At 43.2% G+C, this 144,179-nt stretch overlaps 2 protein-coding genes and 1 pseudogene across 4 annotated transcripts; all 3 read left to right on the forward strand.

The window, feature by feature from the left end:
* The first annotated feature begins 44,920 nt into the window (after positions 1-44,920).
* LOC121577963 (nuclear factor of activated T-cells, cytoplasmic 2) lies at positions 44,921-89,243 on the forward strand. 2 transcript variants are annotated; one of them, XM_041891969.2, is made up of 10 exons: positions 44,921-45,255; positions 53,446-54,439; positions 54,938-55,109; positions 57,603-57,805; positions 58,336-58,508; positions 70,530-70,670; positions 78,158-78,213; positions 80,339-80,471; positions 80,677-81,378; positions 89,204-89,243. In XM_041891969.2, the coding sequence occupies exons 1-10, from the start codon at positions 45,117-45,119 to the stop codon at positions 89,233-89,235; spliced, it is 2,745 nt and encodes a 914-aa protein (XP_041747903.1). In that variant the 5' UTR covers positions 44,921-45,116; the 3' UTR covers positions 89,236-89,243. The 2 variants fall into 2 exon arrangements, with proteins under 2 accessions (XP_041747903.1, XP_041747904.1); XM_041891970.2 differs by having other exon boundaries at positions 53,449-54,439.
* Positions 89,244-93,429: 4,186 nt separating this feature from the next.
* LOC121578817 lies at positions 93,430-94,190 on the forward strand (annotated as a pseudogene).
* A 14,596-nt stretch (positions 94,191-108,786) lies between these two features.
* Positions 108,787-141,662, forward strand: LOC121577962 (proto-oncogene tyrosine-protein kinase Src). 2 transcript variants are annotated; one of them, XM_041891967.2, is made up of 13 exons: positions 108,787-109,209; positions 120,281-120,562; positions 130,037-130,136; positions 131,013-131,030; positions 131,330-131,428; positions 132,128-132,231; positions 132,875-133,024; positions 134,942-135,097; positions 135,814-135,993; positions 136,158-136,234; positions 136,503-136,656; positions 138,535-138,666; positions 140,584-141,662. In XM_041891967.2, exons 2-13 carry the CDS (start codon positions 120,289-120,291, stop codon positions 140,790-140,792), a joined length of 1,653 nt encoding a protein of 550 aa, XP_041747901.1. In that variant the 5' UTR covers positions 108,787-109,209; positions 120,281-120,288; the 3' UTR covers positions 140,793-141,662. The 2 variants fall into 2 exon arrangements, with proteins under 2 accessions (XP_041747901.1, XP_041747902.1); XM_041891968.2 differs by lacking the exon at positions 131,013-131,030.
* The last annotated feature ends 2,517 nt before the right edge of the window (positions 141,663-144,179 follow it).

Raw genomic sequence — 144,179 nt, forward strand, 5'->3', positions numbered from 1 at the left:
AGACTTGGAGGCTGTGTTGCGGCTAAAGGAGAGGGAGCCATAGACAGTTGGAGAGGTCAGAACACTGCTGGGATTTTTCGGCTACTACAGGTCGTTCATCCAAGATTTATCTAGGATGGCCAAACCCCTATTTGAGCTGCTACAAAGTCCATCAGAAGAAAGGGGGAAACTGCCAAGCCCAAATCAACCAGAGGAAAAACCCAGGCCAAAAAGGTTAGCAATGGACAACGGCATCCCAAGACACCAGTCCAGTGGACGGCTGTACACAGAGCCATCGTAGGCAGATTGGTGGACATGCTAACCAATCCACCCATACTAGCATACCCAGACTGTGACTTACCATTTGTGCTACACACTGACGCTTCCAATGAGGGTCTAGGGGCTGTCCTTTACCAACATCAGAACGGGAGACTACGTGTAATCGGGTATGGGTCCAGAACGTTAACTCCAGCAGAGAAAAACTACCCACCTCCACTCTTGAGTTTTTAGCACTTAAATGGGCGATCTGTGACAAATTTAGAGACTATCTATACTATGCACCCACCTTTACCGTATACACAGACAACAACCCTTTGACCTATGTTCTGAGCACAGCTAGACTCAATGCAGTAGGTCATCGCTGGGTCGGGGAGTTAGCCGACTTCCACTTCGACCTGAAATACAGTGCCTTGCAAAAGTATTCATCCCCCTTGGCGTTTTTCCTATTTTGTTGCATTACAACCTGTAATTTAAATTGATTTTTATTCGGATTTCATGTAACGGACCCACACAAAATAGTCAAATTGGTGAAATGATAAAAATAACTTGTAAAAAAAATTATACAAAATAAATTACGGAAAAGAAGTACGTGCATATGTATTCACCCCCTTTGCTATGAAGCCCCTAAATAAGATCTGGTGCAACCAATTACCTTCAGAAGTCACATAATTAGTTAAATAAAGTCCACCAGTGTGCAATCTAAGTGTCACATAATCTGTCACATGATCCCCGTTCTGAAAGGCCCCAGAGTCTGCAACACCACTAATGAAGGGGCACCACCAAGCAAGCGGCACCATGAAGACCAAGGAGCTCTCCAAACAGGTCAGGGACAAAGTTGAGTACAGATCAGGGTTGGGTTATAAAAAAATATCAGAAACTTTGAACATCCCACGGAGCACCATTAAATCCATTATTAAAAAATGGAAAGAATATGGCACCACAACAAACCTGCCAAGAGAGGGCCGCCCACCAAAACTCATGGATCAGGCAAGGAGGGCATTAATCAGAGAGGCAACAAAGAGACCAAAGGTAACCCTGAAGGAAATGCAAACCCCCACAGCGGAGACTGGAGTATCTGTCCATAGGACCACTTTAAGCCGTACACTCCACAGAGCTGGGCTTTACGGAAGAGTGGCCAGAAAAAAAAGCCATTGCTTGAAAAAAAAAAAATATCAAACACGTTTGGTGTTCGCCAAAAGGCATGTGGGAGACTCCCCAAACATATGGAAGAAGGTACTCTGGTCAGATGAGACTAAAATTGAGCTTTTTGCCCATCAAGGAAAACGCTATGTCTGGCGTAAACCCAACACCTCTCATCACCCCGAGAATACCATCCCCACAGTGAAGCATGGTGGTGGCAGCATCATGCTGTGGGGATGTTTTTCATCGGCAGGGACTGGGAAACTGGTCAGAATTGAAGGAATGATGGATGGCGCTAAGTACAGGGAAATTCATGAGGGAAACCTCAAGTCTTCCAGAGATTTGAGACTGGGACGGAGGTTCTCCTTCCAGCAGGACAATGACCCTAAGCATACTGCAAAAGCAACACTTGAGTGGTTTAAGGGGAAACATTTAAATGTCTTGGAATGTCCTAGTCAAAGCCCAGACCTCAATTAAATTGAGAATCTGTGGTATGACTTAAAGATTGCTGTACACCAGCGGAAACCAACCAACTTGAAGGAGCTGGAGCAGTTTTGCCTTGAAGAATGGGAAAAAATCCCAGTGGCTAGATGTGCCAAGCTTATAGAGACATACACCAAGAGACTTGCAGATGTAATTGCTGCAAAAGGTGGCTCTACAAGGTATTGACTTTGGGGGGGTGTAGAGTTATGCACGCTCAAGTTTTCTGTTTTTTGGTCTTATTTCTTCTTTGTTTCAAAAAAATATATATTTTGCATCTTCAAAGTAGTAGGCATGTTGTGTAAATCAAATTATACACACCCCCAAAAAATCCATTTTAATTCCAGGTTGTAAGGCAACAAAATAGGAAAAATGCCAAGGGGGGTGAATACTGTTGCCTTACAACCTGGAATTAAAATGGATTTTTTGGGGGTGTGTATCATTTGATTTACACAACATGCCTACCACTTTGAAGATGCAAAATATTTTTTAATTTGAAACAAAGAAGAAATAAGACCAAAAAACTGAAAACTTGAGCGTGCATAACTCTACACCCCCCCAAAGTCAATACCTTGTAGAGCCACCTTTTGCAGCAATTACAGCTGCAAGTCTCAAGGCCTCATTCAATGAATGATGGAGCCGAGTTCGCCTTTTTTCCCAAAACTTCATTTAAGGCACTGCAAAGATTTTTACTATCATTCTTTATATAATTTATCTTTGTTTCATAGTACAGTTTCTTCTTATTTTTGTTCAGTTTAGTCACATGATTTCTCAATTTACAGTATGTTTGCCAATCGGCTGTGTAGCCAGATTCATTTGCCATTCCGTTTGCCTCATTCCTCTCAACCATAAAATGTTTCAATTCCTCATCAATCTACAGGGATTTAACCGTTTTTACAGTCATTTTCTTAATGGGTGCATGTTTATTAATAACTGGAATAAGCAATTTCATAAATATGTCAAGTGCAGCGTCTGGTTGCTCCTCATTACACACCCCAGACCAGCTACAATATTATGATCACTTCATCCGATGGATCTGGATACTGCTTTACAGCAGATTTCTGCAGCGTTAGTAAAGATGTGATCAATACATGTGGATTATTTCATTCCTGTGCTGTTTGTAAATACTCTGGTAGGTTAATTGATAACATGAACCAGGTTGCAGGCACTGGTTACAATTTGAAGCATTTGAAGAATTCAAAAATCTTACCATAGCAAAATAATTATTCCACTGCAGATCAGCTCCTAGAGAGATACTGTTTTACCACCGATGGCTGCAAATATAGAGGCGGCTTTATTCTAAATGCTTACCCTTACACGTCATTAAATATATTGAGTTAAAAATGGAGGTAAAAATAGAATATGGACTATAGACTACAGAATTTAGGATCTCTATGGTGGGGTCAGCATAGGCAGCAGGTCCTGTGTTTGATTCCCTATTCAAACCCCCTCTATACTCCCCCAACCTCATACTCACTAAAACATCTCCTCCCTGTCGCACATGCAGCTAACTAAAACATATAGAAATGTCTGCTCTGCCCAAAATTACAACCAAATAACTGCAGCATTACTGCAAAAATGGAAAAAGGAAAGTGGAAGGGGGAAAAGGTAAGGAACTTGTCTGTCGGCCCTGCATAAAATAATATAATTGGTTAAAGAAAATTGTGATAAATAAAAAAGTATACCAGTTTCATTTAAGGACCAAAGGATTGACAGCCATCCCGTATAGATTGCAAAATAGTTGGGATGAGATTTTTGATGTACCGATTCCATGGCATAGTGTTTATGAATTGATACGCAAAACGTCGCCGGATTCAAAACTTAGAATTTTTCAATTTAAATTATTATATATAATTCTTGCTACCAATAGAATGTTATTGATATGGGGATACAATCTTCCCAGCTCTGCAGATTTTGCTGCGAAGAGACAGAATCATTAGATCATTTGTTTTGGTTCTGTCCATTTGTAGCTTGTTTTTGGACACAGGTCCAGGAATGGCTAAAGGATTGCAATATTTACCTGGAGCTAACCCTGCAGATAGCACTACTGGGTGATCTGAAAAGTCATAGTCAATCGATCAATAATATAATAATACTTTTAGCAAAAATGTTTATTTTCAATTTATGATCTGTAGAAACAATGAGAATAGAAAGGTTCAGAACTTTTGTGAAACATCACAGTACAGTTGAAACATATATGGCAAATAGAAATCCAATATGGATGGTGTTAAGAGATAGATGGGAGGTGTTGAATGGAGCTGAAGGATGGGACTAATAACAACAACGAATAACAACAAGATAACTAATGTAAAGCATACTGTGTCCATAATAAGTATATAGGTTATAGGTTGAGCGCTTTGGTGAAAGAGCAAACCAGATGGACATCATGAAAATGATCGGAGGAAGTTCAGGAGTAAAAACAAACAAAATATAATTATTGTAGAATTTGACTGTGTCCATAAAATGTACAGTGAGGGAAAAAAGTATTTGATCCCCTGCTGAATTTGTACGTTTGCCCACTGACAAAGAAATTATCAGTCTATAATTTTAATGGTAGGTTTATTTGAACAGTGAGTGACAGAATAACAACAACAAAATCAAGAAAAACGCATGTAAAAAATTTTATAAATCGATTTGCATTTTAATGAGGGAAATAAGTATTTGACACCCTCTCAATCAGAAAGATTTCTGGCTCCCAGGTGTCTTTTATACAGGTAACGAGCTGAGATTAGGAGCACACTCTTAAAGGGAGTGCTCCTAATCTCAGTTTGTTACCTGTATAAAAGACACCTGTCCACAGAAGCAATCAATCAATCAGATTCCAAACTCTCCACCATGGCCAAGACCAAAGAGCTCTCCAAGGATGTCAGGGACAAGATTGTAGACCTACACAAGGCTGGAATGGGCTACAAGACCATCGCCAAGCAGCTTGGTGAGAAGGTGACAACAGTTGGTGCGATTATTCGCAAATGGAAGAAACACAAAATAACTGTCAATCTCCCTCGGCCTGGGGCTCCATGCAAGATCTCACCTCGTGGAGTTGCAATGATCATGAGAATGGTGAGGAGTTAGCCCAGAACTACATGGGAGGATCTTGTCAATGATCTCAAGGCAGCTGGGACCATAGTCACCAAGAAAACAATTGGTAACACACTATGCCGTGAAGGACTGAAATCCTGCAGCGCCCGCAAGGTCCCCCTGCTCAAGAAAGCACATATAATAATATAATATGCCATTTAGCAGACACTTTTATCCAAAGCGACTTACAGTCATGTGTGCATACATTTTTACGTATGTGTGGTCCCGGGGATCGAACCCACTACCATGGCATTACAAGCACCATGCTCTACCAATTGAGCTACAGAGGACCACACACATGCCCTTCTGAAGTTTGCCAATGAACATCTGAATGATTCAGAGGAGAACTAGGTGAAAGTGTTGTGGTCAGATGAGACCAAAATGGAGCTTTTTGGCATCAACTCAACTCAACTCCAACTGTTTGGAGGAGGAGGAATGCTGCCTATGACCCCAAGAACACCATCCCCACCGTCAAACATGGAGGTGGAAACATTATGCTTTGGGGGTGTTTTTCTGGTAAGGGGACAGGACAACTTCACCTCATCAAAGGGACGATGGACAGGGCCATGTACCGTCAAATCTTGGGTGAGAACCTCCTTCCCTCAGCCAGGGCATTGAAAATGGGTCATGGATGGATATTCCAGCATGACAATGACCCAAAACACACGGCCAAGGCAACAAAGGAGTGGCTCAAGAAGAAGCACATTAAGGTCCTGGAGTGGCCTAGCCAGTCTCCAGACCTTAATCCCATAGAAAATCTGTGGAGGGAGCTGAAGGTTCGAGTTGCCAAACGTCAGCCTCGAAACCTTAATGACTTGGAGAAGATCTGCAAAGAGGATTGGGACAAAATCCCTCCTGAGATGTGTGCAAACCTGGTGGCCAACTACAAGAAACGTCTGACCTCTGTGATTGATTTGCCACCAAGTACTAAGTCATGTTTTGCAGAGGGGTCAAATACTTATTTCCCTCATTAAAATGCAAATCAATTTATAAAAAAATTCTGGATTTTTCTGTTGTTATTCTGTCTCTCACTGTTCACATAAACCTACCATTAAAATTATAGACTGATCATATCTTTGTCAGTGGGCAAACGTACAAAATCAGCAGGATATCAAATACGTTTTTTCCCTCACTGTATATAGTATGTATGGGCTGGAAGACTCCTGAGTGGCGCAGTGGTCTAAGGCACTACATCGCAGTGCTAACTCTGCCACTAGAGATCCTGGTTCGAATACAGGCTCTGTCGCAGCCGGCCGCGACCGGGAGATTCATGGGCGGCGCACAATTGGCCCAGGGTAGGGGAGGGAATGGCCGGCAGGGATGTAGCTCAGTTGATAGAGCATGGCGTTTGCAACGCCAGGGTTGTGGGTTCGATTCCCATGGGGGGCCAGTATAAAAAATAATAATATATATATATATAATGTATTCACTAACTGTAAGTCGCTCTGGATAAGAGTGTCTGCTAAATGACTAAAATGTAAATGTAGAGGCCTAAGCATTGTTGTTCACTAGTTTACTCCAATTGGGGAAGGGGTGGTGGGATTGGAAAGTAATGAAGGGAAATATAATTTTTAAAAGTATATGTGTGTGTGTATGGATGTATGTATGTATATGTGTATATGTGTATGTGTGTATATATATGTGTATATATTTGCGAGAAATAAAAAACATATGGGGGATTGGAAGTGATGCAGACAATTACATTGATGGAAGTTACAATCTAAAAAAAAAAAACATCTACTCCCTAGATTGTTTACATGGTCATGGGCGATCCCTGAAAAGCAGCAGATCTCTTTGTTACCCAATGTTTCCTATTCTGGTGCTGACGGGGCTGCTTGAACTCTAGATGACCCTGTGACCCTGGCTGAGCCCCTAGAATGGGCAGGGCACCCAAAATGACATCACGCCTTCAGTGGTCACACTGTGTTGCTCGAGCCTGCCCGGTATATAATCGGAGGTTGCTCCATAGAGATAAGATACATCACACACTATTAATAGTTGTTTCGCCGCCTGACTGATGAAACAAAACAGATCTCTGTCACCTGTTTTCCCGCAAGGAACATTAACCTTTTGTGGGGTGGCATACTTTTACATGTTGTCTCGGATGTTTGGGAAGCTCTCCCTGTTTCCCACTTTCTACACAGTCAATGACCCATGGTGAAGCTTCCTTCCTGGTTCTTTGAAGAGGTTATTTGACCATATGACAGAGATACACAATGAATGATATGGCCTGGGCTCTTCTCCAGGTAGGGACCGCAGATCATTGAGGTCCTTCTTCTGTCCGAGGGAGAGCGCCATAGATAAAGGACAGAGGAGGCCCATTGAAAGTCACATGCCTGATTTATTGAAGTATATTCTTAATGTAGTGCCAGTGCATAACGTCACCTGACTTCAAACAAACACAGACACACTGACACACAGTATTACCCTGAGAGCGACTGAGTGCACCTCTGTCAGATGTCCTCCTTTTTCTCTTTAGGTTTGAGAAACCCCTTAATTCAAAGATGAAAACGCGCCAAACTTAGGAACTTCCTGTTGCTTAACTGAGAAGTTAAGGTCGTTTACCTCATTGTGATAGATAGACCATATTCACATAACAGCTACCCGCAGTCCCAGTATTAGCTGTGTTATGACAACTGGTGTACTGTTTATTAGTTCCAGTGTTATGACAACTGGTGTACTGTGTATTAGTTCCAGTGTTATGACAACTGGAGTACTGTTTATTAGTTCCAGTGTTATGACAACTGGTATACTGTGTATTAGTTCCAGTGTTATGACAACTGGTGTACTGTTTATTAGTTCCAGTGTTATGACAACTGGTGTACTGTGTATTAGTTCCAGTGTTATGACAACTGGAGTACTGTGTATTAGTTCCAGTGTTATGAAAACAGGTGTGCTGTTTATTAATCCCAGTATTCGTCCCAGTAATATGACAACTGGTGTACTTTGTATTAGTCACACTGTTATGACAAATTGTGTATTGTGTATTAGTCCCTTTACTAGTCCCAGTGTTATGACAACTGGTATACTGTGTATTAGTTCCAGTATTAGTCCCAGTAATATGAAAAATGGAGTAGTTTATTAGCCCCAGTGTTATGACAACTGGTGTACTGTGTATTAGTCCCAATATTAGTCCAGTGTTATGCCATCTGGTGTACTGTGTATTAGTCCAGTGTTATGACAACTGGTGTAATGTTTATTAGTTCCAGTGTTATGAGAAGTGGTGCAATGTGTATTAGCCCAGTGTTATGACAACTGGTGTACTGTGTATTAGTTCCAGAATTATGACAACTGGTGTTCTGTGTATTAGTTCCAGTATTAGTCCCAGTAATATGAAAAGTGGAGTAGTTTATTAGCCCCAGTGTTATGACAACTGGTGTACTGTGTATTAGTCCCAATATTTGTCCAGTGTTATCCCATCTAGTGTGCTGTGTATTAGTCCAGTGTTATGACACCTGGAGTACTGTGTATTAGTCCCAGTGTTATGACAACTGGTGTACTGTTTATTGGTCCCAGTGTTATGGCAACTGGTGTATTAGTGCCAGTGTTATGACAAATGGTGTACTGTGTATTAGTCCAAGTATTAGTCCAGTGTTATGACAACTGGTGTACTGTGTATTAGTCCCAGTGTTAGTCCAATGTTATGACAACTGGTGTACTGTGCATTAACCCAGTGTTATGACAATTGGTGTACTGTGTTTTAGTCCAGTGTTATGACAACTGGTGTACTGTGTATTAGTCCCGGTGTTATAACAACTGGTGTACTGTGTATTAGTCCAGTGTTATGACAACTGGAGTAGTGTATTAGTCCCAGTGTTATGACAACTGGTGTACTGTGTATTAGTCCCAGTATTAGTCCAGATTTATGACATCTGGTGTACTGTGTATTAGTCCCAGTGTTAGTCCAGTGTTATGACAACTGGTGTACTGTGTATTAATCCCAGTGTTATGACAATTGGTGTACTGTGTATTAGTCCAGTGTTATGACAACTGGTGTACTGTGTATTAGTCCTGGTGTTATGACAACTGGTGTACTATGTAACATATAGCTTGTTCTTCTCAATAAAGCTGTGTTCAGATTCTTCTATGACATGTGTTTGGCGTCTCATTCATAAAGAGTGTTATGACAGCTGGTGTACTGTGTATTAGTTGTAGTATTAATCCCAGTGTTATGACAACTGGTGTACTGTTTATTAGTCCCAGTATTAGTCCCAGTGTTAAGAGAAGTGGTGTACTGTGTTGCTTTCAGAACACGTCGGGTGAGGTTGTGTTTTCTCTAGCAGGAGGTAAGCTTGGCTTCTTATATGGTGTTGAGTAAAGCTTAAACCATGTATCTAGATTGTAGGTAGGTATTGTAGTTAGGTATTGTAGGTAGTTTATTTAGGTAGTTATTGTAGGTAATTATTGTAGGTAAGTATTGTATTCGAGTGAGCCCGGTGAAGCACGAGGCTAGCTAACCTAGCGGGTAGCTACTGGTAACTTTTAGCAACTGTAGTAAAGCTTAAACCATGTATTTAGATTGTAGGTAGGTATTGTAGTTAGGTATTGTAGGTAGTTTATTTAGGTAGTTATTGTAGGTAATTATTGTAGGTAAGTATTGTATTCGAGTGAGCCCGGCGAAGCACGAGGCTAGCTAACCCACTGCCTGGACCGATAGAGCTAGCTAGCTAGCGGGTAGCTACTGGTAACTCTTAGCAACTGTGGAAAGTTGTTTCCAATGTTATTTCACGCTTAAGAGTACCTGTAATTAAGCCAGCTAGCTACCTACCATTCAGCTGTTTTTCTAACCTCATTATCTGAAGCATTAACGTTAGGTAGTTAGTAGCTACTGTACTTAATTACAGCTACTGATTGCAGAAGACCAATGTCTTGTCTGCCAGAAGACTAAAGCTTCTTGTCTGCCACCCAGACAGCTGGCGTCGGGTAAGTTTGGCTTTATGCATAGCTTGGGCTTTATCGAGTAAGGCTTAAACTATGTATTTAGATTGTAGTTGGGTATTGTAGCTAGGCATCGTGGGTTGTTGTGGGTAGTTGTTGTATGTAGTTATTGTAGGTTACTTTTGTATTCGGCGGTGCCGGGTGTAGCACGAAAATAGCTAGCTAACTCACCTCCTGGACTAGCTGGCGAGTAGCTATTAGCAACGGTAGCAACTAAATACAATATCCTTTTAGCCAGCTACATTCGTTCGCAGCGACGCCGTTTTTCAAACAAAGTCAACAAAGCAGCCATTGCTAGCTAGCCAACACTACCAGCTAGCTGTACTGTAGTAGCTAAATACAATATCTTTGTGCTAGCTAGCCAACGTTTAATTATTGCTGCGTTATGAAAGAACTAGACACGGACACGAAATATCTGTTTAGTGTGTTAACACACTATTGGTAGCTTGTTGTAACCAAGTATTGGTGCTAAACTGTGTGTTATTGGATGCTAGCATGCTAGTTAGCTATGGCGTCATAGTTAGCTAGCTGAATAAAGTAAGTTTAGTCTATTCCTTGAAACATTGAACCGCTGTAGTTTACAACAATTCTAATTTCTAAAGTGGAAGTTGGGAGAGTTTTATTCGGGTGGTTCAGTGAAACAATTATAGTTTCTGAGGTGGAAGTTGGGAGAGTTATATTTGGGAGTTTTTTTTGGTGAGGGAGGCCCTGCTCTCTCCTTTCCCAGATGTTTAGTTCATTTCATTCCGATCTCCTCTGCATTATTGTAGCCATCTGCTACAGCCTGTCAACTATGCCTCTGCCTATCCCTGTTCTCTCCTCTCCGCACAGGCTACACAAACGCCTCACACCGCGTGGCTGCTGCCTCTCTAACCTGGTGGTCCCTGCACGCACCACACACCTGGAGTTCCAGGTCTCAGGCAGCCTCTGGAACTGCCGTTCTGCTGCCAACAAGGCTGACTTCATCCCAGCCTATGCTACCCTCCAGTCCCTAGACTTCCTGGCGCTGACGGAAACATGGATTACCACTGAAAACACTGCTACTCCTACTGCTCTCTCCTCGTCTGACCATGTGTTCTCGCATACCCGAGAGCATCTGGTCAGAGGGGTGGTGGCACAGGAATCCTCATCTCTCCCAAGTGGTCATTCTCAATTTTTCCCCTAACCCATCTGTCTATCTCCTCATTTGAATTACACGCTGTCACAGTCACTAGCCCATTTAAGCTTAATATCCTTGTCATCTATCGCCCTCCAGGTTCCCTTGGAGAGTTCATCAATGACCTTGACGCCTTGATTAGTTCCTTTCCTGAGGATGGCTCACCCCTCACAGTTTTGGGGGATTTCAACCTCCCTACGTCTACATTTGACTCATTTCTCTCTGCCTCCTTCTTTCCACTCCTCTCCTCTTTTGACCTCACCCTCTCACCGTCCCCCCCTACTCACAAGGCAGGCAATACGCTTGACTTCATCTTTACTAGATGTTGCTCTTCTACTAATCTCACTGCAACTCCCCTCCATGTCTCCGACCACTACTTTGTATCCTTTTCTCTCTCGCTCTCCTCCAACACTACTCACTCTGCCCCTACACAGATGGTAATGCGCCGCCGCAACCTTCGCTCTCTCTCTCCCACTACTCTCTCCTCTTCCATCCTATCATCTCTTCCCTCTGCTCAATCCTTCTCCCTCCAATCTCCTGATTCTGCCTCCTCAACCCTCCTCTCCTCCCTTTCTGCATCCTTTGACTCCCTGTGTCCCCTATCCTCCCGGCTGGCTCGGTCCTCCCCTCCAGCTCCGTGGCTTGATGACTCATTGCGAGCTCACAGAACAGAGCTCCGGGCAGCTGAGCGGAAATGGAAGAAAACTAAACTCCCTGCCGACCTGGCATCTTTTCACTCCCTCCTCTCTACATTTTCTTCATCTGTTTCTGCTGCTAAGGCCACTTTCTACCACTCTAAATTCCAAGCATCTGCCTCTAACCCTAGGAAGCTCCCGACCATCTCCGGTGACCTTCTCCCCTACCTCACCTCGCTGATCAACTCATCCTTGACCGCTGGCTATGTCCCTTCCGTCTTCAAGAGAGCGAGAGTTGCACCCCTTCTCAAAAAACCAACACTCGATCCCACTGATGTCAACAACTACAGACCAGTATCCCTTCTTTCTTTTCTTTCCAAAACTATTGAGCGTGCCGTCTTTAGCCAACTCTCTTGCTATCTCTCTCAGAATGACCTTCTTGATCCAAACCAGTCAGGTTTCAGGACTGGTCATTCAACTGAGACTGCTCTTCTCTGTGTCACGGAGGCTCTCCGCACTGCTAAAGCTAACTCTCTCTCCTCTGCTCTTGTCCTTATAGACCTGTCTGCTGCCTTTGATACTGTGAACCATCAGATCCTCCTCTCCATCCTCTCCGAGCTGGGCATCTCCGGCGCGGCTCACTCCTGGATTGCGTCCTACCTGACCGGTCGCTCCTACCAAGTGGCGTGGCGAGAAGCTGTCTCCGCACCACGTGCTCTCACCACTGGTGTCCCCCAGGGCTCAGTTCTAGGCCCTCTCCTTTTCTCCCTATACACCAAGTCACTTGGCTCTGTCATATCCTCACATGGCCTCTCCTATCATTGCTACGCTGACGATACACAACTAATCTTCTCCTTTCCCCCTTCTGATAACCAGGTGGTGAATCGCATCTCTGCATGTCTGGCAGACATATCAGTATGGATGATGGATCACCACCTCAAGCTGAACCCTGGCAAGACGGAGCTGCTCTTCCTCCCGGGAAGGACTGCCCGTTCCATGATCTCGCCATCACGGTTGACAACTCCGTTGTGTCCTCCTCCCAGAGTGCGAAGAGCCTTGGCGTGACCCTGGACAACACCCTGTCGTTCTCCGCTAACATCAAGGCGGTGACCCGATCCTGCAGGTTCATGCTCTACAACATTCGGAGAGTACGACCCTGCCTTACACAGGAAGCGGCACAGGTCCTAATCCAGGCACTTGTCATCTCCCATCTGGATTACTGCAACTCGCTGTTGGCTGGGCTCCCTGCCTGTGCCATTAAACCCCTACAACTCATCCAGAATGCCGCAGCCCGTCTGGTGTTCAACCTTCCCAAGTTCTCTCACGTCACCCCGCTCCTCCGCACACTCCACTGGCTTCCAGTTGAAGCTCGCATCTGTTACAAGACCATGGTGCTTGCCTATGGAGCTGTGAGGGGAACGGCACCTCCGTACCTTCAGGCTCTGATCAGTCCCTACACCCAAACGAGGGCATTGCGTTCATCCACCTCTGGCCTGCTGGCTCCCCTTCCTCTGCGGAAGCATAGTTCCCGCTCAGCCCAGTCAAAACTGTTCGCTGCTCTGGCACCCCAATGGTGGAACAAGCTCCCTCACGACGCCAGGACAGAGGAGTCACTCACCACCTTCCGGAGACATTTGAAACCTCACCTCTTTAAGGAATACCTGGGATAGGATAAAGTAATCCTCCCCCCAAAAAAAAAAAATAATCCCACTGGCTATAGGGTGAATGCACCTATTTGTAAGTCGCTCTAGATAAGAGCGTCTGCTAAATGACGTAAATGTAAATGTAAATGTATTAGTCCCAGTGTTATGACAACTGGTGTACTGTGTATTATTTGCAGTTTTATGACAACTGGTATACAGTGTATTAGCTCCAGTATTAGTCCCAGTGTTATGACATCTGGTTTACTGTGTATTAGTCCCAATATTAGTCCAGTGTTATCACAACTGGAGTAGTTTATTAGTCCCAGTGTAATGACAACTGGTGTACTGTGTATTAGTTCCACTATTAGTCCAGATTTATTACATCTGGTGTACTGTGTATTATTCCCAGTATTAGTCCTGTGTTATGACAACTGGTGTACTGTGTATTAGTCCCAGTGTTAGTCCAGTGTTATGAAAACTGGTGTACTGTGTATTAGTCCCAGTGTTAGTCCAGTGTTATGACAACTGGTGTACTGTGTATTAATCCCAGTGTTATGACAATTGGTGTACTGTGTATTAGTCCAGTGTTATGACAACTGGTGTACTGTGTATTAGTCCCGGTGTTATGACAACTAGTGTACTGTGTATTAGTCCAGTGTAATGACAACTGGAGCAGTTTATTAGTCCCAGTGTTATGACAACTGGTGTACTGTGTATTAATCCCAGTGTTATGACAATTGGTGTACTGTGTATTAGTCCAGTGTTATGACAACTGGTGTACTGTGTATTAGTCCTGGTGTTATGACAACTGGTGTACTGTGTATTAGTCCAGTGTAATGACAACTGGAGCAGTTTATTAGTCCCAGTGTTATGACAACTGGTGTACTGTGTATTAGTCCAGTGTTATGACAACTGGAGTAGTTTATTAGTCCCAGATTTATGACAACTGGTGTACTGTGTATTAGTCCCAGTATTAGTCCAGATTTATGACATCTGGTGTATTGTGTATTATTCCCAGTATTAGTCCAGTGGTATGACAACTGGTGTACTGTGTATTAATCCCAGTGTTATGACAACTGGTGTACTGTGTATTTGTCCTGGTGTTATGACAACTGGAGCAGTTTATTAGTCCCAGTGTTATGACAACTGGTGTACTGTGTATTAATCCCAGTGTTATGACAATTGGTGTACTGTGTATTAGTCCAGTGTTATGACAACTGGTGTACTGTGTATTAGTCCTGGTGTTATGACAACTGGTGTACTGTGTAACATATAGCTTGTTCTTCTCAATGAAGCTGTGTTCAGATTCTTCTATGACATGTGTTTGGCGTCTCATTCATGAAGAGTGTTATGACAACTGGTGTACTGTGTATTAGTTGTAGTATTAATCCCAGTGTTATGACAACTGGTGTACTGTTTATTAGTCCCAGTATTAGACCCAGTGTTATGAGAAGTGGTTTACTGTGTATTAATCCCAGTGTTATGACATCTGATTTACTGTGTATTATTCGCAGTGTTATGACAACTGGTATACAGTGTATTAGTTCCAGTATTAGTCCCAGTGTTATGACATCTGGTACACTGTTTATTAGTCCCAATATTAGTCCAGTGTTATCACAACTGGAGTAGTTTATTAGTTCCAGTGTTATGACAACTGGTGTACTGTGTATTAGTTCCAGTATTAGTCCAGTGTTATGACAACTGGTGTACTGTGTATTAATCCCAGTGATATGACAATTTGTGTACTGTGTATTAGTCCATTGTTATGACAACTGGTGTACTGTGTATTAGTCCCAATGTTATGACAACTGGTGTACTGTGTATTAGTCCCGGTGTTATGACAACTAGTGTACTGTGTATTAGTCCAGTGTAATGACAACTGGAGCAGTTTATTAGTCCCAGTGTTATGACAACTGGTGTACTGTGTATTAATCCCAGTGTTATGACAATTGGTGTACTGTGTATTAGTCCAGTGTTATGACAACTGGTGTACTGTGTATTAGTCCTGGTGTTATGACAACTGGTGTACTGTGTAACATATAGCTTGTTCTTCTCAATGAAGCTGTGTTCAGATTCTTCTATGACATGTGTTTGGCGTCTCATTCATGAAGAGTGTTATGACAACTGGTGTACTGTGTATTAGTTGTAGTATTAATCCCAGTGTTATGACAACTGGTGTACTGTTTATTAGTCCCAGTATTAGACCCAGTGTTATGAGAAGTGGTTTACTGTGTATTAATCCCAGTGTTATGACAACTGATTTACTGTGTATTATTCGCAGTGTTATGACAACTGGTATACAGTGTATTAGTTCCAGTATTAGTCCCAGTGTTATGACATCTGGTACACTGTGTATTAGTCCCAATATTAGTCCAGTGTTATCACAACTGGAGTAGTTTATTAGTTCCAGTGTTATGACAACTGGTGTACTGTGTATTAGTTCCAGTATTAGTCCAGTGTTATGACAACTGGTGTACTGTGTATTAATCCCAGTGATATGACAATTTGTGTACTGTGTATTAGTCCATTGTTATGACAACTGGTGTACTGTGTATTAGTCCCAATGTTATGACAACTGATGTACTGTGTATTAGTCCCGGTGTTATGGCAACTGGTGTACTGTGTATTAGTCCAGTGTTATGACAACTGGAGTCGTTTATTAGTCCCAGATTTATGACAACTGGTGTACTGTGTATTAGTCCCAGTATTAGTCCAGATTTATGACATCTGGTGTACTGTGTATTATTCCCAGTATTAGTCCAGTGTTATGACAACTGGTGTACTGTGTATTAATCCCAGTGTTATGACAACTGGTGTACTGTGTATTAGTCCTGGTGTTATGACAACTGGTGTACTGTGTATTAGTCCAGTGTTATGACAACTGGAGTAGTTTATTAGTCCCAGATTTATGACAACTGGTGTACTGTGTATTAGTCCCAGTATTAGTCCAGATTTATGACATCTGGTGTATTGTGTATTATTCCCAGTATTAGTCCAGTGGTATGACAACTGGTGTACTGTGTATTAATCCCAGTGTTATGACAACTGGTGTACTGTGTATTTGTCCTGGTGTTATGACAACTGGTGTACTGTGTAACATATAGCTTGTTCTTCTCAATGAAGCTGTGTTCAGATTCTTCTATGACATGTGTTTGGCGTCTCATTCATAAAGAGTGTAATGACAACTGGTGTACTGTGTATTAGTTGTAGTATTAATCCCAGTGTTATGACAACTGGTGTACTGTGTATTAATCCCAGTGTTATGACAACTGGTGTACTGTGTATTAGTCCTGGTGTTATGACAACTGGTGTACTGTGTAACATATAGCTTGTTCTTCTCAATGAAGCTGTGTTCAGATTCTTCTATGACATGTGTTTGGCGTCTCATTCATAAAGAGTGTAATGACAACTGGTGTACTGTGTATTAGTTGTAGTATTAATCCCAGTGTTATGACAACTGGTGTACTGTGTATTAATCCCAGTGTTATGACAACTGGTGTACTGTGTATTAGTCCAGTGTTGTGACAACTGTAGTAGTTTATTAGTCCCAGATTTATGACAACTGGTGTACTGTGTATTAGTCCCAGTATTAGTCCAGATTTATGACATCTGGTGTACTGTGTATTAGTCCCAGTATTAGTCCAGATTTATGACAACTGGTGTACTGTGTATTATTCGCAGTGTTATGACAACTGGTATACAGTGTATTAGTTCCAGTATTAGTCCCATTGTTATGGAAAGTAGAGTCGTTTATTAGTCCCAGTGTTATGACAACTGGTATAGAGTGTATTAGTCCCAGTATTAGTCCAGTGTTATGACAACTGGTATACTGTGTATTAGTCCCAATATTAGTCCAGTGTTATGACAACTGGTGTACTGTGTATTAGTCCAGTGTTATGACAACTGGTGTACTGTGTATTAGTCCAGTGTTATGACAACTGGTGTACTGTGTATTAGTCCTGGTGTAATGACAACTGGTGTACTGTGTAACATATAGCTTGTTCTTCTCAATGAAGCTGTGTTCAGATTCTTCTATGACATGTGTTTGGCGTCTCATTCATGAAGAGTGTTATGACAACTGGTGTACTGTGTATTAGTTGTAGTATTAATCCCAGTGTTATGACAACTGGTGTACTGTTTATTAGTCCCAGTATTAGACCCAGTGTTATGAGAAGTGGTTTACTGTGTATTAATCCCAGTGTTATGACAACTGATTTACTGTGTATTATTCGCAGTGTTATGACAACTGGTATACAGTGTATTAGTTCCAGTATTAGTCCCAGTGTTATGACATCTGGTACACTGTGTATTAGTCCCAATATTAGTCCAGTGTTATCACAACTGGAGTAGTTTATTAGTTCCAGTGTTATGACAACTGGTGTACTGTGTATTAGTTCCAGTATTAGTCCAGTGTTATGACAACTGGTGTACTGTGTATTAATCCCAGTGATATGACAATTTGTGTACTGTGTATTAGTCCATTGTTATGACAACTGGTGTACTGTGTATTAGTCCCAATGTTATGACAACTGGTGTACTGTGTATTAGTCCCGGTGTTATGACAACTAGTGTACTGTGTATTAGTCCAGTGTAATGACAACTGGAGCAGTTTATTAGTCCCAGTGTTATGACAACTGGTGTACTGTGTATTAATCCCAGTGTTATGACAATTGGTGTACTGTGTATTAGTCCAGTGTTATGACAACTGGTGTACTGTGTATTAGTCCTGGTGTTATGACAACTGGTGTACTGTGTAACATATAGCTTGTTCTTCTCAATGAAGCTGTGTTCAGATTCTTCTATGACATGTGTTTGGCGTCTCATTCATGAAGAGTGTTATGACAACTGGTGTACTGTGTATTAGTTGTAGTATTAATCCCAGTGTTATGACAACTGGTGTACTGTTTATTAGTCCCAGTATTAGACCCAGTGTTATGAGAAGTGGTTTACTGTGTATTAATCCCAGTGTTATGACAACTGATTTACTGTGTATTATTCGCAGTGTTATGACAACTGGTATACAGTGTATTAGTTCCAGTATTAGTCCCAGTGTTATGACATCTGGTACACTGTGTATTAGTCCCAATATTAGTCCAGTGTTATCACAACTGGAGTAGTTTATTAGTTCCAGTGTTATGACAACTGGTGTACTGTGTATTAGTTCCAGTATTAGTCCAGTGTTATGACAACTGGTGTACTGTGTATTAATCCCAGTGATATGACAATTTGTGTACTGTGTATTAGTCCATTGTTATGACAACTGGTGTACTGTGTATTAGTCCCAATGTTATGACAACTGATGTACTGTGTATTAGTCCAGTGTTATGACAACTGGAGTCGTTTATTAGTCCCAGATTTATGACAACTGGTGTACTGTGTATTAGTCCCAGTATTAGTCCAGATTTATGACATCTGGTGTACTGTGTATTATTCCCAGTATTAGTCCAGTGTTATGACAACTGGTGTACTGTGTATTAATCCCAGTGTTATGACAACTGGTGTACTGTGTATTAGTCCTGGTGTTATGACAACTGGTGTACTGTGTATTAGTCCAGTGTTATGACAACTGGAGTAGTTTATTAGTCCCAGATTTATGACAACTGGTGTACTGTGTATTAGTCCCAGTATTAGTCCAGATTTATGACATCTGGTGTACTGTGTATTATTCCCAGTATTAGTCCAGTGTTATGACAACTGGTGTACTGTGTATTAATCCCAGTGTTATGACAACTGGTGTACTGTGTATTAGTCCTGGTGTTATGACAACTGGTGTACTGTGTATTAGTCCAGTGTTATGACAACTGGAGTAGTTTATTAGTCCCAGATTTATGACAACTGGTGTACTGTGTATTAGTCCCAGTATTAGTCCAGATTTATGACATCTGGTGTATTGTGTATTATTCCCAGTATTAGTCCAGTGGTATGACAACTGGTGTACTGTGTATTAATCCCAGTGTTATGACAACTGGTGTACTGTGTATTTGTCCTGGTGTTATGACAACTGGTGTACTGTGTAACATATAGCTTGTTCTTCTCAATGAAGCTGTGTTCAGATTCTTCTATGACATGTGTTTGGCGTCTCATTCATAAAGAGTGTAATGACAACTGGTGTACTGTGTATTAGTTCCAGTATTAGTCCAGTGTTATGACAACTGGTGTACTGTGTATTAATCCCAGTGATATGACAATTTGTGTACTGTGTATTAGTCCATTGTTATGACAACTGGTGTACTGTGTATTAGTCCCAATGTTATGACAACTGATGTACTGTGTATTAGTCCCGGTGTTATGGCAACTGGTGTACTGTGTATTAGTCCAGTGTTATGACAACTGGAGTCGTTTATTAGTCCCAGATTTATGACAACTGGTGTACTGTGTATTAGTCCCAGTATTAGTCCAGATTTATGACATCAGGTGTACTGTGTATTATTCCCAGTATTAGTCCAGTGTTATGACAACTGGTGTACTGTGTATTAATCCCAGTGTTATGACAACTGGTGTACTGTGTATTAGTCCTGGTGTTATGACAACTGGTGTACTGTGTATTAGTCCAGTGTTATGACAACTGGAGTAGTTTATTAGTCCCAGATTTATGACAACTGGTGTACTGTGTATTAGTCCCAGTATTAGTCCAGATTTATGACATCTGGTGTATTGTGTATTATTCCCAGTATTAGTCCAGTGGTATGACAACTGGTGTACTGTGTATTAATCCCAGTGTTATGACAACTGGTGTACTGTGTATTTGTCCTGGTGTTATGACAACTGGTGTACTGTGTAACATATAGCTTGTTCTTCTCAATGAAGCTGTGTTCAGATTCTTCTATGACATGTGTTTGGCGTCTCATTCATAAAGAGTGTAATGACAACTGGTGTACTGTGTATTAGTTGTAGTATTAATCCCAGTGTTATGACAACTGGTGTACTGTGTATTAATCCCAGTGTTATGACAACTGGTGTACTGTGTATTAGTCCAGTGTTGTGACAACTGGAGTAGTTTATTAGTCCCAGATTTATGACAACTGGTGTACTGTGTATTAGTCCCAGTATTAGTCCAGATTTATGACATCTGGTGTACTGTGTATTAGTCCCAGTATTAGTCCAGATTTATGACAACTGGTGTACTGTGTATTATTCGCAGTGTTATGACAACTGGTATACAGTGTATTAGTTCCAGTATTAGTCCCATTGTTATGGAAAGTAGAGTCGTTTATTAGTCCCAGTGTTATGACAACTGGTATAGAGTGTATTAGTCCCAGTATTAGTCCAGTGTTATGACAACTGGTATACTGTGTATTAGTCCCAATATTAGTCCAGTGTTATGACAACTGGTGTACTGTGTATTAGTCCAGTGTTATGACAACTGGTGTACTGTGTATTAGTCCAGTGTTATGACAACTGGTGTACTGTGTATTAGTCCTGGTGTAATGACAACTGGTGTACTGTGTAACATATAGCTTGTTCTTCTCAATGAAGCTGTGTTCAGATTCTTCTATGACATGTGTTTTGCGTCTCATTCATGAAGAGTGTTATGACAACTGGTGTACTGTGTATTAGTTGTAGTATTAATCCCAGTGTTATGACAACTGGTGTACTGTTTATTAGTCCCAGTATTAGACCCAGTGTTATGAGAAGTGGTTTACTGTGTATTAATCCCAGTGTTATGACAACTGATTTACTGTGTATTATTCGCAGTGTTATGACAACTGGTATACAGTGTATTAGTTCCAGTATTAGTCCCAGTGTTATGACATCTGGTACACTGTGTATTAGTCCCAATATTAGTCCAGTGTTATCACAACTGGAGTAGTTTATTAGTTCCAGTGTTATGACAACTGGTGTACTGTGTATTAGTTCCAGTATTAGTCCAGTGTTATGACAACTGGTGTACTGTGTATTAATCCCAGTGATATGACAATTTGTGTACTGTGTATTAGTCCATTGTTATGACAACTGGTGTACTGTGTATTAGTCCCAATGTTATGACAACTGGTGTACTGTGTATTAGTCCCGGTGTTATGACAACTAGTGTACTGTGTATTAGTCCAGTGTAATGACAACTGGAGCAGTTTATTAGTCCCAGTGTTATGACAACTGGTGTACTGTGTATTAATCCCAGTGTTATGACAATTGGTGTACTGTGTATTAGTCCAGTGTTATGACAACTGGTGTACTGTGTATTAGTCCTGGTGTTATTTCAACTGGTGTACTGTGTAACATATAGCTTGTTCTTCTCAATGAAGCTGTGTTCAGATTCTTCTATGACATGTGTTTGGCGTCTCATTCATGAAGAGTGTTATGACAACTGGTGTACTGTGTATTAGTTGTAGTATTAATCCCAGTGTTATGACAACTGGTGTACTGTTTATTAGTCCCAGTATTAGACCCAGTGTTATGAGAAGTGGTTTACTGTGTATTAATCCCAGTGTTATGACAACTGATTTACTGTGTATTATTCGCAGTGTTATGACAACTGGTATACAGTGTATTAGTTCCAGTATTAGTCCCAGTGTTATGACATCTGGTACACTGTGTATTAGTCCCAATATTAGTCCAGTGTTATCACAACTGGAGTAGTTTATTAGTTCCAGTGTTATGACAACTGGTGTACTGTGTATTAGTTCCAGTATTAGTCCCGTGTTATGACAACTGGTGTACTGTGTATTAATCCCAGTGATATGACAATTTGTGTACTGTGTATTAGTCCATTGTTATGACAACAGGTGTACTGTGTATTAGTCCCAATGTTATGACAACTGATGTACTGTGTATTAGTCCCGGTGTTATGGCAACTGGTGTACTGTGTATTAGTCCAGTGTTATGACAACTGGAGTCGTTTATTAGTCCCAGATTTATGACAACTGGTGTACTGTGTATTAGTCCCAGTATTAGTCCAGATTTATGACATCTGGTGTACTGTGTATTATTCCCAGTATTAGTCCAGTGTTATGACAACTGGTGTACTGTGTATTAATCCCAGTGTTATGACAACTGGTGTACTGTGTATTAGTCCTGGTGTTATGACAACTGGTGTACTGTGTATTAGTCCAGTGTTATGACAACTGGAGTAGTTTATTAGTCCCAGATTTATGACAACTGGTGTACTGTGTATTAGTCCCAGTATTAGTCCAGATTTATGACATCTGGTGTATTGTGTATTATTCCCAGTATTAGTCCAGTGGTATGACAACTGGTGTACTGTGTATTAATCCCAGTGTTATGACAACTGGTGTACTGTGTATTTGTCCTGGTGTTATGACAACTGGTGTACTGTGTAACATATAGCTTGTTCTTCTCAATGAAGCTGTGTTCAGATTCTTCTATGACATGTGTTTGGCGTCTCATTCATAAAGAGTGTAATGACAACTGGTGTACTGTGTATTAGTTGTAGTATTAATCCCAGTGTTATGACAACTGGTGTACTGTGTATTAATCCCAGTGTTATGACAACTGGTGTACTGTGTATTAGTCCTGGTGTTATGACAACTGGTGTACTGTGTAACATATAGCTTGTTCATCTCAGTGAAGCTGTGTTCAGATTCTTCTATGACATGTGTTTGGCGTCTCATTCATAAAGAGTGTAATGACAACTGGTGTACTGTGTATTAGTTGTAGTATTAATCCCAGTGTTATGACAACTGGTGTACTGTGTATTAATCCCAGTGTTATGACAACTGGTGTACTGTGTATTAGTCCAGTGTTGTGACAACTGGAGTAGTTTATTAGTCCCAGATTTATGACAACTGGTGTACTGTGTATTAGTCCCAGTATTAGTCCAGATTTATGACATCTGGTGTACTGTGTATTAGTCCCAGTATTAGTCCAGATTTATGACAACTGGTGTACTGTGTATTATTCGCAGTGTTATGACAACTGGTATACAGTGTATTAGTTCCAGTATTAGTCCCATTGTTATGGAAAGTAGAGTCGTTTATTAGTCCCAGTGTTATGACAACTGGTATAGAGTGTATTAGTCCCAGTATTAGTCCAGTGATATGACAACTGGTATACTGTGTATTAGTCCCAATATTAGTCCAGTGTTATGACAACTGGTGTACTGTGTATTAGTCCAGTGTTATGACAACTGGTGTACTGTGTATTAGTCCAGTGTTATGACAACTGGTGTACTGTGTATTAGTCCTGGTGTAATGACAACTGGTGTACTGTGTAACATATAGCTTGTTCTTCTCAATGAAGCTGTGTTCAGATTCTTCTATGACATGTGTTTGGCGTCTCATTCATGAAGAGTGTTATGACAACTGGTGTACTGTGTATTAGTTGTAGTATTAATCCCAGTGTTATGACAACTGGTGTACTGTTTATTAGTCCCAGTATTAGACCCAGTGTTATGAGAAGTGGTTTACTGTGTATTAATCCCAGTGTTATGACAACTGATTTACTGTGTATTATTCGCAGTGTTATGACAACTGGTATACAGTGTATTAGTTCCAGTATTAGTCCCAGTGTTATGACATCTGGTACACTGTGTATTAGTCCCAATATTAGTCCAGTGTTATCACAACTGGAGTAGTTTATTAGTTCCAGTGTTATGACAACTGGTGTACTGTGTATTAGTTCCAGTATTAGTCCAGTGTTATGACAACTGGTGTACTGTGTATTAATCCCAGTGATATGACAATTTGTGTACTGTGTATTAGTCCATTGTTATGACAACTGGTGTACTGTGTATTAGTCCCAATGTTATGACAACTGGTGTACTGTGTATTAGTCCCGGTGTTATGACAACTAGTGTACTGTGTATTAGTCCAGTGTAATGACAACTGGAGCAGTTTATTAGTCCCAGTGTTATGACAACTGGTGTACTGTGTATTAATCCCAGTGTTATGACAATTGGTGTACTGTGTATTAGTCCAGTGTTATGACAACTGGTGTACTGTGTATTAGTCCTGGTGTTATGACAACTGGTGTACTGTGTAACATATAGCTTGTTCTTCTCAATGAAGCTGTGTTCAGATTCTTCTATGACATGTGTTTGGCGTCTCATTCATGAAGAGTGTTATGACAACTGGTGTACTGTGTATTAGTTGTAGTATTAATCCCAGTGTTATGACAACTGGTGTACTGTTTATTAGTCCCAGTATTAGACCCAGTGTTATGAGAAGTGGTTTACTGTGTATTAATCCCAGTGTTATGACAACTGATTTACTGTGTATTATTCGCAGTGTTATGACAACTGGTATACAGTGTATTAGTTCCAGTATTAGTCCCAGTGTTATGACATCTGGTACACTGTGTATTAGTCCCAATATTAGTCCAGTGTTATCACAACTGGAGTAGTTTATTAGTTCCAGTGTTATGACAACTGGTGTACTGTGTATTAGTTCCAGTATTAGTCCAGTGTTATGACAACTGGTGTACTGTGTATTAATCCCAGTGATATGATAATTTGTGTACTGTGTATTAGTCCATTGTTATGACAACTGGTGTACTGTGTATTAGTCCCAATGTTATGACAACTGATGTACTGTGTATTAGTCCCGGTGTTATGGCAACTGGTGTACTGTGTATTAGTCCAGTGTTATGACAACTGGAGTCGTTTATTAGTCCCAGATTTATGACAACTGGTGTACTGTGTATTAGTCCCAGTATTAGTCCAGATTTATGACATCTGGTGTACTGTGTATTATTCCCAGTATTAGTCCAGTGTTATGACAACTGGTGTACTGTGTATTAATCCCAGTGTTATGACAACTGGTGTACTGTGTATTAGTCCTGGTGTTATGACAACTGGTGTACTGTGTATTAGTCCAGTGTTATGACAACTGGAGTAGTTTATTAGTCCCAGATTTATGACAACTGGTGTACTGTGTATTAGTCCCAGTATTAGTCCAGATTTATGACATCTGGTGTATTGTGTATTATTCCCAGTATTAGTCCAGTGGTATGACAACTGGTGTACTGTGTATTAATCCCAGTGTTATGACAACTGGTGTACTGTGTATTTGTCCTGGTGTTATGACAACTGGTGTACTGTGTAACATATAGCTTGTTCTTCTCAATGAAGCTGTGTTCAGATTCTTCTATGACATGTGTTTGGCGTCTCATTCATAAAGAGTGTAATGACAACTGGTGTACTGTGTATTAGTTGTAGTATTAATCCCAGTGTTATGACAACTGGTGTACTGTGTATTAATCCCAGTGTTATGACAACTGGTGTACTGTGTATTAGTCCTGGTGTTATGACAACTGGTGTACTGTGTAACATATAGCTTGTTCTTCTCAATGAAGCTGTGTTCAGATTCTTCTATGACATGTGTTTGGCGTCTCATTCATAAAGAGTGTAATGACAACTGGTGTACTGTGTATTAGTTGTAGTATTAACCCCAGTGTTATGACAACTGGTGTACTGTGTATTAATCCCAGTGTTATGACAACTGGTGTACTGTGTATTAGTCCAGTGTTGTGACAACTGGAGTAGTTTATTAGTCCCAGATTTATGACAACTGGTGTACTGTGTATTAGTCCCAGTATTAGTCCAGATTTATGACATCTGGTGTACTGTGTATTAGTCCCAGTATTAGTCCAGATTTATGACAACTGGTGTACTGTGTATTATTCACAGTGTTATGACAACTGGTATACAGTGTATTAGTTCCAGTATTAGTCCCATTGTTATGGAAAGTAGAGTCGTTTATTAGTCCCAGTGTTATGACAACTGGTATAGAGTGTATTAGTCCCAGTATTAGTCCAGTGTTATGACAACTGGTATACTGTGTATTAGTCCCAATATTAGTCCAGTGTTATGACAACTGGTGTACTGTGTATTAGTCCAGTGTTATGACAACTGGTGTACTGTGTATTAGTCCAGTGTTATGCCAACTGGTGTACTGTGTATTAGTCCTGGTGTAATGACAACTGGTGTACTGTGTAACATATAGCTTGTTCTTCTCAATGAAGCTGTGTTCAGATTCTTCTATGACATGTGTTTGGCGTCTCATTCATGAAGAGTGTTATGACAACTGGTGTACTGTGTATTAGTTGTAGTATTAATCCCTGTGTTATGACAACTGGTGTACTGTTTATTAGTCCCAGTATTAGACCCAGTGTTATGAGAAGTGGTTTACTGTGTATTAATCCCAGTGTTATGACAACTGATTTACTGTGTATTATTCGCAGTGTTATGACAACTGGTATACAGTGTATTAGTTCCAGTATTAGTCCCAGTGTTATGACATCTGGTACACTGTGTATTAGTCCCAATATTAGTCCAGTGTTATCACAACTGGAGTAGTTTATTAGTTCCAGTGTTATGACAACTGGTGTACTGTGTATTAGTTCCAGTATTAGTCCAGTGTTATGACAACTGGTGTACTGTGTATTAATCCCAGTGATATGACAATTTGTGTACTGTGTATTAGTCCATTGTTATGACAACTGGTGTACTGTGTATTAGTCCCAATGTTATGACAACTGGTGTACTGTGTATTAGTCCGGTGTTATGACAACTAGTGTACTGTGTATTAGTCAGTGTAATGACAACTGGAGCAGTTTATTAGTCCCAGTGTTATGACAACTGGTGTACTGTGTATTAATCCCAGTGTTATGACAATTGGTGTACTGTGTATTAGTCCAGTGTTATGACAACTGGTGTACTGTGTATTAGTCCTGGTGTTATGACAACTGGTGTACTGTGTAACATATAGCTTGTTCTTCTCAATGAAGCTGTGTTCAGATTCTTCTATGACATGTGTTTGGCGTCTCATTCATGAAGAGTGTTATGACAACTGGTGTACTGTGTATTAGTTGTAGTATTAATCCCAGTGTTATGACAACTGGTGTACTGTTTATTAGTCCCAGTATTAGACCCAGTGTTATGAGAAGTGGTTTACTGTGTATTAATCCCAGTGTTATGACAACTGATTTACTGTGTATTATTCGCAGTGTTATGACAACTGGTATACAGTGTATTAGTTCCAGTATTAGTCCCAGTGTTATGACATCTGGTACACTGTGTATTAGTCCCAATATTAGTCCAGTGTTATCACAACTGGAGTAGTTTATTAGTTCCAGTGTTATGACAACTGGTGTACTGTGTATTAGTTCCAGTATTAGTCCAGTGTTATGACAACTGGTGTACTGTGTATTAATCCCAGTGATATGACAATTTGTGTACTGTGTATTAGTCCATTGTTATGACAACTGGTGTACTGTGTATTAGTCCCAATGTTATGACAACTGATGTACTGTGTATTAGTCCCGGTGTTATGGCAACTGGTGTACTGTGTATTAGTCCAGTGTTATGACAACTGGAGTCGTTTATTAGTCCCAGATTTATGACAACTGGTGTACTGTGTATTAGTCCCAGTATTAGTCCAGATTTATGACATCTGGTGTACTGTGTATTATTCCCAGTATTAGTCCAGTGTTATGACAACTGGTGTACTGTGTATTAATCCCAGTGTTATGACAACTGGTGTACTGTGTATTAGTCCTGGTGTTATGACAACTGGTGTACTGTGTATTAGTCCAGTGTTATGACAACTGGAGTAGTTTATTAGTCCCAGATTTATGACAACTGGTGTACTGTGTATTAGTCCCAGTATTAGTCCAGATTTATGACATCTGGTGTATTGTGTATTATTCCCAGTATTAGTCCAGTGGTATGACAACTGGTGTACTGTGTATTAATCCCAGTGTTATGACAACTGGTGTACTGTGTATTTGTCCTGGTGTTATGACAACTGGTGTACTGTGTAACATATAGCTTGTTCTTCTCAATGAAGCTGTGTTCAGATTCTTCTATGACATGTGTTTGGCGTCTCATTCATAAAGAGTGTAATGACAACTGGTGTACTGTGTATTAGTTCCAGTATTAGTCCAGTGTTATGACAACTGGTGTACTGTGTATTAATCCCAGTGATATGACAATTTGTGTACTGTGTATTAGTCCATTGTTATGACAACTGATGTACTGTGTATTAGTCCCGGTGTTATGACAACTGGTGTACTGTGTATTAGTCCAGTGTTATGACAACTGGAGTAGTTTATTAGTCCCAGATTTATGACAACTGGTGTACTGTGTATTAGTCCCAGTATTAGTCCAGATTTATGACATATGGTGTACTGTGTATTATTCCCAGTATTAGTCCAGTGTTATGACAACTGGTGTACTGTGTATTAATCCCAGTGTTATGACAACTGGTGTACTGTGTATTAGTCCTGGTGTTATGACAACTGGTGTACTGTGTATTAGTCCAGTGTTATGACAACTGGAGTAGTTTATTAGTCCCAGATTTATGACAACTGGTGTACTGTGTATTAGTCCCAGTATTAGTCCAGATTTATGACATCTGGTGTATTGTGTATTATTCCCAGTATTAGTCCAGTGGTATGACAACTGGTGTACTGTGTATTAATCCCAGTGTTATGACAACTGGTGTACTGTGTATTTGTCCTGGTGTTATGACAACTGGTGTACTGTGTAACATATAGCTTGTTCTTCTCAATGAAGCTGTGTTCAGATTCTTCTATGACATGTGTTTGGCGTCTCATTCATAAAGAGTGTAATGACAACTGGTGTACTGTGTATTAGTTGTAGTATTAATCCCAGTGTTATGACAACTGGTGTACTGTGTATTAATCCCAGTGTTATGACAACTGGTGTACTGTGTATTAGTCCAGTGTTGTGACAACTGGAGTAGTTTATTAGTCCCAGATTTATGACAACTGGTGTACTGTGTATTAGTCCCAGTATTAGTCCAGATTTATGACATCTGGTGTACTGTGTATTAGTCCCAGTATTAGTCCAGATTTATGACAACTGGTGTACTGTGTATTATTCGCAGTGTTATGACAACTGATATACAGTGTATTAGTTCCAGTATTAGTCCCATTGTTATGGAAAGTAGAGTCGTTTATTAGTCCCAGTGTTATGACAACTGGTATAGAGTGTATTAGTCCCAGTATTAGTCCAGTGTTATGACAACTGGTATACTGTGTATTAGTCCCAATATTAGTCCAGTGTTATGACAACTGGTGTACTGTGTATTAGTCCAGTGTTATGACAACTGGTGTACTGTGTATTAGTCCAGTGTTATGACAACTGGTGTACTGTGTATTAGTCCTGGTGTAATGACAACTGGTGTACTGTGTAACATATAGCTTGTTCTTCTCAATGAAGCTGTGTTCAGATTCTTCTATGACATGTGTTTGGCGTCTCATTAATAAAGAGTGTTATGACAACTGGTGTACTGTGTATTAGTTGTAGTATTAATCCCAGTGTTATGACAACTGGTGTACTGTTTATTAGTCCCAGTATTAGTCCCAGTGTTATGAGAAGTGGTTTACTGTGTATTAGCCCAAGTGTTATGACAACTGGTGTACTCTGTATTATTCGCAGTGTTATGATAACTGGTATACAGTGTATTAGTTCCAGTATCAGTCCCAGTGTAATGACAACTGGTGTACTGTGTATTAGTCCAATTATTAGTCCAGTGTTATGACATCTGGTGTACTGTGTATTAGTCCCAATATTAGTCCATTGTTATCACAACTGGAGTAGTTTATTAGTTCCAATGTTATGACAACGGGTGTACTGTGTTCCAGTACCAGTATTAGTCCAGATTTATTACATCTGGTGTACTTTGTAACATATAGCTTGTTCTTCTCAATGAAGCTGTGTTTGTCACGCCCTGGCTCTGGGACTCTTATATGTTGAGCCAGGGTGTGTAGATTCTATGTGTTTGTGTTTCTATGTTAGGATCTAGTTCATGTGTATCTATATTGGCCGGGGTGGTTCTCAATCAGAGGCAACAGAGGCAATCAGCTGTTGCTTGTTGTCTCTGATTGGTTACCATACTTAGGCAGCCTGTTTGACACAGTGTATTGTGGGATCTTGTTCCGTGTATGGTTTGTGTTTTGTTACCAAGGACTTCACGTATCTTTTTGTTGTTTTGTTCGTGTGGTGAATATAATAATAAAGTATGTTCGCATTCCACGCTGCGCATTGGTCCAATCCTTTCACTCGTGACAGAAGATCCCACCAATACTGGACCAAGCAGCGTGTTTCGGAGCTAACGCTGGGTAAGGAGATGGAGAAGTTGGCGATGGCCCAGGTGGGCCAATGGTGGTCCTGGGAGGACATGTTCGAGGGCAGAGGACCATGGGCAAAGGTTAAAGCCTTGGCGAGAGAGGAGGTACGGCGCCAACAGTGTCGTCGTCGGACAGGCGAGAGGCAACCCCAAGAAATGTTTAGGGGGGGGCACATGGCATGGACGACGGGGCTGCTGGAGGCAGATAAGGGCCGAGTTTGTGGACGAGGAGAGAAGGCCACCGGGTTACGGGAGCCATTGGTGATTAGAGGGAGGGAAAGTGTAGAGGCACGGCGAGAGGTACTGGAGTGTGTTGCCAGTCAGGTCCGGCCCGTTCCTGATCCCCGTATAAGGCCAGTGGTGTGTGTTCCCAGTGCAGTCCGGCCTGTTCCTGTCCCTCGCACCAAGCCTGTGATGCGCGTCGCCAGCCCGGTCCGGCCTGTTCCTGCCCCTCGCACCAAGCCTATGGTGCGCGTCGCCAGCCCGACCCGGCCTGTTCCTGCCCCTCGCACCAAGCCAATGGTGCGCGTCGCCAGCCCGGCCCGGCCTGTTCCTGCCCCTCGCACCAAGCCAATGATGCGCGTCGCCAGCCCGGCCCGGCCTGTTCCTGCTCCTCGCACCAAGCCAATGGTGCGCGTCGCCAGCCCGGTCCGGCCTGTTCCTGCCCCTCGCACCAAGCCAATGGTGCGCGTTGCCAGCCCGGCCCGGCCTGTTCCTGCTCCCCGCACCAAGCCTATGGTGCGCGTCGCCAGCCTGGCCCGGCCTGTTCCTGCCCCTCACACCAAGCCAATGGTGCGCGTTGCCAGCCCGGCCCGGCCTGTTCCTGCTCCCCGCACCAAGCCTATGGTGCGCGTCGCCAGCCCGGCCCGGCCTGTTCCTGCTCCCCGCACCAAGCCAGGGGTGCGCGTCGTCAGCCCGGTCCGGCCCATTCCTGCTCTCCGCACCAAGCCTGTGGTGTGCATCGTCAGCCCGGTCCGGCCCGTTCCTGCTCCCCGCACCAAGCCAGGGGTGCGCGTCGTCAGCCCGGTCCGGCCCATTCCTGCTCCCCGCACCAAGCCTGTGGTGCGCATCGTCAGCCCGGTCCGGCCCGTTCCTGCTCCCCGCACCAAGCCAGGGGTGCGCGTCGTCAGTCCGGTCCGGCCCATTCCTGCTCCCCACACCAAGCCAGGGGTGCGCGTCGTCAGTCCGGTCCATCCCATTCCTGCTTCCCGCACCAGGCCTGGGGTGCGTGTCGTCAGTCCGGCACAGCCCGTGCCCGGTTCACCGGTGCCTGGTCAGGTGCCGGTCAGCTGCTCCACGCCAGAGCCTGGGCAATCCGCTCCACCGGTGTCCAGTCCAGCTCCAGCCAGCGGGGCCAGACCAGACCGGGGGCACTACAGGGGGGTTATTGGAGGGTGGTGGTCACGCCCGGAGCCGGATCCGCCTCCGAGGAGGAATGCCCACCCGGCCCTCCCCTGTTCGGTTTATGTTTGGCGTGGTCGCAGTCCGCGCCTTTGGGGGGGGTACTGTCACGCCCTGGCTCTGGGACTCTTATATGTTGAGCCAGGGTGTGTAGATTCTTTGTGTTTGTGTTTCTATGTTAGGATCTAGTTCATGTGTATCTATGTTGGCCGGGGTGGTTCTCAATCAGAGGCAACGAGAATCAGCTGTTGCTTGTTGTCTCTGATTGGGAACCATACTTAGGCAGCCTGTTTGGCACAGTGTATTGTGGGTCTTGTTCCGTGTATGGTTTGTGTTTTGTTACCAAGGACTTCACGTATCGTTTTGTTGTTTTGTTCGTGTGGTGAATATAATAATAAAGTATGTTCGCATTCCACGCTGCGCATTGGTCCAATCCTTTCGACGATCGTGACAGTGTTCAGATTCTTCTATGACATGTGTTTGGCGTCTCATTCATGAAGAGTGTTATGACAACTGGTGTACTGTGTATTAGTTGTAGTATTAATCCCAGTGTTATGAGAAGTGGTGTACTGTGTATTAATCCCAGTGTTATGACAATTGGTGTACTGTGTATTAGTCCAGTGTTATGACAACTGGTGTACTGTCTATTAGTCCTGGTGTTGTGACAACTGGTGTACTGTGTAACATATAGCTTGTTCTTCTCAATGAAGCTGTGTTCAGATTCTTCTATGACGTGTTTGGCGTCTCATTCATAAAGAGTGCTATGACAACTGGTGTACTGTGTATTAGTTGTAGTATTAATCCCAGTGTTATGACAACTGGTGTACTGTTTATTAGTCCCAGTATTAGTCCCAGTGTTATGAGAAGTGGTGTACTGTGTATTAGCCCAAGTGTTATGACAACTGATTTACTGTGTATTATTCACAGTGTTATGACAACTGGTATACCACCTCAAGCTGAACCCTGGCAAGACGGAGCTGCTCTTCCTCCCGGGGAAGGACTGCCCGTTCCATGATCTCGCCATCACGGTTGACAACTCCGTTGTGTCCTCCTCCCAGAGTGCGAAGAGCCTTGGCGTGACCCTGGACAACACCCTGTCGTTCTCCGCTAACATCAAGGCGGTGACCCGATCCTGCAGGTTCATGCTCTACAACATTCGGAGAGTACGACCCTGCCTTACACAGGAAGCGGCACAGGTCCTAATCCAGGCACTTGTCATCTCCCGTCTGGATTACTGCAACTCGCTGTTGGCTGGCCTCCCTGCCTGTGCCATTAAACCCCTACAACTCATCCAGAATGCCGCAGCCCGTCTGGTCTTCAACTTTCCCAAGTTCTCTCACATCACCCCCCTCCTCCGCACACTCCACTGGCTTCCAGTTGAAGCTCGCATCCGTTACAAGACCATGGTGCTTGCCTATGGAGCAGTGAGGGGAACGGCACCTCCGTACCTTCGGGCTCTGATCAGTCCCTACACCCAAACGAGGGCATTGCGTTCATCCACCTCTGGCCTGCTGGCTCCCCTTCCTCTGCGGAAGCATAGTTCCCGCTCAGCCCAGTCAAAACTGTTCGCTGCTCTGGCACCCCAATGGTGGAACAAGCTCCCTCACGACGCCAGGACAGCGGAGTCACTCACCACCTTCCGGAGACATTTGAAACCCCACCTCTTTAAGGAATACCTGGGATAGGATAAAGTAATCCTTCTACCCCCAAACAAAAAAGTGTAAAGTGGTTTTCCCACTGGCTATAGGGTGAATGCACCAATTTGTAAGTCGCTCTGGATAAGAGCGTCTGCTAAATGACGTAAATGTGCCCTTGAGCAAGGCACTTAACCCTAATTGCTCCTGTAAGTTGCTCTGGATAAGAGCGTCTGCTAAATGACTAAAATGTAAATGTAAAAATGTATACAGTGCATTAGTTCCAGTATTAGTCCCAGTGTTATGACATCTGGTACACTGTGTATTAGTCCCAATATTAGTCCAGTGTTATCACAACTGGTGTAGTTTATTAGTTCCAGTGTTATGACAACTGGTGTACTGTGTATTATTCCCAGTATTAGTCCAGTGTTATGACAACTGGTGTACTGTGTATTAATCCCAGTGTTATGACAATTGGTGTACCTGTGTATTAGTCCAGTGTTATGACAACTGGTGTACTGTGTATTAGTCCAGTGTTATGACAACTGGAGTAGTTTATTAGTCCCAGATTTATGACAACTGGTGTACTGTGTATTAGTCCAATTATTAGTCCAGTGTTATGACATCTGGTGTACTGTGTATTAGTCCCAATATTAGTCCATTGTTATCACAACTGGAGTAGTTTATTAGTCCCAGTGTTATGACAACTGGTGTACTGTGTATTAGTCCAATTATTAGTCCAGTGTTATGACATCTGGTGTACTGTGTATTAGTCCCAATATTAGTCCATTGTTATCACAACTGGAGTAGTTTATTAGTCCCAGTGTTATGACAACTGGTGTACTGTGTATTAGTCCAATTATTAGTCCAGTGTTATGACATCTGGTGTACTGTGTATTAGTCCCAATATTAGTCCATTGTTATCACAACTGGAGTAGTTTATTAGTCCCAGTGTTATGACAACGGGTGTACTGTGTATTAGTTCCAGTATTAGTCCAGATTTATGACATCTGGTGTACTGTGTATTAGTCCCAGAATTAGTCCAGATTTATTACATCTGGTGTACTGTGTATTAGTCCCAGTGTTAGTCCAGTGTTATGACAACTGGTGTACTGCGTTTTAATCCCAGTGTTATGACAATTGGTGTACTGTGTATTAGTCCAGTGTTATGACAACTGGTGTACTGTGTATTAGTCCTGGTGTAATGACAACTGGTGTACTGTGTAACATATAGCTTGTTCTTCTCAATGAAGCTGTGTTCAGATTCTTCTATGACATGTGTTTGGCGTCTCATTAATAAAGAGTGTTATGACAGCTGGTGTACTGTGTATTAGTTGTAGTATTAATCCCAGTGTTATGACAACTGGTGTACTGTTTATTAGTCCCAGTATTAGTCCCAGTGTTATGAGAAGTGGTGTACTGTGTATTAGCCCCAGTGTTATGACAACTGGTGTACTGTGTATTATTCGCAGTGTTATGATAACTGGAATACAGTGTATTAGTTCCAGTATTAGTCACAGTGTTATGAGAAGTAGAGTTTTTTATTAGTCCCATTGTAATGACAACTGGTGTACTGTGTATTAGTCCAATTATTAGTCCAGTGTTATGACATCTGGTGTACTGTGTATTAATCCCAATATTAGTCCATTGTTATCACAACTGGAGTAGTTTATTAGTTCCAGTGTTATGACAACTGGTGTACTGTGTAACATATAGCTTGTTCTTCTCAATGAAGCTGTGTTCAGATTCTTCTATGACATGTGTTTTGCGTCTCATTCATGAAGAGTGTTATGACAACTGGTGTACTGTGTATTAGTTGTAGTATTAATCCCAGTGTTATGACAACTGGTGTACTGTTTATTAGTCCCAGTATTAGACCCAGTGTTATGAGAAGTGGTGTACTGTATATTAATCCCAGTGTTATGACAACTGGTGTACTGTGTATTAGTCCCAGTATTAGTCCAGATTTATGACATCTGGTGTACTGTGTATTAGTCCCAGTGTTAGTCCAGTGTTATGACAACTGGTGTACTGTGTATTAGTCCCAGTATTAGTCCAGTGTTATGACATCTGGTATACTGTGTATGAGTCCCAATATTAGTCCAGTGTTATCACAACTGGAGTAGTTTTTAGTTCCAGTGTTATGACAACTGGTGTACTGTGTATTATTCCCAGTATTAGTCCAGTTTAATGACAACTGGTGTACTGTGTATTAGTCCCAGTGTTAGTCCAGTGTTATGACAACTGGTGTACTGTGTATTAATCCCAATGTTATGATAATTGGTGTACTGTGTATTAGTCCAGTGTTATGACAACTGGTGTACTGTGTATTAGTTGTAGTATTAATCCCAGTGTTATGACAACTGGTGTACTGTTTATTAGTCCCAGTATTAGACCCAGTGTTATGAGAAGTGGTTTACTGTGTATTAATCCCAGTGTTATGACAACTGGTGTACTGTGTATTATTCGCAGTGTTATGACAACTGGTGTACTGTGTTTTAGTTCCAGTATTAGTCCAGATTTATTACATCTGGTGTTCTGTGTATTCTTCCCAGTATTAGTCCAGTTTAATGACAACTGGTGTACTGTGTATTAGTCCCAGTGTTAGTCCAGTGTTATGACAACTGGTGTACTGTGTATTAATCCCAGTGTTATGATAATTGGTGTACTGTGTATTAGTCCAGTTTTATGACAACTGGTGTACTGTGTAACATATAGCTTGTTCTTCTCAATGAAGCTGTGTTCAGATTCTTCTATGACATATGTTTGGCGTCTCATTCATAAAGTGTGTTATGACAACTGGTGTACTGTGTATTAGTTGTAGTATTAATCCCAGTGTTATGACAACTGGTGTACTGTTTATTAGTCCCAGTATTAGTCCCAGTGTTATGAGAAGTGGTGTACTGTGTATTAGCCCCAGTGTTATGACAACTGGTGTACTGTGTATTAGTTGTATTATTAATCCCATTGTTATGACAACTGGTGTACTGTTTATTAGTCCCAGTATTAGTCCCAGTGTTATGAGAAGTGGTGTACTGTGTATTAGCCCCAGTGTTATGACAACTGGTGTACTGTGTATTATTCACAGTGTTATGACAACTGGTGTACTGTGTATTAGTCCAATTATTAGTCCAGTGTTATGACATCTGGTGTACTGTGTATTAGTCCCAATATTAGTCCATTGTTATCACAACTGGAGTAGTTTATTAGTCCCAGTGTTATGACAACTGGTGTACTGTGTATTAGTCCAATTATTAGTCCAGTGTTATGACATCTGGTGTACTGTGTATTAGTCCCAATATTAGTCCATTGTTATCACAACTGGAGTAGTTTATTAGTCCCAGTGTTATGACAACTGGTATAGAGTGTATTAGTTCCAGTATTAGTCCAGATTTATTACAACTGGTGTACTGTGTATTAATCCCAGTGATAGTCCAGTGTTATGACAACTGGTGTACTGCGTTTTAATCCCAGTGTTATGACAATTGGTGTACTGTGTATTAGTCCAGTGTTATGACAACTGGTGTACTGTGTATTAGTCCTGGTGTAATGACAACTGGTGTAACATTTAGCTTGTTCTTCTCAATGAAGCTGTGTTCAGGTTCTTCTATGACATGTGTTTGGCGTCTCATTCATAAAGAGTGTTATGACAACTTGTGTACTGTGTATTAGTTGTAGTATTAATCCCAGTGTTATGACAACTGGTGTACTGTTTATTAGTCCCAGCATTAGTCCCAGTGATATGACAACTGGTGAACTGTGTATTAATCCAGTGTTATGACAACTGGTGCACTGTTTATTAGTCCCAGTATTAGTCCCAGTTTTATAACAGCTGGTGTACTTTGTATTAATCCAGTGTTATGACAACTGGTGTACTGTGTTTTAGTCCCAGTGTTATGAGAAGTGGTGTTTTGACAACTGGTGTACTGTGTATTAGTCCCAGTATTAGTCCAGTGTTATGGCATCTGGTGTACTGTGTATTAGTCCCAATATTAGTCCAGTGTTATCACAACTGGTGTACTGTGTATTATTCCAGTGTAATGACAACTTGTGTACTGTGTATTAGTCCTGGTGTTATGACAAATGGTGTACTGTGTAACATATAGCTCGCTCTTCTCAATGAAGCTGTGTTCAGGTTCTTCTATGACATGTGTTTGGCATCTCATTCATAAAAAGATGAAATGTTAAAATGCCGCTACAAAGGGGACTTTCAGTGATGGAGAAATATGGCCAGAAAATTGCTGTCACTGACATTTCTCGGGGTGTACAGTAACAATCTCAGGTTTAATTGGGGTAGAGGAAAAATGTTTGTCAATGTGGTAGTAAATACTCAGGACGCACATGCTCAGTAACTCTAAAAGCGGGATGAACAGAGTCAACAAGCGTGTGTTGGGTGGGTACAGTAACTACGACACCTCCCCAGTTCTATTAGAGGCCCACCATGGAAGCATGCCCGCAGGGTTGGGTAGGTTACTTTCTAAATGTAATCCTTTACAGTTACTAGTTAGCTGTCCAAAATTGTAATTAGTAACATCACTTTTGGAGTACCCAAATTCAGTAACGTAATCGAATTACTTTCTGTTACTTTTGAATTACTTTACCCTTAAATGGATAGTTTACACATTTGTTTCATTACCCTGTCAGCAGTCTATGGACAAGGTATGACAGCAATCCATGCTTTGGTTTAGTTTCCCTGACACTGCTTCCATATGCTAAAGATTTTAGAATTTGTGGCACAAATCCCATTCAAGTCCTGGTACCAAAATATGCATTTTTCGCGCATCATTAGAAGAAGACAAAAAGGATCCATCAAACACATTTGGTGTGTCATCATAGTGGTCTCTGATTGGTGGTCATCATTTGGTGTGTCATCATAGTGGTCTCTGATTGGTGGTCATCATTTGGTGTGTCATCATAGTGGTCTCTGATTGGTGGTCATCATTTGGTGTATCATCATAGTGGTCTCTGACTTTTGGTCAGACTCGCTCAGGTGGAACAAACTTAAACTTTTTAAAATGCTGATTTGAATGTCATTGAGAAAACAGAGAGGTGTCAAAGTATTTTTTCACATACATTCTTTCTGAATTTAAAAGTAATCTTAGGAGTAATCTTCTAGATTTTTGTTGTTGCTGGTAATGTAACAGATTACAATTGTTTGGGTAATCCGATTACATGTAATCCGTTACTCCTCAACCCTGCATCAGTGTACATGTGAGCTGACGTGTGTTTGCTTATAAGTGTTAGCATAAACACACACCTGTTTTTCTTTCATCCTCCATGTGTGTTTGTAATCTCCTTTTACAATCTCCTCTGTGACCACTCACAGCACAGGTTGGTTACAACATCTGTCTGGCTTTGGTGCCAGAGAGCAGGCGATGCCAAGGCTGTGTTGACATGGCAAGCCCTCAGGTCATTCTGTTGATCAGATCAAAATGCAATTTCATGCTTTTTTAGTGACACTAGCTAGCCGTGACCTAGTTGTTTTGTAAAGTGCAGGCTGCCTCTGCTCAACTCTACACACGCATTTGAGCTTGGGTAGTGGGGGGAATGTAGACACTACTTTGATATGAGGCCCTGTGTGTGACGGTGATGAGTGTGCGCCAGCACAGCGCCCTGAGGATGGCGAGGTCTACTTAGAAAAGCTAACAAATAGTGTTACTAATTTGCTTGCGTTGACAATGTGTCAAAACATACTGCACATTTTAGTCATTTAGCAGACACTCTTATCCAGAGTGTCTTACAGGAGCAATTAGGGTTAAGCGCCTTGCTAAAGGGCACATTGACAGATTTTTCACCTAGTCGACTCTGGGATTCGAACCAGCGACCTTTCCGTTACAGGCCCAACGCACTTAATCGCTAGGCTACCTGCCACCCATATAGACTGTACAGGTCAAACTAGCTACATTATCCACATTATTAAGGTTTTAAATGGCTTTGTTTTACCACTATTTGGTCATAAAGGTGAAATGACAGTGATGAAACGTCACAACTTGTAAACTCAGGTATCATCATTCAGGCCTGAGTTTTCCACTTGCAAGATACTTGGGATCTCGTATCTCCGAATTTCCCACAGCATCCGAACACACCATTACTAACATGCTGACCACGCTGCCCATGTCGCGTGCGCGAGCATTGCAAAATAAATGTACACATACATGTCAAATCAAATCACATTTTATTTGTCACATACACGTGTTTAGCAGTTGTTATAGCGGGTGTAGCGAAATGCTTGTGCTTTTAGCTCCGACAGTGTCACGGACTGGCGACGCGCACCACTGGCTTAGTGCGAGGAGCAGGAACAGGCCGGGCCGGACTGGCGACACGCACCACTTGCTTGGTGCGAGGAGCAGGACTGGGTTCCTTTATTAACCCCCGCTCTTTCTGCTGCCTAACCAGCTCCTCTCGCCGTGCCTCTACTTTTTCCTTCTCCCTTTTAGCCTCCTGTAGCGCCTCCCTCTGACCGAATAACTCCTGCTCCCACTGAACCAACAGCCCCTGTAACATGGTGGCCTCCTCTCCTAACCTGCAGATCCGCCCTTTCACGGCCTCCTGCTGCCTCGTCGTCCACACCGTGTGCCCCCCCCAAAATGTTCTTGGGGTTGCCTCTCCACCCTGATCCCCTTCAGGGCCTCCATCTTCATTGCCAGATCCTCTCTTATCTCCCGCCAAGTCCATCCTCTCTGCTCCTCCTCGGCACGCTGCTTGGTCCTTGTTTGGTGGGATCTTCTGTCACGTTCGTTTAAGGACGGGTCAGACCAAGGCGCAGCGTGACATGCGTACATGTATATTGAACTTAATAAACACACGACAAAACAACAAAGGAAAGTCCAAGGTAGCACACACAACATACCTTAACCAGAACAAGATCCCACAACATGACAGTGCCAATAGGCTGCCTAAGTATGGTCCCCACTCAGAGACAATGAGCAACAGCTGCCTCTGATTGGGAACCACACCAGCCAACATAGAAATATACATACTAGAACGAGTGGCGCAGTGGTCTAAGGCACTGCATCGCAGTGCTAGCTGTGCCACTAGAGATCCTGGTTCGAATCCAGGCTCTGTCATAGCCGGCCGCGACCGGGAGACCCATGGGGCGGGGCACAATTGGCCCAGCGTCGTCCAGAGTAGGGGAGGGAATGGCCGGCAGGGATGTAGCTCAGTTGGTAGAGCATGGCGTTTGCAACGCCAGGGTTGTGGGTTCGATTCCCACGGGGGGGCAGTATGAAAAATAAAAAAATAATGTATGCACTCACTAACTGTAAGTCGCTCTGGATAAGAGCGTCTGCTAAATGACGAAAATGTAAATACTAGATCCCACACATAGAAAAAGCACAACAAGGAATATACACACCCTGACTCAACATATAAGCGTCCCCTGAGTCAGGGCGTGACAGACAGTGCAGTAATATCTAACAATTTCACAACATATACCCATATACTGTACATATATGGACAAGCAATGACTGAGCGGCATGGACTAAGATACAGAAGAATATTATAGAATAGAATGCAGTATATACATATGAGATGAGTAGTGCAAGATATGTAAACATTATTAAAGTGACTAGTGTTCCATTTCTTAAAGTGGCCAGTGATTTCAATAGGCAGCAGCAGCCTCTAATGTGCTAGTGATGGCTATTTAACAGTCTGATGGCCTTGAGATAGAAGCTGTTTTTCATTCTCTCGGTCCCAGCTTTGATGCACCTGTACTGACCTCGCCTTCTGGATAATAGCGGGGTGAACAGGCAGTGGCTCAGGTGGTTGATGTCCTTGATGATCTTTTTGGCCTTCCTGTGACATCGGGTGCTGAATGTGTCTTGGAGGGCGGGTAGTTTGCCCCCTGTAATGGGTTCGGCAGACCGCACCACCCTCTGGAGAGCCCTGCGGTTGTGGCCGGTGCAGTTGCCGTACCAGGCGGTGATACAGCCCGACAGGATGCTCTCAATTGTGCATCTGTAAAAGTTTGTGAGGGTTTTAGGTGATAAGCCAAATTTCTTCAGCCTCCTGAGGTTGAAGAGGCTCTGTTGCGCCTTCTTCACCACACTGTCTGCGTGGGTGGACCATATCAGTTTGTTGGTGATGTGTACGCCAAGGAACTTGAAGCTTTCCACCTTCTCCACTGCGGTCCCGTCGATGTGGATAGGGGGGTGCACCCTCTGCTGTTTCCTGAAGTCCACTATCATCTCCTTTGTTTTGTTGACGTTGAGTGAGAGGTTATTTTCCTGGCACCACACTCCCAGAGCCCTCATCTCCTCCCTGTAGGCGGTGTTGTCATTGTTGGTAATTAAGCCTACTACTGTTTTGTCGTCTGCAAACTTGATGATTGAGTTGGAGGCGTGCTTGGCCACGCAGTCATGGGTGAACAGGGAGTATAGGAGGGGGCTGAGCACGCACCCTTGTGGGGCCCCAGTGTTGAGGATCAGCGAAGTGGAGATGTTGTTTCCTACCTTCACCACCTGGTGGCGGCCCGTCAGGAAGTCCAGGACCCAGTTGCACAGGGCGGGGTTCAGACCCAGGGCCTCGAGTATAATGATGAGCTTGGAGGGTACTATGGTGTTGAATGCTGAGCTATAGTCAATGAATATAGCTCAGCATATATTATTAATATATTGTATTCAATCATTGTGCATCAATGAGTGTCTGCGAAGCCAAGCACTAATCCTTGGTTTTTAGGAGCATATACCCACGTGAGTGATTGAAAGATGAACTGAGGTCCACAATCCAGTCCAGTTGGTGGAGGTAATGCCCCTTAAAGTTGGTTGCCAACTGCCATATAAAGTCCAAAGAAGAAGAAGAAGCCTGAAGGAGGAGAGATTACTAGAAACAAACTCGGTTTACCCTTTTATCTGTGGATTAATTGTCGGAGTAGAGGACCTTGTCCTGATCGTGTCTGATGTGGGTGGACAAAATCAACATGCGCGCGATGCGCACACAGACGCACGCGCGCGAGCGGTGTGGTCAACATGTAACTTATCTAACCAACACAACGGTACACACCCATTTGGTAAGATGGGAGGTAAATTACATTGTGGGAATTGTAGTATGCTGCGGACCAGGGAGAGACAGGTGAAGAATCGTGAAGGATGACTGATAATAGCGATAAAACAAAATGTAGATAAAATCTTACTGAAAGCTTATGTTGATTGGTTTTGTTGTAATGGCTTGCTCCATTGGGTGGACTATCCCTTTAATATTACAAATTTAATTTGGTCTGTAATATCTTTCCTCATTGCAAATACAGTATTTGATCATTCTCATTTTGTTATCATACTGTCCACCGATAAACAAATGTTTTCATTTACATACTATACTCTGGTGGATTTGAGTAGCAGCAATCTGATTTGTCAGTAAGAGGTGGACAGGTGCAGGACGTGAACAAGATAGATAAGTATAGCAGGGTTGATCTCTGAGTGTACAGAGGAGGCACGTATGACCATCACATGTGGCTGGCTACCCTCCCAGGGGGCAGTGGGGCCATGGAGTGACTGACCTCCTAAAGGTATTACACATCATCGCTGATGGTTAACCGCTCGCTGTGTAATCACGGCAGCAAGGACACTGTCTCTTGAACCTATTTTGTGTACTGTATTACTATTTAGATTTTTTGTAGCCATAAACTTGTTATTCGGCAACGACCATGGATGACACATCCCTGCAAACAAACCCAGGGTGGGATGTTTGAGTTTTGACATCTTGATTGGTCATCTTGATAGGATCAGATTATTGTAAGGTTAAGGTTAATTAGCTAAGGTTAATGGCATGGCAAATGGGATGGTTTCTCTGCAAAATAACCCTCAGTAAGTTTTTTGGTTCAGATAAGCCTACAGTAAATTATGTAAGTAAGATAGTTTATCACTGTTAGGTTGTAAAAAATGACTGCCCCACAACGGAAGTCATTTTCCTTATTCTAATGTATGTTTGGATGATTATTCATTTACTAGATTTAAAATGCTGGTGAGTTAGACTGTAACTTACTGTGGTCCCCAACAATAAAGATAATGCTTTCTTGAGTGAAAATGTCAACAAGCTGGCTAAGTTATAGTACGTAATGTCGCATTGTGTTTTTTTGCATGTAATACCAGCATTTCTAAATTTAATCTACACTGTGGTGGGTCCTTGTGAAGTCATGAATCTAGTCTACACTGTGGTGGGTCTTGGTGAAGACATGAATCTACACTGTGGTGGGTCCTGGTGAAGACATGAATATACACTGTGGTGGGTCCTGGTGAAGACATGAATCTACACTGTGGTGGGTCCTGGTGAAGACATGAATCTACACTGTGGTGGGTCCTGGTGAAGACATGAATCTACACTGTGGTGGGTCCTGGTGAAGACATGAATCTACACTGTGGTGGGTCCTGGTGAAGACATGAATCTACACTGTGGTGGGTCCTGGTGAAGACATGAATCTACACTGTGGTGGGTCCTGGTGAAGACATGAATCTACACTGTGGTGGGTCCTGGTGGGAAACTAAGTAGTTGACCGTCCAAGTGATTAAAGGCTCATTCTGTCAACAGCAACAGCCTTATCAATGAACTCGTATTACACTCACTGACTGTTTTCCTGATGACTGTGTGTGTGTGTGTGTGTGTGTGTGTGTGTGTGTGTGTGTGTGTGTGTGTGTGTGTGTGTGTGTGTGTGTGTGTGTGTGTTTGCGTGTGTGAGAGTGTGTGTGTTTGTCATCTGATGATCCCTGGCAGGGCATCTTGTCATGTGACTGTAGCTTCTCATGTCTTCTGAAACTAGAGTCATTATGCCTCCTACTGGATGCAGGTCTGTTACCCATGCAGGGCCGTATTCATATAGTGTCTCATATAGTGTCTACGATCAGATTTGCCTTTTTAGATCACATCACAAGATTAAATGGACAGGGGGGGGGGACCTGATCCCAGATCAGCACTCCTACTCTGAGATGTTTCATGAATACGGGCCCTGGCTGAAATAAATACACTTTGGATTTAACATTCAAAATGTCCCTTGCTCCAAATGACTGATTCCACACAAGGCATATTGGCTGTAGTGTAAGCTTGATGTAACAGTAGCACCACCCAATGGATTAGTAGCCTATTGTACGTCATGAAGGAATGAAATAGGTCTACTGCAGTTTATCAATTCCACTTGTGACAGAAAACAGCCATGTCACTAATATTATAGTATGTTAACATGTTTCCAAAATTAAACATGGTGTGTCAGGCTCAGTCAATCATATCCTGTTTAATCTAAAACATAAAGTTAACTATGTAAAATTATTTCTTAAATAATAGGCCTAATGATAGTGAAGTATAGCTTTGTTGCGCCTGAAATTCGAAATGCAGTGGCCTTTTCTGTTTCTGTTCTCTTTTCTGTTTTCTGTGTCTGTTATTTTATTGAGCAAGAATCCAAATATATCATCTACAGTTGCAGCCTCAACACATTTGATACAAAATTACCCGACACAGTTACATCATCACCACAAAATCACCCGCCTCAACTATGCTATGCAACAGAATAGAAGCAGGAAGCAATATCGACAGTCAGATTTATTTTTATGTGGCTGTCATATTTCATTTGAACCATTAGACTTCCGTTGTTGCAATTGGCTAAAGTTAAGACAGAAGCGTCGGGAAATGACTATAGTATAGCCTAACATCAGTTGAATGTAACTGTTGCTGTTCTTTTGTCTTTATTTTCATTTTGATACATAATTTACGTGCTTAAGATGACTTCCATCTACGAAGACAATGACACACATTCTTTGGAGCTTGTGGAAGGTATTGGTCAAGATAACAGTCAAGAGGAGTTAGACTTCTCTTACCTGTTTTTGTATAACCCATCTGACGACTTTCGCAGGAATGAAGGTAAGAGCGTCTTTCTGAAGGGCCGTCAAGGGCAATCAATCAGTAATTTATGTTTAAATGGGAGTTTACAACAATTAGAAGTTTATTCAGGATTTTTAAAACAAAGGTAGCCTAATCACATAATCATATTTTGTACACTAGCCTACTCAGAAAAGGCTACAGTCACAAACCGAAATGTATTAGAATACATTTTAATAGATTTGTCTTGCTGGTCTGTGGTCTCCACTGTTCAAATTCATGCATGCAATTCATGCTTTGTGATTTAGTTTATATTTAGGGACAGATCGAAATGTATTGGGGGGGAGGGGTGGTCCAAAATAGGGGAGGGTAGTGTGGTTCTATGGGGGGCACAGGGGAGGGTAGTGTGGTTCTATGGGGGTCACAGGGGAGGGTAGTGTGGTTCTATGGGGGGCACAGGGGAGGGTAGTGTGGTTCTATGGGGGGCACAGGGGAGGGTAGTGTGGTTCTATGGGGGGCACAGGGGAGGGTAGTGTGTTTTTTCCCTGGTTTATTCGCTCTTCTGCTCGTATTTTCCCTATAAACAATGGCTTGACTTACTTTTGATATTACCTAATAAAGTTTAGAATAGTTTGTGAAGGTTTGGTATGGTGTGGCTATTATTAAGCTTTAGCTACTATAGGCCTATGATATGAAGGCATGGAGCCCCGACGCTCCAACTGACTCCGGCAGTTGAATTTGAGGTGAGGAAGACTGTTTCAGGCCTACCATTATTAATCCTATAATCTAACAATATAATGCTTATCTTTATCCAAAATATTTGGATAGAAAATTAACCAATCCTTCTGTATGTCTATACAGTGCCTTGCAAAAGTATTCATCCCCCTTGGCGTTTTTCTTATTTTGTTGCATTACAACCTGTAATTTCAATGTATTTTTATTTTTATTTAATGTAATATACACAAAATAGTTCAAATTGGTGAAGTGAAATGAAAAAAATAACTTGTTTCAAAAATGTGTTTAAAATAAATAACGGAAAAGTGGTGTGTGCATATGTATTCACCCCCTTTGCTATGAAGCCCCTAAATAAGATCTGATGCAACCAATTACCTTCAGAAGTCACATAATTAGTTAAATAAAGTCCACCTGTGTGCAATCTAAGTGTCACATGATCTCAGTATATATACACCTGTTCTGAAAGGCCCCAGAGTCTGCAACACCACTAAGCAAGGGGCACCACCAAGCAAGCGGCACCATGAAGACCAAGGAGCTCTCCAAACAGGTCAGGGACAAAGTTGTGGAGAAGTACAGATCTGGGTTGGGTTATAAAAACATATCAGAAACTTTGAACATCCCACGGAGCACCATCAAATCCATTATTAAAAAATTGAAAGAATATGGCACCATAAGAAACCTGCCAAGAGAGGGCCGCCCACCAAAACTCACGGACCAGGCAAGGAGGGCATTAATCAGAGAGGCAACAAAGAGACCAAAGATAACCCTGAAGGAGCTGCAAAGCTCAACAGCGGAGATTGGAGTATCTGTCCATAGGACCACTTTAAGCCGTACACTCCACAGAGCTGAGCTTTACAGAAGAGTGGCCAGACAAAAGCCATTGCTTAAAGAAAAAAATAAGCAAACACGTTTGGTGTTCGCGAAAAGACGTGGGAGACTCCCCAAACATATGGAAGAAGGTACTCTGGTCATATGAGACTAAAATTGAGCTTTTTGCCCATCAAGGAAAACGCTATGTCTGGCGCAAACCCAACACCTCTCATCCCCCCGTGAACACCATCCCCACAGTGAAGCATGGTGGTGGTAGCATCATGCTGTGGGGATGTTTTTCATCGGCAGGGACTGGGAAACTGGTCAGAATTGAAGGAATGATGGATGGTGCTAAATACAGGGAAATTATTGAGGGAAACCTGTTTCAGTCTTCCAGAGATTTGAGACTGGGATGGAGGTTCACCTTCCAGCAGGACAATGACCCTAAGCATACTGCTAAAGCAACACTCGAGTGGTTTAAGGGGAAACATTTAAATATCTTGGAATGGCCTAGTCAAAGCCCAGACCTCAATCCAATTGAGAATCTGTAGCTCAGCTGGTAGAGCACGGCGCTTGTAACGCCAGGGTAGTGGGTTCGATCCCCGGGACCACCCATACACAAAAATGTATGCACACATGACTGTAATTCGCTTTGGATAAAAGCGTCTGCTAAATGGCATATTATATTATATTATAAGATTGCTGCGGAACCCATCCAACTTGAAGGAGCTGGAGCAGTTTTGCCTTGAAGAATGGGCAAAAATCCCAGTGGCTAGATGTGCCAAGCTTATAGAGACATACCCCAAGAGACTTGCAGCTGTAATTGCTGCAAAAGGTGGCTCTACAAAGTATTGACTTTTATTTTTATTTTTTTTTATTTTTTTTGGGGGGGGGGTGAATAGTTATGCACGCTCAAGTTTTCTGTTTTTTTGTCTTATTTCTTGTTTGTTTCACAATAAAACATATTTTGCATCTTCAAAGTGGTAGGCATGTTGTGTAAATCAAATGATACAAACCCTCAAAAAATCTATTTTAATTCCAGGTTGTAAGGCAACAAAATGGGAAAAATCCCAAGGGGGGTGAATACTTTCGCAAGCCACTCTATCTGTATAGCAGACGCAGAAGCCATCTGACATAAAGAAATGCATGTCGGTGTTGTCGCATGCCACCGGCATATCTCTATCTCTCTGGGGTTAGGCCGGGGCGGCAGGTAGCTTAGTGGTTAAGAGCGTTGTGCCAGTAACCGAAAGGTCGCTGCTTCTAATCCCCGAGCCGACTAGGTGAAAAATCTGTTGATGTGCCCTTGAGCAAGGCACTTAACTCTAATTGCTCCTGAAAGTCGCTCTGGATAAGAGTGTCTGCTGAATGACTGTAATGTAATGTAAATGCCTAAGCTTCTTATATATATTTATTAAAATATGAATATCATACAGTGGACACCTAACCCTATAGGTCTATGCATGCAATGCCTCTGACAGCTGAACTGTGAGTTGGACAATTATTGTTTTATTAAAGTAGCCAAAAACAAAACAGAAAAATAGGCTATGACGTTTTGCATATGATACACATCGAAACACAAGGAATAGTGTTTTTGTAATTTGTTATAGGCTGTTTTTAAGGACGCGTAAATGTGGCTCATTTGGTAAATGTGGCTCATTTGGCAACATCCCTCTTTTATTGGTGGCGCTGGCTGCCCCAGGTTGGATCTGAATGCGTATGGATGTCCATTTAATTTTTCAAATGTTCGGTAAATTAACATCTTCTCTGTCATGTTGTCTGGCCCCAAATTTTCCTAAAGGAAACTCTGAAATGGCATATTATTTTTTAGGAAGATTTTAGAACATTCACATGAAAATCTGTTTGGATGGAAACCTAGCTATAGACTCCCTAAAGACTGGCAACTCACTAGTCCAGTGTCACCTCGATTATGCTGCACATCATTGGTTCACCAGCAGCCCCAAAACATCTAAACAATCAGCTACCAGCCAAACAAGCTTGGAAGAATAGTACTGAAACTCCCCGCTCACACTCATCTGGAGGTTGAGCATTTTTTCATCTCTATCTCTGTAATGTGTCTGTATCTATGTAATGTGTCTGTATCTCTGTGATGTGTCTGTATCTATGTAATGTGTCTGTATCTCTGTAATGTGTCTGTATCTCTGTAATGTGTCTGTATCTATGTAATGTGTCTGTATCTCTGTAATGTGTCTGTATCTATGTAATGTGTCTGTATCTCTGTAATGTGTCTGTATCTCTGTAATGTGTCTGTATCTATGTAATGTGTCTGTATCTCTGTAATGTGTCTGTATCTATGTAATGTGTCTGTATCTCTGTGATGTGTCTGTATCTATGTAATGTGTCTGTATCTCTGTAATGTGTCTGTATCTCTGTAATGTGTCTGTATCTATGTAATGTGTCTGTATCTCTGTAATGTGTCTGTATCTATGTAATGTGTCTGTATCTCTGTAATGTGTCTGTATCTCTGTAATGTGTCTGTATCTATGTAATGTGTCTGTATCTATGTAATGTGTCTGTATCTATGTAATGTGTCTGTATCTCTGTAATGTGTCTGTATCTATGTAATGTGTTGTCACGATCGTCTTGAAAAGTAGCGGGCCAAGGCGCAGCGTGAGATGCGTACATATTTATTTTATTGTACACCACAGCGAACAAAACACCAAACGAAACGTGAAGTCCTTCGACACAAACACAAATCAAAAGGAACAAGAAACCACAAACACAAAGTGAAAGACAGACAGTTAAATATGGCTCCCAATCAGAGACAACCAGCTGACACTCGTTGCCTCTGATTGGGAGTCACTCAGGCCAACCTAGAAATACAAACATAGAATATAACACCCTGGCTCAACATACGAGAGTCCCCAGAGCCAGGGCGTGACAGTACCCCCCCCCAAAGACGCGGACTCCGGCCGCGCCAACCAAACACAACAGGGGAGGGACCGGGTGGGCACTCCGCCTCGGCGGTGGATCCAGCTCCGGGCATGACTCCCACTCCCTCTCTAATCCCCCAAAGCACCCCTGATCCGGTCTGGCCCTGCTGGCCGGAGCTGGACTGAACACTGGTGGAGCAGGAACGGATCGGACCGGGCTGACGATGCGCACCCCTGGCTTGGTGCGTGGAGTAGCCACTGGCCGGACCGGGCTGACGATACGCACCCCTGGCTTGGTGCGGGGAACAGGCGCGGGCCGTGCTGGACTGACGACGCACACCACTGGCCTGGTGTGGAGAGCAGGAGCGGGCCGGACAGGGCTGACGAAACGCACCACAGACTTGGTGCGGGGAGCAGGAATGGGCCGGACTGGGCTGGCGACGCGCACCACAGACTTGGTGCGGAGAGCAGGAACAGGCCGAACAGGGCTGACGAAACGCACCACAGACTTGGTGCGGGAGCAGGAATGGGCCGGACTGGGCTGGCGACGCGCACCACAGACTTGGTGCGGAGAGCAGGAACAGGCCGGACAGGGGCTGACACGAAACGCACCACAGACTTGGTGCGGAGAGCAGGAACGGGCCGGACAGGGCTGACGAAACGCACCACAGACTTGGTGCGGGGAGCAGGAACAGGCCGGGCCGGGCTGGCGATGCGCACCATCGGCCTGGTGCGGGGAGCAGGAACAGGCCGGGCCGGGCTGATGACACGCACCACAGGCTCGATGCGAGGAACAGGAACAGGCCGGACCGTACTGGGGACACACACCACTGGCCCTACGCAGGGATCAGGAACGGGCCGGACCGGACTGGTAACACACCCCAGTACCTCTCGCCGTGCCTCCACACTTTCCCTCTCCTCTGTGACCAGTGGCCCCCTTAACCTGGCGGCCTTCTCTGCCAACCCTCTGCACCACTCTATCCCGTACTCCTGCTGCCCCGTCGTCCACGGCGTGAGCCCCCCCTAAACATTTTCTGGGCTTGTCTCTCCCCCGTGGACCAGGCCTCCATGGTTCTCGTCCAATTCTCTCTCCACTTCTCGTAATTCCAGCCTTTCTCCTCATCACGCTGCTTGACCCAGTCGTGGTGGTTTCTTCTGTCACGATCGTCTTGAAAAGTAGCGGGCCAAGGCGCAGCGTGAGATGCGTACATATTTATTTTATTGTACACCACAGCGAACAAAACACCAAACGAAACGTGAAGTCCTTCGACACAAACACAAATCAAAAGGAACAAGAAACCACAAACACAAAGTGAAAGACAGACAGTTAAATATGGCTCCCAATCAGAGACAACCAGCTGACACTCGTTGCCTCTGATTGGGAGTCACTCAGGCCAACCTAGAAATACAAACATAGAATATAACACCCTGGCTCAACATACGAGAGTCCCCAGAGCCAGGGCGTGACATGTGTCTGTATCTATGTAATGTGTCTGTATCTCTGTAATGTGTCTGTATCTATGTAATGTGTCTGTATCTCTGTAATGTGTCTGTATCTATGTAATGTGTCTGTATCTCTGTAATGTGTCTGTATCTATGTAATGTGTCTGTATCTCTGTAATGTGTCTGTATCTATGTAATGTGTCTGTATCTCTGTAATGTGTCTGTATCTCTGTAATGTGTCTGTATCTATGTAATGTGTCTGTATCTCTGTAATGTGTCTGTATCTATGTAATGTGTCTGTATCTCTGTAATGTGTCTGTATCTCTGTAATGTGTCTGTATCTATGTAATGTGTCTGTATCTCTGTAATGTGTCTGTATCTATGTAATGTGTCTGTATCTCTGTAATGTGTCTGTATCTATGTAATGTGTCTGTATCTCTGTAATGTGTCTGTATCTATGTAATGTGTCTGTATCTATGTAATGTGTCTGTATCTCTGTAATGTGTCTGTATCTCTGTAATGTGTCTGTATCTATGTAATGTGTCTGTATCTATGTAATGTGTCTGTATCTCTGTAATGTGTCTGTATCTATGTAATGTGTCTGTATCTCTGTAATGTGTCTGTATCTATGTAATGTGTCTGTATCTCTGTAATGTGTCTGTATCTCTGTAATGTGTCTGTATCTATGTAATGTGTCTGTATCTCTGTAATGTGTCTGTATCTATGTAATGTGTCTGTATCTCTGTAATGTGTCTGTATCTCTGTAATGTGTCTGTATCTATGTAATGTGTCTGTATCTCTGTAATGTGTCTGTATCTCTGTAATGTGTCTGTATCTCTGTAATGTGTCTGTATCTATGTAATGTGTCTGTATCTCTGTAATGTGTCTGTATCTATGTAATGTGTCTGTATCTCTGTAATGTGTCTGTATCTCTGTAATGTGTCTGTATCTATGTAATGTGTCTGTATCCATGTAATGTGTCTGTATCTATGTAATGTATCTGTATCTCTGTAATGTGTCTGTATCTATGTAATGTGTCTGTATCTCTGTAATGTGTCTGTATCTATGTAATGTGTCTGTATCTATGTAATGTGTCTGTATCTATGTAATGTGTCTGTATCTATGTAATGTGTCTGTATCTCTGTAATGTGTCTGTATCTATGTAATGTGTCTGTATCTATGTAATTGTTTATGTATTTCTGTAAAAAAATAGGTACTACAATGGAAATAAGTCCCCGATTTTATTGTGCAATCCTGGTCACTTAAAAAAAATCTTTGTGTATATATGTATTTTTTTAACTGACAAATAAAATCGATCAATCGATCAATCCAAACTGTGCAGCGGCTAATTGATGAATGGAAATAGATATCTGTTACAAAACACCAAAAAGTTTAATGACATTCCGAGATTGTCAAGCTAAGCCTTCGTTACTGGGTAAGCCTACAAGGTAGGGATGGATGTATTTTCTGTTTGTCAAGATTGTGGTGTTGAAAACGCAAACCATGATATTGAAGTTCCTGAAATTGGTATGGTTTGTTTATTGGTTGTGTGGTGCATTGGCACAGAAACCTGTTGGTGGAAAATTCGTTGCATATATTTAATATAATTATAAATATGGCATCAAAATGTTGAAAATCTGATTTCCCCCTAGCTGATCATTGTCTGCAGCCGGCTCTGATCGTAGTGTAATGAAACAGGTAGTGAGAGTGAGCTCGTCTGTGGTGGTCGGCGAACCCTCAACCTTCTGGCCCGTAGCCCTGCGTGGCATCGACTGTGCCACAAAAGCATGCAGAAGTGGCAAAGTCGATATCCACGTTGATAAAGACAAGTTTGCTACAGTTATTGTTATTTGTGGTTGAAAAACATTATTTTGAGTTAATTCTATGAGGGGGAGGGTGTTCAATTTATTTTGAAGTACGAGGGGAGGGTCATGTGAAAATATTTTTTACTTTGGGGAGGGGGGTGCAATTTTTTATGACACCTTGAGTTGGACCAGCCCCTCCCACAGTAAATGTCGATCTGTCCCTTAGCCATATTGAACCCCTGGTGAATGATGAACTATCCAATAGAGGAACAGCCTACTCAGCTGTCAAATGCTTATGTTGTAAAATCCTCTACCCAGTGTAACTTTGTGTCTATTTCACATGCCTGCTATTTTAGGAACACGTTTCCTATTATTACTGGTAATTGCCTGATGTTCATAAAAAATACTTGGTAACAAAATTTGTAAGAACAAAAAATATAGTCACTGAAATGGCAGGTGTTAGTTTAGAAAAATCACCATTCTGATCCTGACATTTTGCAATACATAATGCGTAAATGAGTGCTCACTTCATTCTGCCATATTCTTAGCAGGCAACTCAGTGGTTCCCCCTCACGACGATCACAACCCCTCATCTATGGTGCCCTACCCTTGTGACGAAATCCCCGGTAGCGCCCCTACAACCTCCAGCCAGTCCTCTTACCACCATGGGCCTGTCCCTGACAGCCTGTCTGGGCCTGGGTTTAACTCGTTGGATCTCCCTTCCAGGCCAGTGGGTGCTCCCTCCCCTAGCCCCAGGATTGAGATCACCCCATCAGGGGACCCTCACCAGACTCATCCCCTGGACGCCAGCTCCAGAACCATGGCCCTAACCGTGCCTGGCTATGAGAACACGGCCTACCGAGAGCCCCAGAGCCCTGCCAGCAGCAACTCCTCCACGGGCTGGCTGTCTGAGGCCTACTCGCCCTGGGTCTCGCCTTGTGTATCTCCCAGTGGTGGTGGGGGCGCGGTTGGCTTGACCGCCTTGGACCTCCTCCCGGGCCTCCAGGGCATCCACACGTCCTCGGCCCACTCCTCCCCTGGGACCTCCCCGCGCACCAGCATCACAGAGGAGACTTTCCTGGTTCCGCAGAGTCAGCGGTCTTCCTCGCCCCACTCGCAGAGTCAGCGGTCTTCCTCGCCCCACTCCCACGACTACCCCCGCTCTCGCTCCGCCTCTCCTCAGGGCAAACGCACCTACGACCAGTACAGCGGCCCCAATCTGGGGACCACCAGCCAGCAGCAGCAGCGCTCCCGGAGCCCAAGCCCCAGCCCCTCGCCCCACCACCCCCAAGAACGATACCTGGCCCAGGCTGACCCCCAGGCCAATGCCCCTCAGCAGGTGCCCAGCCTTGAAGAGGTGTTGAGCAGCCTCAACTCCAGCCTGCCCAGGGCGGTCCCCTCAAAGATGGTGCGGCCCAGTGTTGAGTGTTATACGTACGGAGAGAGCCAGGGGGAGCATGGACGGAGAGGCAGAGCTGGGGCTGAGACCTTCTACATCCCTACATCTGTCTGGCCGGCTCCACTAGCCCATGGAGCCTTCAGGTATAATGTGCAATGTGCTATGGGAATGATGATCCCTCATAAGAATGAAAAGTAATGACAGTCATATGAATCTGTAATGACAGGTAAAGAAGCAGTATTAAGAAAACCTTAGAGGCAGTTCATTTGAAAATGTGATTTAATGTTCTGACGTGTTTTGACGTTTTTTGTGTGTTATGGCAGGAAATGTTACGATAATGATCTTACTCCACTATAACCAGTGAAAACCCTCTCTCTCTCTTTTCCACCACTCTTTCTTTCTGTCTTACTCATCTCTCTCTCTCTCTCTCTCTCTCTCTCTCTCTCTCTCTCTCTCTCTCTCTCTCTCTCTCTCTCTCTCTCTTTCTCTCTCTCTCTCTCCTCTCTCTCTCTCCTCTCTCTCTCTCTCTCTCTCTCTCTCTCTCTCTCTCTCTCTCTCTCTCTCTCTCTCTCTCTCTCTCTCTCTCTCTCTCTCTCTCTCTCTCTCTCTCTCTCTCTCTCTCTCTCTCTCTCTCTCATCAGTGGCATCCCTGTGCCATCTCTGCCCCCTCTGGAGTGGCACTTGCCCAGTCACTCCGACCAGTATGAGCTCTGTCTGGAGCAGCAGCCGAAACAGCACCACCGGGCCCACTACGAGACAGAGGGCAGCAGGGGGGCAGTCAAAGCACCTGTTGGAGGACACACTGTGGTTCAGGTACTGGGTGTGGGGGATGGGGGGAGTGTGTGTTTGTTTAACCTATGTATGTATGTGTGTGTGTATGGGTGTTGACACGTGGAACGCTTTCGACACCTTGTAGGGTCCATGCCCCGACAAATTTGGTATACCCGTGGAGAGAGAGAGAGAGAGAGATTGTACTCCTGTGTGTATGAATATGTGTCTGTGGTGGTATTTCCTTGTCATTATGTTACCATGTCTGTCTCAGGTGTCTAGCTACAATATGTAAATGAACAAATGTATCAGCCTGCATTATTATGACAATACCCATTCAACCATAAAACCAGCACAGTGAAACCACCATAGGACGTTTTCATATGAAATTCGGTACGCTGGTTTTGGTTTCCTGGAACATTTGTGAGAATTACGTTTTGATTTCACATGACCTGATAATTACCGCTTCAGGGTATGATTTGCGAGACTCAAATTCAACATGACATAAGCCAGCTAGCTTGTTTACAAGGGGAAAACAGTTCCACGTGACTAACCCGGTACCTGACACTCCGGTCCTGAATGCTGGACCTGCTATTGACGCAGGGTTCCAGGGTTCCTTTGTGTTTCAGACACGCTTCATAGAGCAGACTTGGGTAAAAAAAATGCTCTGGGATCCGGATCATACAGGGGATATGTGAAAGCACCCATACTCTCATGTACCCTTTTTTAAAATAAGTTATTTACTAAAAGTTATTTACCACAAGGTCTTTGCAACAAGTTCTTTACTACAAGTTCTTTACTACAAGTTCTTTACTACAAGGTCTTTACTACAAGTTATTTACTACAAGTTCTTTACTACAAGTTCTTTACTACAAGTTCTTTACTACAAGTTCTTTACTACAAGTTCTTTACTACAAGTTCTTTACTACAAGGTCTTTACTACAAGTTCTTTACTACAAGTTCTTTACTACAAGTTCTTTACTACAAGTTCTTTACTACAAGTTCTTTACTACAAGTTATTTACTACAAGTTCTTTACTACAAGTTCTTTACTACAAGTTCTTTACTACAAGTTCTTTACTACAAGGTCTTTACTACAAGTTCTTTACTACAAGGTCTTTACTACAAGTTCTTTACTACAAGTTATTTACTACAAGTTCTTTACTACAAGTTCTTTACTACAAGTTCTTTACTACAAGTTCTTTACTACAAGGTCTTTACTACAAGTTCTTTACTACAAGGTCTTTACTACAAGGTCTTTACTACAATGTTCTATTCAAGTATTTTGAGAGGAAGAGTCTTGAGTAAATGGGTTAGTTAAGTGAAGTTGTTTTGTATTCTAGCATCTCACACAATTTTCCTCCTTTACTGACAAATGTTGTCCACATAAAGGTGAACACTTAAACTAATCTAGCCCTAACACGACCCCTAATCTTGTCCCCAGCCGGCTCTATACCAATTAAGCCTGGGATCAAGGTTAACTTTCAAGTGTAGAAAGAGGAGGAAGGGAAGCGCTACTAAGGTACACAATAGTAAATGTTGGTAGACAATATATATGAAGAGTGCCTTGGTCCTCCTTTCTTTTTGATAACTTTCAAGTGTATTTGAAATGATGAAAAATCCACCCATATGAAGTATAAAGTTCAGAACATATTGACTAAGCCATGCTGGTTTTGATGTATAGTTATTTACGCAGTGAGCTGTCTTCTCATCCCGGGATGTGAAAGCCATTTCTGGGTCCAGGGCAACAGTAGTGATGCTATCCTTCTGCTAAACATTAGCCATCCGCTACATATGCAAGGAATTATGTCGGGAGTTGGCCTTTCGTAACCTATGAAGTCAATTTCCTTCATTATGTAACGGAGAAGAACTGTGATATTGTTGGAGGTAGTTAACCCTCGATGTTCTCAAAGTAATTATGGATGTCTCCGATTTCAACAGTTTTATCAGTTCATCTTTTGATGAGTACACTTAGAAAAAAGGGTTCCAAAAGGGTTCTCCAATGGGGACAGCCCAAGAACCCTTTAAGGTTCTAGATAGCACCTTTTTTTTCTAAGAGTGTAGAATGAATTATGGTCCCGTGGATTACACATTAGTTCAAAAGTAACCATTTTAGTCAGAAATATTATTATTTACTGTCATGTATGAAAGCTGTAAGAATGCTGGCGCTCTGCAGTGCAGAGGACACAGTATTTAAGTCAACAGTATCAAAAATGTTAAATGGATACACTCCAAAATCGAAGTGTGTCAGTTGTTTTTAGACCCCACATCCAATGTCATCTATTGTGTAGAGCCAGCTCTGCCTCAACCACAAATGAATGGAAAAGATAAGCACCGAATAAGATTAGTAAATTACATGGTGCTTATCTTTTCTATTCATTTGGGGTTTTGGCACATAGGTGTCTCTACACAATAGATGGCCGTATCTCAACAGAAGACTACTATTGAGGTCTGAAAACATCTGACAAACGTTGGTTTTGGAGTATAACGTCCCCTTAAAGGTAATACTGTTTATTTATTTGTTGTTTCTCTCGAACAGCTTCATGGGTACAGAGGCAAAGCTCCACTGGGTCTGCTGGTGTTCATCGGAACGGCTGACGAGAGGATCCTCAAACCCCATGCCTTCTACCAGGTGCACCGCATCACGGGGAAAACGGTCACCACACCAAGCCAAGAGAGAAAGGTCAATGGCACCAAAGTCCTGGAGATCCCTCTAGAGCCCAAGAACAACATGAAAGCAGTGTAAGGAAAACAGTCACGTTAGAGACAGTACACACACACACACACACACACACACACACACACGCACGCACGCACACACACGCACACACACACTAACATGCAGACACATAAGGACGCACACACACACACACACATGCACACACACACACACACACACATACACACTAACATGCAGACACATAAGGACGCACACACACGCACACACACACACACACACACGCACACACACACTAACATGCAGACACATAAGGACGCACACACACACACACACACATGCACACACACACACACACACACACACACACATACACACTAGTATGCAGACACATAAGGATGCACACGCACACACACACACAAACATACATACACAAACACGCACACACACACACACACACACACATACACACACACACACACACACACACACACACGTACAAGCAAATAAATATGCATGCACACACACACACATATGTTTTCAGAGCTAGGGTATAAAACTATTAATAAAACAATTTTTTACTTCCCTTGTAAAGGATTGACTGTGCTGGCATCCTAAAGCTGAGAAATGCTGACATCGAGCTGAGGACAGGAGAGACAGACATGGGACGCAAAAACACCTGTGTCCGCCTTGTCTTTCGGGTCCATATTCCTCATCCAGGAGGACAGTATGTCTGTCTTCAAGTGGCCTCCCTTCCCATTGAGTGTTGTAAGTGAATTTTTGTTCCTGAAACCCAAATTCCATTATTACTACAAATAATAATAATAAATATAGCTGTGAGCAGCAATGAACGGGGTTCACAGGAAGACAGAAAGAACACAAGATCAGTTGGAAAACAAAGCAAGCCCTCTATCATGTAGGAACTATCTTCCTTTATGTGCAATCAGTGAAAGCATTACCATGTTTATCTCTCAATACCACAAGGATGAGGCAGGTAAAGTGTACTCTAGTGCTTTAGGTTGGTTATCTTTGAATGCAGCAGGTAATCATTCTTAAAGTCATGACATAATGTATTGAGTTTATATACACTACCAGTCAAAGGTTTGGACACACCTACTCAGTCAAGAGTTTTTCTTTATTTTTACTATTTTTTAGATTGTAGATTAATAGTGAAGACATCAAAACTATGAAATAACACATATGGAATCATGTAGTAAACAAAAAAGTGTTAAACAAATCAAAATATATTTTATATTTGAGATTCTTCAAATAGCCACAGTTTGCCTTGATGACAGCTTTGTACACTCTTGGCATTATCTCAACCAGCTTCACCTGGAATGCTTTTCCAACAGCCTTGAAGGAGTTCCTACATATGCTGAGGACTTGTTGGCTGCTTTTCCTTCACTTAGCGGTCCGACTCATCCCAAACCATCTCAATTGGGTTGAGGTCGGGGGATTGTGGAGGCCAGGTCAACTGATGCAGCACTCCATCACACTCCTTCTTGGTAAAATAGCCCTTAAACAGCCTGGAGGTGTGTTGGATCATTGTCCTGTTGAAAAACAAATGATAGTCCCACTAAGCCCAAACCAGATGGGATGGCGTATCGCTGTAGAATGCTGTGGTAGCCATGATGGTTAAGTGTGCCTTGAATTCTAAATAAATCACAGACAGTGTCACCAGCAAAGCACCCCCACACCATAACACCTTCTCCTCCATGCTTTACATGTGGAGATAATCCGTTCACCCATACCGCGTCTCACAAAGACACTGCGATGGGAACCAAAAATCTCTGATTTGGACTCCAGACCAAAGGACACATTTCCACGGGTCTAATGTCCACTGCTCGTGTTTCTTGGCCCAAGCAAGTCTCTTCTTCTTATTGGTGTCCTTTAGTAGTGGTTTCTTTGCAGCAATTCAACCATGAAGGCCTGATTCACACAGTCCCCTCTGAACAGTTGATGTTGAGATGTGTCTGTTACTTGAACTCTGTGAAGCATTTATTTGGGCTGCAATTTCTGAGGTTGGTAACTCTAATGAACTTATCCTCTGCAGCAGAGGTAACTCTGGATCTTCCTGTGGCGGTCCTCATGAAAGCCAGTTTCATCATAGCGCTTGATGGTTTTTGCGACTGCACTTGAAGAAACTTTCAAAGTTCTTGAAATGTTCCTTATTGACTGACCTTCATGACTTAAAGTAATGATGGACTGTCGTTTATCTTTGTTTATTTGAGCTGTTCTTGCCATAATATGGACTTGGTCTTTTACCAAATAAGGATATCTTCTGTAAACCCCCCCCTTTCCCCCTACCTTGTCACAAAACAACTGATTGGCTCAAACGCAGTAAGATGGAAAGAAATTCCACAAATTAACTTTTAAGAAGAAACACCTGTTAATTGAAATGCATTCCAGGTGACTACCTCATGAAGGGGGTTGTGAGAATGCCAAGAGTGTGCAAAGCTGTCATCAAGGCAAAGAGTGGCTATTTGAAGAATCTCAAATATAAAATATATTTTGACATGTTTAACAATTTTTTGGTTACTACATGATTCCATATGTGTTATTTCATAGTTTTGATGTCTTCACTATTATTCTACAATGTAGGAAATAGTAAAAATAAAGAAAACCCCTTGAATAAGTAGGTGTGTCCAAACTGCTGACTGGTACTGTATAAATATGAATATTTATAAATATATATACGCTGACTGCTCAAGCGGCACAACTTCCGGTTTCTAATTTTCCTAAATAAAATGTTTCACTGCGTTCAGACCACATAATAGGGAAACACTATGTAATTATACAGATACATACTGTATATAATGGGATGTATTATGGACAGTATATGGATAGAATACAGTGAGGGAAAAAAGTATTTGATCCCCTGCTGATTTTGTACGTTTGCCCACTGACAAAGAAATGATCAGTCTATCATTTTAATGGTAGGTTTATTTGAACAGTGAGAGACAGAATAACAACAAAATAATCCAGAAAAACGCATGTCAAAAATGTTATAAATTGATTTGAATTTTAATGAGGGAAATAAGCACACTCTTAAAGGGAGTGCTCCTGATCTCAGCTTGTTACCTGTATAAAAGACACCTGTCCACAGAAGCAATCAATCAATCAGATTCCAAACTCTCCACCATGGCCAAGACCAAAAAGCTCTCCAAGGATGTCAGGGACAAGATTGTAGACCTACACAAGGCTTTGAATGGGCTACAAGACCATCGCCAAGCAGCTTGGTGAGAAGGTGACAACAGTTGGTGCGATTATTCGCAAATGGAAGAAACACAAAATAACTGTCAATCTCCCTCTGCCTGGGGCTCCATGCAAGATCTCACCTCGTGGAGTTGCAATGATCATTAGAACGGTGAGGAATCAGCCCAGAACTACACGGGAGGATCTTGTCAATGATCTCAAGGCAGCTGGGACCATAGTCACCAAGAAAACAATTGGTAACACACTACGCTGTGAAGGACTGAAATCCTGCAGCGCCCGCAAGGTCCCCCTGCTCAAGAAAGCACATATACAGGCCCGTCTGAAGTTTGCCAATGAACATCTGAATGATTCAGAGGAGAACTGGGTGAAATTGTGGTCAGATGAGACCTAAATCGAGCTCTTTGGCATCAACTCAACTCGCCGGAATGCTGCCTATGACCCCAAGAACACCATCCCCACCGTCAAACATGGAGGTGGAAACATTATGCTTTGGGGCTGTTTTTCTGCTAAGGGGCCAAATCTTGGGTGAGAACCTCCTTCCCTCAGCCAGGGCATTGAAAATGGGTCGTGGATGGGTATTCCAACATGACAATGACCCAAAACACATGGCCAAGGCAACAAAGGAGTGGCTCAAGAAGAGCATTAAGGTCCTGGAGTGGCCTAGCCAGTCTCCAGACCTTAATCCCATAGAAAATCTGTGGAGGGAGCTGAAGATTTGAGTTGCCAAACGTCAGCCTCGAAACCTTAATGACTTGGAGAAGATCTGCAAAGAGGAGCGGGACAAAATCCCTCCTGAGATGTGTGCAAACCTGGTGGCGAACTACAAGAAACGTCTGACCTCTGTGATTGGCAACAAGGGTTTTGCCACCAAGTACTAAGTCATGTTTTGCAGAGGGGTCAAATACTTATTTCCCTCATTAAAATGCAAATCAAGTCATAACATTTTTGACATGCGTTTTTCTGGATTTTTTCGTTGTTATTCTGTCTCTCACTGTTCAAATAAACCTACCATTAAAATGATAGACTGATCATGTCTTTGTCAGTGGGCAAACTTACAAAATCAGCAGGGGATCAAATACTTTTTTCCCTCACTGTATGTAGTACATCTGTAGAATATGTAGGATAGAATAGTATATGTACAGCAATAGTTAAATAGGATAGGCCTTGACTAGAATACAGTGCATTATAGATATATTATATATATACAGTGCATTATAGATACATTATATATATACAGTGCATTATAGATACATTATATATATACAGTGCATTATAGATACATTATATATATACAGTGCATTATAGATACATTATATATATATACAGTGCATTATAGATACATTATATATATACAGTGCATTATAGATACATTTTATATATAGACCCCTATTTATTTTTTAGCATTTTGTGAAACAAGTTATTTTGGACTGACCACAACACTTTCACCCAGTTCTCCTCTGAATCATTCAGATGTTCATTGGCAAACTTCAGACGGGCCTGTATATGTGCTTTCCTGAGCAGGGGGACCTTGCGGGTGCTGCAGGATTTCAGTCCTTCACGGCGTAGTGTGTTACCAATTGTTTTCTTGGTGACTATGGTCCCAGCTGCCTTGAGATCATTGACAAGATCCTCCCGTGTAGTTCTTGGCTGATTCCTCACCGTTCTCATGATCATTGCAACTCCACGAGGTGAGATCTTGCAAGGAGCCCCAGGCCGAGGGAGATTGACAGTTATTTTGTGTTTCTTCCATTTGCGAATAATCGCACCAACTGTTGTCACCTTCTCACCAAGCTGCTTGGCGATGGTCTTGTAGCCCATTCCAGCCTTGTGTAGTTCTACAATCTTGTCCCTGACATCATTGGAGAGCTCTTTGATCTTGGCCATGGTGGAGAGTTTGGAATCTGATTGATTGATTGCTTCTGTGGACAGGTGTCTTTTATACAGGTAACAAGCTGAGATTAGGAGCACTCCCTTTAAGAGTGTGCTCCTAATCTCAGCTCGTTATCTGTATAAAAGACACCTGGGAGCCAGAAATCTTTCTGATTGAGAGGAGGTCAAATACTTATTTCCCTCATTGAAATGCAAATCAATTTATAACATTTTTGACATGCCATTTTCTTGATTTTTTTGTTGTTATTCTGTCTCTCACTGTTGAAATAAACCTACCATTAAAATGATAGACTGATCATGTCTTTGTCAGTGGGCAAACGTACAAAATCAGCAGGGGATCAAATACTTTTTTCCCTCACTGTAGATAGTTTGAGTTTATGTATTGATATGTAGGCTACGTGTCAGCTTCCTGCCTCCTGTTTGTCTCCGGGCCTCTAGAGGTCATCTGTGTTCCCCTCTGCCTTAGTTCTTCCTCGTGTGTCCTTATTAGCTTGATCCAGGTCACCTGTGCCTTGTTTCACCTAGAGTATTTTAGCTGTGTTTTTTCCCCTGTTCCTCACTTGGTTTTTGAGTCCTGGCTATGTGTCTCCTGCTTTGTCCCACCGTGTCTTTCCAAGTAAGCTTTTCTAAGTTATCTTTAGTTTGTTTTTCTCCCTCGTGGAGTGATTTTGTTTTGCCTCCTGTTTTGTTACTCTACCTCTGTTAATATACCTCTTTCTGAGAAGAACTTTTGTTGGACTATTTTTGAAGTGCAAAGAACCTTTTTGTTACATTAAATCTACTTACCTGGAGTATTGCCTTGGGTGTTTCATTTGGGTCCAACTATACCTCCTCCGTGGCTAAGGGGTAGAACCCCCAGCTCCCCACATCTGAGACCGGAGTTCTAGCCCAGCTTGTGACAGAAAAACCAAGTCAATCATGGACCCAGAAACACTCAGTTCCCAGGACCTGCTGGCGGTGATCACTCGACATGAGGCATCTTTCCAGCGCCATGAAGCCGTTCTCAGCCGACAAGAAGAGCTGATGGCTAGTCATTCTCAACTCCTGGCCGAAATGATGAGTTCCCTCCACCAGCTCTTTGAACGCCTCCCTGGTCCTCTCCCTTCCTCCAGGTCACCCCCCAGTGACGACAGGCCTTCTCCAGTGGCGGAGCCCCGACTACCACCTCCCAAGCCCTTTTCTGGGGATCCAAGCTCTTGCCAGGGTTTCCTCACCCAATGCTCCCTCACCTTCGAGCTCCAACCCTCAAGTTTTCCCACAGACCGTTCCAAGATTGCCTACATCATTACCCTTCTTTCAGACAAGGCGCTCGCCTGGGCCTCTGCGGTGTGGCAGTCCCAGGAGGCCTGTTGTGACTCCTACGCTGCATTTGTAGAAGAGTTCAAGCGGGTGTTCGATCATCCTGTCAGTGGGCGGGAGGCTTCCAGCGCCTACTGTCTCTCCGTCAGGGTCCCCAAAGCACGGCAGATTTTGCCATTGAATTCCGGACCATAGCAGCAAGGAGCGGATGGAATGATGAAGCGCTGAGGGTCTGTTTTCAGGGAGGGTTATCTGAGCCCCCTTCAAGATGAGTTAGCCACCCGAGAACCAGCTGGAGATCTCGAGTCCCTCATAGCCTTGGCCATCCGCCTGGACAATCGTCTAAGAGAGCGGAGAACGGCTCGCCGCCAGGTGTCTCAGTCCCAGGTTCCTCTGAGCAGCTCTGTTTCTCCTGTTTGGACTCCGTCATTCAGAGCTTCCCCGGCTCCTGAACTGCTCCAGGATTCCCCGGAGAGCATGCAGTTAGGCCGTTCCAGGCTTTCTCCCAACGAAAGGGAACGTCGCATGAGGGAGCGTCGGTGCCTCTACTGCGGGGTTGCCGGCCACTTCCGCTCCACTTGCCCCGAGCTTTCGGGAAACGCCTGTCCCCGCCCAGCTACAGGAGGGTTGTGATGGGGAAAATTAGAGCTCCTCCTACTAACGCTGTCCTAGCTATTCCAGCCACTCTGTCCTGGGAGGGCCACCAGCATCGGGTCCAGGCTATGATCGATTCCGGTGCCGCAGGTGATTTCATGGATGTAACCTTGGCTAAGGAACTCAAGATCCCTACCCAATTACTTCCTCAACCCCAGGCAGTTACAGCCTTAGATGGCAGACCTCTGGAACCAGGAAAGGTTACTGAGGCGACTCAGTCCCTGCGACTTACTATCTCTCAACACCAGCAGGAGGAGACCTTCTATCTCATTGACTCTCCCGAGTATCCTATTATCCTGGGTCACCCTTGGCTATGCAGATATAATCCCCAGATCGACTGGCCTACTGGCACCATTCTAAACTGGGGTTCCACTTGCCAACTCACCTGCATGCTTCAGAGGCCCTCAGCCCCTAGTACCCAGTTGCAAGAGTCTGTTGACGTCTCCCGAGTCCCCAGTGTTTACCATCGGTTCAAGGCAGTGTTCAGCAAGGCCCTGGCTACTTCCTTACCGCCTCATCGCACGTATGACTGTGCCATTGATCTACTCCCTGGTTGCTGCCCTCCTAGAGGTCGGATCTTTTCCTTATCCTCCCCCGAGCAAGCAGCTATGGACACCTACATTAAGGAGTCCTTGGCAGCCGGCCTCATCTGTGCCTCTACTTCCCCAGCTGGGGCGGGCTTCTTTTTTGTTGAAAAGAAAGACGGGGGTCTTAGGCCTTGTGTTGATTACCGGGGACTCAACAAGATCACGGTTCGGAATCGATACCCCCTTCCTCTCATGGCCACTGCTTTTGAGCTGCTTCAAGGGGCTTCCATTTTTACTAAACTGGATCTCCGCAATGCTTACCATCTCGTGCGGATCCGGCAAGGGGACGAATGGAAGACGGCGTTCAACACGCCCACGGGGCACTATGAATATCGGGTGATGCCGTTCGGGCTCACCAATGCCCCCCGCAGTATTCCAAGCCCTGATTAATGATGTTCTCCGGGATATGCTTAATCTGTTCGTCTTCGTGTACCTGGACGATATCCTCATCTTCTCGAGGTCACTGAAGGAGCATGAGGGGCATGTTAGCAGGGTTCTCCAGAGGCTCCTTGACAATCACCTCTACGTTAAACCTGAGAAGTGTGAGTTTCATGTTTCTCAGACTCAGTTTCTCGGGTTTATTGTCACTCCCGGCCACCTAGAGATGGATCCCAAGAAGGTCAAAGCGGTCCACAGCTGGCCCACACCTGCCACGGTCAAGGAGGTTCAACGGTTCATTGGCTTTTCTAACTTCTATCGGAAGTTCATTAAGAATTTCAGCTCTGTGGTAGCCCCTTTGACGACGCTTACCAAGGGAGGAGGGACCAAGATTCACTGGGGTCCGGAAGCAGCAGGGGCCTTCAAGGATCTCAAGCGCCGCTTCACTTCTGCTCCGATTCTGGTGATCCCTGACCCAGAAAGACCTTTCGTGGTGGAGGTGGACGCCTCAGAGGTGGGGGTGGGAGCCGTCCTGTCACAGAGGGGTGAGGATGGGAGATTACACCCCTTGTGCCTTCATGTCTCGCCGCCTGTCTGAGGCCGAGCGCAACTACCACGTGGGGGATCGAGAGTTGCTTGCGGTTAAGCTGGCCTTGGAAGAGTGGCGCCATTGGCTTGAGGGGGCTCAGCATCCTTTCCAGGTTCTCACAGACCACAAGAACCTGGAATATCTCCAACAGGCTAAGCGGATGAACCCTCGGCAAGCACGATGGTCCCTTTTCTTTAATCGATTCCAGTTCCTCCTGTCTTACCGACCTGGCACCAAGAACGTCAAGCCGGATGCCCTGTCTCGAGCCTATTCTCCCGAGGTACAAGAGAAGCCCTTGGCATCGATTATTCCGAGGTCTAGGATCGTCGCACCTCTTCAGTGGGAACTTGAAAGAGGGGTACGAGAGGCCCTTGTCCATGAGCCCGATCCAGGCGGTGGTCCTGCCGGTCGCCTGTACGTTCCTCTCTCTGTTCGGGCCCGCGTCTTGCAGTGGGGTCATGAGTCGCCCTTGACATGCCATCCAGGCAGTGCTCGCACACTGGAATTCCTCCGATGGCGGTTTTGGTGGCCGTCCATCAAGAAGGACGTGCAGGTCTATGTTGAGGCCTGCCCTGTGTGCAACCAGGGAAAGTCGACACGCCAGCGACCCCAGGGACTGCTCCATCCCTTACCTGTTCCTCGAAGGCCATGGTCACACCTTTCTCTGGACTTTGTTACGGGACTTCCTCCATCCCAGGGCAACACCGTCATCCTAGTGGTGGTAGACCGGTTCTCTAAGGCTGCCCGGTTTATTCCCCTGCCCAAGCTGCCCTCGGCTAAGGAGACTGCTGAGCTCCTCATGAACCATGTCTTCCGGATATTTGGTATTCCCCTGGACGTGGTCTCCGACCGAGGTCCCCAATTCTCGTCCCGGTTTTGGGGGGCCTTCTGCAGGCTTATTGGGGCCACAGCCAGCCTATCGTCGGGGTTCCATCCAGAGTCTAATGGCCAAACGGAACGGATTAATCAGGATCTGGAGACCATCCTGCGGTGTATGGCGGCCAGTAATCCCACGTCTTGGGCCACCTATATCATTTGGGCTGAATATGCCCACAACACCCTCCAGTCCTCAGCCACCGGATTGTCCCCCTTCGAATGCCAGTTCGGTTACACACCTCCATTATTTCCAGAGGAAGAGGCGCAAGTTGGTGTTCCCTCGGCCCAGCGCTTTGTCCAACGCTGTAGGCGGACCTGGAAGAAGGCCAGGCGTACCCTCCTTCGGACCTCCCAGAGATACCAAGGTCAGGCTAATCGCCGCCGCCGGACGGCCCCTAGTTTCCGAGCTGGTCAGAGAGTTTGGTTGGCCACTAAGAACCTGCCCCTCCGGGTCGAATCCAAGAAGCTTTCCCAGAAATACATCGGCCCTTTCCGCATAGCAAGAAAGGTTAACCCTGTTTCGTATCGTTTGGTTCTCCCTCGCTCCCTTAGAATTAACCCCACTTTCCATGTTTCACTACTTAAACCTGTCTTGTCTTCTCCCTTTGCCCCCCCACGCAGACCCCCCGCCACCTCCCAGGATCATTGACGGCCAGCCAGCCTACACAGTCCGCCGGATACTGGACTCCCGGAGGGTCCAGAACTCTCTGCAGTATCTGGTGGACTGGGAGGGCTACGGGCCAGAGGAGCGCTCCTGGGTTCCAGCCAAGGACATCCTGGACCCAGGTTTGATCCGAGAGTTTCGCACCCTGAGGCCAGGGTGTTCTGGAAGGAACGTCAGGAGTCGTTCCTAGAGGAGGGGGTCCTGTCAGCTTCCTGCCTCCTGTTTGTCTCCGGGCCTCTAGAGGTCATCTGTGTTCCCCTCTGCCTTAGTTCTTCCTCGTGTGTCCTTATTAGCTTGATCCAGGTCACCTGTGCCTTGTTTCACCTAGAGTATTTTAGCTGTGTTTTTTCCCCTGTTCCTCACTTGGTTTTTGAGTCCTGGCTATGTGTCTCCTGCTTTGTCCCACCGTGTCTTTCCAAGTAAGCTTTTCTAAGTTATCTTTAGTTTGTTTTTCTCCCCTCGTGGAGTGATTTTGTTTTGCCTCCTGTTTTGTTACTCTACCTCTGTTAATATACCTCTTTCTGAGAAGAACTTTTGTTGGACTATTTTTGAAGTGCAAAGAACCTTTTTGTTACATTAAATCTACTTACCTGGAGTATTGCCTTGGGTGTTTCATTTGGGTCCAACTATACCTCCTCCGTGGCTAAGGGGTAGAACCCCCAGCTCCCCACATCTGAGACCGGAGTTCTAGCCCAGCTTGTGACACTACGTGTGCCTTTTGTCATTTTATATTTATTTATATCGTTTTGTCCATGAGCTGTTGTCTATTAATGTTCTGTATTATGTCATGTTTCATGTTTTGTGTGGACCCCAGGAAGAGTAGCTGCTGCTTTTGCAACATTTAATGGGGATCCTAATAAAATACAAAATACCACTCCTCAGTAAAAGGCACATGACAGCCCACTTGGAGTTTGCCAAAAAGGACTCTCAGACCATGAGAAACAAGATTCTCTGGTCTGATGAAACCAAGATTGAACTCTGGCCTGAATGGCAAGTGTCACGTCTGGAGGAAACCTGGCACCATCCCTACGGTGAAGCATGGTGGTGGCAGCATCATACTGTGCTAATGTGCATCTATAGGTACAGTGCGGCCATATTTAAATGCAGTAACAATCTTTTCTCAAAACCATTAAAAACTGATGTAATTTAAATGTTTTACATTTTAGTCATTTAGCAGATGCTCTTATCCAGAACGACTTACAGTTAGTGAGTGCATACATTTTTCATTATGAGTCTTAATATAAAATCTGGAGTGAATCTGATGTATGGTTCATGAAGAAAAGATGATTACCAAATTCAGTGTGGTTCATCTTAAGGACGTCCCTGATAGCGATGACAAGTTTCAAATTGATAGGCCACTGTGGAGTGGATTTACAGTGGTTTAAATGGACATGTAAAAGCCGTTTTTTGATTTGTCACTAACTCAAGCCATCTTTTGAGCAATCCCTTAGCTTTTCTCAAACTTTGTTGATTACATTCCAAATTTGGTGTAATTTGGTCCTATGGTTCATGATTTAAAAAAAAAATTGTGCATATTTTATGTGCTAATATTCATCTACTGGTATAGTGTGGCCGTCTTTGAATGAGTCAACGTTATTTTCTCAACCGGTATTTTCTCCAAAGATAACATTTGTTGTGAATCTGACTTTTAGTCCACGAGAAGAAGATTTTGTATTATTATTTTAAGCATAAGAATGATATAGTCAAAAAAGTGAATTGTTTAATGGGATACTTCAGGATTTTGGCAATGATGCCCTATATCTACTTCAGATGAACTCATGGATACCATTTGTATGTCTCTGTGTCCAGTATGAAGGAAGTTAGAAGTAGATTTGCAAGGCAATGCTAACTAGCATTAGTGCAATGACTGGAAGTCTATGGGTATATGTTTATATTTTTTATATTTATTTTAATATTTTAGTTTATTTTAGCTCTTATCCAGAGCGACTTCCAGGAGCAATTAGGGTTAATCGCCTTGCTTAAGGGCACATCGACAGATTTTTCACCTAGTCGGCTCGGGGATTAGAACCAGCGACCTTTCGGTTACTAGCACAACACTCTTACCCACTAAGCTACCTGCCGCCCTGCGGTATCTGCTAGCATGTTAGCAGGTCTATGGATATCTGTCAAACTGCACACAGAGACAGAACTCTTTCCACCCTTTGTGGAAAGGGTTCTATATGGAACCCAGGATGGTTCTACCTGAAACCAAAAAGGGTTCTTCAAAGGGTTCTTCTATTGGGACATTCGAATAACTCTTTCAGGTTCTAGACAGCACCTTTGTTTCCAATAGTGTATTCTTGAGTTATTTGTCAAGAAAAAAAGAAAAAAAATAATACAGAGAATAACAATAAAGCTTCGCTATCAACCCCTAATATTAATCTGCAGAGCGTTTTAATTAGAAACTTTTCTTCATTGAGGTGCGTTAAAAGGAGGGGATTATATAACTGAAATTTAGTCAACTGTGTGATGGTGAGTAATTTACATTGGAATGGAAAATATGCCTATTTGAAATGGTACACTTATTTTGCTCACAGCCATTTGCTTGTGCAAAAATGTCGCCCTCAGAATGAAACTCATGTTCTCCTATGGTTGTTCTAATGTTCTCCTAACGACGTTCTACTGTGGTTCCACAGCCCAGAGGTCGGCCCACCAGCTTCCCACTGTAGAGCGCCAGGACGTGGAGCGCTGCTCGGTTCTAGGGGGACAGCAGATGATACTGACCGGACAGAACCTCACCTCTGATTCCAAGGTGGTGTTCACAGAAAAGACACCTGGTGAGGACTTTACAATCAATCAATCAATCAAATATATTTATGAAGCCCTTTTTACGTCAACAGTTGTGCTTTACAGTAACCTTGCCTACACTCCTAAGAGCAAACATAAAGGCAAAAGTAATTGTATCTAATAATGGCATACTGTACACTACCTTTAGTAATGTTTGGCTTCATGGTAGTAAATTATAGAAATGGGCTAAGCCTCTTGAGTCTTTTCTTCATACAACAGTTAGTATCCTTGGGTTGTGTGAGACGGAACGTAGCGTGAGGCAGCTTGATGTACAAGTACACTCCCTGGACAGGACGCTATAGTCTATCGCAGGGCCTTACCACCAACTACGGTTGAATGCCGGGAAACGGGTTACCGAGATTTCCCGCCCAAACCCACTCCCTTTTCCCGGGATAAATAACTGCGAGAAAACAGTAAATTATAATAAATTATTTATATGAACAGCATGACGTGAAATGGAACTGTTAAGTTATATGAGATGTCTAAATCGGGCTTCTCTAGGGCTTCGCTCTGCTATCTGCATGATCAATCATCAACGCTCAGGGTGTGGACAGACAGCGCATCTCAGTACGGAGAGCAGTTCACAAAGCATGTATCATCTCATCATGATAACTTTTTTTCTTGTGACAGGAAGGCCTACATTTGCTGCAGCATAGTCTATGCTACAGTAATATAAAGTCCGAATTAGCGTCTAATGTACCCATCTCCATCTGGCTTTCAGGGGCCACCTTATTTTGTAGTTGACTTTTTTACAGTTGACTGTGGTATTTTGGACACAGTAATTGCAGAATAACTGCGGTGTTATACTGCACGCTAACTGCAGTTACACTGAAAAATTACTGCAGTGAAAAAAACAGTGTTATTTTGGACGCAATATTTGCAACATACTGCAGTTATACTGCACTCTTAACTGCAGTTATACTACAGTGTACTGCAGTTATACTGCACTCTAACTGCAGTTATACCACAGTGTACTGCAGTTATACTACAGTGTACTGCAGTTATACTGCACTCTTAACTGCAGTTATACTACAGTGTACTGCAGTTATACTGCACTCTTAACTGCAATCTTTGTTTGTAAGGGGATAATCCATTTCATATAGATGTCCTAGAGTACCCCTTTCAGGTAATACATTCAATGCAGTATTAGCCATTTATCTAATGAATGATGGGTTATTCATAAGTGTATAGCCTCTGTCTCTTGTGCAATATGCACCTGTGCACTGCTGGCCTTAAAAAACGGTCCTTAGCTCTTAGAGTCCCACGAAAAGCTAGACTAGAATGTATTATTATTATAAATTTTTTCTAGCTTGCTGGAATTTTTTTGTGTGCATTTCTTATAGCCCACTAGACTATTCGAAAAGGGATGCAAGCCTTTGTTTGCTGAATGTTAAATACAGCAGCCAATAGAACTTACCCGGAGAAGAGAGAATGCGTGATGACGGTAGGCTATACATTTACATTTACGTCATTTAGCAGACGCTCTTATCCAGAGCGACTTACAAATTGGTGCATTCACCTTATAGCCAGTGGGGTAGAAGGATTACTTTATCCTATCCCAGGTATTCCTTAAAGAGGTGGGGTTTCAAATGTCTCCGGAAGGTGGTGAGTGACTCCGCTGTTCTGGCGTCGTGAGGGAGCTTGTTCCACCATTGGGGTGCCAGAGCAGCGAACAGTTTTGACTGGGCTGAGCGGGATCTGTGCTTCCGCAGAGGTAGGGGAGCCAGCAGGCCAGAGGTGGATGAACGCAATGCCCTCGTTTGGGTGTAGGGACTGATCAGAGCCTGAAGGTACGGAGGTGCCGTTCCCCTCACAGCTCCGTAGGCAAGCACCATGGTCTTGTAGCAGATGCGAGCTTTAACTGGAAGCCAGTGGAGTGTGCGGAGGAGCGGGGTGATGTGAGAGAACTTGGGAAGGTTGAACACCAGACGGCTGCGGCATTCTGGATGAGTTGTAGGGGTTTAATGGCACAGGCAGGGAGCCCAGCCAACAGCGAGTTGCAGTAATCCAGACGGGAGATGACAAGTGCCTGGATTAGGACCTGTGCCGCTTCCTGTTTAAGGCAGGGTCGTACTCTCCGAATGTTGTAGAGCATGAACCTACAGGATCGGGTCACCACCTTGATGTTAGCGGAGAACGACAGGGTGTTGTCCAGGGTCACGCCAAGGCTCTTCGCACTCTGGGAGGAGGACACAACGGAGTTGTCAACCGTGATGGCGAGATCATGGAACGGGCAGTCCTTCCCCGGGAGGAAGAGCAGCTCCGTCTTGCCAAGGTTCAGCTTGAGGTGGTGATCCGTCATCCACACTGATATGTCTGCCAGACATGCAGAGATGCGATTTGCCACCAGGTTATCAGAAGGGGGAAAGGAGAAGATTAGTTGTGTGTCGTCTGCGTAGCAATGATAGGAGAGGCCATGTGAGGATATGACAGAGCCAAGTGACTTGGTGTATAGCGAGAATAGGAGAGGGCCTAGAACTGAGCCCTGGGGGACACCAGTGGTGAGAGCACGTGGTGCGGAGACAGCTTCTCGCCACGCCACTTGGTAGGAGCGACCGGTCAGGTAGGACGCAATGCAAGAGTGAGCCGCGCCGGAGATGCCCAGCTCGGAGAGGGTGGAGAGGAGGATCTGATGGTTCACAGTATCAAAGGCAGAGGAGGACAAGAGCAGAGGAGAGATAGTTAGCTTTAGCAGTGCAGAGAGCCTCCGTGACACAGAGAAGAGCAGTCTCAGTTGAATGACCAGTCTTGAAACCTGACTGGTTTGGATCAAGAAGGTCATTCTGAGAGAGATAGCAAGAGAGTTGGCTAAAGACGGCACGCTCAAGAGTTTTGGAGAGAAAAGAAAGAAGGGATACTGGTCTGTAGTTGTTGACATCAGAGGGATCGAGTGTTGGTTTTTTGAGAAGGGGTGCAACTCTCGCTCTCTTGAAGACGGAAGGGACGTAGCCAGCGGTCAAGGATGAGTTGATCAGCGAGGTGAGGTAAGGGAGAAGGTCACCGGAGATGGTCTGGAGAAGAGAGGAGGGGATAGGGTCAAGCGGGCAGGTTGTTGGGCGGCCGGCCATCACAAGTCGCAAGATTTTATCTGGAGAGAGAGGGGAGAAGAAGTCAAAGCATAGGGTAGGGCAGTGTGAGCAGGACCAGCAGTGTCATTAGACTTAACAAACGAGGATCGGATGTCATCAACCTTCTATTCAAAATGGTTGACGAAGTCATCCACAGAGAGGGAGGAGGGGGAGGGGGAGGAGGATTCAGCAGGGAGGAGAAGGTGGCAAAGAGCTTCCTAGGGTTAGAGGCAGATGCTTGGAATTTAGAGTGTTAGAAAATGGCCTTAGCAGCAGAAACAGATGAAGAAAATGTAGAGAGGAGGGAGTGAAAAGATGCCAGGTCCGCAGGGAGTCTAGTTTTCCTCCATTTCCGCTCAGCTGCCCGGAGCCCTGTTCTGTGAGCTCGCAATGAGTCATCAAGCCACGGAGCTGGAGGGGAGGACCGAGCCGGCCGGGAGGATAGGGGACATAGAGAGTCAAAGGATGCAGAAAGGGAGGAGAGGAGGGTTGAGGAGGCAGAATCAGGAGATTGGAGGGAGAAGGATTGAGCAGAGGGAAGAGATGATAGGATGGAAGAGGAGAGAGTAGCGGGAGAGAGAGAGCGAAGGTTGCGACGGCACATTACCATCTGAGTAGGGGCAGAGTGAGTAGTGTTGGAGGAGAGCGAGAGAGGAAAGGATACAAAGTAGTGGTCAGAGACATGGAGGGGAGTTGCAGTGAGATTAGTAGAAGAACAGCATCTAGTAAATATGAGGTCAAGCGTATTGCCTGCCTTGTGAGTAGGGGGGGACGGTGAGAGGGTGAGGTCAAAAGAGGAGAGGAGTGGAAAGAAGGAGGCAGAGAGAAATGAGTCAAAGGTAGACATAGGGAGGTTGAAGTCCCCCAGAACTGTGAGGGGTGAGCCATCTTCAGGAAAGGAACTTATCAAGGCGTCAAGCTCATTGATGAACTCTCCAAGGGAACCTATAGCAGTTATTTATTCAGACCCGTCACCCGTAACCATTCAATCTTCATGAAGAGAAGTGAAAGCCGTCTGCATCTTATTCTAGTCCTAAATTATTCAAACATGTCTTTACAATGATGACGATAAGGACAACTAAACTTATTTCATTTAACTGTTGAAAGCGAGGGAGGAATGAAGCAACAATAGAGAGAGAAAGAGGAGGTAGACTAATAACATTAGGGGAAATATTATGAAAGGTAGCCTACATATGCATCAGCCTTCTAATTATACATTTTTTAAATAGGCCCTATTATATTTCCAAATTAAATCAAATTTGCTAGCCTATAATTGTAACTTTGTAGGCCGCATGTCCTGCACCATCTTTGCATGTTCTCTCCCAACATAATGGTTTGAACAAGCTACATCTATGGGCTTTTATGTTTTTCTGTTGTAGCTTGTGCGGAATGTGCGGTAGGCAGCCTATATATTATATAGACCTATTGGATAGTGGCACAATAATTTGGGATTTTTTGGGCTCGGGCTCATAAAATGTCTTTAATGTAGGGCTCATAAAACGTATTTAATGTATGGCTCATCAGGCTCAGGTAGCATCAGGCTTGAATTTTCATGCCAATCAAAGCTCTAATAAAATCCATACATATTTATATGTTTTAGAAGTACACTTCCAGTTTTGGCGGGAAATACAGGGTTACCTGGGAGAAAAGTGATTTATTCTCGGGATGGAACATTTGTAAAATATTCAACCCTACCCCAAATCTATCTCCTTAATGCTGAGTGCCAAGTAGAGACGCACCGGGTCTGATTTTTACAGTATGACTATAAAACTCCCAACCTTTCAATCTCAGGGCGGACACTCAAACCTCAAGGCCACAGAGTTCCTACAGCTTTGAGATGACAATTGCCAGAACGTTCTTTCTCTCGCCATTGTACTCTGTTGTGATCCAGAATTAATGTACTGCATGTTCTGAAACCAACCTGCTCAGCTTTGACCTGCTTAGATTTGAATGGATTACTGTTCTCAATGGCTGGTTTCAATGGACTCCAAGCTCTCAGTCATCACCATGGCTGTATAATGCAAAGATTTATTTCAGACCACCACTACTAGCCCAACATGGATATGGTTAATAGCATCTAGTTTGTTTATTTGTATTCCCATCTTGTTTGCATATTGCCAAGGCAACCGTTAGCACTGGAGCCATAGTACAGGGCAGTGATATGTTTAGTTCAGTCATAATAACACCCTGACTGCAATACAGGAAGGGAAACTAGATCATCGGTTTACAGTGATGCACTACTCCCAACAGCTTGGAGTTGGAACAGTCACAAAACAGTTATGCACTGCACATGCTCAAAGAACACAAATGAATCAAATATGCCATTTAGCAGACACCTTTTTGCCAGCGCTATGCTCTTACTGAGCCACATAGGACAATACTTATTTCAATTATTAATTTTCCTCATTGTATCGTCATTACAGGATTATGACGCCTCTGTGCGGTGTCTTCTAACATAGAGGTGTTAGGTAACAAGGTCTGGGTCTTTTAACATAGAGGTGTTAGGTAACAAGGTCTGGGTCTTTTAACATAGAGGTGTTAGGTAACAAGGTATGGGTCTTTTAACATAGAGGTGTTAGGTAACAAGGTCTGGGTCTTCTAACATAGAGGTGTTAGGTAACAAGGTCTGGGTCTTTTAACATAGAGGTGTTAGGTAACAAGGTCTGGGTCTTCTAACATAGAGGTGTTAGGTAACAAGGTATGGGTATTTTAACATAGAGGTGTTAGGTAACAAGGTATGGGTCTTTTAACATAGAGGTGTTAGGTAACAAGGTATGGGTCTTCTAACATAGAGGTGTTAGGTAACAAGGTATGGGTCTTCTAACATAGAGGTGTTAGGTAACAAGGTCTGGGTCTTCTAACATAGAGGTGTTAGGTAGCAAGGTATGGGTCTTTTAACATAGAGGTGTTAGGTAACAAGGTCTGGGTCTTTTAACATAGAGGTGTTAGGTAACAAGGTATGGGTCTTTTAACATAGAGGTGTTAGGTAACAAGGTCTGGGTCTTCTAACATAGAGGTGTTAGGTAACAAGGTATGGGTGCAGAATATAGCCACAGTTATGAGTTTGTAAACTGCTCTCTTGTTTAGCATGTGGTTTAGTGTGAGAGGATGTGGTTAGACAAACATCGATACCATCTCCAAGCAGACAGACGTTTCTGTCTCACTTTACTCAAAACGTGGTCCGTAAGCAGGAGGTAAACGTTGAGATGGGAATATACTAGAACAGAGATTAATGGCAATCATTACTGCTACTGCCTACGTACCAGTTACTGAGAAGAACATGGGGGTGGATATGGGGTTTTCATATAAATCATCATCACCATTATAGGTTTACAGATGCTTTCTTAACATCCTGATTATAAACACGACAATTGTTTTTATAATTGCTAAGTTTGATGCTACCAACACAGTACTGTGTCTGTTGGTGAGTGTTTGTGGGATATAAAATGTTCTATTTGACTGTAAATACACCAGCTAGCTCGTTTTAGATACCTATATTTAAAATAATAACTCAATCTAATAAATTGTATTTCTAGTTTCTAGCTGCTTTCACATTCCTGCCTTCACACTCCTGTCTTCACACTCCTGCTTTCACCTTCCGCCTTCACATTCTGCCTTTACATTCCGCCTTCACCTTCCTGCCTTCACACTCCTGCCTTCACCTTCCTGCCTTCACCTTCCTGCCTTCACACTCCTGCCTTCACCTTCCTGCCTTCACACTCCTGCCTTCACCTTCCTGCCTTCACACTCCTGCCTTCACCTTCCTGCCTTCACCTTCCTGCCTTCACACTCCTGCCTTCACACTCCTGCCTTCACCTTCCTGCCTTCACACTCCTGCCTTCACCTTCCTGCCTTCACCTTCCTGCCTTCACACTCCTGCCTTCACACTCCTGCCTTCACCTTCCTGCCTTCACATTCCGCCTTCGCACTCCTGCCTTCACATTCCGCCTTCACATTCCTGCCTTCACCTTCCAGCCTTTACCTTCCTGCCTTCACACTCCTGCCTTCACCTTCCTGCCTTCACACTCCTGCCTTCACCTTCCTGCCTTCACACTCCTGCCTTCACCTTCCTGCCTTCACCTTCCTGCCTTCACACTCCTGCCTTCACACTCCTGCCTTCACCTTCCTGCCTTCACACTCCTGCCTTCACCTTCCTGCCTTCACCTTCCTGCCTTCACACTCCTGCCTTCACACTCCTGCCTTCACACTCCTGCCTTCACATTCCGCCTTCGCACTCCTGCCTTCACATTCCACCTTCGCACTCCTGCCTTCACCTTCCTGCCTTCACATTCCCAACTTCACCTTCCTGCCTTCACATTCCTCTCTCTACTTATTGTATGGTTTGTTCATATCAATCTCTTCTCCCCTCCTGATAAAGGTACACTGCACTTGCATTGTGTTTCTTTCAGATGGGCTGCAAATCTGGGAAGCGGAAGCTACAGTAGACCGAGACAAGAGCCAGAAAGTGAGTTGCCGTCCTATCACCTTTACCAACATTAAAATACTGCTTGCGTCATACAGTACTAGCTAACTCCTACACTGTAAAAAATAGAAAGTCTCAAAACACCATGACTGTGTAGTGAAACCATGAAAAGTAGTGCACCTAAGCTGAGATCTGGTGTTTGGAGGGTGTTTGAATCTAAACCCAATATAAGAGTTATGATACACTGAATGTGTTTTAAAGCTGTAATATGTCACTTTTTGGGCGACCCGACCAAATTCACATAGAAATGTGAGTTAAAGATCTATCATTGTCATTGAACACAAGTCTAAGAAGCGGTAGATCTGTTCTATATGCGCTATTTTTATGCTTCCCGTTCTTACGTTTTTGTACACCAGCTTCAAACATCTGAAAATACAATATTTTTGGTTATTGAAAATATATTTCACAGCGGTTTAGATGTTACAATGATTATCTACACTATACAATGCTTGTTTTGCCACATAAACTGAAATTAGCCAAACTATTACAATTTTAGCAACCAGGAAATGGCGGAGCGATTTCTGCATATTCCACCTTTAAAACAGAAATGAGGTACTCTGAAGCACCCAGAGTGGTTCTTCAACCTGAATATTGGTGTTTGTAAGAGAGTGTTGTGAAAACACTCAGTGCATGTAAAAGGCAGCATCAAAACACCAACAACAACAAAAATTCTCATAAAATCAATGGTTTAGAAATGCTAATAGTTTATAGCCTAAATATAAATATTTTTTGTGAAATTCCACCTTTATTTGTTCAACGCTTTTTTAGACAGATTAGAAACAGGAGGGGCAGTAAGATGGTACATTTAGTTGGAACTTTACCCACTCAACAACACAGCCACACTGTAAGAAATTATTCTGGGGTGAATTGAAATAGACTCCAAAAAACAACCAACATATAGGCCTACTAAAAGAAATGAATGCAAGTCGTGCAGAGCCTGTGGTCTAGCAGTAACGCACCAGGCTTAGACTCGTCACCCGTTTCCACACCAAAGACAGGGGTTAAATTCTCTGCTCCAACCCTTCAATCTGTTTCTCCCACCAATCTGTATCCCCTCTGTCATTTCATAACTGTTTCAATGAAGTGTCAGAATACCCCCAAATTATATATTTTTTAAATGTATGCAATTTGTTTCAATGATTTGTTAATTTCATTTTTACCAAAATAATGTAAGAATAAATCCAACTTAATATGTTGCTCAATTTCTTTCATGAGGATAACCAAAGAGACTGAGAGATAACATTTTGTGATTTAACTCTTTGGAAGTCTTTGGTTTTAATCACCTTGCTTTTCCTATCTTGCCACGTGACTCTGTTTTTAGAGGATTGTGGGTAATTCAACATTTTTAGACTTTATGATTCTTTCAAACAATGTTGTATGCATGTTTGAAGAAAAAAACAGTATATTTATATATTGGGATTAAGCTTGTTGCTCCATGAGGTGTAATGGATCATGATGAACGGATATCAAAACCGTCATACAAATTAACGTTCAATTCTTGCAGTTCAACCTCCAGCTATTGCTGGTTGTTTGAACACTGTACTTGACAATGCTGGCCAAAATGGTATAAAATGGCAAATGATCAAATACATTGAAAACAAAATTGCTTTAAGACACTTAATAAAAAGGGATCTAATTCTGCCCTAAATGGGATTCAAAATATCATAATGGTGTTTAGAAGCTTCTAGAGAGAGAAAACAACACTAAAAGAGAAGGTATCTGATTCTGCATGAAACAGGACTCGAAACACCAAAATAGTGTTTTCAATCTTTTCTGTTAGTGCTGCCAGTCCCTGGCAAGGTGTTGCACAACACTTGATTTAGTGGTGTTACAACACACCATGTAATGGTTCAGAACATCTCAGGATAATGTGTTTCAATACTCCAGCAAAGTTAAGGTTTCGTCTCCTTCAAGTTGGTGGCAGCTCAGTTGCCACTAGTTTCGGTGTTACAAAGCACTTAATTTTAACAGTACTTTTCCTTTTCAATGTTCTTCTACATGATGTCACACAGCCTCATTATAGATATGTCCACACCGTCGCCCAGTGATACTCTCTATGACAAATGACGGATTGACGTTCATCTGCACCATATTATGTTATATCTAGAGCATGCTGTTTGTGGAGATCCCTCCATATCGAGATCCCACCATTTATCACGCGGCTAAAGTCAACTTCTATGTGATCAACGGGAGGAGGAAACGCAGTCAGGCGCAGCACTTCACCTACACGCCTTTAACGGGTGAGTCCATCCACACCTTACATTGCAGTAACTTCATCACTATCCCATTGATTACTAGTTAAAGGAATAGTTCAGCCAAGTTACATATTGACAATGTGTCATTTTGAAATGTGTGTGAACTATCCCTTTAACTTGTTTTGAGCACCAACTGTTATTTAAAACTCAAATCATCCGAAGTCTGATTTAGATTTGATGTTCTTTTCAGTTCCTGCCATTAAAACGGAACCCGTAGATGACTTCCAGTTCAGCCAGCTGGACTGTGCTGTCTCCCAAATCCTAGGAATGTCACCCAAGACCTACCAGCACACCCCCAGTAGCCACCTCAACCCTAATAGCCAAATAGTGGCTGGCATGACATCCTTGGCATCCTGCCAGCGTGCGAGCCACCACGACCCCACTGTCACAGTGTCAGCCTATCAACCACAGGACCCATCTGTCTATTGCCCCAGTAAAAGCCGAAGCCTGGGTAGCAGCCCTGTCCTGTATCAAGATATGAACCACCACCCAGTGATGATCCACAGTGGCTCCCCATCTCAGATGTCCTATACCCAGCACTACTCCAGCCTAGTGTCCCAACCCTTCCACCCCTCTCACTCAGCCACCAATCAGCGAGTTGTCAACGTAGCTGTCCCAGTGGCCCAACACCAGCATGCCACCATGGTGGGTGATGGGTACCGGGCTGCAGCTTCATTATGGAAGGCTGGTGCCTCGCCAGAGGTCTGTTCCTCAGAAGGCCGGTACCAGGGCTTCATGCACACGGTGGTGCCTGTCTCGGGCAGGTCTCCACCACGACACAGCCACATCCTGACCCAGAGAGGTCCAGCCACTACGGGGAGCCAGAGTGGGCCAGTCCGTGGGAAGGTGACGGCCAAGCAAGAAAACCTGAACCAAGCCTATCTGGATGATGGTGAGTTAATACAAAACATATTGGATACTGCAGAAACGTACTGTACCCCATGCTCCTCTAACTTACTGTTATAGGAGTATCGTGACAATGTGTAGTGTTAAATAGTTATTGATGCTGGAACTTGAGATGGACTATACTGATATACAGTGCACAGCAACATCTTCAAAGAAACTCTCATGTTTGAAAGAGGAAACTCATTTAGTCATATCCCTAAGCTTGACTACAGTTTTTTCAAAGGAGATACAGAGGATAAACAAACAAACAGAAAATATACACACAAAACAAATGTCCTAAATAGTACCAGATAGGGGTTATTTGGCTTGTAACCATAGCGGAACCCTGTTTTGAAGGTTCAATAAAGAACCATGCTCATAAGGTTCTAAATGGAACCTGTATGGTACTGTTAAGAACCTTTTCCTAAGGTTCTATAATGAACCATTAAAAAAGGTTATATATAGTATCAAAAAAGGGTTTTGCAATGGTTCCAACCCTTTTTTATGGTTATTTATAGAACCTTTATGGAGAATGGTTCTATAAAGAACCACAAGACACCATCACTGGCCATAGTCATATATAATATGTAATGGCATAACACATTTCTTTATCTTGGCCAGGTCGCAGTTGTAAATGAGAACTTGTTCTCAACTGGCTAACCTGGTTAAATAAAGGTGAAATAAAAAATAAATAAAAAGATAAACTGGAATGACACTATCCTTCAAGGTTGCACAAAAAGAGCTGTGAACAAACCATGCCCCAAAATATTCAAATGAGCCACCTCCCCTACATTTTAATTATCACTAAAAGAGCAAAGAACCTTTTTGTGAACCATTGAAGAGCTCCAAGGGTTCTTTGAGTCATTATGGTTCCACATTGAACCATCACCCTTCCCAAAGAACCCTTGAGGAACCCTCATTTTTTAGTGTGTAGAGCACATGTGAAAACAGTCAGTATGTGAGGGTGTGCCAGCAGTAACCTGCCATTATAAGCTGCCCTAGACTTTGGGCCTTGACAGAGGAGTGATACGGTCTTCTACTCTGACACTCAGCATCAAATCAATTCCTAGACCCAACACTAGATTCGGGATTTTGGCAATGAGGCCCTTTATCTACTTCCCAAGAATCAGATTAACTTGTGTATACCATTTTTATGTCTTTGCGTACAGTTTGAAGTTGCGTTAGCGCAGATACGCGTAGACTTCCAGTCATTCCGCTAGTTAGCATTGGTTCGCTAAACTATCTCTAACTTCCTTCATACTGGACACAGAGACATAATGGTATCCATGAGTTCATCTGACTCTGGGGAAGTGGATAAAGGGCCTCATTGCCAAAATCCCTTTGAAGGATTGGATATCTATGAGGAACCACATTTCCATCCACAGTTCGTATGAGTAAAATCATACCGTATAAAAAAAATCACGACAGCTGTAATGGAAACAGGAAGTTTCGTTACAATTTTTAAAATGCTGACAGATCATTTGATCGTTCGACATGGTGGGATCTTTTTGTGTCTGTAAAATTAATTATGCGAGAAATGGTGGTGGAAATATGCCTTAATGCCAAATATTGATACATTAACCATCATATCGAAGTAAACTTGGAGTCACACGATGATATGGTGTGTGGTCCTCCCACTACGACTCTGGAAACTATGCAGTTTATTAGGCTACAGATTAAATAAGTTATGATGAACTTCACAGGGTGGTGAAAGTGCACGGTGATCTTGATGCTCCTTTCGAATAAATATCAAGGGTTGGATTCTGGTGACATGATCGATGCTTGGCTGACATTTGACAAATATTCTCGCTCTCATCCATAATAATCTCATCATGTAGACTAGCCTACCCACACTGTATCTGCCAGCTGTTGGCTAGAGCGCACGTGCCAAGACCAGAGTAGGCACAGTTTGTGACAAAAAAAAGAGTTAAAAATGTGATGGAAACACATTGAACTTCAGATTTGTATTCAGTACATGAAGACTTGATCGAAAAAGTACATTTTGTGTGCACTATGTCATCACGCACTCATTTTGATACGCAACAAGTCCGTTTGGTGGAAATGCGCATATTTTTATTTATGCCAAAAAAATTATATTCACATGAAAATCTGTTGCCTATTGGATGGAAACCTAGCTAGTAATATGGTGACAATTCCACTTAGTGTATCAGAGGGCAAGAGGGAGTTACCAGGGTGTTGTTTACACCTACGCAATTCTCTCAAATCTACAAGTACCTAGACTGGGGTGTCAAACTCATTCCACGGAGGGCCGAGTGTCTGCAGGTTTTAGATTTTTCCTTTCAATGAAGACCTAGACAACCAGGTGAGGGGAGTTCCTTACTAATGTTACGTTCCCACAAGACAAACTAAAAAGTGTCGCTCACAACAAAGGGAACTAACAAAGAAAATCACTTTGGCAACCAAAACAAAACCGAAAGGGGTACAAAAGGGCTTCTGAAACGGCACCCATGTGGGTGCCCACTGAAAGTTGGCAAAGCCACTAGTAAGGGGTTCTAAAAGACACCCACCATGGATGCCCACTAGGTTTGCCTCCAAAAAGACGAACTAAAAGAAAATCCCACAACAACATAGGATAGGGAGTAAAAAGAATATGGAGCAAAACAAACAGTGGAAACACCAAAAATCTGGCTTCTTTCAAACTTAAACGGTTGAGCTCGAAACCGCACCACAACTGCCGTGAAGTGTAGCTCTCCCAACATCTCTCAAGCTCCACTGGAGTACTGGGCCAGCCACTCTTAAATATCACCTGGGCTAGCACATGTGTAACACATACTTACTAACGAGATGGACAAGCCAGCTCAGGTGTAACACATACTTACTAACGAGATGGACAAGCTAGCACAGGTGTAACACATACTTACTAACGAGATGGACAAGCCAGCACAGGTGTAACACATACTTACTAACGAGATGGACAAGCCAGCACAGGTGTAACACATACTTACTAATGAGATGGACAAGCCAGCACAGGTGTAACACATACTTACTAATGAGATGGACAAGCTAGCACAGGTGTAACACATACTTACTAACGAGATGGACAAGCCAGCACAGGTGTAACACATACTTACTAACGAGATGGACAAGCTAGCACAGGTGTAACACATACTTACTAACGAGATGGACAAGCTAGCACAGGTGTAACACATACTTACTAACGAGATGGACAAGCCAGCACAGGTGTAACACATACTTACTAACGAGATGGACAAGCCAGCACAGGTGTAACATATACTTACTAACGAGATGGACAAGCCAGCACAGGTGTAACACATACTTACTAACGAGGTGGACAAGCTAGCTCAGGTGTAACACATACTTACTAACGAGATGGACAAGCCAGCACAGGTGTAACACATACTTACTAACGAGATGGACAAGCCAGCACAGGTGTAACACATACTTACTAACGAGATGGACAAGCCAGCACAGGTGTAACACATACTTACTAACGAGATGGACAAGCTAGCACAGGTGTAACACATACTTACTAACGAGATGGACAAGCCAGCACAGGTGTAACACATACTTACTAACGAGATGGACAAGCCAGCACAGGTGTAACACATTCTTACTAACGAGGTGACACCAATCAGTGCTCCCTACGCGCTAACGTGCTACCTTGAAATATAAATAGAAAAACCAATACCTGTAACACTAATTAGCGTGTCAAGTACAAGGGTGGAGCGAAAACCCGCAGACACTCGGCCCTCCGTGGAATGAGTTTGACACATATGACCTAGAAGGTAGGGTGGAAGGGTGTAGGGGTTGATTTGGGATTCAGAGTAACTCTCTTTTTAGTGGATGCTCCCTTTCCCTTGCTTGTCCAGCTATGTGGGTCAAAGCTTTAAATAGTCCCCAACTAAAAGCCAGTTGAAGTTCTTTATCTGTGTGTGAACCAACACTAAGCCTGGGAAGGTCAGTGAGAGTACACACTATCTATCACTTCAGAATGGATACAATTAGACTCCCCTAGTTGCTAAATGTGCTTTGATATCCGAATAATTAAGATTTAGCAAGCCTCCATTACTATACTCTACATGCTGTGTAGACGTCTGCCATTACGTCTAGTTATTTGTGTATTGTGTTGATTATTGCAGAGGCCTGTTACCTTGTGTGTTCATTTATGATTCATTGCTTTTCAGAGGTAATATATAATGAAGTTGAGCATGTTATCTGGACAGAATTGACATGCAGTTCTCACCATATGTATTTGGACAGTGAAGCTAATGTTTTTACATTTTGGCTCTATACTCCAGCATTTTGGATTTGAGATCAAGAGTACAGTGTCACCTTTTATTTGAGGGTATTTTCATAAATATCTGATTTACCGTTTAGAAATAAAAACACTTTGTGTATCTAGTCCTCCCATTTGGAGCCAGTAGTCAGACGTTTATTTGGTCCCATATCACTATACCAAGCTTGCGACCGTGCAAACTTGTACTGTGACCTCATATTCATCATTTGGTCTCAAATCCCAAATGCTGGAGTGTAAAAATTATGAATTGTTAGTATTACAATTTTTTTGCTTCACTGTTCAAATATGATGAGGACTGTATTACGCATAAAGAAAAAGGCCATATGTTACAGTATAATACGTTACAGTATAATACGTTACAGTATAATATGTTACAGTATAATACGTTACAGTATAATATGTTACAGTATAATACGTTACAGTACAATACGTTACAGTATAATATGTTACAGTATAATATGTTACAGTATAATACGTTACAGTATAATATGTTACAGTATAATACGTTACAGTATAATATGTTACAGTATAATACGTTACAGTATAATACGTTACAGTATAATACGTTACAGTATAATATGTTACAGTATAATACGTTACAGTACAATACGTTACAGTATAATATGTTACAGTATAATATGTTACAGTATAATACGTTACAGTATAATATGTTACAGTATAATACGTTACAGTATAATATGTTACAGTATAATACGTTACAGTATAATACGTTACAGTACAATACGTTACAGTATAATATGTTACAGTATAATATGTTACAGTATAATACGTTACAGTATAATATGTTACAGTATAATACGTTACAGTACAATACGTTACAGTATAATATATTACAGTATAATATGTTACAGTATAATACGTTACAGTATAATATATTACAGTATAATACGTTACAGTATAATACGTTACAGTATAATACGTTACAGTATAATTGATTCATTCTGTTTTATTAACACATCAATGACAATATATGATTAACAAGAAACCAAGTAAAAGCAGAATTCTGTTAATGTATTTGGAAATACACTTGGAAAGTATTTGAAAATACTCAAATACACTGACCCAAATACACTCCCATGCATTTAACCAAGGTATTTGAAAACAGTATTTGAAATATGTATTTGAAAATACTCTCAAATACAAATTGGTAGATTATTTGGATTTTACAAATTACCATTCCAATACTCAAACAAAAGTACTTATTTTGGGCTGTGTATTTGAAAATACTCAAATACACAGAAAAAGTATTTGAAATACCAGATACTCAAATACACATGTATTTGAACCCAGGTCTGATCCATTATAACAGTTAGTGTGCTACGGAATGTGGTTTAACATGGAAACAATGCCCCTGGTTAGCTTATACTGTAGGTGTCGGAAAACACATACACCTCTGTACATTCTACCCTATTTACAAAAGGATGCGGGAGAACAGTTTCCATTTGATCTTATGCAGTACAAAAACAGGAAGCACTACCAAATAAAGTGAGTACCTGTTGCAAAGATGATCTCTGCCTGTGGTTGCTTGGAGAAAAACTGTGATATGACACCTTGTGGAGCACAAGTGTCAATGCGATTTGTAAACTGGCAGAATACCATTAGAAGTACAACAGGCCTATGTGTTACACACTGTCCTAACCATTATCCCACTCTTTCTTGTTCTCCAGTGAATGACATCATAAGGAATGATCTCACTGCCAGCAGTAAAGAGCAGTAAAGAGCATCTATATTGTGACCAACAGAAATGCCATGACATCATTCTACTGTCTGATTGCCTCCCTTCGTATGTACTGTATATAGGGTGTCAAATCAAAAAACTTTTGACAAATGGGTAGAATAATATGTTAATTGTGTAGATAATCATCTAAGAAAACAAATGGTCCAAACCTCAAGTCTCTATCATAATCCGGTCACAAGTTATTGGAGTTTTTACCCTTGTAGGATGGCCAGAATTAGGGTGACTAAATCAGGGGGGCCAGAGAAAAAAGGGGTCAAACATCAGGAACATAGCATCGGGTCAGCTAGGCTGGACTCTGGGCTACCGGCTACCTGACAGGCTCACTTTCCCGTTGAACTCGTCATATTTGTTCTCGAATCCGCAGGACATAAAACAATATAGGAGGTAAGATGGATATTGATTTTGAGATGACATGTAGTATTTTCATATTTTAGTATACACTTTTCATATTAATTTCAAAAATTCCTGTTCTTTTTAGAAGATTTCTCACAAAAACAAGCATATCTCTGTGAAATGTCAACGGTGCACTGAGCGTGTACCAGTGGCGGTGAGTGGGTAATATCCCTGAGCAAGCCAAGCAAGTAAAAAAACCGTATTACAACCTATGTTATGATAATTGCATTGTTTGCTCTATAACTCATTCGTTCATACGCCACCGTGATAAACAATAAGCCGTGACAACAAAAAGACAACAGTTACACAGTGGCGGAATAAATTCAACTGAACATGCGTTTGTTTAATTACAAAACCGGAGAGCAACATCTGTCTGGTGATGTCCACAAAGCAAATATTGCATGTAACAAACAGTTACTGTATATCACCTGCAGCATGGTCAAGCAAGTTAATGTTTTCGACAGTTTACTAAACTACTGATTTAGAACCACGGCGTTACCGCAAGTCACCACAAAGACAACAGGATCACTTCCTCCGCTATTACAGCACCATTTCAACTGAAACATTTAAACATCATCAAATCAACAAGGCTATATATGCTTAGTTTAATACACAGAAAACAAACTTTAAAGATACCAAAAACAATTTAGTCCAATCAATGTTGCTAAATATCATGTGGCTGTCCATGGTACCGATTTCTGTTGGTCGTTGCGTGTGTGCGTGCACGCATGCAAGTAAAATAAAAAATGTTGACTCACCCTACTTGTAGACTAGTTCAACGCCAATGACATCCTCCTCTCTTTCATGTTGGCAAAACGGTCTATGGTTCTGTCATACAGTACACTTTTAGTTTTTGTTGTCATAGGCTACCTAGCTAAATTGCTTGCTAGCCTAACTTCCTCGCATGGGCAACAATGAACCAGCTAAGTTAGTTAACGTGAGCCTATTAGGCTACAACTAGGCTACATATTGAACTTCAATCGTCTCAGGCCAGTGGCACAACATATGAATTTATGGTTAGATCAGATTCGCTGTCATAATCATTGGCCTGTACAGAGAATTAAGTCAAAACCACAAGTCTAAATCCCCATCCCATACATGGCTTAGGAAAGGGCCGATTTAGCAAGCTAGCTACTGCAGGACATCAACACAAGCAGACCAGAAACAGAGTTTTTTCTGAAAATGACGTTTTGCTTAGGAAGTGATTTAATTGGTGTGAAGCCAAATCCAAACTGGCCTCCCTTGAGGGTGTGTTTTGCTGCACCAGGACAACCCACAGTTGAGCTTAGCTCAACACTGATTGGCTAATTATTTAAAACAATTATCAAGGGAGGCCAAATGCTTGCTGTCATCAATCTATCAAATGCTACGGCGGCAACATGTTATACTCTTTTGTTCCAGACAGCATCAGATACATGGGCGACACATACTGAGACAGAGGGGCGCTGTTTCCCTCACTCGGATGAGATTTCTCCGGTGAGATTCAGTCACTTTCGAATTGACGGAAAAGGATGAAAACACAGAGAGAAGAAAGTTAATTATTTTTATTTTTATATATTTTTTATTGGTCAAATATTTTGGGAAGCCTGGCTTCCCTTGGTATCCATGAATACACGCCACTGAGCGTATACCAAACGTTTTATTTTCAAAGCCTTTTGCATTTAATTCAGTTTGTGTCATGCTAATTTTGCTTTTTTGTGGCCCGCGGAATCAACTTTGAAGATGACAACCACGAAATGTAAAATCCTCAAAAGCTGTTACAAGACACCTGCACGGCTATGTCAACATAGCTTGGTGCTTATTATCAAATGTATTACGTACGAATCCGACTTTTTGTATGGAATGCTAGTATTATGTTAGAGAAAGACCCCACTGAATGATTCAGAACATGAATAATAATTTGTCTTGGTAAAATGTATTTTATAACATAAGGAAGTTACATTTCATCACCAAACAGCCTAAGTGCATTTTCACCGACACCATACTCTATATACTGTATTGTGGATGCAGATGGAATCCAGTTAGGGGTATGCAGTGACGGATTTCAATAAATGCGTTGACCATGGGCTACCTTTTAAACAGTTGGTTATTTTATCATATGTAATCATGTATGTGGCCTCAATGTATGCTTTTGTAATTGTAAATAAAAACATCTTTATGAAAATGTCTATGTATTTACTAAGAAAATGATTAAAATTACAGAATATGATTGAGAAACATGTAGAGGGTCACATTTTTTCTGTCATGATGTTGGCAATTTCATTTTATTTTTTATTACAATTTTATTTAGTCTGCCTGTCATTAAAATGTATATTTAAAATCTTCTTGTTTGTTGATTAAATGGATCTCGAAATGAATTAAAGTCTATATGTCATGAGTTTAAAAGTCAAAAAATGGATGTAGCAATCACAGCTTTCCATTGATTTGTAATACCAATGCAGTCAATCTAACAAGACATAACCCAACCCTACCGAAGGTGCCATACCTCTTCTGGATGATGACTTTTTAATGTTATCTAATACACCAAAAATGGTATCCAACTTTGCAACCTCCATTTGCAGCTAAGCCGAGAAGTTCAGACAGACAGACAGACAGACAGACAGACAGACAGACAGACAGACAGACAGGCAGGCAGGCAGGCAGACAGACAGACAGACAGACAGACAGAGATCAACAGCATTACTAAATTAAACAATATCTTAATTAATGATGTGGAAACAAAGCAACCCTTTGACAAAGCTATAACAACTTATTACGATATATTATAAAACATTCTGCATTTATGTTTTCGTCAGATACAATTTTGTATCATAAAAACAATTCACAGTGCTTTGAACACATTTAAAACTAATTCAGCTAACGTATCTAGTCACACCTGTCCATTGGATTGTATGTTCTATAAGACTTCTAACAATTGTTGGTTGTAGTTTAATATTAAACCCCTTATTTATGAGGTTATAGTGCACACTTTTACAGAGAAATTCATTGATGCAAAATAAATACACAAATAACTAACATGATATAGAATGTACATTTGTTTAATTAAAAAAGGGTCTCGCCAATGAACATCAAGGTGAGACTGTCTAAACAGGTGGCTGAACCATGAGAGGCTCTCCAATGAACATCAAGGTGAGGCTGTCTAAACAGGTGGCTGAACCATGAGAGGCTCTCCAATGAACATCAAGGTGAGACTGTCTAAACAGGGCTGAACCATGAGAGGCTCTCCAATGAACATCAAGGTGAGACTGTCTAAACAGGGCTGAACCATGAGAGGCTCTCCAATGAACATCAAGGTGAGACTGTCTAAACAGGGCTGAACCATGAGAGGCTCTCCAATGAACATCAAGGTGAGACTGTCTAAACAGGTGGCTGAACCATGAGAGGCTCTCCAATGAACATCAAGGTGAGACTGTCTAAACAGGGCTGAACCATGAGAGGCTCTCCAATGAACATCAAGGTGAGGCTGTCTAAACAGGGCTGAACCATGAAGGGTGATCAGATGCAGTAGGTTGAGAGGAAGGTATTTTCGCCTTGGCTGAGAATGTCTACGTCGCTCAGCTCGTCCTTGGGTTTGAAGGTTTTATATGCTGGAAGGTACTTTATCAATAATAGTATCTTGAGAATTCTGTGTATTCTGAAAATGATGATGATGTGTTGGTATCACAGACAGAAGGGGAAACCCAGACACATCACAGGGGCTATGAAGCTGAAGCATCCATTTAGAACCTTTTCTCACCATCAAATATGGTAGTGAGAGGAAGTCTAGTCGTGGGTAGTGGGAAAGGATGGAACTAGGTGAAACTGGGCTGATATTCTGCTAATTTTCTCATTGATAAAACATCTGATCTCAATAGATTTTTCTGTTCCCAAAACTCAACTCTGTTACGAACACAGTGCACTAACATTTATAGAATTGACGCTTTGCCAAAGTTGTAAAAAATTGCGTTGTTTAGAAGGGAGTGCAAGGTCGAATTGTTTGTGCACATGAGCACTTTACAGAGGAGGTGTTCCCTAACAGAAGTATGCAAATACACGCTACAATGCGCCAATAGGATCTTGCTAGCTCGTGCTTGGCTTTGCCCACCTCCTTGCTTGTTCTGCCTGCTGTGCTTAATTTGCTCCCACTGTAAACGACACAGATGAACTATCTTGGGTTAGTTATAAATATCTTTGTTGGTATTGTGAACCTGTATTGTTACACAGACATGGAATTCTAATTACAATCGAGTGTTGGAGATCTGTAAAGTTCTGTTTGTTGAGGCTCATTTGATCATTTTCATTTACTGGGTTATTCGTTATATTTTTGTATCACATATAATCGACCACGTTTTATACAGTGTAACTGTTTATCTAATCCTTCATTCAACCATTTGTCTTTATGTGACTTTAGTTTCTAATATTGTAATTTTTTGCATGTTATAAATATAATTTACAACTTCTTTCCACTGTCTACATTTTTTCATTTGTCAGAATCTTTCCACTGTCTCAATTTTTTTCTTCTCTTATCTCATTTTTGCATGTTATAGACCTTAACATAATTTCCAACTTTATTCCACTGTCTCATTTTTTGTAATCTCTCATCTCATTTTGGTTAGATTTTCTCTTGATAAAAACATGTTCATGCTCTACAACATCCGTAGAGTACGACCTTTCCTCACACAGGAAGTGGTGCAGGTCCTAATCCAGGCATTTGTAATCTCCCGTATATACTACTGCAGCTCTCTGTTGGCTGGGCTCCCCGTTTGTGCCATCAAACCCCTGCAATTTATCCAGAATCCCGCAGCCCGCCTGGTGTTCAACCTTCCTCAATTTCCCCACGTTACCCTGCTCCTCTGCACACTCCACTGGCTTCGCGTCGAAACTCGCATCATCTTCAAGTCCCTGGTGCTTGCCTACGGTGCAGAACGGGGAACGGCCCCTCCTTACCTTCAGACAATGCTCAAACCCTACATCCCAGCCCGAGCACTCCGTTTCGCCACCTCTGGTTTCTTGGGGTGGGAGGGCAGCTCCTGCTCAGCCGAATCAAAGCTCTTCTCTTTCCTGGTACGCCAATTGTGGAATAAGCTTTCTCATAAAGCCCATCTTCAGATAACTCTCACCGCGCCCCTGACGACCCCCCAAATGTTTTTATTTTATTTTTAAGAATGAAAACAAAGCACTTGTCTTTTTCCACTAGCACTGACTTTGCTGATAAATACTTTGTTGAGGGAAAATGTACTTGATATGATTGTGATGTGTTGAGGTCTCACCTAGCTATGTTAAGATTAATGCACTAATTGTAAATCTCTCTGGATAAGAGCGTCTGCTAAATTACTAAAATGTAAATGTAAAAAAGTAATAAACAGTAGAGGGCGACGTTTCCCAGGGGTCGTCACTAGTTACTACTGCCACAAAGTCATGAACCCCGCCTATTTCTACCATTTCTCTTCTTAAAATCTTATTTTAAACCTATCCCTAACCTTAACCACACTACTAACGTTATGCATAACCCCAACCTTAAATCAAGACCAAAAAGCAAAACAAAAATTAATGAATATTTACGATACAGCCAATTCTGACTTTGTGGTTGTGGTAACTAGTGGAAACCCCTTTGTCAGGCGTTCACATTAAGAAAGGAAGTAGGATTCGGCTCACAATGACTTCACTTCCGATGCTAATGTTAGTGCTGTATAATAATTTTTGTCCTGATACAAATTACATAGAACTCATGAACACTCAATATCGTGTTTGGTGCTATAAAAAGAACGAAGGACGAATTGACTAAGTGCCGTGGTAAGCTTTTCTTTGAAATGATATGGTTAGATTCGCCGAACAGCAAATTGTTCTTGGTGTTTTATCGAGGCTGACAGATGCGTGGCAACATTGTTGTAGCCACTGTTACATTGCAGCTGTTGTAAACAGCAACGTAGGAAAAAGTATTACAGTGTGGTCTTTGATGATTTTGCAAATATAGTTTAGAGTTTTGTAGCCAAACAATGTAAAATCACGAAAGCATAGCAGGCTAATCCTTGTTTACACAAATGTCATGTTCTTGCACACAGGGAACTGAAAGTAGGCTACTATGTCTGCAGAACTAGACCTTTCGCCTCCAGAGGTACCTGAACCCACCTTGCCCGAGAGCCTCCTGTACTAAGGACTCTTTCTGGGAGCTATTGTCCAACTCCTATGTATCTTTGCAGTTATAATACCCACCTCCAAGGGGTATGAACAGGTATGGTAGACAGTCCTTCTGTTGGCAGTTAACATTTTGTAATAAATATATAATAATAATAATATTGTAATTGTTTAATGTAAGTTTATTTATGGCAAATTCAAGCCTGATCCATTTGTATTTTTCCCTTTTGTCCTATTGTAACCTCGTCCCCAGGCTCGATTTGCTGGTGCATAGAGCCTGGTAACACCGTGCCACAAAGTGGGACTTGAAAGGGGTTTGCCTAAACAGCAGACTGTTACCATGGTTACCCCATGGCTATTCAGTCTGAAAGAAGACTGACTAAAAAGACGCAAGAGTCTCTACAAGCCAGAATGTTGAATAAAATGATATTCACACTTTACCAACTGTCTGTGCTGTTGGTCCTTTTGACGGTAGGAGGTGGAGATAGGGTATCCACAGGAAAGTGTTGTTTACCCTACTTTTTGTACCGCCGGGAGGTTCTGTCGCTTGTAATTTCAATCTCCTGACGCATTGCACGTGATGCACAATATGTAAACAATAGCCGAATGTAACCTAATGTAGTCGACCGAAGGACGTTTCCTCGCAATCAGCTGTAAGTGTTTGTGATGCCAGCTGATTGCATGGGAAAATATTCAGTCTGTGGTTCGGTTAGGCTCTGCCATATTGTGCAAGTGTTTGTCACGTGCGAATTGTGTCAGTATTGAAAATAGAAAACCGGAAATACAAACCGATATACAGACCAGTGTACTGAAGGTCGGGTTAATAACGCTTCCCTGTGGATATTTTGTATCAGATTACCTCCGACATAGGGACAAAATAGGCGGACAACAGGTAAAGTACGTTGAAATGAAGTTTGTTCAACATTCTGACTTGTAATGGGACTGTTGGGGAATGCTGAGCCTATTTGTTAGAGACGAGTGTAAGTATTTAATTCTCTGATTCTAAAAGAGGCTAGAAAGGGGTGTGGTTAAAATCGATGCCGGAGAGGGAGAAAGCCTGCTACAACTGTATTTGATGGGACTTTGAAAAATGGCGAAAACTGAAGAAAATAAATACCGTATTATTTTTGGGGTGCCCAATTGAGTTCGCTCATATAACGTCTTATATGTGAAAACTATTTCTAGGATGAGTACTTTGAGATTTTCCGAACTCACTTCCTTGTTTGAATCGCATGCGCTGCTCGTGCTTTGAAGTCCACATATGTTTTAGGGGGAGGTTCTAAGGGTAGATGATGGTAGATCCTAGATGGTGATGGACTGAGAGATCATCCTGCCATAGAGGGGATTCGATTAATTTCTCCCGGGCACCTGGTGTGTTTTTGCACCGGCTGAAAGTTGATTGCATTCGATTTGGAACTGGGCTGCCCACGGCGAAGTCGGCTCAAAACAAAAGTAATGTAATTAAGCACGAATGAGTAGGGTTCTGTGTTTTCACATGCAAAAGGGATTGCTTTTTATAAAAAATAAATAAAAAATAAGCTATAACTGCCTTCCCAATGAAAACTAGTTTGAAATTTCAAACATGTGTTTTCTGGACGATGCACCGTGCTGCCTTGTTGACAACATGGCCGAGCGGCTCAGATTACTGTTCGATTTGAAAAGGCCGCTCCTCCCTCCCCGCTTTCGCCCGATGTACCCCGGGCCAGATTAATCTAATCCGCCCATAGACTCCAAGTCAAGTCCCGTTCTGAGGCGCTGTGAAACCAGACAGAGAGAGAGTCGGCTGGTGGGTGGGAATAGTCCTATTGTAGTCTGCTTTTGAACTTGGCTTGAGCAAGCAAACTGACCATTACTGCTACTGTTCCACATGTCTCTAGCCCATTCATAGATGCTAACTACCTTTAGCGCCTATTGATGAAGGTGTCTTCTTACCGTGGGGACTTCTGTTAAGAGACCCGACGTTCGGCGTGAACGTTAACACGCAACGCTTGCGGTACGGTTTTGGAAACATAAGAAAGTATCTTTCATATCAGCGAGGAATAATTTTCCTAAAAGCAAAAGGTTAAATGACTAAACACCTTAAATAGGTTTAGGGTTCCCACACTGCCTTATCTCCACGTTACAGGGCTTGTTTACGGAAGACAGAAGACCGGCCACCACCTGTGCTAATTAGCTATCTAGCATGCTCTGAACACCTGTGTGTAAGCATAATTGAGGAAGAAGTGTAGCGGAAGTGTAGTTTGTCAACTGGAGGCACACGTAGCGTATGGATCTGTGCAAATCTGCTACAGTAAGTGTATCTTTTTTTATTTGAAAGAGCTGATATGAAAGAGAAGGTCCATATGTTTCGAAAACCGTATCGCAGGCGATGATTATTGACGTTTTCTAAATGTTAAAACACAGCGTCAGGATTGTAGTTCACATGGAGCCAGCCATGGGCGATGCTAACCGCTGAAAACCCTAGGGAGAAGGCAGAATGCCGCCTTGGGTTTTTGAGAGCTAATGTGTCTCTGTCACTGGAACAGTGGGACTCAGTCTGTTTTATCTTCAGGAGGAGACGGAGACAAATTACTCGCAATTGAAGCTGACCAGAATAAGAACTCCAAAGGACCTGCGCCTCAGATTCGTCAGAAACTAAAGGCAGCGATAAGTGTGTTGTGTGTGTGTGGGTTGGATTGGTTTGGGTGCTGTGCGTGCAGTTCATCCAAGATTATTGTTACATTTCAAATTGTGTAGACAGAATAATATTTGTTTAATCAAATGCAATGGGTGTCTCTACCTTGATTCATGAAAGAACAGAAGCACATTTGAATGACTGTTTATTCAACTACTCAGCTATCAAATGTAATTTGTCAAGGCCTAAACGCAACAATAAACATTTGGGGACCTATGTAATCTTTTTTTTTTGTGCATTTTTTTAACCAACATTTCTGTAAAAAACCCAAATAAGAACCTCACTATCTGTTATATCAATATGAAGTTTCAAAAAATATATACAACTGTACCTTTTTAATCTTTCAATTTCTCATTCAGCCTTATACAGTGCCTTCAGAAAGTAGTCACACCCCTTTACTTTTCCCACATTTTGTTGTGTTACAGCCTGAATTAAACATAGATTAAATTTAAAAAAAAATTATCACTGACTTACTTACAAACAATAGTCCATAACGTCAAAGTGGAATTATCTTTTTTTATTATTGGTACTAATTAATTAAAAATTAAACGCTGAAATGACTTGAGTCAATACGTATTCAACCCCTTTGTTATTGCAAGCCTAAATAAGTTTAGGAGTAAAAAATTGCTTAACAAGTCACATAAATTGCATGGACTCATAGTGTTTAACATGATTTTTGAATGACTACCTCATCTCTGTACCCTACACATACAATTATCTGTAATGTCCCTCAGTCGAGCAGTGAATTTCACACACAGATTAATTCAACGACAAAGACCAGGGAGGTTTTCAAATGCCTCACAAAGCAGGCACCTATTGGTAGATGGGTAAAAAAACAAACAGACATTGAATATCCCTTTGAGCATGGTGAAGTTATTAATTACACTTTGGATGGTGTATCAATACACCCAGTCACTACAAAGACAGGCATCCTTCCTAACTCAGTTGCCGCAGAGGAAGAAAACCGCTCAGGGATTTCACCATGAGGCCAATGGTGACTTTAAATCAGTTACATGATAAGAGAAAACTAATTTACAGAGTGAAAAGGAAGCATGTACAGAATAAAAAAGTATTCCAAAACATGCATCCTGTTTGCAAGAAGGCACTAAAATAATACTGCAAAAAAAATTGGCAAAGCAATTAACTTTTTGTCCTAAATACAAAGCGTTATGTTTGGTACAGAAATCCAATACAACACATTACTGATTACCACTCTCCATATTTTCAAGCATAGTGTTTGCATCATGTTATGGGTACAAATATCTAGGTGTCTGGTTAGACTGTAAACTCTCCTTCCAGACTCACATTAAGAATCTCCAATCCAAAGTTAAATCTAGAATCGGTTTCCTATTTCGCAACAAAGCCTCCTTCACTCATGCTGCCAAACATGCCCTCGTAAAACTGACTATCCTACCGATCCTTGACTTCGGCGATGTCATTTACAAAATAGCCTCCAACACTCTACTCAGCAAATTGGATGTAGTCTATCACAGTGCCATCCGTTTTGTCTCCAAAGCCCCATATACTACCCACCACTGTGACCTGTACGCTCTTGTTGGCTGGTCCTCACTACATATTCGTCGCCAAACCCACTGGCTCCAGGCCATCTATAAATCACTGCTAGGCAAATCCCCGCCTTATCTTAGCTCATTGGTCACCATAGCAACACCCACCCGTAGTCTGCGCTCCAGCAGGTATATCTCAATGGTCATCCCCAAAGCCAACACCTCCTTTGGCCGCCATTCCTTCCAGTTCTCTGCTGCCAATGACTGGAACAAATTGCAAAAATCTCTGAAGCTGGAGACACTTATCTCCCTCACTAACTTTAAGCATCAGTTGTCAGAGCACCTTACCGATCACTGCACCTGTACACAGCCCATCTGAAATTTGCCCGCCCAACTACCTCATCCCTATATTGTTATTTATTTTGCTCATTTGTACCCCAGTATATCTATTTGCACATCATCTCTTGCACATCTATCATTCCAGTGTTAATACTAATTGTAATTATTTTGCACTATAGCCTATTTATTGCCTTACCTCCATAACTTGCTACATTTGCACACACTGTATATATATTTATTTCTGTTGTATTTTTGACTTTGTTTTGTTTTACCCCATATGTAACTCTGTGTTGTTGTTTTTATCGCACTGCATTGCTTTATCTTGGCCAGGTCGCAGTTGTAAATGAGAACTTGTTCTCAACTGGTTTACCTGGTTAAATAAAGGTGAAATAAAAATAAAATAAAATAAACAGTGAGGGGAAAAATTTATTTGATCCCCTGCTGATTTTGTACGTTTCCCACTGACAAAGAAATGATCAGTCTATAATTTTAATGGTAGGTTTATTTGAACAGTGAGAGACAGAATAAAAACAACAAAATCCAGAAAAACGCATGTCAAAAATGTTATAAATTGATTTGCATTTTAATGAGGGAAAAAAGTATTTGACCCCTTTGCAAAACATGACTTAGTACTTGGTGGCAAAACCCCCGTTGGCAATCACAGAGGTCAGACGTTTCTTGTAGTTGGCCACCAGGTTTGCACACATCTCAGGAGGGATTTTGTCCCACTCCTCTTTGCAGATCTTCTCCAAGTCATTAAGGTTTCGAGGCTGATGTTTGGCAACTCGAAAACCTTCAGCTCCCTCCACATATTTTCTATGGGATTAAGGTCTGGAGACTGGCTAGGCCACTCCAGGACCTTAATGTGCTTCTTCTTGAGCCACTCCTTTGTTGCCTTGGCCGTGTGTTTTGGGTCATTGTCATGCTGGAATACCCATCCACGACCCATTTTCAATGCCCTGGCTGAGGGAAGGAGGTTCTCACCCAAGATTTGACGGTACATGGCCCCGTCCATCGTCCCTTTGATGCGGTGAAGTTGTCCTGTCCCCTTAGCAAAAAAAACACCCCCAAAGCATAATGTTTCCACCTCCATGTTTGACGGTGGTGATGGTGTTCTTGGGGTCATAGGCAGCATTCCTCCTCCTCCAAACACGGCGAGTTGTGTTGATGCCAAAGAGCTCCATTTTGGTCTCATCTGACCACAACACTTTCACCCAGTTCTCCTCTGAATCATTCAGATGTTCATTGGCAAACTTCAGACGGGCATGTACAGTGGGGAAAAAAGTATTTAGTCAGCCACCAATTGTGCAAGTTCTCCCACTTAAAAAGATGAGAGAGGCCTGTAATTTTCATCATAGGTACACGTCAACTATGACAGACAAAATGAGAAAAAAAATCCAGAAAATCACATTGTAGGATTTTTTATGAATTTATTTGCAAATTATGGTGGAAAATAAGTATTTGGTCAATAACAAAAGTTTCTCAATACTTTGTTATATACCCTTTGTTGGCAATGACACAGGTCCAATGTTTTCTGTAAGTCTTCGCAAGGTTTTCACACACTGTTGCTGGTATTTTGGCCCATTCCTCCATGCAGATCTCCTCTAGAGCAGTGATGTTTTGGGGCTGTCTCTGGGCAACACGGACTTTCAACTCCCTCCAAAGATTTTCTATGGGGTTGAGATCTGGAGACTGGCTAGGCCACTCCAGGACCTTGAAATGCTTCTTACGAAGCCACTCCTTCGTTGCCCGGGCGGTGTGTTTGGGATCATTGTCATGCTGAAAGACCCAGCCACGTTTCATCTTCAATGCCCTTGCTGATGGAAGGAGGTTTTCACTCAAAATCTCACGATACATGGCCCCATTCATTCTTTCCTTTACACGGATCAGTCGTCCTGGTCCCTTTGCAGAAAAACAGCCCCAAAGCATGATGTTTCCACCCCCATGCTTCACAGTAGGTATGGTGTTCTTTGGATGCAACTCAGCATTCTTTGTCCTCCAAACACGACGAGTTGAGTTTTTACCAAAAAGTTCTATTTTGGTTTCATCTGACCATATGACATTCTCCCAATCCTCTTCTGGATCATCCAAATGCACTCTAGCAAACTTCAGACGGGCCTGGACATGCACTGGCTTAAGCAGGGGGACACGTCTGGCACTGCAGGATTTGAGTCCCTGGCGGCGTAGTGTGTTACTGATGGTAGGCTTTCCCCCACTGTATATGTGCTTTCTTGCGGGCACTGCAGGATTTCAGTCCTTCACGGCGTAGTGTGTTACCAATTGTTTTCTTGGTGACTATGGTCCCAGCTGCCTTGAGATCATTGACAAGATCCTCCTGTGTAGTTCTGGGCTGATTCCTCACCGTTCTCATGATCATTGCAACTCCATGAGGTGAGATCTTGCATGGAGCCCCAGGCAGAGGGAGATTGACAGGTCTTTTGTGTTTCTTCCATTTGCGAATAATCGCACCAACTGTTGTCACCTTCTCACCAAGCTGCTTGGCGATGGTCTTGTAGCCCATTCCAGCCTTGTGTAGGTCTACAATCTTGTCCCTGACATCCTTGGAGAGCTCTTTGGTCTTGGCCATGGTGGAGAGTTTGGAATCTGATTGATTGATTGCTTCTGTGGACAGGTGTCTTTTATACAGGTAACAAACTGAGATTAGGAGCACTCCCTTTAAGAGTGTGCTCCTAATCTCAGCTCATTACCTGTATAAAAGACACCTGGGAGCCAGAAATCTTTCTGATTGAGAGGGGGTCAAATACTTATTTCCCTCATTAAAATGCAAATCAATTTATAACATTTTTGACATGCGTTTTTCTGGATTTTTTTGTTGTTATTCTGTCTCACTGTTCAAATAAACCTACCATTAAAATTATAGACTGGTCATTTCTTTGTCAGTGGGCAAACGTACAAAATCAGCAGGGGATCAAATACTTTTTTTCCTCACTGTATGCTTGTAATCGTTAAGGACTGGGGAGTTTTTGAGGATAAAAAAGAAATGGAATGGAGCTAAGCACAGGCAAATTCCTAGAGGAAAACCTGGTTCAGTTTGCTTCCCACTAGACACCGGGAGATGAATTCACCTTTCAGCAGGACAATAACCTAAAACACAAGACCAAATATACACTGGAGTTGCTTACCAAGAAGACAGTGAATGATCCTGAGTGTCCAAGATACGGTTTTGACTTAAATCTACTTGAAAATCTATCGCAAGACCTGAAAATGGTTGTCTAGCAATGATCAACAACCAATTTGATAGAGCGTAAAGAATTTTGAAAAGAATGATGGGCAAATGTTGCACAATCCTGGTGTTCAAAGCTCTTAGAGACTTACCCAGAAAGACTCACAGCTGTAATCGCTGCCAAAGGTGCTTCTACAAAGTATTGACTCAGGGGTGTGAATACTTATGTAAGTGTAAAAACTATTGGTCGCTAAATCGGGAGAAATTACGGACCATGTAAAAAACTGTTGGTCACTAAATCCGTCTAGAAGGACCACGTAAAAACAGTTGTCTGGTATGCCCTCACCCGTCTGAGCGGTCGGCTGTGAATGCCCTCACCCGCTATATACTTATAACTGATTGGTTTGGTTCTGTCCTCTATAGTGCTGTCCAGTCAGAACATGATGATGAGGCCCATCACTGTACTCCTGATAGTCACCACCACACACACAGACACAGCTGTTTCCATTTGAAGATGTTTGAATGATTTTGGTAATCCGAATGACTTGGAATCTTACTGTTGTGGTTCTATAAGACAAAGATATGCACACATGTAAACAGTGTTAGTTAAGGGTTATAACTATGCAATATACATATACTGTATGTACATGAATAAATCGCCTTACACTTACATGTCTATAAAAGGCTATAAACACGGTATCAATGTAAACTTAAACATTCACCTCTTGGATCGAGAGAGAAACCAATTACTTGGATTGACAAAGGGTCAAGATTTATGGCACCCTCTCTCTCCAGCCTTGTGTGAGAATCTGCCAGGCTGAGATCTTATCAGATCTGCCCTGGTGCCACAGGGTCGTAAATTACTCTGCGCATGAGCAATAATAATATGCCATTTATCAGACGCTTTTATCCAAAGCGACTTACAGTCATGCGTGCATACATTTTTGTGTATGGGTGGTCCCGGGGATCGAACCCACTACCTTGGCGTTACAAGCGCTGTGCTCTACCAGCTGAGCTACAGAGGACCACCAAGCTCCAAGAACCATCTGGGATGATTCTAGAAGCTCACCCACGGCAACGCAATAAAACACCTTAATAAAGGACACTATGGAAAACGCTGTGGTAGCATGTGCATGCAAAATACTGTTTATCAATACAACAATTAAACCACTTCTGCAAAAGTACTTGTACAACCAATGCAATAATAACACTTATGGCAGTACGGAATAATACTACATACGATAAATAATACGCAAAGCAGTATTGGCAACTCTAACATTAAAGAACCCTAACAGCCATACAGTAAAACATATGGCTGAAACTTATCAAAGTAACAGTAAGTTATTAGTGGTAATTACCTTTATTAGACAGCATGTAAAATGCTTCATAAACCCCCCCCTGCAACTTACATTTTGATGCAATCTCAACATTCAGACATTTATGTTACTGTCGACAATAAAAAGTCCTCAGAAACATGCATCTTCTCCCTTCGGACGACGATAACACTCTGACCTGCATTTTGAATTCAGGCTGTAATTCTGAAAAAAATCAGAATAAAACAATAAAGATTCATTTAAAAAAAACAATACATTAAATAAATAAAAAAATCACAGAAGTAGTGCACTGGGCCTTTACTAGTGTTAGTGGACCGATATATACGCCTGTAGTACAGGCAAAAACATATTTTCAGCATCTCTGCTTTGGAAAAAAAGGTAGTTGCAGGATTCAATAGTTGGAATTGTACGAGTTGTTGCCCTGTCCCTTTCTGTAAGAGTTGTTGTCCTGTCCCTTTCTGTAAGAGTTGTTGCCCTGTCCCTTTCTGTAAGAGTTGTTGTCCTGTCCCTTTCTGTAAGAGTTGTTGTCCTGTCCCTTTCTGTAAGAGTTGTTGCCCTGTCCCTTTCTGTAAGAGTTGTTGTCCTGTCCCTTTCTGTAAGAGTTGTTGTCCTGTCCCTTTCTGTAAGAGTTGTTGCCCTGTCCCTTTCTGTAAGAGTTGTTGCCCTGTCCCTTTCTGTAAGAGTTGTTGCCCTGTCCCTTTCTGTAAGAGTTGTTGTCCTGTCCCTTTCTGTAAGAGTTGTTGCCCTGTCCCTTTCTGTAAGAGTTGTTGCCCTGTCCCTTTCTGTAAGAGTTGTTGCCCTGTCCCTTTCTGTAAGAGTTGTTGTCCTGTCCCTTTCTGTAAGAGTTGTTGTCCTGTCCCTTTCTGTAAGAGTTGTTGCCCTGTCCCTTTCTGTAAGAGTTGTTGCCCTGTCCCTTTCTGTAAGAGTTGTTGCCCTGTCCCTTTCTGTAAGAGTTGTTGTCCTGTCCCTTTCTGTAAGAGTTGTTGCCCTGTCCCTTTCTGTAAGAGTTGTTGCCCTGTCCCTTTATGTAAGAGTTGTTGTCCTGTCCCTTTCTGTAAGAGTTGTTGTCCTGTCCCTTTCTGTAAGAGTTGTTGTCCTGTCCCTTTCTGTAAGAGTTGTTGCCCTGTCCCTTTCTGTAAGAGTTGTTGCCCTGTCCCTTTCTGTAAGAGTTGTTGCCCTGTCCCTTTCTGTAAGAGTTGTTGCCCTGTCCCTTTCTGTAAGAGTTGTTGCCCTGTCCCTTTCTGTAAGAGTTGTTGCCCTGTCCCTTTCTGTAAGAGTTGTTGCCCTGTCCCTTTCTGTAAGAGTTGTTGCCCTGTCCCTTTCTGTAAGAGTTGTTGCCCTGTCCCTTTCTGTAAGAGTTGTTGCCCTGTCCCTTTCTGTAAGAGTTGTTGCCCTGTCCCTTTCTGTAAGAGTTGTTGCCCTGTCCCTTTCTGTAAGAGTTGTGCCCTGTCCCTTTCTGTAAGAGTTGTTGCCCTGTCCCTTTCTGTAAGAGTTGTTGCCCTGTCCCTTTCTGTAAGAGTTGTTGCCCTGTCCCTTTCTGTAAGAGTTGTTGCCCTGTCCCTTTCTGTAAGAGTTGTTGCCCTGTCCCTTTCTGTAAGAGTTGTTGCCCTGTCCCTTTCTGTAAGAGTTGTTGCCCTGTCCCTTTCTGTAAGAGTTGTTGCCCTGTCCCTTTCTGTAAGAGTTGTTGCCCTGTCCCTTTCTGTAAGAGTTGTTGCCCTGTCCCTTTCTGTAAGAGTTGTTGCCCTGTCCCTTTATGTAAGAGTTGTTGTCCTGTCCCTTTCTGTGAGAGTTGTTGTCCTGTCCCTTTCTGTAAGAGTTGTTGCCCTGTCCCTTTCTGTAAGAGTTGTTGTCCTGTCCCTTTCTGTAAGAGTTGTTGCCCTGTCCCTTTCTGTAAGAGTTGTTGCCCTGTCCCTTTCTGTAAGAGTTGTTGCCCTGTCCCTTTATGTAAGAGTTGTTGCCCTGTCCCTTTCTGTAAGAGTTGTTGCCCTGTCCCTTTCTGTAAGAGTTGTTGCCCTGTCCCTTTCTGTAAGAGTTGTTGCCCTGTCCCTTTCTGTAAGAGTTGTTGCCCTGTCCCTTTCTGTAAGAGTTGTTGCCCTGTCCCTTTCTGTAAGAGTTGTTGCCCTGTCCCTTTCTGTAAGAGTTGTTGCCCTGTCCCTTTCTGTAAGAGTTGTTGCCCTGTCCCTTTCTGTAAGAGTTGTTGCCCTGTCCCTTTCTGTAAGAGTTGTTGCCCTGTCCCTTTCTGTAAGAGTTGTTGCCCTGTCCCTTTCTGTAAGAGTTGTTGCCCTGTCCCTTTCTGTAAGAGTTGTGCCCTGTCCCTTTCTGTAAGAGTTGTTGCCCTGTCCCTTTCTGTAAGAGTTGTTGCCCTGTCCCTTTCTGTAAGAGTTGTTGCCCTGTCCCTTTCTGTAAGAGTTGTTGCCCTGTCCCTTTCTGTAAGAGTTGTTGCCCTGTCCCTTTCTGTAAGAGTTGTTGCCCTGTCCCTTTCTGTAAGAGTTGTTGCCCTGTCCCTTTCTGTAAGAGTTGTTGCCCTGTCCCTTTCTGTAAGAGTTGTTGCCCTGTCCCTTTCTGTAAGAGTTGTTGCCCTGTCCCTTTCTGTAAGAGTTGTTGCCCTGTCCCTTTATGTAAGAGTTGTTGTCCTGTCCCTTTCTGTAAGAGTTGTTGTCCTGTCCCTTTCTGTAAGAGTTGTTGCCCTGTCCCTTTCTGTAAGAGTTGTTGTCCTGTCCCTTTCTGTAAGAGTTGTTGCCCTGTCCCTTTCTGTAAGAGTTGTTGCCCTGTCCCTTTCTGTAAGAGTTGTTGCCCTGTCCCTTTATGTAAGAGTTGTTGCCCTGTCCCTTTCTGTAAGAGTTGTTGCCCTGTCCCTTTCTGTAAGAGTTGTTGCCCTGTCCCTTTCTGTAAGAGTTGTTGCCCTGTCCCTTTCTGTAAGAGTTGTTGCCCTGTCCCTTTCTGTAAGAGTTGTTGCCCTGTCCCTTTCTGTAAGAGTTGTTGCCCTGTCCCTTTCTGTAAGAGTTGTTGCCCTGTCCCTTTCTGTAAGAGTTGTTGCCCTGTCCCTTTCTGTAAGAGTTGTTGCCCTGTCCCTTTCTGTAAGAGTTGTGCCCTGTCCCTTTCTGTAAGAGTTGTTGCCCTGTCCCTTTCTGTAAGAGTTGTTGTCCTGTCCCTTTCTGTAAGAGTTGTTGTCCTGTCCCTTTCTGTAAGAGTTGTTGTCCTGTCCCTTTCTGTAAGAGTTGTTGTCCTGTCCCTTTCTCTGCGATTGTCATTCTAATGGAATCCAGAAAGAACAAAACCCTGTCCTCAAACATTTACATCAAAAGGTGCATAGTTATGGGCAAAGGCACAAAAAACATCCACATCAAATTAAATATTTTTCTTGATCAAATAACATGGAAAACAACCACCTTTTGTGCAGTATTAATTGACCATCCTTACAAACCACTTAATGTAAATGTACATTACTGTATTGTACATAGGCTGGTCATCTAGGTTTGTACCTGTAGACTTTCTATAACCATGAAGAAAAACAATGCACAATACAGTAATCGAGTACATTGAGACATCAAGTGGTTTATGATGATGTGGCTCAGTTGGTAGAGCATGGCGCTTGCAATGCTTGGGTTGTGGGTTTGATTCCCACAGGGGACCAGTACGACAAAGTACGAACATGTATGCACTCACTACTGTAAGTTGCTCTGGATAAGAGCGTCTGCTAAAATGGAAAAGGACTGAGTAGACAGATAATTATCAGAGTCAAGTTACAAATGCTGGTAAACACTCAAACACATTTATATAGTTTACATTTTTTCAGAAAAGTAGTGCACTAGGCCTTTACCTATCCTGTATTAGCTGACTGATATAGATGTCTTCAGCGCTGCAAAAGAATCGCAGCACCCCCAAACTACTTCCTGCGGCTATGTCTTAAGGCACTGTATCCCTTACTCTTTACATTTTAGTCATTTAGCAGACGCTCTTATCCAGAGCGATTTACAGTTAGTGAGTGCATACATTTTCATACTGGTCCCCCGTGGGAAACGAACCCACAACCCTGGCGTTGCAAGCACCATGCTCTACCAACTGAGCTACAGGGGACACCACATACATTGTCAATTTTGTAGCAAAAATTACATGATGGGAGATAACTTGTAATAATGAAAACATAAAGTCAATCTGGATGGTTGCCTGCCTGGATCCTAATCCACAACCTTGATGGGAATTGTAACATGACTCATTTAGCCAGGATTGCTACACTGCCCCCTCTGAATGGGAAGGCACTAACCGCAACCCCTTCACACATCTGGGCCATCACACTTCTGACACCATTGTAGTGAACGGAGGGACCTGGAAGTGAGCCCGGGTGTGAAAGGCAAACGCCCTACGCATCGTGCCAATAGGCTTAACCCACTTGATGGGAATTGTAATGTGGCTCATATAGCGAGGATCGCTACAGTATACAGGTAAACTATTCAGATTCATGTTCAAATGAATCACTAGCTAGGTCTCCATCCAACTGGTGACAGATTTTAATGCGAATATTCTAGAATCCACATAAAAACAATATGCACATTTTCACCCCAGAGATGTTTGCGGATTAAAGGCTGTGCGTGATGACATGACAGCTAGCAGATACAGTGCGGGTAGGCCGTTTGACAAATAAAAATAATTTCCCTCTTATTATCCTTAATAATCTCATCATGTAGAATAGCCCACCCGCACTGTATCTGCTAGCTGTTGGCTGGAGCTCACGCGACAAGATCAGAGTGGGCATATTCGCTATATAATGCAACATTTATTGTGACAAAACCATCAGTAGAGTTGAAAATGCCATGAAAACCCATTTAACTTTAATTTTTTATTTAGTAATTTAACCGCAAAAGTTATTTTATGACCGTCGATATTTTTTTGGAAAGGAACATCACGGTGCACTTTCTCCACCCTGTGAAGTTCATCATAAATTGTTTCATCTGTAGCCTAATAAACGGCATGCTTTCCCAGTCGTAGTGGGAGGACCACACAATATCATCGCGTGACTCCAACTTTACTTCGATATTTGATGGTTAATAACAATAATAATATTTGCGACATAAAAGTGTTTCCACCGGCATTTCTCACATTTCTCGCCTAATTAATTTTACAGACACAAAAGATGCCACCTTGTCTAGCGTGTTTTGTTTTGTCCACATTTGGAAAGTTTACCGACAAAATGTGCTGTTTCCACCAGGCCTGTCATGACATATTGTATCCAACATGTACTTCACTGGCATAAAAGGGTTGGATGGAAACCTGGTTAGAGACTCACTTTTCAGTTTTCACAATATATCTGTTTTAATCTAACTAAAAGTAATCTAATTTAAAGTAACCTAATTTAAAGTAATCTAACTAAAAGTAATTAATTTAAAGTAATCTAACTAAAAGTAATCTAATTTAAAGTAATCTAACTAAAAATTAATCTAACTAATATTAATCTAACTAAAAGTTAGATTAGTACAGTAAATCAGATGAGAAATGGATGGTAGAATGTGTTCCCTTGTCTTTCACAAACGAGCCCTAACCTAATACAGTATCCATTCCAAAATGTAAGGGCAGGTTTCCCAGACACAGATTAAACGTCCTACACTAAAAAGCATGCTCAATGAGCATAAAGGGGCTATTTAGTCCAGGACTATGCTTAATCTGTGTCCGGGAAACTGTCCCTAAATGGTTGTGCGTAAATGGATGTTCAAATTGGAATTGTCTACGTGATCTAAATTATTCCACGGAGCTACGCTGTATTCCTGACTCCATCCAGTTGCGCAAAAAACGTAATGCATTCTCCCCTATCATATTGTGATGTCTTGTTTCGTCAGTGATGCATAGTGATGTTGCCTTTTTCCCCTACAAGGCATGTTTTCACTATATCCCTCGTATATGGCACAGGGATTAATTTCATAGCCCTAATTTATCACTTCGCATTTCATTAAGCCTACTTAATTTTACTGATATCCTAAACGGATGGATTCCATTTCCATAGTCTACTTGCGTTTATTTTAGCGAGTTGGATCACCACCGCAATCTGAGTTGTGCCCTCTACTCAAGGCAATTCCCGTCATGACCTGTCAACGCTTTCAAATTCGCTAAATGGCATTTGCCTTTGCTACTTGTGTCCTCAAAGAAGTTAGACATAATTCGTTTTCGAATCCTTTTCATCAAATGAAGACTACTGTGGGGATTTGATTTGGTTCTTCACTCACTCTTCTGTGCCTTGCGTAAACCTCAAGACGCTTGCTTCGAAGGTAAGTGTTGATTAGCCTACAATATTGAGCTTTTTTGAGACCGGGTGAAGGAATGTCAACACATTTTAGTAGAATACATTTTCTTGACTTTACACAAAGGATTCGTAATTCGACAGCATTTCTATTGCTGGTTTCACATTGCTCCCACCCCACGATGTTTTGTGTTGACAGTAGGATTTTAGTCTATTTCATAAAATGTTTACCCTTGCATTCATAGTGACTATGTTGTTGACAGATTTCATCCCCCTCACAGCCTACATGGGCTACTATAGTAACATGCATGCCCGACACCTCCTCGATTGAAATTAAGGTATAACAATAATCAATACACACACACACACAGGCCATCGAAATTCAAAATGGAGTTGTAACAGCACCTGATCTGATTCATACAGCCCTATTATAGCCTACAAAGCACGTATTACTATTAGTATGCATAAGCGTAATCTGAACTAAAATACACCCTAGCCAATATCTATTTACAGTCTACAGTCACGAAATTATGTTGCTTTTTCCTATCAAAGGCGTGACCCATCTTTCACCAATGGGGTTACAATACGGCATAGGACAACGTGTGTAAATAGTGACCGTCTGTGAGGAACATCGTTTCTTTCCGGCTTTTTGGTTATACAATTATTATTATGATTTGGACAGAGACAACCCATACAATGTATGCTAGCCCCCCCCCCCCCCTTTCATTTTTGCTACAGCCTATATTTGCTGGTTTGAATGAAACAGGTGTGCATCCCTGGGAATTTTGGCGTGGGCTGTTGCCAAGTATCAGCATATCTGAATGGAGGCTATTGTTCCAGTTTGGCTGAACCACACCATTGCATTATAATAGAATAACACAGCCTCAAATATATTGATACGCTCCCATACACCGATTCATAACACCCTTACCAACATAAGAATAACATTTGCGAGTTGGCATATTTCTAATATCAGAGGTGCAGCCATACATTTACATTTAGCAGACACTCTTATCCAGAGCAACTTACAGTTAGTGAGTGCATACATTATTTTTTCATACTGCCCCCCCCCCCCGTGGGAATCAAACCCACAACCCTGGCGTTACAAACGCCATGCTCTACCAACTGAGCTACATCCCTGCCAGCCATTCCCTCCCCTACCCTAGACAACTTGTGCACCGCCCCATGGGTCTCCCGGTCGCAGCCGGCTACAACAGAGCCTGGATTCGAACCAGGATCTCTAGTGGCACAGCTAGCACTGCAATACAGTGCCTTAGACCACTGCGCCACTCGGGAGACAGATGGCAATCTATTAATGTGCTGTTGAGTCTTTCTTTGTCGATCAGATCTTGTTGGTGTGCTTTCCCTAAAGATTTATCCAAGGACTGAGATGGTTTCAAAATAACCTATAGAATGTGGCTTTATTAAAAGGGAACAGAAGCCCAGTTCCTATTTCAGTCTGTTTTTATGGCTCATTGTCTGTCAATGGTTGATACTGTGTATCTACTTCCTCTTCTTACTGTGCGGAACATGGCTTAACAATGTTGTCCCTCGTTGCTTTAGGGACAGTACTGTACTAAGTGACGGACAGAGGAGGAAGTGGATCCAGCGTCGAGTTTATCAGCTGGGTTCTCCCCTGGCCGCGCTCCTCCTCTGCCCCGATCCCCCTCTCCCTCCAATGTCTGTGCACAGCCATGGAGGAGAGAAGATGAGATGGGACAGGCCGATAAAACCGTGTTTTCTGGAGAGCCGGGTTCAGACAAGAACTCTGGGACTGGGGAGATAGACACTACCGTCTCCTGTGGAGCTCGTTTATCATCCTTTAACAGGGACCACGAGACAACATCAAGGTGATTCTTGGTCCATTCTTTGGTTGCATCTTAAATGGCACCCTATTCCCTATATAGTGCACTACTGTTGACCAGAGCCCTATGCCTTAGGCTTAGGCTATAAGGAATAGGGTTCCATTTGAGATACACCCTTGGTCCACCTGTCTGACACATCCAAGCATTATTGAAAGGGTATATCACTGCCATTTTTAATGTTCTTCTATGAACCAAGCCTCAATTCAGTGTCCAGGCTATATTTAGCAGAATTGTGGATTCTTCTGAGGATTGTGGATCTATTCGCAGTATAGTCATATTTTGCTGCCTTACATTCAATCTAAAAAGGGATTAACTTAGATTTTTTTTCTACAGATCTACACATTTTCAAAGTGAAAGAAAATTACAGAAACATTTATAAATTAATTTAAAACAAATATATATACAGCTCTGGAAAAAATTAAGAGACCACTGCAAAAATATAAGTTTATCTGGTTTTACTATTTATAGGTATGTGTTTGGGTGAAATTAACATTTGTGTTTTATTCTATAAACTACTGACAACATTTCTCCCAAATTCCAAATAAACAAATTGTCATTTAGAGCATTTATTTGCAAAAAATGACAACTGGTCAAAATAACAAAAAAGATGCACTGTTGTCAGACCTCGAATAATGCAAAGAAAATAACTTCATGTTCATTTTTAAACAACACAATACTAATGTTTTAACTTAGGAAGAGTTCAGAAATCAATATTTGGTGGAATAACCCTGATTTTCAATCACAGCTTTCATGCGTCTTGGCATGCTCTCCACCAGTCTTTCACATTGATGTTGGGTGACTTTATGCCACTCCTGGCGCAAAAATTCAAGCAGCTCGGCTTTGTTTGATGGCTTGTGACCATCCATCTTCCTCTTCATCACATTCCAGAAGTTTTCAATGGGGTTCAGGTCTGGAGATTGGGCTGGCCATAACAGGGTCTTGATCTGGTGGTCCTCCATCCACACCTTGATTCACCTGGCTGTGTGGCATGGCGCATTGTCCTGCTGGAAAAACCAATCCTCAGAGTTGGGGAACAACGTCAGAGCAAAAGGAAGCAAGTTTTCTTCCAGGACAACCTTGTACGTGGCTTGATTCATGCGTCCTTCACAAAGACAAATCTGGCCGATTCCAGCTGAAGCACCCCCAGATCATCACCGATCCTCCACCAAATTTCACAGTGGGTGCGAGACACTGTGGCTTGTAGGCCTCTCCAGGTCTCTGTCTAACCATTAGATGACCAGGTGTTGGGCAAAGCTGAAAATTGGACTCATCAGAGACGATGACCTTACTCCTCTACGGTCCAATCCTTCTGGTCTTTTGCAAACCTCAGCCTGGCTCTTCTTTGCTTCTCATTGATGAAGGGCTTTTTTCTAGCTTTGCACGACTTCAGCCCTGCCCCTAGGAGCCTGTTTCGAACCGTCCTCGCCGTGCATTTCACCCCAGCTGCCATTTGCCATTCTTTTTGTAGGTCACTTGATGTCATCCTACGGTTGTTGAGTGACATTCGAATGAGTTGGCGGTCATCCCGGTCAGTAGAGAGTAGTTTTCGCCCTCTGCCGGTCTGTAGCTTTGTTGTCCCCAATGTCTGCTGCTTGACCTTGTTCTTATGAACCGGCGTCTTTGAAATTTTAAGGATGGAAGCAACCTGACGCTCACCTCTGCCAGTAAAGCCAGTATTGAACCCTTCTTTTCCTCACTCAAAACTTTCGTTTTCAACTCTTTTGGCATGGTCAATAGTTTTTTTTGGATTTAATATTACTTTTGAGGTACTATTAGCACTGTTTTTGCCATCCAGCTGGTCCTATTGCAAGAGGATAGTGATTTAATATTATTTTTTTAATGCCACTTAGCAGACGCTTTTATCCAAAGCGACTTAGTCATGTGCGCATACATTTTTACGTATGGGTGGTCCCGGGGATCGAACCCACTACCCTGGCGTTACAAGCGCCATACTCTACCAATTGAGCTACAGAGGACCACAGCAGTGGATTTGGTTCAGGTGATCACCTAATCAGTACCTAATTCAGTAGAATGAGGTGTGCCTGTGTTGGAATTCAACAGACACTGGAATGGAATGGCTGTCATACATGTAGAGATGCTGATTTAAGAAACATTTGCAGTGGTCTCTTAATTTTTTCCAGAGCTGTATATATGTCTTCCCACCCCAGAGTTAATACTTGGTGGAGGCATCTGAAAACCCTGGGATATTCTACAGTGGGACAATTACACATTTGAATGCAAATGACATACCAGAATAACATACCTTTTTAGATGACATTTGAAAATCAGAGGCAAGGTTTGAATATTGCTGTCTATCAATGATTCCCAACCAAATTTACTGAGCTTGAGGGCAATGCCACGGTAACAGAATGATGTTGACTCAGATTTTTCACTTTAAAATGTATGTAAAAAAATAAAATAAAATACAAAAAAAACATTAATTGTAAAGTTAAACAAATCATACAACTCTATGCACATTGACTACTTTTAACAATTTCCACAGAAAATTGTACAAAATTAGATTTACTTGAAGAACAGTAACAGAATGATGACACAAACGGGGCTTGATCTGTCTTCACCCTCAGGTGCCTGTTCATGTTGGCTGGTAGTAAGAGGAAGGGTTGGTTGATTCTGCTTTTCCCACGTTCTTTCAGTCTTATGGTGAATAGCAACGTTCTGAGCCACACAGGATTACAACCCCCCCTTCCTTTCTCTCCCCTCTTCCCCCTGTTTCTCTCTCCTTTTCTTTCTCCTTCCTCTCGCCCCTGCCCTCTCTCCCCCTCCCTCCCTCCCTCCCTCTCAATCTCTCTGAATGTGGGAACTAGGAACAAATCACACAGTCACAGATCCTGGTGTTCAAGCACTCTGGCTCCATATTAGGGGAAGGCGCTACTAGTTGCATTAGTTCCGTTGTTTACACACTGTGACAGGCTGCTAAGGGTGTGCTGGTCACAGTATCCTCCTGGCAAAGAGCAGTCGCATTCCCTTAAGCGGTTTCGACAGTCTCTCAAAACTCCTAAATGGCTTCAATCCCTCTTCTCCTCAAAAGCCTCATTGCTACTGATTGGTGCCAGCAGGGCACAATATTGTAGAACTTTCAGATAGAAATACATTATGTAGAACAAACACGCTTCCCTGACATGTAAACAAAGGAATCACGTCCGCTCTGTTTATGACTTTTCTATGTGCAAGCCTACGTGGCCCAGGTGATGGCACTGAACAGGAGCATGGTTGTGTCCTGCTTCTCTACCCTTCAACCCAATGCCTTTGCATAATCCCCCTCATTAATCTAAAGGGAATGGACTGGTGTAGGAACAATGGTAGGAACTCTCCAACCAATTCTTGCACCAACCCAAAGTTTTTAAATCCATGACAAGGAGTGTGCAAGTACACACGGAGGGAGAAGGGTAGAGAATCGCAACACAACCCCAACGGGGTCATGGAAGAGGTTGTTTGAGGCTATTGAGTACATTCTGCACAGCAGACTGCTCCAGCACTTCAGGTTGAAGTCGAAAGGGAAGTATCTCCATCTTGATCCCTTAGTTTCTTTTCAATTGATTTGTATGATACTGTGCTTGTCTTTTGTCACAGGTCACTGAGCAATAAGGCACTCAGGCTAAATTGTTCGAAGGCAAGCTTATGGGCAACAGGGGCAAGAAAAATGGCCTGGGGTTGTCCATAGAGAGAAACCTTGTGAAGAACCAAACTTGTAACCATGGAAACCCATATTTTCTGATCAGTAGCCTGGGCCAAAGGTTTATTGGAGTGTTCTTTGAATCAGGCCATGCAAAAGGAATTAGGGTTGTAGGGTTTTCTACATACAATAAGTTGCATGCTGTGCTAATGTAGCATGTGCTAATGTAGCATGTGCTAATGTTCATGCAGCATGTGCTAATGTAGCATGTGCTAATGTGGCATGTGCTAATGTAGCAACCACACCGGTATTCTGTACCACACTCCCACCAGCACTCTGGACTCCAAAGTAACTGTCAGCAGTAGGCCTACTGCAGAGGAGGCTGGTGGGAGTAGCTATAGGAGGACGGGCTCATTGTAACAGCTGGAATGGCATCAATGGAACGGTATCAAACACATCAAAATATGGAAACCACATGTTGGACTCCGTTCCATTTATTCCATTCCAGCCATTACAATGAGCCCGTCCTCCTATAGCTCCTCCCACCAGCCTCCACTGGCCTACTGGTATACTTCTAAAACATCAGGAAAGAAGCTTTTTGAAACACAAAAAACACTGAAATTGAGCATTTCCCTTTTTGTACTGAACATAACGAGCCAGGTCAGGGAAGGTGATGTCACTGCTTGAGCTAGCTAAACTTCCACCGTTCTAGTCCATTGGTACAGGCTTTTGGCCTGGATGCTGTTTGGTCCAGGGCCCGGCCAATGTGCTGAGCTATCTTAACTAGTTAGCTACCACTATGCTAAGCTAACACATTGGTACAGGCTTTTGGCCTGGATGCTGTTTGGTCCAGGTCCGGCCAATGTGCTGAGCTATCTTAACTAGTTAGCTACCACTATGCTAAGCTAATACATTGGTACAGACTTTTGACCCCAGCTGATGGCATTTTGTCCAGGAATGTGTACAGTATTTTGTCCTTTTAGTCCCTCTGGTCCCATAATCACAGTGACTTACAGTAGCAAGACCAGCCAGTCCAATACTGAGAGTACTAATATAGGCCAGGCTCTGGCCAGCCTCATCGAACGCCCACTAATATTGAGCCGTCATCTACCCCCCCCAGGTCGCTCTCTGTGTGACTAAGCAGCATGAAACTGAGGGAGACATTAACCCCCCTCACTGGGCTGGCTTTCATTCTGGCTCCGGATGAATCAAAGACACTCAGGCCCACACAGTAGACATGCATGCTAGGGCCAGGGCAATATGAGGATCTCCATACTCGTTAGTATCATGGCAAGGAAACAACACGAAGCGGATTTAACTTCTTTAGGAAAACAGCCCTAATGTTGGAAACAATCATCATTATGTTGTCATCCAGAGTCACATGTATTTATGTTCCAAGCTATAGCTCACAATATGTTACATACAGCAGGTTTTTAAAGGACCGAAGAGTGCAGTCTGCTTTGTGTTTTCATTTTTGCATGGAAAAAATATTGAGATACTGGTATTGTCCCAGACCTAATATGCGCGCACCCACACACACGTACAGTTGATATGCACGCGCCCACACACACGTACATACAGTTGATATAATATAATAATATTCCATTTAGCAGACGCTTTTATCCAAAGCGACTTAGAGTCACAGGTTGCTTTTCATTTTCTTCTGAAAGTGCTCATGCACACAGAAGCACACACACATCAGATTTACATACACACAAAACGATGTACACCTCCCTAATATTGAGTTACATCCCCTTTTGCCCTCAGAACAAACTCAATTCGTCAGGGCATGGACTCTACAAGGTGTCGAAAGCATTCCGCTGGGATGCTGGCCCATGTTGACTCCAATACTTCCCGCAGTTGTATCAAGTTGGCTGGATGTCCTTTGGGTGGTGGACCATTCTTGATACACACAGGAAACTGTTGAGCGTGAAAAACCCAGCAGCATTGCAGTTCTTGACACACTCAAACTGGTGCACCTGGCACCTACTACCATACCCCGTTCAAAAGCACTTAAATCTTTTGTCTTGCCTATTCACCCTCTGAATGGCACACACACAAAATCCATGTCTCAATTGTCTCAAGGCTTAAAAATATTTCTTTAACCATCTACACTGATGGAAGTGGATTTAACAGATGACATCAATAAGGGATCATAGCTTTCACCTGGATTCACCTGGTCAGTCTATGTCCTAATGTTTTGTAAACTCGGTGTATTAGAAAGCACAACACCTGCACCGACTGTGTCAAGGTCCTTTCACACTCATGGACAATGCAGCAACACTCACACATACACACCAGACACAACCTCAACCCCAGATGCTGCAGCACCTCCCACCCTCTCTAGTCCTTTTTCAGCTATTCCTAGTTCCTCTGCTCCTTCCCCACCCACTGTTAGTCACACTCAGGTCTGTCTGTCTGTCTGTCTGTCTGTCTGCACGCAAACACACACACACACACACACACACATTATGTTCTTCTGTTCTCGTGAGGACCTAACATTAATTTCCATTCAAAATTACCCAAACCCTAACTCCTAATCCTAACCCCCTTACCCTAACCCTAATTCTAACCATAACCCTAAACCTAACCCCTAAACTTAAAATAGCCTTTGTCCTCATGGGGAATTGTTCTTGTTTTGCTGTCCTTGTGGGGAAATTTGGGAGATTTTAGGTCCCCACAAGGATATAAGGCACACACACACACACACACAGTCACGGTGAGTGTGTTGGAAATGAGATGTGAGAGACACGGGGTGTGTGTGTGTCAGAGCTTCTGTTCTCAGGGACAGAGGAACAGCTGCTCACACACACTAACTGCCGCGCACAACGGAACAAGCCGTGTGTGTGTGAGTGTGTGTGTGTGTCATCTAGCCTGTAATAGGCTTCCTCACTGTGACTCATTCTATTGTACAGAGGGAAGAATTTAACTGGTGTTTGTGTCCATGATTGTAACAGAGTCTGTAAGAATAGGATTCAATTTGAAATGCTGGGGTGACAAACCAAATACTGTAGAATTACAGCTGATGATGAAAGTCTTGTTGTCAATGTCGGCCCAGGCCAAATTTCCGGTCAGCGCTGTCATACACCGTGTCGTATTTTGTGTACATTGTAGATCTGTATTTATTTAATACCAGATCGAATCAACATATTATATGACCTTGAATCTACAAAACACCCGTCGCTGTCTGTTGACTTTTTCAAGGTGTCCTTTTAGAGTATTTGCCTTATACAGTGGGGGAAAAAAGTATTTAGTCAGCCACCAATTGTGCAAGTTCTCCCACTTAAAAAGATGAGAGAGGCCTGTAATTTTCATCATAGGTACACGTCAACTATGACAGACAAAATGAGGGAAAAAAATGCAGAAAATAACATTGTAGGATTTTTTATGAATTTATTTGCAAATTATGGTGGAAAATAAGTATTTGGTCACCTACAAACAAGCAAGATTTCTGGCTCTCACAGACCTGTAACTTCTTCTTTAAGAGGCTCCTCTGTCCTCCACTCGTTACCTGTATTAATGGCACCTGTTTGAACTTGTTATCAGTATAAAAGACACCTGTCCACAACCTCAAACAGTCACACTCCAAACTCCACTATGGCCAAGACCAAAGAGCTGTCAAAGGACACCAGAAACAAAATTGTAGACCTGCACCAGGCTGGGAAGACTGAATCTGCAATAGGTAAGCAGCTTGGTTTGAAGAAATCAACTGTGGGAGCAATTATTAGGAAATGGAAGACATACAAGACCACTGATAATCTCCCTCGATCTGGGGCTCCACGCAAGATCTCACCCCGTGGGGTCAAAATGATCACAAGAACGGTGAGCAAAAATCCCAGAACCACACGGGGGGGACCTAGTGAATGACCTGCAGAGAGCTGGGACCAAAGTAACAAAGCCTACCATCAGTAACACACTACGCCGCCAGGGACTCAAATCCTGCAGTGCCAGACGTGTCCCCCTGCTTAAGCCAGTACATGTCCAGGCCCGTCTGAAGTTTGCTAGAGTGCATTTGGATGATCCAGAAGAGGATTGGGAGAATGTCATATGGTCAGATGAAACCAAAATATAACTTTTTGGTAAAAACTCAACTCATCGTGTTTGGAGGACAAAGAATGCTGAGTTGCATCCAAAGAACACCATACCTACTGTGAAGCATGGGGGTGGAAACATCATGCTTTGGGGCTGTTTTTCTGCAAAGGGACCAGGACGACTGATCCGTGTAAAGGAAAGAATGAATGGGGCCATGTATCGTGAGATTTTGAGTGAAAACCTCCTTCCATCAGCAAGGGCATTGAAGATGAAACGTGGCTGGGTCTTTCAGCATGACAATGATCCCAAACACACCGCCCGGGCAACGAAGGAGTGGCTTCGTAAGAAGCATTTCAAGGTCCTGGAGTGGCCTAGCCAGTCTCCAGATCTCAACCCCATAGAAAATCTTTGGAGGGAGTTGAAAGTCTGTGTTGCCCAGCGACAGCCCCAAAACATCACTGCTCTAGAGGAGATCTGCATGGAGGAATGATCCAAAATACCAGCAACAGTGTGTGAAAACCTTGTGAAGACTTACAGAAAACGTTTGACCTGTGTCATTGCCAACAAAGGGTATATAACAAAGTATTGAGAAACTTTTGTTATTGACCAAATACTTATTTTCCACCATAATTTGCAAATAAATTCATTAAAAATCCTACAATGTGATTTTCTGGATTTTATTTTCTCATTTTGTCTGTCATAGTTGACGTGTACCTATGATAAAAATTACAGGCCTCTCTCATCTTTTTAAGTGGGAGAACTTGCACAATTGGTGGCTGACTAAATACTTGTATTCCCCACTGTAAGCTGCTCCAGCAACTGAAACTGGAAGATCTCCAAGGAAACTCAATATATGGACCCTGAATGGAGACTCAATAGCAGGGTCGTGTTCATAAGGTTACGTTTTAAAATGTTTTGCAATGGAAAACGAAAATGTGTGTGCCATATTGGACCAGGTAGTCACTCCGTGTTTCAGCCTGTTTTCTTCCGTTTGGTTATAATGAACACCACCCTGCTGAATGAATCTACTGTTGCAGGTCAAGGGATTATATAGAACCAGACCTGGGATCAAATACTATTTCAAACATCAATTACTTTTACATACAGTACCAGTCAAATGTTTGGACACACCTACCCATTCAAGGGTTTTTCTTTATTTGTACTATTTTCTACATTGTAGAATAATAGTGAAGACATCAAAACTATGAAATAACACATATGGAATCATTTAGTAACCATAAAAGTGTTAAACAAATCAAAATATATTTAATATTTTAGATTCTTCAAAGTAGCCACCATTTGCCTTGATGACAGCTTTGCACACTCTTGGCATTCTCTCAACCAGCTTTACCTGGAATGCTTTTCCAACAGTCTTGAAGGAGTTCCCACATATACTGAGCACTTGTTGGCTGCTTTTCGTTCACCCAGCTCAAGCTTGAGTGAATTCAATTCAGAGTTTGTATAGAATTGACTTTGAGTGATTGCATTGAATCAAACAGGACTGAACTGTATTGAGCCAGATTGAAATGAATCAATTTGAGATTTGAATCATTGTTTTTTTTTCTCAGGCTTGCTGATGGGGGCGGGCAAGAGTAAGCCCAAGGAGCCGGGCCAGCGCTCACTGAGTCTGGATGGCACCATTAGCACGGGCTCGGACAGCGGGCACCACCACCACCACCACCTCAACTCAGTCCAGCAGACCCAGACCCCCAACAGGAGTCCCGCCGTAGGGGGCGCCAGGCACGGCCACCACCCCGGGCATGCTCCCACCAACACCCCCGAGCTGGCACTGTTTGGCGGGGTGGACCACACGGGCAGTATCACCTCCCCTCACAGAGGACCACTAGCAGGTAGGTGGAGCAGGAGGTTCCAACGCTGCCTAGGCTCCATTCGGCAGGGGAAAACGTTGTGGAACATTCAGATGGGCTGCTTTCAGCAGGGGAAAACGTTGTGGAACATTCAGATGGGCTGCTTTCAGCAGGGGAAAACGTTGTGGAACATTCAGATGGGCTGCTTTCAGCAGGGGAAAACGTTGTGGAACATTCAGATGGGCTGCTTTCAGCAGGGGAAAACGTTTTGGAACATTCAGATGGGCTGCTTTTTGGGCTGCTTTCAGCAGGGGAAAATGTTTTGGAACGTTCAGATGGGATGCTTTCAGCAGGGGAAAACGTTTTTGGAACGTTCAGATGGAATGCTTTTTGGGCTGCTTTCAGCAGGGGAAAACGTTTTGGAACGTTCAGATGGGATGCCTTCAGCAGGGGAAAACGTTGTGGAATGTTCAGATGGGCTGCCTTTAGCAGGGCAAAGCATTGTAGAAAGTTCAGATGGAAATATGTTATGTAAAACAAACTTGATGTCTCACATTTCTTTATTAAATTACATCTCAATAATAATTTGGGATACATATTTCAAGTGTATGCCAAAAATACATCCCCCAAAGTACAGTACCTTTTCTATTGATTTTGTTTGAGGAAGATCTAAAATGTCATTTTTCATACGGGCTAAGGGCTGTTCTTCATCCACGACGCAACGCGGAGTGCCTGGATTCAGCCCTTAGCCGTGGTATATTGGCCATATACCACAAACCCCCGAGGTGCCTTATTGCTATTATAAACGGGTTACCATCGTAATTAGAACAGTAAATAGTACTTTTTTGTCATACCCATGGTATATGGTCTGATATACCACGGCTTTCAGCCAATCAGCATTCAGAGCTCTAACTACCCAGTTTATATACAGTGAGGGGGGAAAAGTATTTGATCCCCTGCTGATTTTGTACGTTTGCCCACTGACAAAGAAATGATCAGTCTATAATTTTAATGGTTGGTTTATTTGAACAGTGAGAGACAGAATAACAACAAAATAATCAAGAAAAACGCATGTAAAAAATGTTAAAATTTATTTGCATTTTAATGAGGGAAATAAGTATTTGACCCCCTCTCAATCAGAAAGATTTCTGGCTCCCAGGTGTCTTTTATACAGGTAACGAGCTGAGATTAGGAGCACACTCTTAAAGGGAGATCTTCTCCAAGTCATTAAGGTTTCGAGGCTGACGTTTGGCAACTCGAACCTTCAGCTCCCTCCACAGATTTTATATGGGATTAAGGTCTGGAGACTGGCTAGGCCACTCTAGGACCTTAATATGCTTCTTCTTGAGCCACTCCTTTGTTGCCTTGGCCGTGTGTTTTGGGTCATTGTCATGCTGGAATACCCATCCACGACCCATTTTCAATGCCCTGGCTGAGGGAAGGAGGTTCTCACCCAAGATTTGACGGTACATGGCCCCGTCCATCGTCCCTTTGATGCGGTGAAGTTGTCCTGTCCCCTTAGCAGAAAAACACCCCCAAAGCATAATGTTTCCACCTCCATGTTTGACGGTGGGGATGGTGTTCTTGGGGTCATAGGCAGCATTCCTCCTCCTCCAAACACGGCGAGTTGAGTTGATGCCAAAGAGCTCGATTTTGGTCTCATCTGACCACAACACTTTCATCCAGTTCTCCTCTGAATCATTCAGATGTTCATTGGCAAACTTCAGACGGCCCTGTATATGTGCTTTCTTGAGCAGGGGGACCTTGCGTGAGCTGCAGGATTTCAGTCCTTCACGGCGTAGTGTGTTACCAATTGTTTTCTTGGTGACTATGGTCCCAGCTGCCCTGAGATCATTGACAAGATCCTCCCGTGTAGTTCTGGGCTGATTCCTCACCGTTCTCATGATCATTGCAACTCCACGAGGTGAGATCTTGCATGGAGCCCCAGGAAGAGGGAGATTGACAAGTATTTTGTGTTTCTTCCATTTGCGAATGATCGCACCAACTGTTGTCACCTTCTCACCAAGCTGCTTGGCAATGGTCTTGTAGCCCATTCCAGCCTTGTGTAGGTCTACAATCTTGTCCCTGACATCCTTGGAGAGCTCTTTGGTCTTGGCCATGGTGGAGAGTTTGGAATCTGATTGATTGATTGCTTCTGTGGACAGGTGTCTTTTATACAGGTAACAAACTGAGATTAGGAGCACTCCCTTTAAGAGTGTGCTCCTAATCTCAGCTCGTTACCTGTATAAAGGACACCTGGTAGCCAGAAATCTTTCTGATTGAGAGGGGGTCAAATACTTATTTCCCTCATTAAAATGCAAATCAATTTATAACATTTTTTACATGCATTTTTCTGTCTCTCACTGTTCAAATAAACCTACCATTAAAATGATAGACTGATCATTTCTTTGTCAGTCGGCAAACGTACAAAATCAGCAGGGAATCAAATACTTTTTTCCCTCACTGTGTATATACAGTGGGGAGAACAAGTATTTGATACACTGCCGATTTTGCAGGTTTTCCTACATACAAAGCATGTAGAGGTCTGTAATTTTTATCATAGGTACACTTCAACTGTGAGAGACGGAATCAAAAATCCAGAAAATCACATTGTATGATTTTTAAGTAATTAATTTGCATTTTATTGCGTGACATAAGTATTTGATCATCTACCAACCAGTAAGAATTCCGGCTCTCACAGACCTGTTAGTTTTTCTTTAAGAAGCCCTCCTGTTCTCCACTCATTACCTGTATTAACTGCACCTGTTTGAACTCGTTACCTGTATAAAAGACACCTGTCCACACACTCAATCAAACAGACTCCAACCTCTCCACAATGGCCAAGACCAGAGAGCTGTGTAAGGACATCAGGGATACAATTGTAGACCTGCACAAGGCTGGGATGGGCTACAGGACAATAGGCAAGCAGCTTGGTGAGAAGGCAACAACTGTTGGCGCAATTATTAGAAAATGGAAGAAGTTCAAGATGATGGTCAATCACCCTCGGTCTGGGGCTCCATGCAAGATCTCACCTCGTGGGGCATCAATGATCATGAGGAAGGTGAGGGATCAGCCCAGAACTACACGGCAGGACCTGGTCAATGAACTGAAGAGAAATGGGACCACAGTCTCAAAGAAAACCATTAGTAACATACTATGCCGTCATGGTTTAAAATCCTGCAGCGCACGCAAGGTCCCCCTGCTCAAGCCAGCGCATGTCCAGGCCCGTCTGAAGTTTGCCAATGACCATCTGGATGATCCAGAGGAGGAATGGGAGAAGATCATGTGGTCTGATGAGACAAAAATAGAGCTTTTTGGTCTAAACTCCACTCGCCGTGTTTGGAGGAAGAAGAAGGATGAGTACAACCCCAAGAACACCATCCCAACCGTGAAGCATGGAGGTGGAAACATCATTCTTTGGGGATGCTTTTCTGCAAAGGGGACAGGACGACTGCACCGTATTGAGGGGAGGATGGATGGGGCCGTGTATCGCGAGATCTTGGCCAACAACCTCCTTCCCTCAGTAAGAGCATTAAAGATGGGTCATGGCTGGGTCTTCCAGCATGACAACGACCTGAAACACACAGCCAGGGCAACTAAGGAGTGGCTCCGTAAGAAGCATCTCAAGGTCCTGGAGTGGCCTAGCCAGTCTCCAGACCTGAACCCAATAGAAAATCTTTGGAGGGAGCTGAAAGTCCGTATTGCCCAGCGACAGCTCCGAAACCTGAAGGATCTGTAGAAGGTCTGTATGGAGGAGTGGGCCAAAATCCCTGCTACAGTGTGTGCAAACCTGGTCAAGACCTACAGGAAACGTATGATCTCTGTAATTGCAAACAAAGGTTTCTGTACCAAATATTAAGTTCTGCTTTTCTGATGTATCAAATACTTATGTCATGCAATAAAATGCAAATTAATTACTTAAAAATCATGCAATGTGATTTTCTGGATTTTTGTTTTAGATTCCGTCTCTCACAGTTGAAGTGTACCTATGATAAAAATTACAGACCTCTACATGCTTTGTAAGTAGGAAAACCTGCAGAATCGGCAGTGTATCAAATACTTGTTCTCCCCACTGTGTGTGTGTGTATATATATGTGTATATATATACACAGTATCTCACAAAAGTGAACACACCCCTCACATTTTTGTAAATATTTGAGTATATCTTTTCATGTGACAACACTGAAGAAATGACACTTTGCTACAATGTAAAGTAATGAGTGTACAGCTTGTATAACAGTGTAAAGTTGCTGTCCCCTCAAAATAACTCAACACACAGCCATTAATGTCTAAACCTCTGGCAACAAAAGTGAGTACACCCCTAAGTGAAAATGTCCAAAATGGGCCCAATTAGCCATTTTCCCTCCCCGGTGTCATGTGACTCGTTAGTGTTACAAGGTCTCAGGTGTGAATGGGGAGCAGGTGTGTTAAATTTGGTGTCATCGCTCTCACACTCCCTCATACTGGTCACTGGAAGTTCAACATGGCACCTCATGGCAAAGAACTCTCTGAGGACCTGAGAAAAAAAAATTGTTGCTCTACATAAAGATGGCCTGGGCTATAAGAAGATTGCCAAGACCCTGAAACTGAGCTGCAGCACGGTGGCCAAGACCATACAGCGGTTTAACAGGACAGGTTCCACTCAGAACAGGCCTCGCCATGGTCGACCAAAGAAGTTGAGTGCACGTGTTCAGCGTCATATCCAGAGGTTGTCTTTGGGAAATAGACGTATGAGTGCTGCCAGCATTGCTGCAGAGGTTGAAGGGGTGGTGGGTCAGTCTGTCAGTGCTCAGACCATACGCCACACACTGCATGAAATTGGTCTGCATGGCTGTCGTCCCAGAAGGAAGCCTCTTCTAAAGATGATGCACAAGAAAGCCCGCAAACAGTTTGCTGAAGACAAGCAGACTAAGGACATGGATTACTGGAACCATGTCCTGTGGTCTGATGAGACCAAGATAAACTTATTTGGTTCAGATGGTGTCAAGCGTGTGTGGCGGCAACCAGGTGAGGAGTACAAAGACAAGTGTGTCTTGCCTACAGTCAAGCATGGTGGTGGGAGTGTCATGGTCTGGGGCTGCATGAGTGCTGCCGGCACTGGGGAGCTACAGTTCATTGAGGGAACCATAAACGCCAACATGTACTGTGACATACTGAAGCAGAGCATGATCCCCTCCCTTCGGAGACTGGGTCGCAGGGCAGTATTTCATCATGATAACGACCCCAAACACACCTCCAAGACGACCACTGCCTTGCTAAAGAAGCTGAGGGTAAAGGTGATGGACTGGCCAAGCATGTCTCCAGACCTAAACCCTATTGAGCATCTGTGGGGCATCCTCAAATGGAAGGTGGAGGAGTGCAAGGTCTCTAACATCCACCAGCTCCGTGATGTCGTCATGGAGGAGTGGAAGAGGACTCCAGTGGCAAACTGTGAAGCTCTGGTGAACTCCATGCCCAAGAGGGTTAAGGCAGTGCTGGAAAATGATGGTGGCCACACAAAATATTGACACTTTGGGCCCAATTTGGACATTTTCACTTAGGGGTGTACTCACTTTTGTTGCCAGCGGTTTAGACATTAATGGCTGTGTTTTGTGTTATTTTGAGGGGACAAATTCACATTGTTATACAAGCTGTACACTCACTACTTTACATTGTAGCAAAGTGTCATTTCTTCAGTGTTGTCACATGAAAAGATATACTAATATTTACAAAAATATGTATATATTGTATAAATATATATATACATACAGTGCCTTCGGAAAGTATTCAGACCCCTTGACTTTTTCCACATTTTGTTAGGTTACAGCCTTCCTTATCAATCTACACACAATACCCCATAATGACAAAGCAAAAATTGGTTTTTAGAAATGTTGCTAGTTTATAAAAATAAAAAAAAACGGAAATATCACATTTAACATAAGTATTCAGTACTTTGTTGAGGAATCTTTGGCAGCGATTACAGCCCTGAGTCTTCTTGGGTATGACGCTACAAGCTTGGCACACCTGTATTTGGGGAGTTTCTCCCATTCTTCTCTGCAGATTCTCTCAAGCTCTGTCAGGTTGGATGGGGAGCGTTGCTGCACAACTATTTTCAGGTCTCTCCAGAGATGTTAGATCGTGTTCAAGTGCAGGCTCTGGCTGGGCCACTCAAGGACATTCAGAGACTTGTCACGAAGTCACTCCTGCGTTGTCTTGTCTGTGGGCTTAGGGTCGTTGTCTGAGGTCCTGGTGGTGGGGTATGGGCAGGTATAAGCTACAGACAACTAACACAATTGCATTTTATCTATGGCAATTTGAATGCACTTAGATACCGTGACGAGATCCTGAGGACCATTGTCGTCGCATTCATCCGCCGCCATCACCTCATGTTTCAGCATGGTAATGCACGGCCCATATCGCAAGGATCTGTACACAATTCCTGGAGGCTGAAAATGTCCCAGTTCTTCTATGGTCTGCATACTCACCAGACATGTCACCCATTGAGCCTGTTTGGGATGCTCTGGATTGACGTGCACGACAACGTGTTCCAGTTCCCGCCAATATCCAGCAACTTCGCACAGCCATTGAAGAGGAGTGGGACAACATTCCACAGGCCACAATCAACAGCCTGATCAACTCTATGCGAAGAAGATGTCGCGCTGCATGAGGCAAATGGTGGTCACACCAAGTACTGACTGGTTTTCTGATCCACGCCCCTACTTTTTTCTGTGACCAAAATATGCATATCTGTATTCCCAGTTATGTGAAATCCATAGATTAGGGCCTAATGAATTCATTTCAATTGACTGATTTCCTTATATGAACTGTAACTCACTAAAATCTTTGAAATTGTTTCATGTTGCGTTTATATTTTTGTTCAGTGTAAATCACTCAGCTGACCAAATTGCGCAGTATTTTAGTTCTGGGTCAACCAAGATTATAAATAGCCGGGTTGTTCAGCTATATATATATACAAGCCACAGGAGGCTGGTGGGGAGGACGGGCTCGTGGTAATGACTGGAGCGGAGTCAGTGGAATGGTATCAAATACATGGTTTCCATGGTTTCCATGTGTTTGATGCCATTCCATTCGCTCCATTTCAGCCATTATTATGAGCCGTCCTCCCCTCAGCAGCCTCCACTGGTACAAGCCTAGGAGGAGAAACCCAGGACCTCAACAAGGTCATGATAGGACACATACAGCTACAACACAGTGGTCCTACTGACGATTGGTATGTAGTTAGCTAGCCATGCAGTTAACTGCAGTGCCCAACCACCTGACATCAGCTATGATGCCAAATATGTGAATGTTGGTTTGTTTTAACTACTAGCTACTAGCACAATGGCGATTGCCTATGATGGTAAAGCTTTGCATTTGGCTATTACCATGAAGTGTATATAATCTGGCTGGCTGGCTAAAAATTAAAGTAATCGACTCACAATCGAACAGCCATGTGATTACATTCAAACGTGCTCAGTCTGATGGCCACAGAGCAAGGAAGCAAGTGCTGCAAAAGTTCTGCAGTCTGCAACAACTTCAAGGAGGGGAGGCAGGTGTGTATCACCGAGCACCCAGGATTTCTGGCCAACTACCCGATTCGCTATGTGTGGTCCTCTGTAGCTAAGTTGGTAGAGAATGGCTCTTGCAACGCCTGGATAGTGGCTTTGATTCCCAGGGCCACCTATACATAACATAATGTATGAACGCATTACTTTAGGTCGCTTTGGATGAAAGTTTCTGCTAAATGACATACAGTAATATTATTATCAAACCAGTTTTTATGAGTTGGTGCACTCCGACAAGCCACGAGGTGAGGAAATAACTATAAACGAGTATGCTGTCAACAATTAGTGAACACATATTTATTTCCCCTAGCTTGATGCTATAGTTGCAATATAATGTGCATTTTGGGACCGACTTCGTTTGGTGCAGGGTAGGGAGAGGAAACCGAAGAGTCATACCTGTTTGCCTTGTGCTGGCAATCAGGGGTACCTTTCCATCAGAAACCGGTGTATACCAGAGGAGGCTGGTGGGAGGAGCTATAGGAGGACAGGCTCATTGTAATGGTGGAATGGAGTAAATGGAACGGTATCAAACACATAAAATATATGGAAACCACGTTTGACTGTTCCATTTATTCCATTCCATCCATTACAATGAGCCCGTCCTCCTATAGCTCCTCCCACCAGCCTCCACTGGTGTATATGCAACATCTGTTGACAGCGAATATTGAATTACAATAAATATGGGAAAGAGCATGATCATGGAAGTTGTATGACACAAAAATCTGCTTAGAGTACCAAGCCCGTCTCCAGGAGTACCAAGCCCGTCTCCAGGAGTGCTAAGCCCGTCTCCAGGAGTGCCAAGCCCGTCTCCAGGAGTGCCAAGCCCGTCTCCAGGAGTGCCAAGCCCGTCTCCAGGAGTGCCAAGCCCGTCTCCAGGAGTGCCAAGCCCGTCTCCAGGAGTGCCAAGCCCGTCTCCAGTTTGACTTTGAAGACTCTCACAGACCAGACATGAAACTATAGTGTGTCTAGACCAGATGGTCAGTCATTATTTTGCGTCTCCTGTAAAGTGATTGGTTGCCCTCTCATTTCTGGGATTTTCTACTGGCTAGTGTTTCCCCCCGGCATCTAATTAACCAATCAATGATTGGCCCGAGTTTCCCCGGTCTAAACCAGGTGCTCGTTATAAAGGGATAGCTGAGAAGCTATAGATGTTGTGACCTTCAAGGACTATTAGGCAGCCCTAATGTAAATGCCGATATCTCTTTGCGGGAGATGCTAAATTGGATTACACAGCTCAACGTTTCCCCTAGTTGTTTTTCTTTTGGCAGGGTGCAAAAGGCACCAATGTAATATTCTAAGATGTGAATGCCAAAACATTAAATTGAAATGAATTGAGACAACAAATATGTAAGCGGGGGCAACAGAAGTATTTTTAGGGAAAAACTGATGCCCAGTTCTATATGAATATAGTTCTATATGAATTAGTACAGTTCATTCAGAAAGTATTCAGGTTTCCTCCAGACGTGACGATTGGCATTCAGGCCAAAGAGTTCAATCTTGGTTTCATCAGACCAGAGAATCTTGTTTCTCATGGTCTGAGAGTCCTTTAGGTGCCTTTTGGCAAACTCCAAGCAGGCTGTCATGTGCCTTTTACTGAGGAGTGGCCTCCGTCTGGCCACTCTACCATAAAGGCCTGATTGGTGGAGTGCTGCAAAGATGGTTGTCCTTCCTTCTTGAAGGTTCTCCCATCTCCACAGATGAACTCTGGAGCTTTCAGAGCGACCATTGGGTTTTTGGTCAACTCCCTGACCAAGGCCCTTCTACCCCGATTGCTCAGTTTGGCTGGGCGGCCAGCTCTAAGAAGAGTCTTGGTGGTTCCAAACTTCTTCCATTTAAGAATGATGGAGGCTACTGTACTTTGCCTCGAGAGATGCCATTGCTCAGCTGCTTGTATGCTAGCCCAAAACTCTCCCATGTCTAAAATATTGTGTGTGTGCCTGTGTGTGTGTGTGTGTGCGTGTCTGTCCCGTAGGAGGTGTCACTACGTTTGTGGCACTCTACGACTATGAATCACGGACTGCCTCGGACCTGACCTTCAAGAAAGGCGAGCGGCTGCAGATCATCAACAACACGTAAGGAGATGTCCACTCCCATGGTCTTCCTGTTTAGATACTACATGTCCACCATGTACTCTCACCTAGACACACACACTGAAACACACTCATCCAGACATAGACAAACCCAAACACTCACATTGTTCTGTAAACACACACAGTGTGGACACGCATGCATGCACACTGTACAAACACACAGTCACAGTGAGTGCTGACTTATTCATAATTCCTCGTTAGCCAGACAACACTGTCTGTCCCCTTTCTGTCGCCCCATCTGCTGTGTACAACATTACTACTAATGCTTCCAGATCTTACAAGGACAACCTTGTCAGGTCAATGTTCATTAGGCACCAAACTAAAGAAAACAAAACTGAAACAGGGAGGACTTGTCCAATAAGAAACACACATTTTTCGTTTTCTTCTGTTGAAAAATGTTTTCTGTTGGGTGCCCTAATGAACGCGACCCTGATTCTAGCCCTTCTACAGTTGATTGGGTCTAATAGTTCAAGTTTGTCCTTTCCAAAAGCATCACTCTGACGGACTGGGTGTTTTGATTGCAGCAGGAGAGAATACGTCATACCCAGATACAACAGAGTTGTATTACGGGAATACAGTTTATAACTCATCAGAAACTATAGGAAGACATTTAAAATTTCAGGTCAGGCCATGTGGGAGTTTGGTGCAGGATGGTCTCTACCTGTTTTATACCTACACACAAACACACACACACACACACACACACACACACACTGTGTTTACCCAGCGTTAGTTGCTGCTACTAGTTCAATGGTCTGATCTTGTGTGCTCTGCTGTTTCCTGCATTTCTTTCTGTGTGTATTTGATGTTCTCTGCTGTCTGTTATTTCCCTCTCTCACGCTTCATGGTTTCTCTTAGGAGAAAGTACAGCTTCAGGTCAGTGAACTAATCCTTTCTGATCCCCCTGTCTTAACTTCTCTCCACTTTTCCTCTTTCCATTCAACACGGTTCTTCCTCAGTGTGCACTGAGGTGATGTTTGTCAGCTCAACCTACAACAAACCAAACGATTGTGCTTATATATTGTGTCATATTGTTTTCACTTGGTTTCCCTGTTTTTTTTCAAATGTATTATTTAGTCGAGAGGTTGATCTTTTTTTATCCTGTGAATGTCATGGTAATTCTGGTTGTCCAAGTCAATAACCATCACCACCTCCTCTCCTCTGTCTCGCTGCAGGGAAGGGGACTGGTGGCTGGCTCGGTCTCTGACTACCGGAGAAAACGGTTACATCCCCAGCAACTATGTGGCCCCCTCTGACTCCATCCAAGCAGAAGAGTAACGTCAACTTTTCTTTTTGTTAATTCCTCCCAATCTATCCTATTTTTGTTGGGTTATGAAATGTTGATTATTATGGAGCTAGGGTTGCAAAATGCTGGTAACTTTCCCAATATTCCCAGTTTTTCCAGAAATGTCAGTTGGAAGATTCCTGGAATCAGCAGGAAATCTGAATCCAACCAGGATTTCTAGAAAACCTGGGAATTTTGCAACCCTAGAAGAAGCAGCATGGTGTCCAGCTTTAATAACATCGGCCAAACTCTCTCTAAGATATATGATTATGGACAAACCCATCTGGATAGTAAAATACCCTATTCTCAGATGTACTTCAGTGGGTCTCAATGGGCAAAAGTAGTGTTCCATAAGGACATTAAAGGGACAGTTTCCCTCCAAAATCACAGTTTGTCAAAAGTGGCATTCTGATGACATAAATACATGTCCCAGGCCATCTGTTTTGTAGATCCAGCAATATGCCACAATCAAAAATATATTGAAAAGATAAGCACTGTATAAATTCCCCCCAGAATTCTGTGCTTATAAAGCTGGATCGACACAATGCCACGGGACGTGGACTCATTGACATTACGCTTTTTTTAGGTCTGAATACGTGACCCAACTATGCTTTTGGAGTGCAACGTCCCTTTGCTCAGTGGCAGGATCTCACTGTTCTTTCTTACTCACTCTGGCCCACTTTTGCAGGTGGTATTTTGGGAAAATAACTCGGCGCGACTCAGAGAGGCTCCTTCTGAGTTTACAGAACCGACGAGGCACCTTCCTGGTCCGAGAGAGTGAGACCACCAAGGGTGAGAAGAACCTCTGAGAGAGCGACATACATTTTAGACGTGGAGTGTTTGATTGTCAAATTCCTTGTTGATGTTTCCCCTTTCTATTGTGAAGTAGTCATTTTTAACACGGAATGAACCCACCAAATGGGTGAAGAGTCACTTTGTTGGGATGGGGGGGTTCCCTGATTAGAGGGGAACAATACAAAAATGCAGTGAAACTGGCTTCTAGGTCCAGAGTTGAGTTTGAGGGTTCCAGGCTATAGAGGTGTAGTGTGTAGTTTATGCTGTGAACATACAGTATGCTGATGTGTGTAGTGTGTAGTTTATGCTGTGAACATACAGTATGCTGATGTTTGTAGTGTGTAGTTTATGCTGTGAACATACAGTATGCTGATGTGTGTAGTGTGTAGTTTATGCTGTGAACATACAGTATGCTGATGTATGTAGTGTGGAACACTAGATGCGTAACTGGCTTGATTGGAGTATGACTACTACAGATGTACTTCCACTGTTAGAAGGAACAGGCTGAGTCCAGGAGATCCATCCAAACTTGAAGTTAACTTGTTTTGACCCACACATCTCTCATTCCACACACACAGGAGCATAGAGATGCTGCAGATAATGTATCTTAATTATTTTTTTATTCTATTTTTATTCACAGGAGCCTACTGCCTGTCCGTGTTGGACTACGACAACACCAAAGGTCTCAACGTCAAACACTACAAGATACGCAAGCTAGACAGCGGTGGCTTCTACATCACCTCACGCACCCAGTTCAGCAGCCTACAGCAGCTGGTCTACCACTACCACAGTGAGTAACCAGCTGGTCTATTACTATCGCAGTGAGTAACCAGCTGGTCTATTACTATCGCAGTGAGTAACCAGCTGGTCTACCACTACCACAGTGAGTAACCAGCTGGTCTATTACTATCGCAGTGAGTAACCAGCTGGTCTTCCACTACCACAGTGAGTAACCAGCTGGTCTATTACTATCGCAGTGAGTAACCAGCTGGTCTACCACTACCACAGTGAGTAACCAGCTGGTCTACCACTACCGCAGTGAGTAACCAGCTGGTCTACCTCTATCGCAGTGAGTAACCAGCTGGTCTACCTCTATCGCAGTGAGTAACCAGCTGGTCTACCTCTATCGCAGTGAGTAACCAGCTGGTCAACCTCTATCGCAGTGAGTAACCAGCTGGTCTACCTCTATCGCAGTGAGTAACCAGCTGGTCTATTACTATCGCAGTGAGTAACCAGCTGGTCTACCTCTATCGCAGTGAGTAACCAGCTGGTCTACCTCTATCGCAGTGAGTAACCAGCTGGTCTACCTCTATCGCAGTGAGTAACCAGCTGGTCTACCACTACCACAGTGAGTAACCAGCTGGTCTACCACTACCGCAGTGAGTAACCAGCTGGTCTACCTCTATCGCAGTGAGTAACCAGCTGGTCTACCTCTATCGCAGTGAGTAACCAGCTGGTCTACCTCTATCGCAGTGAGTAACCAGCTGGTCAACCTCTATCGCAGTGAGTAACCAGCTGGTCTACCTCTATCGCAGTGAGTAACCAGCTGGTCTATTACTATCGCAGTGAGTAACCAGCTGGTCTACCTCTATCGCAGTGAGTAACCAGCTGGTCTATTACTATCGCAATGAGTAAACAGCTGGTCTACCACTATCGCAGTGAGTAACCAGCTGGTCTACCACTATCGCCGTGAGTAACCAGCTGGTCTATTACTATCGCAGTGAGTAACCAGCTGGTCTACCACTATCGCCGTGAGTAACCAGCTGGTCTATTACTATCGCAGTGAGTAACCAGCTGGTCTACCACTATCGCCGTGAGTAACCAGCTGGTCTATTACTATCGCAGTGAGTAACCAGCTGGTCTACCACTATCGCCGTTAGTAACGCATTATGGACGTTATTAGCACCTTACATGTTAATAGCTGCTTACAAGCATGACTATTATACAGCGAGTAACACCAAACTTGAAGTTAATGTTTTGGTGTTTATTTGTTAATGTACTGTAATATATGGTGTAAAGTCAAAGGCATGGTTTGGGCAATTCAGTCGTTCTGTTTTCACAACCGTTTCCAACTAGTGTAAATTGCATTGGCCATCTGTCTCCGGACTTGAAACACATTGAAAACCTGTGGTTATGAATTGGAGAGGGCAGTCCTTAAGCACAGACGGAGGATATCAAGGATCCAGAAGTGGAATGGTCTAAGATCCCTCCCAATGTGTTTCTTTTAGAGAAAGGCTCAGTGCTGTTATCCTCGCAAAGGTATTGAAAGGTATTGTTTACTTGTTAAACAAAATATTTTTCTCTGATCAATTGTATTTGTATAAAATAATATAATTCCCAATTGTTTTGCGTACAATATAGCTCGGTATTTGAATAATTTATTTTATAGTAATTTCTGCTCATCTTTATCAATCATTTCAGACCCCACTGTATATATGAAATATATCATTTTTCTTACATGGTATGCACTGTCTTTGTCAAGCATATTGATAATACATCAAAGTGAAACTGAATACAGGCTACACAGACATTGCTCAATATCTCAATAAGAATATCGAACACACATTTCTGACACCTGTCAGATGTGCCAATCTCTCAGAAAACCCAAAATAACTGCCTAGGTGGATAGTGTTAACAAGGGTGGACAGTGCTAACTGTCTAGGTGGTGACCGTATGCCTCTCTCTGTCTCCCCGTACCTAACCCCAGAGCATGCAGATGGGCTGTGCCACTGTCTGACAGAGGTGTGTCCGGTGCTGAAGCCTCAGACCCAGGGCCTGGCCCGCGACGCCTGGGAGATATCCCGGGAGTCCCTCCACCTCGACCTCAAACTGGGCCAGGGCTGCTTCGGAGAGGTCTGGATGGGTAAGACAGACAAACACAGACACACCCACACACACACACACCCACACACACACACACACACACACTGTTTTTTGAAGTATATATGAACAATAAATAGTCTTAACAGACACTTTTATTCCAAAATGTATTTAAACTATAACTTCATATAAGGACTGCTTAGTTGCTTGTGGCAGAAAACGTGTGCCTGTACCATGGGCTGTCCTGGGTCACGATAAAAATAATGTACTCCTTTAGCTTTGAAAGCATTGGGAAACCCTCCTCTGGTTGTCTAGGGGACTCTGACCCATTGGGAAACCCTCCTCTGGTTGGCTAGGGGACTCTGACCCATTGGGAAACCCTCCTCTGGTTGGCTAGGGGACTCTGACCCATTGGGAAACCCTCCTCTGGTTGGCTAGGGGACTCTGACCCATTGGGAAACCCTCCTCTGGTTGGCTAGGGGACTCTGACCCATTGGGAAACCCTCCTCTGGTTGGCTAGGGGACTCTGACCCATTGGGAAACCCTCCTCTGGTTGGCTAGGGGTCTCTGACCCATTGGGAAACCCTCCTCTGGTTGGCTAGGGGACTCTGACCCATTGGGAAACCCTCCTCTGGTTGGCTAGGGGACTCTGACCCATTGGGAAACCCTCCTCTGGTTGGCTAGGGGACTCTGACCCATGGGGAAACCCTCCTCTGGTTGGCTAGGGGACTCTGACCCATGGCTACTGTGTTTCCACAGGGACGTGGAACGGTACAACGCGGGTGGCTATCAAGACCCTGAAGACAGGCACCATGTCCCCAGAGGCCTTCCTCCAGGAAGCCCAGGTCATGAAGAAGCTGAGACACGAGAAACTGGTGCAGCTCTACGCCGTGGTGTCTGAGGAACCCATCTACATCGTCACTGAGTACATGAGCCAAGGTAACAATAGCGCAAACATCATCATCATCATCATCATCACTGACTACATGGGCTGTGGTACAGGCTGGCATTCACATGTGCATGCTCACACACATCTTGTCCTTGTGTTCCCTCTCTCCTGCCTTCTCTTTCTCAGTATTCTGATAACACTGTCGCTCCCACAGGTAGCCTGTTAGACTTCCTGAAAGGTGACACGGGCAAGTTGCTACGTCTACCCCAGTTAGTGGATATGGCATCTCAGGTGGGACATACGCTACAATGTTCAATACCTTTGGCATAATGGTCTTATTTCAGTCAATTTAAGTTTTTCTCCTCTTTTGTTCATTTTAAACCATCATTTTCTCTCTCTCTGTCTCTCTCTCTTGCTCTGTCTCTCTCTCTCGCTCTGTCTCTCTCTCTCGCTCTGTCTCTCTCTCTCGCTCTGTCTCTCTCTCTCTCTCTCTCTCTCTCTCTCTCTCTCTCTCTCTCTCTCTCTCTCGCTCTGTCTCTCTGTCTCTGTGTGTGTATAGATTGCAGCAGGGATGGCATATGTAGAGAGAATGAACTACGTCCACAGAGACCTCAGGGCTGCCAACATCCTGGTCGGGGACAACCTGGCGTGTAAAGTGGCCGACTTCGGCTTGGCCCGTCTCATAGAGGACAATGAGTACACTGCCAGACAGGGTAAGGCTTCAGTCCAGGTCAAATCTGTAGTTGTGTGTCCTAAACCTGGTCTTGGAGGAACCCTGTTTATCCTGGTTTTCTTTCCAACTGGTCTCGGTGTGTAAAGTGGCCGACTTTAGCCTGCTGCCCCCTCCTCATAGAAGATAATGTGTACATGGCCAGACATGGTGCGGCTCTGGTCTGGGTCCAATATCTCTATGTAATGTATGTCCTAAGCCTGGTTTTGGAGGACCACTGTTTAACCTGGTTTTGGATGACCCCTGTTTAACCTAGTTTTGGAGGACCCCTGTTTAACAAGGTTTTGGAGGACCCCTGTTTAACAAGGTTTTGGAGGACCCCTGTTTAACAAGGTTTTGGAGGACCCCTGTATGACAAGGTTTTGGAGGACCCCTGTTTAACAAGGTTTTGGAGGACCCCTGTTTAACAAGGTTTTGGAGGACCCCTGTTTAACAAGGTTTTGGAGGACCCCTGTATAACAAGGTTTTGGAGGACCCCTGTTTAACAATGTTTTGGAGGACCCCGTTTAACCTGGTTTTGGAGGACCTCTGTTTAACCTGGTTTTGGAGGACCCCCTTTAACCTGGTTTTAGAGGACCTCTGTTTAACCTGGTTTTGGAGGACCCCTGTTTAACAAGGTTTTGGAGGACCCCTGTTTAACAAGGTTTTGGAGGACCCCTGTATAACAAGGTTTTGGAGGACCCCTGTTTAACAAGGTTTTGGAGGACCCCGTTTAACCTGGTTTTGGAGGACCTCTGTTTAACCTGGTTTTGGAGGACCCCCTTTAACCTGGTTTTAGAGGACCTCTGTTTAACCTGGTTTTGGAGGAGCCCTGTTTAACCTGGTTTTGGAGGACCCCTGTTTAACCTGGTTTTGGAGGACCCCTGTTTAACCTAGTTTTGGAGGACCCTGTTTAACCTGGTTTTGGAGGACCCCTGTTTAACCTGGTTTTGGAGGACCCCTGTTTAACCTGGTTTTGGTGGACCCCTGTTTAACCTGGTTTTGGATGACCCCTGTTTAACCTAGTTTTGGAGGACCCCTGTTTAACAAGGTTTTGGAGGACCCCTGTTTAACAAGGTTTTGGAGGACCCCTGTATAACAAGGTTTTGGAGGACCCCTGTTTAACAAGGTTTTGGAGGACCCCTGTATAACAAGGTTTTGGAGGACCCCTGTTTAACAAGGTTTTGGAGGACCCCGTTTAACCTGGTTTTGGAGGACCTCTGTTTAACCTGGTTTTGGAGGACCCCCTTTAACCTGGTTTTAGAGGACCTCTGTTTAACCTGGTTTGGAGGACCCCTGTTTAACCTGGTTTTGGAGGACCCCTGTTTAACCTGGTTTTGGAGGACCCCTGTTTAACCTGGTTTTGGAGGACCCCTATTTAACCTGGTTTTGGTGGACCCCTGTTTAACCTGGTTTTGGATGACCACTGTTTAACCTGGTTTTGGATGACCACTGTTTAACCTGGTTTTGGAGGATCCCCTTTAACCTGGTTTTGGAGGACCCCTGTTTAACCTGGTTTTGGAGGACCCACTTTAATCTGGTTTTGATTCCAACCAGTCTCTTGATGACTTGTGTTTATTTTTGTAAAGTTGTTAGATGCAGACTTTGTGACTTCAGTGATTGTAATGAAGGGGCTAAATAACTTGTGACTCTGTGAAAGGACCAGTGTATATCACAACCAGGCCCACTGGAGACAAGCAAAATTAGAACAGCGAAGGTAACCGTCAGGTTTTCCATTCGGCAGACTGTAGAGAGGCTCAACTCTAGCCTTGTTTTAGGAAAATAGACTTGTATTGATGTATTCTAGTTAAAAGCAGTGACATTTTGGCTACCATGGTCTTTTATCAGAGTGTGTCGTCAATCAGGTTTTTTGTTTCCCCAGGAGCCAAGTTCCCCATTAAGTGGACGGCGCCAGAGGCTGCACTCTACGGACGCTTCACAATCAAGTCAGATGTCTGGTCATTCGGGGTCCTGCTCACTGAACTGGCCACCAAAGGCAGAGTACCATATCCAGGTAACGTAGTCTTTCCTCCATGAAACATTCATACAAATAGTTGCACACTCTGTGCTCCCAACAATAGATATAAAACGCCAACGTGTTGACACACAATGCTTTCTTCAGGGTTGTATACAGTTGAAGTCGGAAGTTTACATACACTTAGGTTGGAGTCTTTAAAACTCGTTTTTCAACCACTCCACAAGTCGGTTAGGACATCTACTTTGTGCATAACACAAGTAATTTTTCCAACAATTGTTTACAGACAGATTATTTCACTTATAATTCACTGTATCACAATTCCAGTGGGTTCCAGAAAATTATGTCATGGCGTTAGAAGCTTCTGATAGGCTAATTGACATCATTTGAGTCAATTGGAGGTGTACCTGTGGATGTATTTCAAGGCCTACCTTCAAACATAATGGGAAAATCATAAGAAATCAGCCAAGACCTCAGAAAACAAATTGTAGACCTCAAGTCCGGTTCATCCTTGGGAGCAATTTCCAAACTCCTGAAGGTACCACGTTCATCTGTACAAACAATAGTACGCAAGTCTAAACACCATAGGACCACGCAGCCGTCATACCGCTCAGGAAGGTAACGCGTTCTGTCTCCTAGAGATGAACGTACTTTGGTGTGAAAAGTGCAAATCAATCCCAGAACAACAGCAAAGGACCTTGTGAAGATGCTGGAGGAAACAGGTACAAAAGTATCTATATCCACAGTAAAACGAGTCCTATATCGACATAACCTGAAAGGCCGCTCAGCAAGGAAGAAGCCACTGCTCCAAAACCGCCATAAAAAAGCCAGACTACGGTTTACAACTGCACATGGGGACAAAGATCATACTTTTTGGAGAAATGTCCTCTGGTCTGATGAAACAAAAATAGAACTGTTTGGCCATAATGACCATCGTTATGTTTGGAGGAAAAAGGGGGGATGCTTGCAAGCCGAAGAACACCATCCCAAACGTGAAGTATGGGGTGGCAGCATCATGCTGTGGGGGTGCTTTGCTGCAGGAGGGACTGGTGCACTTCGCAAAATAGATGGCATCATGAGGAAGGAAAATGATGTGGATATATTGAAGCAACATCTCAAGACATCAGTCAGGAAGGTAAAGCTTGGTCGCAAATGGGTCTTCCAAATGGACAATGACCCCAAGCATACTTCCAAAGTTGTGGCAAAATGGCTTAAGGACAACAAAGTCAAGGTATTGGAGTGGCCATCACAAAGCCCTGACCTCAATCCTATAGATCATTTGTGGCAGAACTGAAAAGGCGTGTGCGAGCAAGGAGGCCTACAAACCTGACTCAGTTACACCAGCTCTGTCAGGTGGAATGGCCCAAAATCCAACTTAATGTGGGAAGCTTGTGGAAGGCTACCCAAAACGTTTGACCCAAGTTAAACAATTGAAAGGCAATGCTACCAAATACTAATTGAGTGTATGTAAACTTATGACCCACTGGGAATGTGATGAAAGAAATAAAAGCTGAAATAAATCATTCTCTCTACTATTATTCTGACATTTCACATTCTTAAAATAAAGTGGTGATCCTACCTGACGTAAGACAGGGAATTTTTACTAGGATTAAAAGTCAGGAATTGTGAAAAACTGAGTTTAAATGTATTTGGCTAAACTTCCGACTTCAACTTTATATAGTATACTTTGACTAAACAGTCGTCCAAGATGAGTGGTCGCATACAATTGCACTTAGAAGGAAGTGAAGGGTTGGTATTTTTTCTGTGTGCTTATTTCTAATATAAATTAGAGGAGGGGTGTTGGATTGAATGCTATGTTCTTTTCAGCTATTGTTTGATTTGCTAGTGGAATCATATGCTGTTCAAAAGTGTTATAGAAAAACACTGTCTAACGTGTTCTCGCTCTATCGCTCGCTCGCTCTCTCTCTATATATATCCTCCATACGCCGTCTTCAGGCATGGTGAACCGGGAGGTGTTGGATCAGGTGGAGCGTGGCTACCGGATGCCCTGCCCTGCTGACTGCCCAGGCTCCATGCACGAGCTCATGCTCACCTGCTGGAGGAAGGACGCCGAGGAACGGCCCACCTTCGAGTACCTGCAGGGCTTCCTGGAAGACTACTTCACCTCCACCGAGCCCCAGTACCAGCCTGGGGAGAACCTATAGGTCTCAGGGACATCGGACCCCCCCCCTACTGGACCTCATGGATGGACTTGCCCCACCAATGCCCCCCGCCTAATGCCCACACCTGCCCAATGCCCACCAATGTCACTGCCCACCCCTCACTGCACCCCCCTGCCCACCGCTCACTGCGCCCCTGTAATGGACAACGGTTAAGGATGGTTTAGGAGTGGGAAGAAAAGGGGAGCTGATCCTAGATCTGTTGTTATGAGTGATTTCTAACCTGGAGCTACAGAGACAGGTTTTGTGGGGACTGTCGTAGTGGTTGAGGGTTGGACTGATGCGAAAGGTGCTTATCCCAGATCTGTGGAGGAAAGATGGTGAGTGTCCTAAGGAGGAGTAGGGTGCAGTTGCCCCTGGACGCTGATCTTGGGTCAGTTTAGCATTTTCTCCACTAATGGTTAAGATCGGGGGGGAGGGGAAGCTGATCCTAGATCTGTAGCTATGAGAAATTTCAACCTGAAGTGTCCTAAGGAAGGACGGAGGATAGTGAGATGGGCCTGTTTTGACCTCGTCCCCTTCTCATCAAAGGATGTGCCCGGATTCCTTCAAACTTTTCCCAAAGTGTGCACCTGTGCACTACCTGTCAAGCATTGGATTAGTGTAAGCATTGGCTAGACTAGAGGAAGTCTCCCCCATTGTTGAAATCCACAAGGGGGAGTTTGCAAGCGGCCCTAGCGCCACAGCATCTGACCTCTCCACCTCCTCTCCTCTTGCAGGGCACTGCCAACGTAGCACCGGTGCCAAAGGAATGTCCGTCTATTTTCCCTCTCTCTTGTATGTCCAAAATGGCACCCCATTACCTACAAAGTGCACTACTTTTGACCAGAGAGAGAGCGAGAGAGCCCTGTCTCTCTCGCTGTCTCTCTCTCGCTGTCTCTCTCTCTCTGTCTCTCTGTCTGTCTCTCTCTCTCTCTCTCTCTCTCTCTCTCTCGCTGTCTCTTTCTCTGTGTCTCTCTCTCTCTCTCCATTTCTTTGTCTATTTCCTCCTCTCTTTCTCTCTCCAGTATTCTCAAGTGCTGCTTCCTCCAGGTCTCTTCAACTCTCACTTTGTTTTGTTGTCTATTACGGCCAAGATGCTGCTTATTTCTTCCTCTGTCAATAAAACTGTAAGTTGTGAAGCTCCCAGCCAGTTTCACATTAAATGTATCGGATGACAGCATTGTATACCCATAGAACTGACGTCAAGCAAACTGAGTGTTAATACAGACTCCCCATTAGTTCAAATGGTCTTGGGTCATGTTCATTAGGGCATAACGTTAAAAAATGTTTTGCAACAGAAAATGAAAATTAGCATTTGTTATTGGATAAGCCCACGTTGTCCATGCCTTTTTCAGTCCGTTTTATTCCATTGGGTGCCTATTGAACACAGTCCTATTTTTTGTGTGTGCAATCACCCTGAGATTATTGTGACTCAGTTGTACAATCATTAGAAACATATTGTAAAAGGCTAATTGAGGACCCAAAACTTGAATTCTTAAATGCATTCCTTTTTAATGCGTTTTTTTTTTTTTTACTGTAAAATATGGACATTAAGTAAAGCAGGGTACTGAGAGCCAATCAAATATGAAGGATTGCAAAAGTGCACAATGAGGTAAATGCTGTGTGAATTCCTGTGTGTGGGTCAATTCAATCCCTACATCTGGCACTAGAAGCTATGCATCTTTAGATAATAACCCCTTTTATCCTTATATTGGGATTTAGGTGGCTTTTTGTATTATCTTATGCCCCAATGATCAGTACTTATGTAATGAAACACGACTTAATATTTATTGCTAATTAAGTAACAATATGTTTAATGATAATGATTAGAAAGCCCCTGGACTTGTGAAATCCCGTATAAATCGTAACATTGCCACAATCTTCACAGGCAGAAAGACGGGTGGGGAAATATATCTATTTTTTACACTATTGTGCTGACCCATACTGTACTGACCCGAACCATACCACTATGGTGGATGTGAAACCAGGCTGGGACAGCTCGGCTAAGCTCAGTAGTGTGAAAAGGGTTAGAGTGATTGGTGTTCTGAACTGACAATGAGAGGGACCTGCAGGGGGCAGTGTTGTCATTTTGGGTTCTAGTGCCCAGTTTGAAAATGCACCCTTCTTTCCTCGCAGGTATCACTGATCTAACACAGTAACATTGGTGAAAGCAATGGAGTGGAAACCATGTCTTCACCAATCCACTCACTTACAGATCAGTGATTACCTCAAGTAAGGGAGGAAGGTAGGAAGGATGCATTTTATAGATATCCGAACAGGGCCTAGGACTATTTCAAGGGGTCTGGAGGACATTAGGTGTATGTATGATGTCCATACAGTCAATGCTGCCATCTAACCTCAGCCAGTTGAATGCATGTATTAGTGATCTACTGTAACTAATACATCTCCAAGCAACAAACATTAAGGGCTGGAATCCTGTTGAAACTGCCACGGCCGTTTGTGATATTACGACAAAGAAGTTACTGCAAACAACAAACCCAGTTTTTTCCCCCTTGGACATCATTGCACGTGTGATAGAACAGCAGCATATGTATGTTTTTTCACCACAGCCGCTGTTATTGTTTTTGTTTTGTTGATAAAGCGGAGGGACACTCCCCAGCTCTGCCTCGTCAACAAAAGAAAAACCAGAACAACGGCTGGGGGGCAGACAGTGGCGCTGTTTCCCCTACTGCAAATTTCACCTTTAACCCTAGTACTGGACTAAAAGGCTAAAAAAAAAAGGTGTTTCTTAGTGATAAACTAGGCATAATCTGTGTCTGGGAAACCAGCCCTAAGTGAGTTGGATATCAGATCAATCCTGTCTCAGAATTTTATTCTGCTCCCTCTTGAAACTGTAGTACCAGTTCATTTCTTCCTTGCCTTTGCTTAAATCCCATACCTTGTGTTTTCATGAGGTGAAACATCTGGGTTGCAGAGAGTAGCGTTCAGTGTTTTCCAACATGTACATTTTGATCACCTTGATTTAACTGGAATGTAGCGTGATCTGAGAGTGATACGTGACAAATACATTATTGGGAGACGCTGCAAAGTGTTACGTAGGCAGCTCAAATAATAAAGACGTAGAACTACAAAGACATGGGAACTTAACTTAAACCTAGGTTTGCAAAATTCCAGTAACTTTCCCAAAATTCCCACGTTTTCCAGAAATCCTGGTTGGAGGATTACGGATTTTGGGAATATTTTCAGAATTTTGCAACCCTAAACCTCTACTGCTAAAGACAACCAAAGGACCTCGAAAGAAGAAACCGAATTGGTCCACACTTGGTCTTATGTGAAATGGCTACTGATTGCATTGCTCAGTTCAACTGATTGCACTGGCCCTGAAAGCTACTGCATTTTGTGCCAATGAAAGCCATATATATATACAGA

This window comes from Coregonus clupeaformis, chromosome 12 (assembly GCF_020615455.1).
Source record: "Coregonus clupeaformis isolate EN_2021a chromosome 12, ASM2061545v1, whole genome shotgun sequence".
NCBI classification, from domain to species: domain Eukaryota; kingdom Metazoa; phylum Chordata; class Actinopteri; order Salmoniformes; family Salmonidae; genus Coregonus; species Coregonus clupeaformis.

Bases quoted from the DNA above. Each gene is read 5' to 3' on its own strand.
- LOC121577962 (XM_041891967.2), top strand. From the start codon at position 120,289: ATGGGGGCGGGCAAGAGTAAGCCCAAGGAGCCGGGCCAGCGCTCACTG. The intron at 132,232-132,874 runs GTGAGAAGAACC...TTTTATTCACAG, and splicing joins AGAGAGTGAGACCACCAAGG to GAGCCTACTGCCTGTCCGTG. The intron at 135,994-136,157 runs GTAACAATAGCG...TCGCTCCCACAG, and splicing joins CACTGAGTACATGAGCCAAG to GTAGCCTGTTAGACTTCCTG.
- LOC121577963 (XM_041891969.2), top strand. From the start codon at position 45,117: ATGACTTCCATCTACGAAGACAATGACACACATTCTTTGGAGCTTGTG. The intron at 54,440-54,937 runs GTATAATGTGCA...CTCTCTCATCAG, and splicing joins CTAGCCCATGGAGCCTTCAG to TGGCATCCCTGTGCCATCTC. The intron at 58,509-70,529 runs GTAAGTGAATTT...GTGGTTCCACAG, and splicing joins CTCCCTTCCCATTGAGTGTT to CCCAGAGGTCGGCCCACCAG.